At 39.9% G+C, this 144,179-nt stretch overlaps 1 protein-coding gene across 5 annotated transcripts; it reads left to right on the top strand.

Annotated features, from left to right (window-relative positions):
* The first annotated feature begins 54,403 nt into the window (after positions 1–54,403).
* On the top strand, positions 54,404–116,713 carry LOC134474930 (zinc finger protein 709-like). 5 transcript variants are annotated; one of them, XM_063244012.1, is made up of 5 exons: positions 54,404–54,541; positions 55,022–55,104; positions 66,085–66,211; positions 109,473–109,547; positions 114,083–116,713. In XM_063244012.1, exons 2-5 carry the CDS (start codon positions 55,060–55,062, stop codon positions 114,226–114,228), a joined length of 393 nt encoding a protein of 130 aa, XP_063100082.1. In that variant the 5' UTR covers positions 54,404–54,541; positions 55,022–55,059; the 3' UTR covers positions 114,229–116,713. The 5 variants fall into 5 exon arrangements, with proteins under 5 accessions (XP_063100082.1, XP_063100080.1, XP_063100079.1 ...); XM_063244010.1 differs by lacking the exons at positions 109,473–109,547; positions 114,083–116,713 and adding exons at positions 66,411–66,471; positions 68,161–84,564 and having other exon boundaries at positions 55,028–55,104; XM_063244009.1 differs by lacking the exons at positions 109,473–109,547; positions 114,083–116,713 and adding exons at positions 66,411–66,471; positions 68,161–84,564.
* Positions 116,714–144,179: the final 27,466 nt, after the last annotated feature.

Here is a 144,179-nt window from a genome sequence, read left to right as displayed (position 1 = left end):
TCAGTGGCTTAAGTGGCTGCCTGACACCCACACGGTTGTGAGTTCAATCCCATGTTCCAAACAACAAAAACAAGAAAGTTAAAGTGTTTAAAATGGCTGTCAAGGAATGTGGATTTAAAAGTACTTTTGTAATTGGCATTATTGATGGTATCCTTCATGATTGTGAAATGATCCTTTTGTAGTGGAAAGTCTCAGTGTACTATTATCACTCCAGTCCAACATCAGGTGTGGCTTAAAAATGTACTGGTGCCGAGGACATGCAAGACATAAATAATATTCATTGCTATATTCCTATAGGAGCTGCTGAATTATGAGGGGCAATAGATTTTTCAGATATTTTTCAAAGTGTTCATTGCCACCCTCAGGCTATTACCCTCAAATTGCTTTAAAAACTTGAAAAAGAATCCCTGAAGCAGTGGACACACAAGGTTTTTTAGTACTATTAAACAGGAGGATACTAAATCTTGCCTTGCTTTTACAGAAGATTAAATAAAGCTATTGAATGCCAGGTGGACAACAAGGCAGAAGCCTCTATCTTGTTAAAGCACTTAACATACAAAAATGTAAACCAAGGCTACAAAAATGCTTTAAAAGATGTTTCTATGATACTTGACACTAGCTTGGAATTCCCTGGTATGTTTTAGAAGGTTCCTACTACGTTTCATGATCTTTTACCTCCTGGGACAGTTGGCCAGTTCTTTCCTGTTAACCTGCATCAAAAAAGAAGCACTTTTGTTATCCTTGGCATCATTGATGTGGGTTATACGGGCATATTGTTGATTCAATTGTGATCTCTCTTAGCCATTCAACTAATTTTGTTTTAATCTCTAGCCCAACTAATTGTCTTGCCTTGTCTCCTCTAAAACTTGTGATGTTACTCATGGAAATCAAGCATTTGGCTCTACGGTGGTGGCTCCTGCTATTCCCCTGGGAGATGAATGCTGAAGCCTCTCTGTAACTATTGCCAACCTTTCCTTTTCAGGTTTGCTGCAAACTGGAGCTGATGGTTTTGTTTTACTTCACTCGCCTGGAAATACTTTATTTCCCATTGTCAATGCTATTCCCTCTCATCTCTTGAGGATGTACTGGAGCACCTATAGTCCTTGGAATTAACTTAATCAATACTATCTTAGCACTTACCAAGGATGACTTTTCCTTTTTGCTGTCCCCTGCTGTTCCCTCTGCAAGTCTCAGGTCTGGGAATTTAGCTCAGTGGTATGAGCGCCTGCCTTACAAGTGCACAGTTATGAGTTTGATCCCTAGGACCAAAAAAAAAAAAAAAAAAGTCAAGGCCTCTGCAAGTGGCTTTGGCTGTCTATGTTGGTTCCATTTCTTTTGATATGCTCCATTATCATTGTTTGTCTCTAATTACCCTACTTCCCTTTTCTCTTCAAACTTATTTGGTTAGTAGCTCTTTAAATAGTGCCCTCATTGTCTTCACTGATGGAACCCCCCTTCATGAAGCTGTAACATATGTTTTTATAATATTTGGAAACACCTGTATTCACCACCACAAACCTCTTGTCAATGCAGTGAGCTCTCTGTGTTATCCTTGCTTTGCAGTTTTTTCATCCCAAGTCCTTAACTTAGTTACTCCCTCTTTATCTGTACATAATGCTACCCCATACTTATCTTCTCTTGTTATCTTTCCTTGAGCAATAGGCTCACACTTAATGTCCTTTTTTTTTGCATCTGCAGGGTCCTCCTTGACCTCACCATGCCCCTCTTTTTCTTTTACATACAGGTAGTCATTAAGCCCTACCTGTTGTTTGATATGATAATTACTGATCAAGCACTAAATATTCTGTTCCCTCATTTTTTGGGCAGAGTCCTTTCAACACAGTGTTTCTGTATGCAGTTCAGGCTGCTCTTGAGATTAATTTGTAGTCTACCCTCATTTGATAGCACTAAAGGAAGCCCCACCTTTTTTCAACAATCAGCGTGTTCCTTGCACAAATTGTTTCACATTCCAACTTCTGCAGCTTGAGCTTTCACTTACACTGATTTCCATTGCACTGCCATGCCTCACCCTTTTCCCTGTGATGCTGTCAACTCTCATGGCCTCTGCTCCCATGAACCTTGGTAAACATGCCACACACTGTTCCTTGATTTTTTTTCATTTCTTCATGTTTCTGTTGATACATTTTCTAGTTTTATTTGTGCTTCACCACTGCATGCTGAATCTGCCCGACATGTAATTCAACATCTCTTGGCTGCATTTGCACTCATGGGTGTATCTTCCTTCCTTAAAACTCACAATGGTCCAGCCTATACCTCAAAGGCTTTTGCTTCCTTTTGTTCCACATGGAACATTTCTCATGTAACTGGTATCCCCTATAATGCCACTGGCCAAGCAATCATTGAACAAGCTCATTATACCCTCAAATCTCTTCTCTTGAAACATTTAAAGAAGAATAATGCACTTCCTGCTCAGGTTCTTACTATTCTGTTGATGGTGCTATTTACTTTAAGTCACTTCTCTTTCCCAACAAAGCGTTCATCTTCCCTAGTTCAAATATGTTTTTACCAGAATATACCTCTGACAAAGCCTTTTGTATTATACAGAACACCCCCAGACACTTGTGGGCAGAGGCTCTTGCCCCTGCTGATCTGGGGAAGAGGGGATGTTTCTGTGTTATTGCCAAGGTGTTGTGTGGATTTCTGCTTATTTTGTTTGCCCTGCATGAATGCATTGGCACCACATGCTCCACGTCATAATTCCACCATTTCAGCTCTCCCTGATTCAAGCCTCAATTCCATTTATACAGGATCTCAATTATTTAGACTATAAAAAATTCAACTGACTGGTCAAGAAATTGGTCATTAATACATCAGTCAGTTGAATTCAAGTTGTAGACTCTAACTTTGTAAGAAAGTATTGTAATTTGGCTTAAGGATATGCTCAAGTTCACTCTGATATTGTGTTTGTCAGTCTGTCCATATATCAGTTGTCTTTTTGTTCAGTCAGTTTGTAAGCAGTTTCTGGGAGTTGCTGAGCTAGTGATTGTTCAAACCTGTAAAGCAGAAATCAATTATGCCCATACAGGAGCGCTCAAGTGTCCCAGATCATCTGGGAGGACCCTGAGTGCTAGAGGTGTACAGGTTTTCCAGCACAGGGAGCATGGGGTGTAAGAGATGAGCTAGTTTAAGAAAGGGGTATGGTACAAGTACACAAATGGCCTCTGAGGAACTTAAAGGGTTCTCACGGACCCCCACAAGCACTGTGCTTATTTCTGTGTTTGTTTGAATCCGCACAGATTGTCTGTCTATGTCTAGCCACTTGTCCATTGTGTGAATAGTTGTTCCTTTCATTTTGAGCTCAGTAATCTTTCTCTTTTTCCATATCTGGATCACATAATCAAAGATTACTTTTGGCAGTGAATTTATAAAGTGTGCTTTTATCTTGGTTGCCAGGTGTTCTGAATGTCACAAAGACAGGGTGTATGAATGAAATGTGTTGTTATTCATCATTGGCTTGATAGTCTCATTATTTAGAAATGATGTTCTTAGGATGAATAAACAAAGTCCTTTAGGACTGAGATGGCTGGACAAGGCTCTGATTGATAAATTATAAACTAACTGCCGGGTAACATTTTTAACCAGTGATTGTTTATTGATCAAAGACCTCAATGATCTCCATAGTCTTATAGGAGACACCTTAACTAAAGTTATGAAATGTACTCCAAAATGTTCACATTGGTCACTATCAAAAGAATTAATACATTTTTTTGCATTGAAGATACTTGTGTAAAGGTTTCACATGGTTATGACAGTTTATTGTTGTCACATTGATGATGTATTTGATATATTCATATTTCTGGAGGCATAGGCCTCCAAGATTGTAAAATGGGGGTCGCTTATGGTAGCAGACTTTTTTCCATGTTCATACCTCTCCTAATACCAAAGACTTGTGAGATTCACATTCCACTAAAGGTCAATAAATTTGTCAATGATACATAAGAGACTTCTTGGGTATTTGATAAGGGTGCTTGACTAAAATGGATATTTTACATCAAATGAGAAATTCAGATTATTGCGAGGATGTCATAATACAATAATATGTACAGTTCTGATTTCTGATTTACTATGTAAAATATGTCACTGTTAACACTGTAGGTATTCAAATGTTAAAATATCCATGGATAGTAGAAAATACATTTCACTTAATGTTCTAAGGTGTTTCATGTTTAGATAAAATAGTAATGTTAAGCTTACTGCCTCTAATGTAATGTATTGTGATCAATCTTTTCTTCTGGATGTCCAACTGCTAAGGTTTAGGACCAAAAATGAGAGACACAGATGGGCTAAATGGATAGCCAATACTTTGTCCACAGCACTTCAAGCTTGGAGGAGACTCAGGATGTAAAAGAAATCCTGCTTTCATCATCAGAAGATAACCAGTCAGTACCTAGTATTCTGATCAGGAAGATGATGAGACCACAAAGGAAACTGACCTTTGATGCAAGGTATGCCTAAGGAGAGTCACGAGTCACCAGAAAAATCTCCTAAGCTTTCACAGAAATCAACATGGTCAAGCAACGGCCATGACTCTTCCAGGTGGCAGACACTGACAGAAGAGATATGAGGAGCTATGCATGGTTATAAGAACTGGCCTTGATAGGAAGTAATGAACCAATTGTCCTTAGTGTAATCCTTATGTTAGCTTGATATTGAACCTTCTGCAGAAAAGTCTGGACTCGGGAGGTACAGTGCAATTCTAAAATATTTTCTGTGGGTGAATCTCCTATCACCAACATCATCTGACAATTGCTATCTATGCTGGTAGCTGACTACCATTATGGATGGATGGACTGTGCAGTGGTGGGAGCTCTAACACACCTTCTACATCTTCAGCTGGTCACCCATGTGTGTATCAACCAAATAAAAAGGAGGAATATCTTGAAGTCATTGAAGCTGAATACCCATGCAGGGCTGTGATGTGGCACAGGCATGATTGAACTGAGAATCAAGAGATGCCTCAAGTGGCAATATAGGCCACAGCTGAGGGCACCTAGACACATTCTGTGGGATAGTTCTCTGCAGTTACCATTGTCTGTTGCTTGGAGTGGGTCTTGAACCTCTCCCAAGATCCTGTTCAGGTTTCCTCCTTGTCCACTCAACTCCTGCCAGCTTTCTAGCAGAGTGATGAGCTCTGCCAAGGATCTCTCTCCTCCTGCAGCCCTGAAGACCATGCTGTGTTTCTCATTTCTTAGAGCCTTTTTGGTACACCTATTTGGCATCTTGGTTTCTAGGAAAAGACCCAAACATGAAACATAAAATGTATCTGTTTTAAAGACTCAGCACTGAAATCTGGTATTGTTGGATGATGACAGGAACAAGTATCAAACCTGTTTAAGACAATTAACATATACAAAAGCTGTTAAATTCTACTGTATTTTTTGGTTCACCAATGCCAAATCCTCTTACATGACACAAATTTCCTCAAGACAATTATTTCCACTCCAATCAATGACCTACATATGAATTATTTTCTGTAGGACACACACAGAGATATGCAGGTTTTAGGATATGTCTCCACTAAGTAATCCTGAAGAAAAAATTAACAATCCAGAGCCATGCCAAGCCTGAGAGGAGAAATAGAAATATAATATGCCCTTGCTGTGAACTGGTGGATGTCATATGGGGAATGGTAGGGGAAACCAGCCAATGTGCCCATGTTGTGATTCTGTGGGAGCTATTCTGGTTCTCTGAAGAAAAACAAGAAAGTAACTTACACTTCCTGTGAGCTAGCCATTGCATTGGCTTTGAGATGAGCACCACAGTCACCTCCTCCAACCACCAACAGTCTGACTGGTTTAGAGCACATGCTGAGTTGATAGCAATGGAGGTATAAAAAAACTTAATCCTTGTATTACTTGATTGGCTTCGCAGCCTAAGGCTAGTATTCTTAAGCATGTATTTAAATTGGGAAATAATGGTAAAAGAAGTTTGCAAAAACTGCGTAACTATATGGAAATTAAATAACACTTTTCTAGTCAACCAATGGGTGACAGATTAAATAAAGGAAGAAACTTAAAAATACCTACAACCTAACAAGAACATAGATGCAAAATTCTATATCTTATGGGATTCAATGAAAGAAATCCAAACAGGGAAATTTATAGTAGTCAAATCTCACATCAGGGAATAGAAAGAACACAAACAAATAATGAAATGTTGCATCTCATTCTTCCAAAAGAAGAATGGCAAGACAAACACAAATCCCATACAAAGGAGGAAATTATAAGATCAGACAAGAAATTCATGCAATGCAGAACAAGAAAACAATACAAACAATTAATGAATCAAAGAGGTGGTTCACTGAAAGAATAAGCAAATTGATAAACCCTTGGACAACCATATCATAAAAGAAAAAAATAAAGACTGGAAACCATGCACTGAGGAATCAGAAGAATAAAACAATTACAGGTCCTGTGAAAATTCAGAAGATCATCAATATCTACTTGAAAAGCTTATACTTTCATAGGTTAGAAAATATAGAAACGCACTGATGCCTAGAAACATATGAAGTGCCAAATATGATCCAAGAAGATATAAAAATTCTAGAAAATACAGTATCAGTAAATGAGAATGAAGATCTAGTTAAAAATGTGTCAGCTGCTGGGCATGGTGGTGCATTCCTGTAACCCCAGAACTTGGGAGCTGAGGTACAAGGATTGTTGTGAGTTCCAGAATCACAACACTATAAAGTGAGCTAAAGGCCAACCTGAACTGAATAATGAGAGCCTAACTCATGAGCACATTAAAAAAAAGCAAAACAATGACAACAGAAAAGCAAATGACCAACATAAAAAATCTAGGTCCTGATGGATTTACTGCTGAATTCTACAATAAATGTAGAGAAAAATTTAAGGCCACTGCGGTTTAATGACATTGAAAGAGAAGCTGTTATCCCTAACTCATTCCTGGAGACAAGTATTACCCTGATATTAACACCAGAGAAAGACCCAACCAGAAAAAGTAAACTATAGGACAGTTTTCCTAATGAACAAGATACAAAAATCCTTAACAATATACTAGCAAAGTGAATGTAGCAAATCACCAAGAAGATTTTAAAACCTGATCAACTTTGATTCATCCTAGGAAGTCCGGGATGTTTCAGTACATGCAAATCAACAAATTTAAATGTCATATCAACACAGTCAAAAACAAAAGTCACATAGTAATCATCTCAATAAATGCACAATAATCTTTTTATAATCAAGCACTGGGTTGTGATAAAAACCCTACAGTAAATAATGACAGATGACCTTTACCTCAAGCTGATAAAATCAAACAATGACATGGCTGGGGATTTAGCTCAGTGGTATAAGCACCTGCCTTGCAATTGTGTGGTCATGAGTTCGATCACCAGTACTGATAAAAAAGAAAAAGTCAAAAAAATCAGACAATGACAAAGAAAATTCCAGCATCATACTAAATAGAGGATAACTGAAAACTTTCATTTTACAGTTATCAAGGACATGGATCACTATTATGACTACTCCCATTCAATATATCTCTGGAAACATTAGGCAGACCAATTAGAAAAAAGAGAAATAAGAATAAATATATAATAGAAAGTAATTAAACTATCATTATTCACAGATGATATGATATTCCAAATAGAAGATACCAAAGACTCCACCAAAACAGTCCTGGAATTAATAACCAAATTCAATAATGTAGCGGGAAACCTAGTTGACAATCGAAAATCAATAGCATTGCTGTACACAATCAACAAACTCACCAAGAAAGAAGTTACAGAAACCACAGCCTTTACAATAGCCTCCCAGAAAACAAAATACTTGGAAAGAACCTAATGAAGAAAGGAAAGGATTTGCATATTGAAAATTATAGTACTATGGAAAAGGATATTGAAGAGATTATCATAAATAGAAAGGTATTCCTTGCCCATTCTGGGCATTGTCTTTTCACTCTGTTAGTGATTTCTTTTGATGTAGAAATATTTGTTAATAAGATGGGGTCCCAGTGGTTGATTATGTAAAATTTGTATTTTGTTCATGAAGCCTCATTAGTGTTTCTGTTTTAATATTTAGATCTTTAATCTAGTTTGACTTTCATTTGTTTCATAGTGATAGACATATCTCCAGTTTACGTCTTCAGTATGAGAAAAGTCATTTTCTTCAGCACCATTTATTTAAGAGGCTATCTCTCTTCCAGTGAACATGTTTGTCTCCTTTGTCAAACACAAAGTAGCAGAGTGTATTTGTAGTTCTATTTGCATCTTCTAGTCTTTTTGGTTGATTCTCAGGTCTGTTTATCTGCCAGAACCATGCTGATTTTCTAATAGTAGCTTTCTAGTATAATAGCAAGTCAGGAATTGTGATCCTTCCTGACTTGCCTTTGTTGCCCAGTAATGTCATTGGTGATCTAGAGCATTTCTGTTTCCAGATGAATTTTAGAAATGTTTTCTCTACATTTGTGAGCTATCCTAGTGGTATTTTGGTGGGCAATGCGTTACATCTATATGACAGTTTGCAATAAGATTTTTTGTGTTTTCTCCATATCCTTGAAGGTAGTTTTACTGGTCTCTTATACTCACCAGATGAAACATAATAGGTATGAACTTAAGAGTTTCAAACTTTTGAGTTCTTCTTCCCAAGGATATCCACAATAATAGGATATTTTTTTTCTGTTTGTTTGAGACAGGATTCCCCATGCAATTCAGGCTGACGGTAGACTCACTTCCTAGTCTAGTCATTTCTCATTGATTATCCTACATCATCCTCCCAAGTTCTGGGATTACAGGTGTGCACATAAAACTTCCTGGTGTTATTTGAAACCTGAAGAAACAGTCATAAGATACACATGTATTCATTAACTGCCATTCCCTTAAAGGAAAATTGTTCAATATAACACATAACATCATTGGAGTGTAGGGAATCAGAAGATGTGTTTCTATCTCTTATAGCCTGGGATACCAGGATAGACTACTGCAGAAAAAAGGAGATGTCACAAGTAAGAATATGAATCAAATGTGAGTATTAGTATTAAGAATTCCGAGAGTATTGTATTTAAGGATGATGAGAAAAAGATCAGTGGAAAGCAATGAGAGTCCTGGTGAGCTTCACTTGTCCTGACTATAGATCACACTTTACTATAAGGATGAACATCATAAACAGTGAAATATTCAAACATTATGTGCTTTTGACCCTAGAAAATACTGAGGCTTGGCACTGTAGCTCAGCTGTATTGTAGCTTGACATAACAAATGCCATCTTGCACCCTGCATTTATCTAGTGCCCTGTATTTGATCCAGGAAAATGAAAAATCACTTAGGGTATAAGTTCCATGAGAAAAGCAAAAGGAGATGTACCCAAGTAAAAAAAGTAACCTGCTAAAAAAAAGAAGCAGGATACAGGTGTCAACCAAAAATTAATTTAAGATTCTAGCTAAATTGTTTCCAACGGGATGTCTTCTGTGATTCTCTCTTTCAAAAATGCCTAACTTTCCAGTTCAGAGCCAATTGTTTAGATTCTGAAATGGGGAAGGGGGTCTGTATAAAAGTGGTTTTGAGCTCAAATATTTAAATTCCAAATTTATCCTCTGGATGCTTGGATTCCAATACTGTTGTTCACAAACTCACCTCAAGAAGCAGAAAGATTACTGACAGAAGCAAACCTCTGGATTAAATGTCAGTGCCCCTGAAATGAAAGAATAATGCTGAAAAGGAGGGAAGAAAATGACCAACACCATGTGTTATGATGCCCACCTCTTTTCCACAGCATGAAAGAGGCTGAAACAAGAGGCCATGTATTTAAGGACAGCCTAACCTACGCAGTGACTGAAAGGCCAGCCAGAACTACAAATTGAGACTACATCTTTAAAAACAAAAAAATAAAAATGAAAAAAGTAAAAAACCAAGGGAGAGAAAGACTATTAAAGGAAAACAAAAATAACAGAGCTGAATGAAAGCTGACCTAAATTGGCAATAATGGAATGATGTTGCAGCGGACAGCTGGCCATGTATTGGCATCCTGCCAGCTGTGACAAATGCAGAGTTAGGAATGGTACCTATTCTTCTATAGCACAACAGTGACCTCCTTCCTCCAATAAATCTGCAATTTGCTACAATGAAGAGGTCCAAAAACTCATCAAAATCTTAAACTCAGAACAAGCATGTAGCTTCATGCAAAGGCTTTGAACATTGCTTTGACCACTAAACTCAAAACCCAGCCCAAGATCTTCAGAGTCTATATATGACTATTCCCAATGTTTAATTTGCCATTGACATATTTAATTAAAACTCTTGTTAATCTACATCTTCACAAATGAAGCTATTTTCTTTCATAGAAGTTTAAAACACTGTATTTTTTTAGGTACAGGGGATAAAACTCACAACTTAGCACTTCCCAGGCAGGTGCTTCTGCCTGCTGAGCTAAACCCCTGGCCTCAATTGAATAATATTTTATTAAATGTATAAGCATCACACTATCCAGTCAAATGGTATTGTGATTTTACTACAGAAGGTCAAAGTAGAGAACAATTGATATACAGTCAGACAGGAATTGGAACCTCAAAGGAGTCAACATATAAACCTAACACAACAATCCCTCTACAAGCCCAGCTTAAGAAAGCCAGACACAAAAGTGAAGATGCAGTGACCATGTCTACATGCCTCCTGAAGAGAAAAACAATATCTTGAAATGTACTACAGTTACCACTACTTCCCCCAGGAAGTCCAAATAGGCATCAATTACCATACTCAATGACCAAAACAACTGGACTGTTGTTCCCACAAAATGCCTTTGCTCTTTCAACATACTTTTTCTGGGTGACTTCTTCCCAGGTTAAATAATACTAGTTAAACCACTTACTACAAGCTTATAGGTTGATTGTAGTTTGGGACTCACACTGTAGCCACATTGTGACTTTGCTGCATAAATGACCCCTGACAATAGGTCTGTGACTTAAACACTGAAGAGCACTCCTGAAAATCCAGGGCTATTCTTCTCTCTTTTTTCCCAGAAAACTTCTTGAATTTCTTTTGGTTTGTGACTTCATTTCTTAATGTTGTGAGCCAACAAACTTGGTGCATTTGACATGAAACAGGGCAAGATTATATTTGTCCTATTTCCATTTGAATATCAGACATCTGCTAAATGTTCCAAAACTTTTGCATGAAGCTACTTGCTTGATCTGCATTTTTAAAGACATATTTTGTCTTGAGGCCTGGTCCATAACAAGAGGTATCTGTCTCCCCCATAGCTGCAAGGTGTCTGGGCTTCTGCACTGGCCACTTCTAGGACCCGATCCTGTCTCCATGGCTATATATTTCTAACTAACTTAGCTACCTGTAACAACAGTGCTGGGACCACAATGGAGCCAGAAAATAAGTTCAGATTGCTTGTAGCATTGGAAGAAACAATCACCTCCTGCTGTGGGCCAAATCTCAAAACAAAAGGCAAGGAAATACAACCAAGTGCTAAGAACCAACAGTCCAAATAGTTCTCTGATCACCCTGAGGAACTCAAGAGTCACCATCCCAACCCCCTACAGGAAGTGTCCCTGCTTTTAAACAGGCCCACTTAGTATGTGAATTGCTCTCCCATTTGCTCCCAATTTAATCAATTTTACCTGAGCAATTAACCTTATTGGTTGACCACAGTCTTATCCCGCCTTACGCTACTCTTGAAAATTCCTATTTTTCCCCTCCTGTGACCCATCTGACCTCATGGTTTAACTCTGTACAAGCTCCTCAAAAAGACTGAGTCTGTGACAACCCACTCAGGACCCCTTCTGTCTCTCAGAAGCTTTCCTTCTCCCAATAAATATGTTCCATTCTTAAACTCCATAATTCCTAAAATTCATTCTTTAAATTTAGAGAACACAAACTCATACCAGACATATAGTAGGCAAGGAGTTTCATTACCCTATACCATTAACATGAGCCAAATTAACATGACTATACTATATAAGGTCTGAAATTTGCTCCTTCTTCTGCAGTTTTAAGTGGTTAATGCAAATCACAGTGATTGTAGTCCTGGCAATATCTAAAATTGTATACGCCAGTCATTATGAATGTTAAATAATTGGTTTGAGTTTATTATTTAGCAAGAACTAGACATTGCCATTGCAGTAGGTTGTATCTTATTAAAGAGAAGATTCACCTATAATTGTTCAGAAAAGTTTCTACATTATTGGCTGCTTGAACAATTTTTCATTAGAAAAAACTGTGTATTTTTGTCAGTTTCTAGAAGGCTTCTATTATATTATTGAAAGCTGTCTGTAGGTCTCTAGGACCTTGGCTGTATTTTGATGCATATTTGTGTTTTGAAATTTATATGGAGATTTATTTTTATCTTAGGATTAAACTTACACTATTGACACTGATAGAGTGAAGCAACAGCCCACTACATTAATTTCCATTGGGTCCTCATGGCATTTAACATGAGAATTACTGAAAAGCTAAATTAGCTTCATACATACACAAGAATCAGTACTGTTACTGAAAGAGTTTTGGCTGAGACAGAACACTGTAGCCAGTGAGGCAGAACCAAGGAGCTCCTATCTCCCCCACCCCTAGGAATTTACCTGTGACTCCAACTACCCTGCGCCTAGGAATTTACCTATGGTGTCAGACAAAGACCAATGGACTACTTGTGCATCCCTAATGCCCCCTCAAGTTCCACCCCAAACCTAGGTTGCCTATATGCCCCCACACCCCGAGTCCATGAGAGAGAAAGCCAGACTCCAGTGGTCAGGGGGTTTTTGTTTTCTCTCTTCGCATTCTCAGAATAAAGGTCTCTTGTTTTATACTTCTCATCTTTTGGATGTACTATATAATCTTATCAGTTAGGATTTTGTGGCCCGATAGAGAAGCAGAATATAAGAAAAAGTAAAAGTGTCCTTTCTATTTAAAGAATGTGGAGAGGAGCCTACAGCCACCAAAGGTTTGCCTTTTTTTTCTGACTGATTATGGGATTATGGAGTATATGTGAAATTTTGCTCTATGTGGTGCCTAGCACTGACATTGATATCATGCAAGGAGCTGATAGGAATTTTCTTTGGGCCCCTGGGAAAGGAATGAGGAAGTTGCATTCAGGGAAAAAAAGAGGAAGTAGCCATATGGGTAAGCACGGCTGATTTGAACTTTAATCCTGATGAACTACCACCATGATATCCTGTAATTTATTCTAGGGCAAAATTCTTTCAAGTACATCCTGTATGTCAGACTGGAAAAACAAAGAGACAAGACGTTACAAGGAGACATGGCACTGTCATATTTAAGGATCCAGGTGAGGTAGAAGGAAAGGTGCCTTTGATTTAGATATATCATTCTATCAGGACCATGTTGAGGTAGAAACATTTCCATGGTGAGGCAGAATTCTGAAATTTAAATGTGGGTTTAGGAGGAGTGGAGTTATGAGAGGTGATTAATCCCCCATCTGAAAGCATAAAAGTTAAGAGGGTAGGTGTATAAAACTTGTCTCTGGTCCACGAGTTGAACTGGAAAGAATAGGGGGAGCAGGGAAGGTGGTGGCTGTACCCGTATAGGGAAGGTAAGGGCTTAGGCTTTCAGGGATGTCACCTTTAACCAGACAGCTGAGGGTAGGAAGAACTGCAACTGTTATCATATAGAACGTTATGAAGATTATCTTACGCATGATGTGGGAGTCTTTAGGAAAGACTGTCAAGAGTCCTGCTGTAAAAATGATCATTAATAGAATGTAAGAAATTAGGAACCAAAGTGGATAACAAAACAAGATTTAGCCTGTTAACTGTGGCTGCAAGGCCTTTGTGAGACGGAGACAGGTAGGCGACAGAAGATGAGATGACCACTCAGAATGATCAGATTTAGGGCTGGGAGGGCACCTCTTAGCCTGAGTGATGTGAAACCAGGATGGGAGTCCAGCAACTTTGACTGCTATAGGGGGAGCCAAGTAGACCAGATGGGGGCCACTCCACCTTGGTTGTAGTCCTGTGGATTTAGAACATTTGAGATAAATTAGATCTCCTGGGGATATGGGAGGATCTGGTTTGGCCTCTCCAGAGGGCTGTGTAAGGCAGAGATCAGCATGTTGTCGCAACAGGTGTCGGAGGAAGGAGAGAACTGGGACATAGTCAGCAAGGGGAGGGAGATTTTGGGGAGTAGGAAGATTGTGGTGTAAGAATGGCCTGCCATACATAAATTCAAAAGGACTTAAGAAGGTAGGAGCCCAGGGGAGTGCCCTGAGCTTGGCTAAGTCTAAGGGCAAAAGTTGAGGCCAAGGTTGGTGTAGTTCTAAAGTGAGTTTTGTAAGGTGTGTCTTTATGAGGCCATTTGCCTTTTCTACTTTTCCTGAGGATTGTGGATAGTATGGGATGTGTAGCTGCCAGGTGATGTGTAAGCTTGAGGATACCTGTTGAGTAATCTGAGAAATAAAGGCGGGATCATTATCTGACTGAATACTCTGAGGTAGACCAAACCTTGGAATGATTTCTTGTAATATGACTTTGGTAACTACATCAGCAGTTTCCCTGGTTGTGGGAAAGGCTACTATCCATCCTGAAAAAGTACAAACAAAAGTGAGAAGATATTTGAGAGTTTTGTGGTGGGGCATGTGTGTAAAATCTATCTGCCAGTCCTGACCAGGGGTGTGTCCTCGAAACTTATGGGGAGGAAAGGAAGGGGGTGCCATGTGTCCCTGAGGAGAGGTCCTGGCACAGAGATCACAGATGTGAGTAGTCTTAAGAATGATAGCTTTTAGAGAAGGGTGTGTGACTATTGGGGCTAAGAGTTTGTATAGGGCCTGTGATCCTATGTGAAAACAGTCGTGCAGGTCAGCAATGATGTCTAAGGCCTGTTGATGTGGGAGAACAAGTTTAGATCCCTGAAAAATCCATCCCTGAGTGTTTTGGGTGTAACCTGGTTTATGAAGTAGCTGTAACTGCTCTGGTGAGTAATTAGGCTGAGGTAGACTGTTTGGGACTAACGGGAGAAGATGAGAAGGGCAGGGCACTTGTGCAGCTAGCTTGGCTTGTGAATCTGCAAAGGCATTGCCTTGAGCAATAGGATCTGTAGAGTTTTGGTGTCCCCTACAATGAATAACTGCTGCCTGCTTTGGAAGTTGGGCTGCCTCTAGAAGTTTAAGGATAAGGGGAGCATTAATGGTGGGAGTTCCCTGAGTGGTAATAAAAATCCTGTTCTTGCCAGATAGAAGTGTGAGAGTGTAAAATGCTAAATGTATACTCTGAGTCAGTGTAAATATTTATAATCTTGCCTTTTGCTAGTGTAAGAGCCCTTGTAAGGGCAATAAGTTCTGCCCTCTGGGAAGAGGTCCCAGGTGGCAGTGCATTTGCCTCTATAACTTCTGACTGGTTAACTATCGCGTACCCTGCCTTTTTTTGGTTGTCTGTGTTTGTTGAACTGCCATCTATGAACCATGTGTCAAAGGCCAAGGAGAGAGGTGTGCTACTGATGTGAGGGTAAGGGGTGGGAGTCATCTGTAAAAACTCAATACAGTCATGGTGAGGATGGCCCTCTGAGGTGGGAAGTAAGGTGGCTATATTTAGGGGACCACTAGTTGCAATAGAGATGCAAGGGTCTTGAGAGAGAGCTAAGTGTACTTGTTGAAGGCGAGAAGGGGTCATTAGGGCAGGGAGCAACTTATGTGAGATAAGCTCACGTAGGTGATGAGGTGAGTATACTGTAATAGATTGCCCTAATGTAAACTTTTTAGCTTCCTGTGTCAAGAGGGCTGCAGCTGCAAGAGCTCAGAGACAAGGAGCCCATCCTTTTACTGTGTGATCTAGCTGTTTTGATAAGTAAGCTACTGCTTGGAAAGAAGGTCCTTTTTTGTGTCCTAGTACACCTATAGCATTGTGGCCCTGAAAGGTAGTGTATAGGATGAAAGGTTGAGTGGGATCAGGAAGGGTGAGAGCTGGAGCTTTTAGGAAAGCCTCTTTTAATTTATGAAAGGAGGCATGTATGGGCCTAGTAGGGTCCAGGGGTTCCAATAAGGGACCCTTAGTGGCCTTGTAGAGGGATTGAGCTAGGGCTGCAAAGTTAGGAATCCAGAGACAAAAGAAATTAGCTAAGCCTAGAAAAGATGTAACCTGCTGTTTAGTTGTGGGCACCTGGAGATAACAAAGGATTGCCTTACGATCTGAGGTAATGGAGCGAGTAGTGGGGGTGAGAGCAAGACCTAGGCATTTGACTTTTGGGGAGGCTATCTGAGCTTTAGCAGAAGAGACCCTGTATCCACGACTAGCAAGGAAATTAAGAAGACTAGCCGAGTGGTGCATGGCTAACACATGGGATGGAGAACATAATAGAAGGTCATCTATATATTGAAGGAGAACACTAGGTTTGAGATTAAGTTCTGTGAGGTCAGTATCGAGAGCCTGGCTAAAGAAGTGGGAACTATCCCTGAACCCCTGGGGGAGTACTGTCCAAGTAAGTTGTTGGGACCTGAAAGTGTCTGGGTCAGTCCATGTAAACGCAAAGAGGTTCTGGCAATCAGGGTGTAGGGGGATAGTGAAGAAGGCATCTTTAAGATCTATAACTGTAAAGTGAGTGGTGGAGGAAGGGATATGAGAGAGCATGGTATAAGGATTTGGCACCACTGGGTGAGTGGGGGTAACAGCACTGTTAATTACCCTAAGGTCCTGTAACAGGTGATAAGACCCATCAGGCTTGAGTACCGGGAGAATGGGAGTACTGTGGGGTGAATGGGTAGGTTTAAGAAAACCATTGTCTAAAAGCCGCTTAATTATGGGTTTAAGTCCCCTTAAATGTTGGGGGGCTATGGGGTACTGGGGAACACAGGGAAAAGTTGAGGAATCAAAACAGCATGGCATGTGTAGCCAGAGTGGGATTGGATGTATCCCAAACTATGGGGTCAACCAGAGAAGGAGGAAGGGGAGGGAATGGCTTTGCGACGCATTGTGAGGCTGTTTGGAGAATTAGGGCTGTGGGGAGAGAGAAAGTGAAGGAAAATTTGAGCTTTTGAAGAAGGTCTCTACCTAAAAGAGGTGTGGGACATGTTGGGATTATTAGGAAGCTATGGGTAAAAAAAAGAGTCTGGAATCTACACGGGATAGGCCCAGTCTGCAAAGGTTGATTTGGCTGGCCATCAATGCCCACAACAGAAATCAAGGATTTACTACAAGGTCCTGAGAATTCAGCAAGTACATTATAAGTCGCCCCCGTATCCACAAGTGGAGATATTATCTTACCTGAGACCTCCAGTGAGACTCGGGGCTCCGACAAGGTTACCGGAGTGGGGGCTGTGAGCCCCGAGCCCCATCAATCTTCTGCAGCAAGCCCAAGCAGGTCAGTCAGCAACGAGTCTGGCATTGATGGAATCTCCTGTGAGGGCGAGGGATTAGAGGATGGCTTACCAGCTCATTGGTGGCCAGGACAGTTGCTCTTCCAATGCCCTTTAAGTTTGCAGTATGGACATAGTCCTAGAGGAATGCCAGGGTTAGGGCAATCTTTTGCCCAGTGTCCTTGCTTGCTGCACTGGAAGCACGGTCTGGGTGGGACTCGGGCAGCCACACCTTGTTGCAGATATATTGTCTTGGGAGCTCTGAGTGCCACTGCTAAGAGGTCAGACTGATATTTAGCAAACTTTAACTTTTGAGCCTGTTTTTCCTCCTTTTGAACCTTATCTCTATTGTTGAAGACACAGAAGGCTAATTTAAATAGATCCCCTTGTGGAGTTTGAGGGCCATGTTCAACCTTTTGTAATTTTGCATGAATATCAAGAGCAGACTGTGAAATAAAAGAAGAATTAACAACAATCATCCCTTCTTGAGAGTCTGGGTTTACATTGGTATATTTAATTAAGGTTTCCCGAAGCCGATTTAGAAACACAGCCGGGTTTTCATTAGCCTCCTGGACCTGTTCTAAAAGCTCGTTATAATTAGTGTGTTTGTGAGTGATCTTATTAAGGCCCACAATCAGACACTCAATCATCTTATGTAATTTTGTTGAACCTTGACCATTTTGATAGTTCCAGTTAGGGTCTTGGTCTGGCACAGCTACAGGCCCAGGATCATTGTCAGTAGATTTGCTCTGTGCCTGCAATCAGCCTCTTCTCGAGCTGCCTGCCACAGCTGATTTCTCTCTTGTGAGCTAAGGGTAGTATTTAAAATCACATAAACATCCTTAAAATGTAAATCATAATAATTAGTAATAAATTCAAATTGCCTGATATAATTCTGTGGGTCAACAGAAAAGCTACCTAATTTATGGGCAATCTGGGATAGATCAGAAAGGGAAAAAGGCACATGGATGTTAACAAGCCCCTCGGGGACAGCTTGCTCCCAAAGCAGTAGCAGAGCCTGAGGAGATTCTGGAGCAGAGGGCCATTGAGCAGCCATCCTTCTGGTAGGCACATGTGAGCAATCATCTGTAGAGTGGCTACAGAGCTGCTGCTGGTCACCCTGGGAAACACAAGCAGATGGCGTCTCACTGTGTGCCTTGCAGCTAGAGGACTGCTGTCGGAAGCACAATGAAGCATCATGTGCACTGCAACAAGGTGGCTGTTGCAGTTCACAAGAGGAGCCACAAGGAGATGCCCATTGACAGTGAGGGTCCTGGAAACATGGCGGTGCCCTGTCACGTGACCCAAAACATGGCGGCACCCTGTCGCCTTGTGGCCCTCCTGAACATGGCGGCACCATGCCACGTGGCAGAGGGTTGCAACATGGCAACTGTTCCCTGCACAAGCTGGAACAATCACATGGCCTTCTGGAAGGACATAGCGACCGAGACCTAGTATGGTGAGCGGGCAGTGAGAATGCTGTAGGGGATACAGAATTCTCAGGAGAGGAAGTCAGAGACTGTGAGGAAGCGCTAACAGAGGGATTAAAGCTGCTGGGAGAGTTATGGGTCCCAGAAGGCAGAGAGGGAGACGATTGCACAGTGGGAGGTATCTGCGATGGAGAGGGATTAGAGCTGCTGGGAGAATCAGGCATAGGGGGAGTGGAGGTAACGGCAGGGAACGAGTTTGGTGGTAGGCAGGTGGGGGCCGGGAAAACACCAGAGGAACGTCCTCATTGAATCCTGAGGGCAGGATGGAAAAGTTTGCAGTGCGGTAGAGTTAGCTAAAAGTATCTCAGCAGGAGCACAAGACTTAATGAGAGACTGGCGTGTTCTCAGAACAAGAAAGCCTGGACATAAGGGAGTTCTAATAACTTGTTGCCAGCTTGACAAAAATCATACAAGTTCCTGAGAATGCAGGGGTCAAATGTTCCTTGTTGGGGCCAAGGCTTGCTGATAAGTGGGTAGGTGGGCCAGACCTCCTGGCAGTAAAAAGTTAGTTGTTTAGTTTTTATGGTACCTTTAATTTTTAGAGTACATAAATTGGAAATTAAGCATTGTAAAGGCATCTTTTGGGAGTTAGAAAATACGTTCCCTATGACTGATTCAGGCAAGAAAAAAAACCGGAGGTCCAGAACAAGTTGTCACTTATTTGTGGCACCATGCGGCGGCTATGGTTCCAAAAACTCGTAAATTGCAGTCGTCACTGAGAGATTCACGAGTGGAGCCTGCATGGGGTCAGTAATAGTTTTGCCCATGAAAGCGCAAGTCTTTAAGGGAAGTGAGGCGTTCTTTCAGTGTGGGCGGTCCCAAAGATCTCTGCTTTGGGCTATCCGAACCCAAAGAATGTGAGAGATTTTGTGGACACAGGTTTACCCAGAAAGAACCCTGCCCTGGGTGGTCCTAAGGACATGAAAATGCACAGACCCACGCAGATGGGGAGAACATTCCACTAGGGCTGCCCAGTGCCAAACGTTCCCCGGGGAGTGCTCACCTGAAATCAATCTGGCTGATGCAGAGTGAAGGCGGCTGGTGACAGGAACATCTTGGGAGAGGAAAAAGCTCAGGATTAATCCAGGATGTTATCTGGTTATCGGCTAGGGGACTCAACTGACTGTGTATCCCAGGAGTCAATCGCCTGCCCACTGAGTCACGGCACCAAATGCTAGGGTTATTTCCAAAAGATGAAAAATATTAACAAAAGATGAGAAATATAAAATAAAAAGCGGCCTATATTCTGAGAACACGGAGAGAGATGACCAGCACCCCCACCACTGGCGTCCAGCGATCTCTCCAGCAGACACATGGCGTGGGGGCCTGTAAATAGCCTCGGTTTGGGGTGGAACCTAAGGCGGGCATTAGGGATACACAGGTAGCCCATTGGTCCTAGGTTTGGCACCATATGTAAATTTCCAGAGGCAGGAAGATGGCATCACAGGTAACTTCCTAGGGGCAGGGGAGATGGGGCTTCCTGCTTCTGGTTGAGGTTTTCCTGGCTACAGTGTCCTATCTGAGCCAAAACCCTTTCAGTAAAAAATTCACAAGAAAAGTTTTTAGTCATTTGCTTAATGCATTGTACAAGTAAACACAACGACAGATCAGTTCACTTTCAGAAAACAGAAGCAGCACTTAAAGGCAAGGATAAAGCCCTTCAGTGCAAGTGTCCCTTAAGAGGTGAGATCAACATTTAAGAATACAATCACCTACTGATTTCGCTGACTTCTAGAAAAAAAAATTTATAGTGGTATTGCGATAGGGGAATGAAACTCCCGGTCTACTATGCTGATATGAATTTGTGTTCTCTGTAGTCAAAAAATGAATTTTTGGAGCAACAAAAGTCAAGATAATATACTTATTTAGAGAAAGACAGCTGTGGGAGAGAGCGAATTCATCCTGAGTGGGTTGGCAAAGACTGTCTTTTCCAAGGACATTTATAGAGTAAAATCATGTGGTGAGATGGGTTTAAGTTGGAGAAAACTGGGAACTCAAAATGCAGATGGGCATAAGATGGGACAAATCTATGCTTGTCAATAAGATAAATAGTCCAGGTAAAGTTAATTAAATTGGGAACAAATGGGGAAGGGAGTCACATAGAAAGCAGGCATTGTTAGGCAGCAGTGAATCTTCCCTTAGGAGGTTGGGAGGGTGACTCTTGATAGGAACTAATTATGATATCAGTCCTTAGGATATGGAGACATTTATTTGAATGGTGACTCCTGACTTCCTCAGGTGCTAGGGAACTATTTAGAATATCAGTCCTTAGCGTATGGATAAATTTGTTGATTTTTCTGTCTTGAGGCTTGGCCCATAGCAGGAGCTGTCCATGCTTGCAACCTAGTTCTAACCAATGGACCCCCTTTCTGTTCTGTATGCACCATTTCAATAGAGATTAAAATTCCATCTCCAGCAAAGACAAACTTTCAGCTCCTTGTAAATCCCCCCTCCCCTCCCTATTCTTTTTAGATTCAGTAAACTTGAAGTTTCAGTTTCTTGTAATCCCCCCAACCCCCTTCAGCCTACCTGCAATACAATGTGCTGTGTTTTAGAAAAGTTTAACTACAAGGAAGTTATCAAACTGGGTCAAAGTTTGCAACATTCCTGTGGTTTTTGGCTTTAAAACCCAACATTTTAGGTTGTAAGGTTGGCAGGCTCCAAATTGGCTCCTGGAGATTGCATTGCCAGGCCTGGCCTAAAATAAAGCCTTTGCTCCCCAAATTTTAATTTCTTGCTTCCTTGGGTTTTATTCCAGAGTCCAAACTATCACATCCATCTTATACATAGGTGCAAGGTATCTGGGTTTCTGCATGGGCTCCTTGGAGGAACTAGCCCTGTCTCACTGCCAATAGTATTTAACTAACTCAGCTTCCCATAACAGTATTTTTCTGAAAATTGAACACAGATGTCTTGTGCTCTGGGTGAATGATCTGGGGATGACAGTGTGCAACGTATATACCAGTGTTGCCCCCTAATTCACATGTTCTGAAATTTAGTTTTAGTTTATTTTTTCTTTTTATCCTTGAAATAAAATGGATTTGGAAGTGAAAAGCCTGAAGTAAAGCCCTTTGGTACACATATTCCTCTGTGTAGCTGAGATCAACATTGTAGAAGACAGCCAGCTCCAGAAGTCCCTGACCATAGTCTATCATTTGGGATCCTCTCTTGCAGGAAGGAGTTCCTTTCCCGGTTTATTTTTAACTTAGAAGAGGGCAGTAGAGAAGCAGTCAATCAGTGATGAAGAGGCAGGCTATATGAACTGTCCAATTAGGGGAGCCATGACAGGTGGTCTCTTGGGTCTCTTCCATTGTCTAGGCATTATTTACCTGTTTGGAGCACAAAACTGGGAGCAGAATACTTGCTGCATCTCATTTCCTCATTTCGAAGTCCTGTGGCCTGATTAGCAAAGAAGCTGGGAGACCCTCTAGCCACAGAATGGTGAGGCTTTGGATGGGAGGCCAGAAATAGGGTGGAATTGGGAGGAACAAGTTACAAGTGTTTAGAAGCAGTTCTGCTGTCTGTAGACACAGGTATTTAGATAGCTTCATCTCCTGATGTATTCTAGCATTGGCTTTGGGTCATCCACTGTCCCTTTTTACTCCTGCTGGGAGTAAGCATAATTTTGTGTCCCCAGAACCCTGACCTAACTATGATAGCAACAGACTGGAGTATCATCTTTGAAATTGTCTACTACCCTGGCACCTCCATTATAGGGGCAGAGGAAGGAGCTTGGGGAGACCCTGACTCTGATGCATTTTGTAGCTGGTGCAGCAGTACTGAGCTTGGTCTCTGTTCTCATTCCTTTTAGCAGCAATCTTTAGGTTCTAAAGTTTATAAATATCTGTAATGCAGGGCCTCATATCCACAATGGCTCTCCTTAAACTTGTGTTTTTTTGTATTTATAGGGATCAACTAAATCTATGGTATGTTCTCACATTTCCATCCTCATGACAGGTGTTGGAAAAAGTCCTAACAATTCAGAGGTGTGTAGTGATGTGCCTCAGTGAAGTAAGGCTTCCCAAACACCTGGTGAACTCCTGTGAATTACACAGAACAATGCAAAGAATTTCTAAACATACTTTTTGTTACCCACCTGCTCATAGACTATGTGTGTGAGAACAGCGATAGAAGTTTGACTTCTGACAAAAATGAAACCGATTTAAAAGTGTTATCAAGGGCAGAGTAAAGTGTGCTTCCTAAGGACAAATTCCAGAAAGGGCTGTCTGTTAGACCTCATTGAAAAATTCCTAAATTGAGTCATTTGCATGAACTTATACAGATGATATCATTCTGAATGGAAAGAATATGGGTGTCATCTCTGAATTAACAGCTGATTTAATAGCTTTGTTGATCACAGCCATTGTTTAAATACGGAAATGCTCTGCAATGGACTTTCCTAAGTGGTGTAAAGGAGATGCCCTAAATTGACATTGTGCAGGAATATCAATAGTTTAGGCATGAAGGGTTTTCTGCTTAGGGTGGATCAGAAGAGCATGGAAAAGATGTGGAAGTGACTGGCAGGAAACAATGTGCCAATAGCAGGACATACAACAGAGAGCTTCCTCACTAAAAGTCACGTATTCTTAGCGCAAGCATGAAGTTAAAGGTGGCTTATTGTTTCTTCCTTGAGGTGAATAACACCAGCTCTGGTAACAATCATTATTACACATCTCTGTAAACCCATGAATTCTGTGTTGTTCACTTGAGATCCAATTTTGATTATCTCTAATTATGACCCATTGTCACGAAAGTGAAAGTTGAATTTTTTTTGTCCAAAGGATTGAACTCATGATCTCAAGCTTGCCAGTTAGGTTTTCATGCTGCTGAGCTAAATACCCAGCTCTGAAAGTGTTTTCTCTATAATATGAATGATATCAAAATTGTTCCTCACAAAATGTTGAATATTGTGGAATTTTTCTATATTTCATGGCTATAATTTTTTAAAGCAAACCAAACGTGTCTTATGCAGTCACTTTTCAAGTTACACATTGTCTGCGAGGTGTCTCAGTCAGGGTTTCTTTTTTTGAGACAGCTCTGTAACGTAGGGTAGCCCCAAACTCAAGGAAGTTATCCTGCTTCAGCCTCCCAAGATATATTTATTATATCTGAATGTAAAGTGATCACTTGGTGACACTGAGGTATAATTTGAAGCTTGTACCTGATTTCATTGTCTATACATTTTTTACATATAGCAGTTTTCCATGAACATTTGAGTTATTATTTATGTATCATATTTGAGGTTATTTATGTTTTGTTCTATGAAACCAAATTCAAATATCAAAATGCTGCCTAAGTATATTAATAACAAAGGACTCAGTGGCCTAAATGAGATTTGAAGATATAACATTGGTAGTACATCAAAGTGATTGATGAGATATTTGTCTGTCTCTGTGCTTTATGGATGTTGATCCTGCAGGTTCCCACTATAAGCTCTGCTTTAGAGACAGTAAATAGGGACTCTTGCACTGACTCAGCACAAGAATCAGTGCTCCTATTTGGCTGTAGCATTAGCAGTGAGTTCCAATCTAGTATTAAATTTGCTGTCTCAAAAAATGTGTATATACAAAAAATTAATGCCTGAGACATGGAATTAAGATTTGAAGGGATCAGTCTCCATTCAGCTGTTTTGTTTGGATTTACTTGTTTAGTTTAGTTTTGTTTTATTGAGACAAGTTTTCTGTATGTATATCAGCTAGATTTAAACCCCTAACAGAGCTCAGAATTGCCCTAACCTCAAAGCAGCACTCCTGTTTCAGCCTCTTAAGTGTGGGGATTATAGATATGTTATTTTTACCCCAGAAAATATTGAGGCTTGTAATTTAGCCGTGTTGTAGCTTGGCATAATGGATGCCATTTTGAGCTTTGCATTTAAATAGTGCCCTGTATTTCACCCAGCAAAATGGAAAATCACTCAGGGTAGAAGTCCCAGGAGAAAAGCAAAATGAGCTGTACCCAATGAAAAAAATTAACCTGCTCAACAAAAGAAGCAGAATACAGTTGTCATCCAAAAATTATTATAATATTCTAGATAAATGATTTCCAACAGGATATTTTGTGATTCTATCTTTTAAAACATCTGTAACTTTCCAGTTCAGAGCCTCTTGTTTAGATCCAGAAATGAGGGTGGGAGTTCTGTATACAAGAGATCCTGAGACCAGCTAATGAAATTCCACATTTCTCAGTTGGGTTGCTTGGCTTCCTATAACTCAACTCAAGCTGCAGAAACCTTTACTGACACAAGCAAACACCATAATTAAAAGGCAGTGCCACTGAAATGAAAGAATAATAGTGAAAAGGAGAGGAGAAAAAAGACAAATGCCATGTGTTATAATGCCCACCTCTTTTCCACAGCAATGAAGAGGCTGAAACAAGACAATGGCCATATACTCAAGGACAGCCTTGAAGAGTTAAAACATTCAGGAAACCCCTCTTGCCTTGTCACTAGATCAGAACAACCAGATGTTCTGACTTGATAGGGAAGTTGTGATCCGACGTCCCCAAAAATAAGAGCACTGTGAACTATCGACCTTGCAGACAGGATATGAGTTTTCAAAAACATCAAACCACCTGCAGCACATAGCTCACCCACCAGTAAACAAACGACACGACCCCCATTAACCAATGCCATCTGCTTCTGTAACTTGCTTTCCGGGCTTTGGCTTTATATCCTTTGCACTCCCCTATTCAGGGCTCTCTCTCTCCCGCCCCCCTCTCCCACTGGAGTGTGGTTAGAGGGTCCCTTGCATGTGCAGACAATAAAAACCCCCTGATTTTTCATGAGAGCTGGATCCTTGGGGCCTTCTTTGCGACTGAGATCTTACAGCCTAACCTACAAGTGAGTGCAAGGCTGGCCAGAACTCCAAAGTGAGACGATGTCTTTAAATCAAAAAACTAAAATGAAAAAAATAAACAACCAAGGAGAGAGAAAGACTATCCAAAAACAACCAAACAAACAAACAAACAAAAATTAACAATAATAGAGCTGTGTGAAAGTTGACTTCTCTAAAATGGAAATTATTGAATGATGCTGCCGAGGAAAGAAATCCATGTAGTGCCATCCAGGAGGCTGTGACCAACACAGACTTAGGAATTGCACCTATTGTGCTACAGTACAACAGTGATTCCTTCCTGCAATACACCTGCAATTCACTAGACTGAGGACTTCTAAAAGCACATGGAAACATTAAACCAATGGAAAACAAGCAGTTTGAAATCCAGGCTTTGGAACATGGCCTTTAGCAGACATTTCATATTCAAATTGAAATAAGAGAAATCAGGGCTGGGGATTTAGCTCAGCGGCATAAGCACCTGCCTTGCAAGCAGGCAGTCGTGAGTTTGATCCCTGGTACTGATGAAAAAGACAAAAAAAAAAAAAATAAGAAAGAAGAGAAATATAATCCTGCCCTGTTTGATGTCAAATGCACCAAGTTTTACGGCTCACAACATTGATAAAGGAAGTCACAAAATTTCTAAAAGAAAGTTTCTAAAAGAAGTTCACAAATTTTCTAAAAAAAGAGAGAGAGAAGTATAGCCCTGAATTTTCAGGAGTGGTCTTCAGCATTTGGCCACAGACCTATTGTCAGGAATCATTTATACAGGAAAGTCTCAATGTGGGTACAGTGTGTGTCTGAAACTACAATCAAAATATAACTTTAAAGCTGCTTAACTAATATTATTCAGCAGGGGAACAATTCAGCCAGAAAATGTATGTGGAAAGAGCCAAGGCATTTTGTGGGAACAATAGTCCAGTTGTTCTGGTCATTGAGTATGGTAATTGAGGCCTATCTGAACTTCCTGGAGGAGGTGGTGGTAACTGTAGTGCATTTCAAGCTATTGTTTTTTTCTCTTCAGGAGCATGTAGACATGGTCACTGCATCTTCTCCTTCATGCCTGGCTTTCTTCAGCTGTGCCTGTAGCAGTGATTGTTGTATTTAATTTTTTGCACTGACTCTTTGAGGGTCCAGTTCCTCTCTGATTGTATATCAATTTCTGTCTACATTGACATCCTTTGCTAAAATCACAATACTATTTGAATGAATAAAGTGATGTTTACACATTTAAAAATATTCATTAATATAGGCCAGGGATTTAGCTCAGCAGGCAGAAACACCTGTCTGGAAAGTGCTAGGTGGTTACTTTGATCCCCAGTACCTAAAAAAAAAGTAATTTAAATTCCAAGGAAAGAAAATAATTTCATTTATGAAAATGTAGGTTTAAAAAATTTATAACTAAATATGTAAATGGCAAATTAAACATTGTTAATAGTCATATTTAGTATCTAAAGTAGTTTGGGGTGGGGATTGAGCTCAGTGATACAGTGAGCTGCCTGGAGAGCACAAGGTCATGAGTTCAATCCCTCATAGAAAAAAATAATTCACAGTTGTCAATGATGAAGTGCTATGAGCAGATTTATTGAGACTGATACTTGTTAAATATAGGCTCAATGTTTCTTTTGTGGTCTATCTAATACCTGCAGATTACATGGCAATTACTGTGAATGATATACTGTCCCCTATAGGATTGCTATTTTCTGAGTTGTTTTTATTTTTTTATTTTCCCACATACTTTAAAGTTGAAAATGTTGGCTGGTGCTAGGTAGAAAAACTGTGATAATCATTTTTTCAATTTAATGATATATTTCCCTATATTCATTAAGAACATTTTATTTGCTACAATTATTCCAAGTGAAATTGATAAACAATTCTTAATGTTACAGGCAGCTGAGTTAGTTAGATATACAGGCAGCCATACCGTGATAAAGTGGAATGAAATTACTGACCTTCTATGTCTGGTATGAGTTTGTGTTCTCTAAAATGGAAGAATGAATTTTAGGAACAACAGAGGTGAAAAGCAGAATATATATATTGAGAGAAAGAAGGTGAAAGTATGTTGCCCTAAATAGGATATTTTGGTAGTGGACTGAGGAACCAGGAAACCTTTATCTTGCGATCACTTTCCCCTCCCCTATGCAACTTACCTGTGTCCAGAAAAGAGTCTCAATCAGGCACCTGCATACAGCAATGCCACCTTTAAGCACCACCCAAATCAAAAACTATATGTGTGCCCACACATTTCCAGAAGAAAAAGCCAGAACCCCAGTGGTCATGGGGTTCTCTCCCTGATTTTAGAATAAAGGCCTTTTTGACTTTATATTCGCTTCTTTACTACACCAAAAATCCTATAGGAAAGCTTCTGTCTGAGAGAAAGAGGAAAGGTTCTGAGCAGGTAGCAAAGGGCTCTGTCTTTTCTAGGGACTTTATAGAATAAAATCATGGGGTGAGATAGGTATAAAGTGGGTTAGATTACTGAGGTTAGTGAGGAGGTAAATTAGCACATTAGAGAAGCAGAATATAAGAAATGGAAAAGTGACCTTTTATTTAAAGAATGTGGGGAGATTCCCACAGCCACCAAGGATTTGGCTTCTTTTTTTTCTGACTGACTATGGTGTTATGGAGTATATGTGACTTTTGACTGGATGTGGTGCTTGGAGGGGACATTGATGTCATGCAAGGAGCTGATGGAAATTTTCTTTATGCCCCTGGGAAATAAAGAGGAAGTTGTAATCAAGGAGAAAAGAGGAAGTGGCCATATGAGTAAGCATCCCTGATTTCACCTTCTTCCACCTTGGACTACAACCATGAGGTCCTATAATTGTGTCTAGGGCAAAATTCTTTCAAGTACATACTTTGGTTTGAATGAAGAAATCAAAGAAAGAATTTTTGCTATCTGTCTTCCTCCATGGCTGGTGGTAAACCATTCATAAGAAATATTTTGAGTCATTTCCCTAATGCACTGTTGATACCATAAAAAAATTACAGAACAGTTCACTTTCAGAAAACAGAACCACCACTTGAGGCCGGGATAAAACCCTTCAATGCAAGTATCACTGGAATGGTGACACCAACATTGTAGAATACAAACTACTGCTGATTTCTCTGACTTCAAGAAAGAGAAAAATTTACACTGATATTGCTATAGGGGAATGAATCTCCCGGTCTACTATGTCTGATATGGGTTTGTGTTCTCCAAGGTCAAAGAATGAATTTTAGGAACAAAAGAGATTAAGGGTAACTTATTGAGAGAAATAAAGCTGCATGAGAGAGAGAAGGGTTTCTGAGCAGGTTGCCAAACTCTGATCTTTCTATGGATTTTATAGAGACCTAGTCACATTATATCATAAATCTAAAAAAACCAATTAATTTGTATTTATTACTCTAATGAATCCTGGTATTTCTATGTCTACAATTCAGGAGGACTTGGGGATATCCAGGAAGCTGAAAAAGAATGCAAAATTTACTGGAGATACTTAAGATAATTCGCACTCACGAGGGGAAGGAATGTTCCTGAGTGATTAGTTTGTGAGCAGAAAAATGACAGCCAAAGAAATGAGGCACCATTCAATTTAATGTCAGTAATATTCTCCCAAGATGTATAAGTCAGGGTATGTATAATGAGGGAATTATATCATAAAAATGTATGACATTACCTATAGATGTGTATAAAAGGCATACACTTTGAGTTATGACATTCTGCCTCCAGTTTTTCTATTCATGTATACTTGCAAATACAACATTATTTAACAATTGCTAAGATTGCAATAGAATTTGAAATAAAACTGAGTGCTCATGTTTCCAAGCCATGCTATAGAGAATCAGCCATTCTGATTAAAATTCCAAGTAGGCTGGTGGAATGTTAAGTGCATTCATAGTGAATATCAGTATGCAGTTATCTCTAAAAGTTGATCCCCTCATACTTGTCCTGGATATATTTTTAAAAACTCAAAATCCACATAAAATACAGATACATGCTTACTCATATACAAAGCAGATCAAATTATAAGAGACCAGGCCTTGAAGCAGCTTAGCAATCTATAACTGGATTTGTGGAGAAGGAAAATGTTAATAGACTGTCTGTGATTGTGCATTCTTGTAAACCGAGCACCGTATGAATCAGATTTTGCAGAATGGCAAATTCAAGTTCAAACTTCACAGGTTAATAATCAGTGAAAATCTCTTAAAATACATATAAAAGCTAGAGATTTTATGCTAATAGCTGTTGTTCATTCCCAGCATGGAAAATAAAAACGTGTTATATATTGTCAAAAAATAAATAATATAATGTCATTTACGATAAGAAATACGTGAGTCTTTCTCCCTTCAATTCAGTGAAATAGCTCAGATATGAAGCCTAAAAGGTCACAGGGTTTCTTTTAGATGAGAAACCAAAATATTAATTGTGGAATGCAATGAAAGTGGGTTGATAGAGAAAGGTAACACTGACTGTTTGGAAATGGGAATTACAGGTTAAGGACAGAAGGGAAACTATGATTGAGAAATGTATCAGAATGATTTGTCTGTGATACACACATACACCCATGCCCAAAGTGAAGCTAAATATTCTGCATTTCAAAAGGTACCAACTTTTAAGATTTCCAAATGTGCACTAGTGTTTTGGGAATAGTTGTTTTCAACATATCTTACAAGGCCATTCTGTTGCTTCCTTGTCAGAATTTCTTAGCAAGCATTAAAAGCAGAACTTGACGTTAATGGAGTCATTAACACAGAGACCCATTTCACTGTGATTTTTTTAAAATTTTATATAAGGAAAGACTAAACAAAACAAAATAAGTAGAAATAATGCTACTTTCAAAGTGAAAATAAATGGTAAGATATAACTAGTTGACGATATTATATATGCTCATAGAAATAGTTAATCAAGATACAAAAGTGAAACACATGAAGTGGGGATTCAAACAGTGAGATTGCAAACAGTTTTGTTCAAGTCCCCAACAAGAACTTAGTAATATGGTTATCGATCCTATAGGTGATTTTTTTCTTTACAGAAATGACAAGCTAGGGAAATCCTATGGACACACACCTTGGAATCAGTGTAAAGAAGTATTCCTTTGTACTGCAGAAGGTAATGTGAATGGGAAAGAAACAGAAACACACCACAATGTTCAGATCCATAAAAAATATTGCAGTGGAGGGAAACCCTATGTATGCAAGCAATGCGGGAAATGTTTTACCACACAAGGAATTTGTAAGAAACACAAAAGAATTCACAGAGGAGAGAGACCCTACATATGTAAGGAGTGTGGGAAAGATTTTAAAACATGTACATATTGTTAAGCACATGAAAGGCTTCACTCTGGAAACACAGGTTATAAATGCAACTACTGTGAGAAAGCTTTCAGCACATGTACTTATTGTGTAATCCACGAAAAACCACATTAGGCAGAAATCGTATATATGTAAAAATGTGGGAAAGCTTTTAGCAGTAACATTCATTGTCAAATACATGAAAGAATTCACACTGGAGAGAAACCCTATGTATGTAAGCAATGTGGAAAAGGTTTCACCCAACCTGGAAATTGTAAGCAACATGATAGAATTCACATTGCAGAGAAACCCTATGTATGTAAAGACTGTGGGAAACCTTTTACCACACGTGGAGGGTAAAAACAACATGAAAGAACTCACACTGGAGAGAAACCTTATGTATGTAAGCAATGTGGGAAAGCTTTTACCAAACACGGACGTTGTAAGGAACATGAAAGAATTCACACTGGAGAGAAACCCTACATGTGTAAGCAATGTGGGAATGTTTTTACCCAACATAGACATTGTAAGTAACATGAAAGTTCACACTCAAGATAAATCCAGTGTATATAATCATTGTGAGAATGGTTTGAGCACATGTACATATTGCATAATGCATGAAATCTTCACACTGGGCAGAAAAGTTTTATATGTAAGGAATGTGGGAAAGGTTCAGCAGAAACACTCATTGTGCAATATATGAAAAAAATTTACACTGTTGAGAAACCCTATGTATGTGAAGAACATGAGAAAGCTTTCACCACACGTGGATATTTTAAAAGACATCCATGACTTCACACTGGTGAGAAATCCTATGTATATAACAATGTGGCAAGCTTTTAATGCTTACAGTCATTGCAAAACATGTGAAAGAATTCACACTGGGAAGAACCACTGGCTATGTAAGCAAGTGGAGACACTTTCAGCAGCCAGAGCCATGTATTTCACTTACACAAAGAAACTCACACAAGAGATAAAATCCTATGTGTTATGGGAATCCTCAGCATACATGATCATTGTAACATATCTGAAAGAGCTCACTGGGCTGAGATCCTATGTGGATTAGCAATGTGTGATATATTAGCAATCCATATTTGTTGTTAAATACCTATTAAAAGCGTCACTGGTCAGACAGTTCAGATCTAAGTTTACTTTAAAAATCCCTAGGAGACCTGAAGAAATTATCACAAGTTTTCCAGAAAGGACAAATCTGAGGTGGAGCTCTCCTCAAGTGCACATGTTGTATGGTTTTCAGTTAATCACTTGTACCTCTCTAGATTTTTTAAAGTGTCTTTGTGCTTCAACATGGCATCTTGTAATTAAACATGTTAAACTGAAATGTGCTTTTCACTTTCAAGTATGGATAGTGACTGTTGTAGTCAGGGGTGTGCACAGAGAACAATTGGATCAAGACAAATGTTTATAATATTATTTTTATAATAGTCACCAGGAGTTAACACAGGAAACTGCAGGAAGTCTATCCGCAACACCAAAGACATAGATTATTTAGTCAAGGGCCTAAATGCCATAGCAATGTCCTACATGAGTCCAGATAAAAATCCAGAGCTCAGGACAATGCCTACTATTAGTCCAAATGGAGGTCCAGAGCACACAAGAAGGACTCATGGAGTCTCTTTTACGGATCCATGCTGGAAAGACTCAAGGGTCAGCGGCGGAAGATAGAAAGTCTATGCCAGCTGGATGATGGAGCTGTGCTAGTGGGATGAGTGTTCTACGCTAGATTTGAGAAGTCACACTCACAACAATGAACAGGTCTATCCTGAAAGGCACCCCAGCAGTCCTCAGTGACACAGAGGCCTGGAGCTCCTCCGATGAGAAGCACAGTCGAGTACATGCCCGGAAGCAGTGTGATGAGCTCATTATGGAGACCAAGCAGCACATGTCTTCCCATCCAAGCCCTTCCTAGTGAAAAAGCAATGCTCAATGTGAGAACCAAGGCTTCCTCAGGAGAACCAACAGCTCAGACAGCAACTCGTAGGACAACCCACAATGCTTCCTTAATGCCTCAACCCTGATCACCTCCCTTCTTCTCCACGTATTTATCCTGGCAACTTACCTCAGGTGGAACATCTTTGCTCAATGCCATGCTGATGTAATCCAGCTGACATTAAGTTGACCACCAGTTCTTAATGTAAAACAGTATCTATGTACTTAATGTTTTGTCTTTAAAACTCAATTTTCATATTTTTTGGTGAATTATAATGTTTTTTATTTAAAGAGAAAAAACAGAAAAAAGGTAGAAATAACACAGAATTTAAAAAAATAAACAATAAGAAATCACTGGTTGATAAGTTACATATTGTCATCTTAGAAATAGTTGTTCAAGTTAAAAAATTAGAGCGTACAAAGTGGCATTCAAATAATGACACTGTGAACAGTTCTGCTCAATGATCCAATGAAAACTTAGTAATATACTTATCTGTCCTACATACTTATTTTTTAATCTTAAACAGGGTAAGATTAAACATGACAAAACAGTACCGAACAGTTCATAAGAAAACAACTTAAAGAAACACAGATTTCAAAGCAAGTCCACTGGAGATGTTCACTGTTTATCTTACTGTCTCTAGTTTTCTTTTAAATAGTTGTTCCCATCTTCACACACATTGAATATATACTGAACATTATAGAACTAATCAAATAATTACAGGATGATGCTGGCTTTTTCGGTCTTCAAGACTGATTTTGGGGAAGCTGATAATAATTACAGTAAGGTCTTTCACTCTCTTCGTAGTAGCTGTCTTTATCTTTATGTATGCTGAAATTCAACATATGAGACTAGACTACTGTCTTAGTTACCTTTTACTCGTTGCTGAGACAAAATATCTGAAGCCCAAAGTTGGGAAAGGAAAGGTTTATTTCATACAGTTCTTCGATGTTTCAGCCCACCCTTAGTTGGCTCCAAGACAGGCGGGCATGACTGGACCGCAGTTGATGGCAGCTGCCAACAGCAAGGTCAAACCAGAAAAGAGAAAGAGATACCTTCCTGCCATTACATCACATCCTGGATCCACTCCTTTGTGGGTGGAGCACTGACAGCATCAAGCCAAGCACTAGACACTGAACGAATAACAAATGCACAATTCAAATTTGTGAGGCCTGGGGGACACAGACATAAACCATGACAACTATTATCACTTTGAACAGTGAAATATAGTATCCTGAGAAGGAGAAAGGTGAGGAATTGCCTAAAAAAAGAAGGCAGAGGACATTGTTAAAAGTGTATCAGGATTTAAAAGCTACAGTAGTCTTATTGGTATGTTTAATGTGATTATATTTTGTTCTGGTCTGTCTACTCATATTAGATTTGAGGGCACAGATATATATCCCAATAATAACAGGTTATACCATGGTAACTATCCTTAATTTCCTATTAACTTAAACTGAAACCCTATATTACTTACATTGTCTTACTATGACTGATCTTATTTGAAGCTGGTTTGTCTGAATGCTATTTGGCCTTGACTGATTTTATTCACATTTGGTATGCTTGCTGGTATCAAGTGTAAGAATAGAGGCAACTACTCTGAAGATGACAAGATGTAAAAGATATGCATTGGTGGGCCAGGGATTTAGATCAGTGGCTTAAGCACCTGCCTGGCAAGTGTGAGATCATGAGTTTGATCCCCAGTACCAAAAAAATAAATAAATAAAAGATACCCATTCCATGTTTGACTATTAACTGCTTTCACATCCTACAATGTCTTCAAAGTGGTTTTCATAAAAATAGCTATGCAATGTTATGCTTAACTATATAATGCTTGATAGTGTGGACAATTCTATTGATAATAACAAAAGAAAGCATAGTAAATACTGTACATCACCTAATATTGTGGTCTTATATGTCTTTTTCATATCATGATTTTATACGAATTTGTTTTGTTGTCTTGTTTTGATCTGTTTTTCTGGATAATACAGAAAGGATTGATATACACATAGAGATTTATACCTGGGAAGAATTTCGAACCTATTTATGGGAACAAATTATATAATACACGATGTAATGAGTAGATACTCTGAAGAAGAGACACTAAGAAACCCAATGCAAATTCTGTAGCACTGTGATATAAAATTGAGCAATACTATTAATTAGTCTAGTCACTTATTTTTTGGTGAATTGTAATTTTAACACTGCATTTGCTTTAATCTTTTGATGCACATGATTCATTTTCTCTTTCATAAATGATGTTTCTGAAGTGGATGCAATATTTGGCCTTAAGATATACATTTATAAGGCTCGGAGCATGTGGTTTTGACAAAGTTGTGTTCTTTTCCCATAACTTGCACGTTAATGAATGTTACTTTTTCCATGTTGTGACGAGACAAGATATCTGCTGATTCCCTACATCACTGGACATCATACTATGTACATTATGTTGCCTGATTTTCTTTCTCGGTGGTGCCAATATTTGTCATTTAACTAAACTGTTGTTTTTCTCACCATCAGAATTTTACCTGTTATGTTTATATTGCATTTTTACTTTGCTAGTAATGTTTCCCCACGTGTACCAAAGTAAACCATACTACTGTGAATTTCTGATTTCCCCTTACTGACAGAATCATAACTTGTCTCCAATGGCATGTCACAAAATATATTAATATCTCCAGAAATTATAAAATTTGGCATGATTTATGAGTAACCATACTTTGAAATCAATTTTTCTTAAATATGGAGTTGTTTTGGGGGAAAGCGTTGCTATTGCATGTATCATGCAAATGCCTTTATTGTATTCCTTGATGCTGTTAATGTATTATATATTTTGTAATTATTACAGCTTTTTCCTAAAACACTGAAGCAATGGCACGAAGGAAAACCTAAATTTTGAGCTGTCAACACAACACAGTAAAAAGTACATTTGCTAAATTAAGATTCAGAATGTGTTCTGTTTTACTGAATTATGAATTTATACAATGACATATCTCTTTATTTATAATGACCAGTGCCTGATGTTTGTGGTGTGTGCCAATTATCTTTAAACACATACACTGGGCCATGAGTCCCAGTTGGTTTCCTTTGGCCTATGGTTTACACTTCCATTTTAACATTCATGTAATGTGTAAAGTGTTTAATGCAGTGTTGTTGAATTCAAAATCTGCCTAGGTTCCAATGGAATTATGTTTTTAAAAAATTGTGGTGTCATGAAAACACGAGTGAGCATTTCATTATATACCCCTTATCCAGTGAAGATAGCTTGCCCAAGTCTCAATTATCCTTTGAAGAATACATTACTCACCTGTTGTGTAATCACCACTAAAACTATATCTATTTTGTACCTGAGGAACCTTATATACTTCACAAAGTAAAAGATACTGTGAAGTATATTGTCAGCCTGTATGTACTTCAGCATGTGGCCAGATTCCCTGAAGCACATTTCTGCTTACCATCAATGGGAAAATTTGGAGTTTGTATTGCAGCTAATAGTAGAAGACTGAATCTATAATACATATATCCTGAGTACATGCACTTTCTCATTTTACCATGGAAGTAAATCTTGCTGGTCCTGTTTATGCATGCTTGTAATCCTAGTACCTAACGGAGCTTAAATTAGTGGAAGAGGAATTTGAGTCTAACCTACACAATTAGTGTGACCCTGTCTCAAAATATATCTTCAAGTTCTGCAGATGTAGCTTAATGCTTTACATCTCTTCCCTTTCCTCCCCAGTGTCAACATTTTTAATACTCACAATTACACATCAATAGTTGTCCTTTTATCACTTGGCCACCTAGCAATTATCCCCCAAAATCACTTGGGAAGCCCACTTGTTTATGGAGTGACCATCCTGAGCATCATTGGGGCAGTTGTCATTATAACACATTCATTCTTGTAATGAGTATAGTAGAAATGTCACTTTTATATTACTTGTTACTTTATAAAAACTAAGAAAAAGTATGCAATTTTTGATTATTTTGTATTTAAATAATTGCATTTGTAAAGAGTTACCTATAGAGATTGGCTAATGGTGATTTCTTTAGTCCCAGCATCAGGAGAGAATGAGACGGGATGATCATGGCTTTGAAGCTGACTTTGGGTGGCCACTGCTAGATGATTTAGCAGAGTGTGAAGCAGTTCTTTTTATCCAGGCATTTGAAGTTTAAGGAAACAAGTAAGTTGAGGTCTAGAATAAAAATGTATGATAGAACAAAAGAATCACTACTGCAAATTGTGATTTTTCTTTCACTCAGGAAATGTACTTTTTATCGTAATTTGTGCACCACTTTCAAATATGCCTCTATTAGAGTAAAACATAGTGAAACATGAAAGAGCCAGGCATTCCATGTTCTGAATGTAGAGGTATTAAAAACACTTTTTCTTAAGGCTATTTCTGCTGTTTTGTGTAGAAAATAAGATAGGGTTACAAAACAAGCAAAAAGGACTTTGTAAGATTTTAATCGTCCTGCATAAACATAGAAGCCACGAAAAAGTCAAACAAGATGATGAAATAAACTACAGAATGAGAGAAATTGTACCTGTTCCTCTCTGATAGCTAACATGTAAAACCCATAGGAACGTGAAAGGAATGCACATTTTTCAGCATATGTACAACTTGCCAAGAAATACCTGAAGAACTTTTGAGCATTTTTGCACAATAGAGAAATTCAAATAGGGACATCATCTCATTGCAGAGAAAACAAATCACCACAAGATCTAAGGAACGTACATGAGACTGCAGGAGTAAAGAAACTATTTAACTTGTTGGTGGAAATGTAGGTAAGTAGTTCAACTACAACCAAAATCAGTTTTTAAAGTATTCAAAAGACTAAAATTACTAATTCTCATTAGTGCAGAGCTTCCTTTAGTGGGTCTCTTCCTCAAAGAGTTAAGGACATATTGCAGTGATGCATGCAGATTCCTGTTACTGCAGCAATAGTCATTTTTCTGTTGAGAGCAGCAGCACACACTGCTCCATCACCACCAAATATCAATGATGAACAACAAATACTCACTAGTGTACTCCATTTGGTAAATGGTGTGATATTTTATTGTGAAATGGGCTGCAAGTTAGGTTTTCCAATGTACTGTAGGTCAGTACAAACATGATAGTCATGCTAATGTCTCAAGGCAATCACTAGTACACTATTATGTTCATTAGATGTTGCTATGAAGTCCAGCCTGGCTTTGAGATCACTTTATAAACCAGAGTGGTCTCAACAAGTCTCCTTCCTCAGTATCTCAAGTAATGGGCTCCATGCATGAGCCACCAGGCCTAGTTTAGATTTGGTATATTCAGTGTATTCGGTATATTTTACTTCAACTGTTTTTGTTGTTAAAGTATTTCCACTTTTTTACCTCCAGCATCTGGAGAAACCTCGGCCTTTTTGAGGTGGTGATGTGCATACAACCAGCCTCATGACTTTCTCTCCTGGGTTCAGTGCTGTCAGGGTACTGCAGTGAAACATAAGTGTACATAACTGTTTCTTTTTATCCTTTCCTTAGAAAAGATTTTTAAAATTTCCATGGATAATCAGAGGGTCAATAGCCCTGACTATAGTTTCATTCAAATGCCCATAGTTATGTAGTTTGTAGGACACACAGATAGAAACATATCACATAGTTCCACTGAGAGGTTTGTCAAAGCAGATGTGAAGACTAGGTGAAGGTTTGTGTTCCAGAATATTTCATTAGAATGAACCTCAGGTTTTCTCACTGTTGTTTATGTGAAGCAGACCAGATGGCCACTTTAATATATGAGGTGATATAAAACCTGTTTGGATTTTAAGTATCTAAAGAACTGCTCTGGTGCTGTGGCCTGCTTAGTAATGGTCAACTTGGATTACCCAGTGAATGAAGTCATCATGGTTTTGGGACAGAATATCCATTGATGGATTGTTTAAAATAGCATTAAAGGAGAACTAGAGGGAAAGGAGCTGGGATGTTGATTCACATGGAGAAGCTGGTAGCACTGGTTTTCCAGATATGATCTCAGCCATCATCATCATCATCAAAGAAGCTCAGGTCCTCATTATGGCTGTGCATGGCTACTGTTCTCTTTTGCAGATCTCTGGCTCTTATCTTGAGCTTCATGCCTTGGTTCCAGTAATGATCACTCAACTTTGTGGCATAGATTCTGTGACCAAAGGAACAGAGTTTCTAGCTTCCAGCACTGAACTTTGAGCCTTCCAAGTGTACAACCTTAACAGAGACTTTCATGATGCATTGTAAGTGCCTCTAAGTCTCGAGATAAACTTTTGATTGTCCTTGCGATGGGCTCAAATTCTTCAGCTGTACTTGTGATGGATATTGTCATAGCATTCAAGTGCTCAGTTGGATTTATTGGTCTCTAGTATCTGTAAGGCTCTACATCTCTCTAAATCTGACATTCTGGGATAAATATGTTTAAATTATCTTATCAATTATAAGTTCCATGTTAAGTCTCTTTACTCACAAACCCTGACTATAACAGATGGGAAAGGATAAGATGTGACTTTTTGAGACAAGAGAAATTTTCTTAGTTACCTAATGTTACATGTCATTTTTCTCTTGGAGAGAAACCCAGCTATATCAATAGCTTGATTTTCAGGACTGTTGATAGCTTCTCCAAAACTATCAAGCCATTACATTGTGTGTTGCATGGGCAAGAAGTAGGTGTGTTAGGAACCTGCATGGTGCTGCCAGTCACCTTAACATGAGCCTTTGCAGCCTATGCTGTCTGGCCTCTGTGTACCTAACTTGTCACTAAAGGATGCACTCACAGAGGCAGTTATTTTTCATTGGAAAATAATTTGAAAGTCTCTCAAGTCTTTTACTGATGTTCTAATGTGAAGAAAAATGTAGGATGCACAACCTGAGTTCCCAAATATAGTTATGATAGCAGTATATACCTATCTGAACTCAATTAACATACAAAAATGCAAACCCAGACTGCAAAAGTGCTTTGAAAGATGTTTCTATGAAACGTGACACTTCTTTGGAAATCCCTGGTAAGTATTATAAGGTCCCTACTACTTTTCATGATCCCCTACCTTCTGGGACAGCTGGTCTGGTTGTTTCCTGTTCACATGCATCAAAAATAGCCACTTTTGTGATTCCTGATGTCATTGATGCTGCTTATACAATCATATTGTTGATTCAATTGTGATCTCTCTTACCCATCAACTAAATGTTTCTGAATCTGTAGCTCAACTAACTGTCTTGTCTTATGTCTCCTCTAAAGGTTGTCATATTATTTATGGAAATCAAGGATATGACTGCAATTTGGTGTCTGCTGCTATTCCCATAGGAGATGCATGCCGAAGCCTCTCTTTAACTATTGACAACCTTTCCTTTTCATGTTTGCTCCTGGAGCTGATGTTACTCTTTTACTTCACTAACTTGGTGATATTTTATTTCCATGGTCAATGCTATTCCCTCTCGTCTCTTGAGATGTACTGGAACACCTATAGTCCTTAGAATTGATTTAATCACTACTATCTTGCCACTTACCAAGGCTTACTTTTCTTTTTGCTATCCTCTGCTGTTCCCTCTGCAAACACAGGGCTGTAGAATTAGCTCAGTGACATGAATGCCTGCCTTGCAAGTGCACAATCATGATTTTAATCCATTGCTCTTTGAATCCACACTTTTTAAAAAAATTATTTAAAAGGAAAAAGAGAAAAAACAAAACCAAGTGGTGTAAGGGTACAAGTAATACAGACTACAAAAAAAGGAAGTAATCACCAGTTAATAGATTACACATTATCATGTTAGAGATAGTTGCTCAAGTCACAGTATCAAAGCATACAAAATAGACATTCAAACAGTGAGACTGTAAACAGTTGTCTTCAATGATCCAACCAAAAACATTAATATGGTCATCTATTTAACACCCCTAAACACACTTGCAGTTGTATCCTTTAGAGGACTTTTTCCCTCTCTTTTTTACAACACAATTTACAGATTTGGGGTTTTATTACTGCTTAGTTCTTATTACTTTTTTTTGGAAGAGAATAAAGTCAAATATGGCAAAACAAAGCTGTCAGTCAAAACCAAGGATAGACATAGCCCATGATGTAAAACCAAAGTGTAAGGTTATTGACAATTGTTACCATAATGCCTCTTGTTTCCTTAAAAAGAATTGTCTATCTCATTAGGTATTATAAAGTTGAACTAAACATTAGAGAATAAGACCAATAAAACCTAAATATTATAAACATTACAGGACTTCCAAAGGAGATAATTGTCAAATCAGAATGGGCATCTTAGTGAATCTTATTGCCTTCTAAGTAGTTGCCTGTACCCTTAAACTTGATACTATCATACAGAATGGAACAGAGTCTAATCATTCAAAACAACATAGTGTGAGTATTACAGGAATTCAAATCAAGTTAATAGGAAATCAAAAATGTACTATAATATATCCTGCTAATTTCTTTTAATTTTTCCCCTTAATTAAAAAATCATAAAAATAACTAAATGATTTTTTAATGAATAAGGGAGAGATTGAGATAAAAGAGGACATAACAACATACAGGTCAAAGCATGACAGTTTCAGCAACCTAGTGCTTCAGCACAAATAATCCAACTTAATAGTAGTTACCATAGTGTCTGTCTTTTTCTTTGAAATATTTGAATATAATTTCATATACTATACCTTCAAATATTTCCATATCAAGCATCCCAGAATAAAGCCATTCCAATTAATAAGTGAAAACTTTGTGAGGCTTCAAGGCCACATAATGGGGAATCATGTGAATCCCCACTTTGTATAATCCACTCTTGTATTTGAACATTTATTTGCAAGAGGACAATATGTAAACAACCAGTGGCTTCTTATAGATTAGTTTGTCTTTGAAAGCATATATCTTTTCCACCTGTTTTCTCTTTTTTTTAGCCTATTTTAAATAAAAAATAAGAAAAGAATATCTCTTCTCTTTAAACAATTAAAAAAGAAAAATGCACTTCCTACACAGGTTTTACTATTCTCTTCATGGTGCTATTTACTTTAGGTCAGCAGTCTGTCACAATGAGGCTGTTTTCTTCCCTGATTCAAATACATTCTTGCCAGTATATACCTCTGACAAACCCTTTTGTATGATACAAAACTCCCCAAGACCCATGTGGGCTAAGGCTGATGCCTCTGTTGATCTGGGGAAGGGGCATCCTGTGTGTTTTTGCTAAGGTCTTGTGTGGATTTCTGCTAATTGTGTTTGCCCTGTATGGAATGAGTTGGCATCACAGGCTACAAAATGCAATTCCACCATTTCAACTCTCCCTGAATCAGGCCTTTGATCCTTTTTATAAGATCTCTGCTAGTTGGTCTAAAGCAAATCCAACTGGTTGATTCATAGTTGTAGATTTGAAATTTGTAAGAAGGTATTGTAATTTGGCTTGATTAAGGATATGCTTGAGTGAACTCCGATTTTGAAAGATGTTTATCAATCTGTCCATATATCAGTTGCCTGTTTGTCCAGTCCATTTTTAAGCAGTTGCTGGGAGTTGCTGAGTTAGTGATTGTTCATACCTGTAAAGAAGAAAGCAAAAATACACATACAGGCGTGCTCAAGTGGCACAGAACATCTGGGAAACACACTGAGGGCATAGAATGCTTGAGGTGAACAGGTGTTCCAGCACTGGGAGCATGTGGTTTAAGAGGCAGCTAGTTTAACAAAGAGGCATGGTACAAGTACATAAATGGCCTTTGGGGAACTTAAATATTCTCACAGACCCCGACAAGTTGTGTGCTGATTTCTGTGTTTATTTGAATCCACACTGATCATCTGTTTGTTTGTCCATTTGTCCACTCTGTGAACAGCCGTTCCTTTCATTTTAAGCACAGTAACATTTCTCTTTTTCCAAGTTTGCATTGTTTGATCAAAGATATATTTGTGTTGCAAATTCATGAAGCATGATTTCACATTGGTTGGCAGCTGCTCGAAATGTCACAAAGCCTGGGTATATGAATGCAATATGTTGTTATTCATCACTGATTTATAGTCTCATTATTTAGAAATCATATTATTAGGATGAATAAACAAAGTCCTGGAGGAGAAAAGATGGTGGATAGGTAACAGCAGGCTACAGAGACTCTCTGAGATGTCAACTTAGATTCCAAAAATAATACAGCATAGTGAGACCCAGGCAGAGGGAGAAAGACCCTCCCAAGCCTGGAACAAATTAAGCTGAGAGAAACCATTTAAAAATACAGTCACAGTGCTTCTACTGAAACAGCTACAGTCTTGGTGCTGCCACTTGAACTTGCTGCCACTCCTACACTTGATCTCATGCAGCCAAGATTTATGGAAGTACACTCATAAGTTTCATCTCACTGGAGATGCATTTGCACTGAGGATGGGAGTCGGTGATCTTAACTGACAAGCTGAGCTGGCAGGGAAACCTGCATTGACCTGTGGTGAGTGACAGGAATTAACCCCTTCCATAGAGCTCCAAGAGATGACATTCTGGGACGGGGCAAATTGGCCAGAACAAGGGGCTGAAGTGACTTCAGTCAGCTTCTCCCTTCTCAAGTGGGATTGATGGGGAGCACCTGACCTGTGTCATGCCTCAGGCTGAGACCAATAGGCTAGCCCATACCAGTTCTGATGCCTGTCAGTTCACCCTAATACAGTGAAGCCTTCAGTAGGCTGATTAATTCAGAGGGTTGGGCCCAGCATAGGCTTCCCTGGTCTGTATCTACATAGTAGACTACACTGGGTGGGAACATACAACCAGCACTTCAGACAAACTGTAACCAACAAAGAAAGAACCTGGACCTCCCATATACACCTGTATGGAAGGAACAAAAAATAATAAGAGGAAGAAACAAGAAAGGGTTCCCATTCCCCAATCATGAGAACATGGATCCAGGAAAGGTAAATGCAGAGGAGAATGAGGACAGCAAAACATGCAACATCAGACATGGCTCCAGTAGACATAAAGCAATATCTTCAGGAATGCATAGATAATTTGAAAGGTGAAGTATTTAACCAAATAAAGCAAGATATAAATAGAATAATTTAAGAAATGCTAAGCACCTTTCAAGAAAAAACATGGAAAAAGGGAAGAAAACAAAAAAAGGGGAGAATTATTTCATGAAGAAAATAGAGAAAAGATAGCAGAAAGAAAGTTGATTCAAAGAGACAACCATGAATTTAAAAAGTCCTTTGAAAGCTGGCAAAATTGATTGCAAGAAACTACGGTAGATTATCCAAACTAGAGGACAGGTTTGCACAGTGGGATTATGAAAGGAAAAATTTCTTAAAAATAATAAGGAAACAAGTATTAACAAGACAAAGACTAGACGATGACAAAAGGATGTATAACTTAAGAATAACGAATGTGAATGAATAAGCAGGAGTACAAACAAAGGAACTACAAAGGCTATTCACAAAAATAAGGAAAACATCCCAAGCATAGGAAAAGGAAAAGATACTCAGGTGTATGAGGCATACAGAACTCCAGCTACCTAAACCAAAACATAACTACACATAGGCATATAATAATCAAGATCCCAGAAATCCAATATAAGAACACAATATTAAAAGCTGTCAGAGACAAGAAACAGATCATTTATAAAGGAAAGTCAATCAGAATTACATCAGACTTCTTGGCATAAACCATCAAATCAAGAAGAAAATGGAGTGAATCATTCCAAGTCCTGAAAGAAAATAACCTACAGCCCAGATTGATGTATCCTGAAAAGTTTTCCTAGAAATTAATGGAGAAACAATATGCTTCCAAGATAAAGAGGAACTGGGAGAATTCACAACTACCAATCCAACCCTACAGAGAATACTATAGGACATTCTAAAGAGAGAGAAAATCACCAGGATTTCAGGAACAGTGGTAGAGAGGCCACAATAAATGGAGCAAAAAGCAAAGTGAAGAAGACAAATAGACAACTGATGACAGAAAAATAGAACAACAGAAATGAGACAGAGAAGGTTGTATATAATTTTTAATGCAGATGTCCTATATACACTAAATTAAGGAAAAAAGAGAGAATCACAGGCAGAATGGATCAAGAAATAGGGCCAATTAGATGCTATTTATAGGAAGTATAATTGACCTGAAGAAGTGTATTTGGACCAAAATTGAATATGAGAAAATAGAACTCGGGGGCTGGGGATTTAGCTCAGCGGCATAAGTGCCTGCCTTGCAAGCAGGCAGTCGTGAGTTCGATCCCTGGTACCGGTAAAAAAAAAAAAAAAAGAAAATAGAACTCGATATGATAGGGAATGAGAGAGTAATAGGGGTAACTGGACAAGTATTTATGGGTAGGTTGGGAAAACAGGCTGTAATAGGTAAAGAAATACAACTAGAGATCAAGTCCAGGAGTGAGAAAGTTCTGAAACACTTAGATAAATAGCATGTTGCCCCCACAATATAAAACCAAGGGTTTTGGGGAGACCCAAAAATACACAGTACACCGTGGGGGAGTGAAAGGGGAAGAATAGTCTTTAAAAAGACAGAAGAAGATATTGCTATAAGTGTATCAGGAATTAAAATCCATATTACTTGTACCACTCTGTTTAGAGAGAACTTATTCCATTCCAGTTTTTATATGAGCACTAGATCTGAGGGCACAGAGTGCTATCCTAAAAATATCAGGATATAGCACAGTAATCATCTTTAATTACCTGTTAACTTAAACCAGATCCCTCTATAACTTATACTGTTATATGTTTACTGATTTTAGTTAAATCTGATTTGTTTGATTGCTTCTTGTTATTGACTATTTTATTCAAAACCGTTAGGTTGATAGTATCATCAGAGTGTAGACAACTATACTGAAAATAGCAATTATTCACTATAATCCCCATTCTGATTTAATTAATATCTGTTTTTGTAGCTCTACTCTATCTACAAAGTTGTATTTCTGTTAATACTGTTATGCACTGATATATTACTTTATCTGATGTTATAGCCATTTTTATTGATGATAACAAGAGACAATACAGTAACCATGGTAGAACTCCTTGTACAGCAGTTTTAGATGTCTTTTTAGTTTTATGTATCTCTAGGATTATGTTTTGCTCTGTCCTGCTTTGTTCTCTTTCTCCCTCTAATATAGAAAGGATAGTAACACATGTTAAGATGCATGCTTCCATAAAACCTATCAACAATTTACAAGAACTTGTTTTATGACACATGATGAAATGAACAAATACTTTGAAGGAGAAAAAAAGGGAATACAATACACAGTGCTGATTCCATAGTGTCATGATGTGAAATCAAGCAATACTATTAATCTTCAATTAGAGTGATTTTAATCTGCTTTGGTTTGTTTAAACTCAACATAAATGAAGATATGGATAAATACATACATGTTTAAGTGTATAGGATTGATTGCCATATTACTTAGTTTTTATTAGATAGTTGAACACAACTATTTGCAGTCTCCCTGGTTGAATTCCCATTTATATGTTCCACTTTTGTATCTTGAACAATTATTTGTAAGAGGACAATATGAAACCCAAACTAGTGATTTATTACTGTTTATTCTTTTCTTTGAATGTATGTACTGTTTATGCCTGCTTTCTGTTTTGTTTTGTCTTTCTTTAAATAAAAATAAATTTTAAAAGATAAATAAATAAACAAAGTCCCTTAGCTGTGAGATTGGTGGACCAAGCTCTGATTGATAAATAAGAAAGCAGCTGTCTGGTAACATTTTTAACCAGTTTTTGTCCATTGATTAGAGACTTCAATGATCACCAGAGCATTATAGGAGACACCTCAAATAAATTTATGAAATGTATTCCTAAATGTTCACATTGGTCATTATCAAATGAAGTAATATATATTTTTAGTTTAATGATGCCTGTATAAAGGTTTCACATGGTTATGACTGTTGACTGTAATCGACTATATGATATATTGCATATATTCATAATTCTGGATGCATAAGACTCCATGATTGTAAAATGGGGATTACTTATGGTAACAGATGTTTGGCTGATGTGCACACCTTTGCTGATAACAAAGACTTGTGGGATTCACATTCAACTAAAGATCAATAAGTTGTTCAATAATACACAAAAAACTTCTTGACTATTAGATAAGGGTGATTGACTAAAAGGGATATTTTATGTCAAAACAAGAATTTAGATTATTACAAGAATCTCATGATTGTCATGATGCAATACTATGTATGGTTCTTATTCCTGATATGTTATGTAAAATATGCAACTATTAATACTATAGGTATTCAAATGCTAAAATGTCCATGGATAAAAGAATAGGATTCATTTAATGTTCTAAGTTGTTTCATGTTTAGATAAAATAGTAATGTTACACTTACTGCCTCTAATATACTCTATTGTTACCAAAAACAACTTTTGGATGTTTGACAGCTAAGGTTTGGAAGCCAAAACTTAGAGAAACAGATGGAATAAATGGATAGCGAATATTTTGGCCCCAGCCCTTCAAGGGTGGTGGAGACCCAGGGTATAAAATAACTTCTGATTGCATCATCCTAAGATACTCAGTGAGTCCCTGGTTGTCTCATTAAGAAGATGATGAGACCACAGAGCAAAGTCACCTTCAATGCAAGGTGTGCCTAAGAAGAGTCACCAGGAGAAAAGTCTACCAATCTTTCACAGAGAGCAATGTGGTCAAGAAATGATTGTGACTCTTCTAAGTGGCTGACACTGACAGAAAAGCCGTGACGTGTTATGCATGGTTCTAAGATAACTCCTGAGAAGACCTAAGTGACCTTGATAGGAAGTAAGTAACTCAATGTAGTTGTCATGGTTTATACATGTGTCTTGCAGGCCTCATGCATTTGCATTGTGCATTTGTGATGGTTCATTGTCTAGTGCTTGGATTGATGGTGTCAGTGAGAAACTCACATTGGGGTGGAGCCAGGATGTAATTCAATGGCAGGAAGAATGGGTGGCTTGCTGTTTGCTGGTTCCTGCTTGCTCTTTGCAGCCTCTGTGAACTGTGGCCCAGGCATACCTGCCTGTCTAGGAGCCAACTGAGTGTGAACTGAAACCTGCAAAAACTGTAAGAAATAAACCTTTCCTTTCTCAAATTGGGCTTCAGGTATTTTGTCTCAGCAACAAGTAAAAAGTAATTAAGACAGAATTTGGTACCTGGGAGTGGGGTCATTTTCTGTGACTATACTTGACCATGTTTTTCGAGAGGGTTTGGAAATGGCTTGTAGGCAGAGTTTGGAAAGGTTTGGACATGTCACCTGGGTGCGTAGAGCTGGAGCAGCTTAGGCTGTACTGTAGAGGGGATTCTGGTCCAAGCTTAGGAGACCAGAAGTCTGATAGAGGGCCTGATGGTAAAGACCAGGCTTGGGAGGTTTCTGGTGGGAAGAAGGACTGCACTGATTGTTGGACTCCACAATGTGTGTGTTATGGCTTGGCAGAAGGTTTGTCTACATTGTGCTCCTGCCCAGAGACTTTGCTGAGACTGAGACAAAGGGCAATGAACTGATTAATCTTGAAAAAAAATTAAAAAGCAATAAAACCTTGAGGCTGTGGCATGGCTATTGTTGGGGACTTTTAGCCAGATTTATGTTGCATATCAAAAGCAAAGAGATCAGCATGATTGTGTACAATGCTCTGAGTTTGGCCAGAAGGAAAATTCCAGGAAAACTGTGGACTGCAAAGACAGAGTTGAGATTTTGATTCTTGAGGAGAAACAGAGAGATAAGAAAGATGGCCCCGGGGCATCATAGGAAGGGGTCCCCACCCTGTGCAGCTTCACTGCAAAAGTGAAAGAATTTGCTCAGAGGGAAAATCTGCAGAGTGCCATGTTCCAGAATGGTGACAGAGGCCACTTGAGGTTCTAGAATGGTGGCAACTTGGAGAAGCTTTTCCTCACAATCAGGCAAACAGAGCCCTGCAATCCAGGCAACTGACCCCTATAGCCAAAAGACAGAAAAGCCTATGTACTGCTCCAGTCAGCAGCAAACCTTGGTGGCATCCACAAGGTGCTGATTTTAGGTGCAAGGAAAATGCACAAATTCTGAGGCAAGATAGCATCCACCTCAATTACAAAGTGCCTTGGAGGCCAAAAAGTGTGCCCCTGAGAGGGCAATTTGTGAAGACATAAGGGTGAAGCCAAAGGTGCAGTGGAGACCGCAGAAGTTTGCAAAAGGCAGGAATGTGGATAATTCAAGAGAAACTGCAAAAAGAGAGCAGAGAAGATTTAAGAGAAAAGCTGTGGGAGTTAAAATCACTGAAAGTGCCATGAGGGTCGAATTACCCAAGCCTTTTGGAGTTTGCAACCAGATTGCTTCTGATGCTGAACATGGAATTCTAGGACTTAATGTTTACCCTGCTGGACTTCTTTTGTTTCCAATGCTTTATATTCCCCTTCTTGTTACTTTTGGAATGATAATGTTTACCTTGTGCCTTTGCACTTGAGAAATGTTTAACCTTGTTTTATTTGTACAGGGGTTACAGTTAAGAGTTTGCCTTAGATCTTGGAGGAGACTTGGGAATTGGACTGTTCAGCAATGCTGAAACATAGGACACTGGCAACTCTTGGAAGTGGACTAAATGTCTTTTGTATAGTGGCTGTACATGAGTCCTGGGGCCCAGGGGCGGAATGTCATGGTTTATGCCTGTGTCCCCCAGGCTTCATGAGTTTGCATTGTGCATTTGTAATGGTTCATTGTGTAGTACATGGATTGATGGTGTTAGTGCTACACCCACATAGGCGTGGAGCCAGGATGTAATATAATGGCAGGAAGAAAGTGTGTCTTCCTTTTTGCTGGTTCCTGCTTGCTGTTTGCAGCTGCCATGAACTGCGGCCCAGCCATGCCCACCTGCCTTGGAGCCAACTGAGTGTGGACTGAAACCTCCAAAACCGAAGAAATAAACCTTTCACTTCTCAACTTGGGCTTCAGGTATTTTGTCTCAGAAACAAGTAAAAAATAACTAAGACAGTAGTTAATGCAGGTCTCATGTTAGTTTGGCCTTGGATGTCCTTCAGAAAAGCCTGGCCTCTGAAGATGTAAAAGCTTGGCTGTGGGGGAAGCTAGGATCACTAACATCCTCTGACAATTGCTGGCTATACAGGTAAATGACTACTGTTATGAACTGATGGACTATGATGAGTTTAAATTGGAGTTTTCCTCAATGCTTCCCCACCTTAAGCTGGCTACCCATCCTGGGAGTCAACAAGACAAAAAAAGAGACAGATGTTGGAAAGGGTTGAAGATGAATACATGTGCAGGGCTGTAGTGTGGCCCAGGCATGATTGAATTGAGAATGAGGAGACACCATAAGAAACAAGATAGACCACAGCTGAGGCCACCTGGAGACTTCCTGGATAGTTTTTCTTAATTAGAATCATCTGTTGCTCTGTGGGCTCCTTGAACCTCTCCCAGGGGCCTGCTCAGGTTTTTCCATTGTGCACTGACTTCCTTCCTTGTTCTGATTAAATATGGGCTGCCTAGTGACAGGTGACTGGCTGGTTAGCAGAGTTATGAGTTCTAAAGAAGATTTCACTCTTCCTGTTGCCCTCAAGACAATTCCACTTTTCTGATTCTTTTGGTCCTTTGCTGTGCACTTTTTTGGGGGCTAGATATTTAGGCATAGGCCCCAACAGAAAATTAACTTCCAGATAGGATAACTGTAAGTTTCCTGAAAATTTTGTTGCATGTAAATTTTATTTACCTGTAGATGGAAGTGTTATTATCAACAAATATATTGCTAACTTATCAACATATGCTACCTTATTAACATATTGAGGGGTATTATAGTGATTTCTCAGAAGGCATGATTATACACCTCTTTAGATCATTGTGAGTATTCTGCATAACTTTTCTAAGTCAGTACTTATAAGTGAAATTGGTAGATAATAAAGGAGGCCTCCATCAACTTGCTAAGTACTATGTAACATGAGTCTCGGTGTTTCTAGCAGTTCATTTGTTTTAACCATGAATTTCTCACCAGATGCCAGTTATGCCTGCTTGGCAGACAATGGATTGTACAGGAAATTACGTGGTTTTGATCTCCAAAGAATTGCTGGAGTCAAAGTGAAACAGGTAAAAGCTAAAAAACTGTTAGGGTATTCATAGATTAAAATCTCATTTACATAATTAGTTGAAGAATGAGTTGATGCACTGGAAGTTTATTCAGAACATACAGCTAGGTGAATTATATTAGATATTTATTTCTTTACTTTTTTACAGGTACAAAATACCTGACTTACAGAATTTAATATAAATATATTTTTTATCTCATTGTTTCCATGAGGGAAGTTTGGTTTTGACTGTTTCCAAGCATAAATATCTTGGAAAAAAGTGAAAAGGAAAAGGCAACTTTTTTATGAGGTCAGGGTGCCAGAGAACAGTTTCAGAATCTGAGAGGAAGGATCCAGGGACCAGATTTGGTTCATGGGTTCCAACACACATGGCTGCAGTGTATACATATAGAAGTGATCATAGTAATATCCTACACATTTCTGAAGCCAAAAAGGTGTTAAAAATGGATCACCAGGCTTTAGGAAATATATGACTTCTGGGAATGTTAAAATCCTGAAGAGCTGAGTGCCAATTAGTGACAAGGGAACTATACAGCAAGGGGAACTTAGAGTGTGAAGTCCTTGGGTATCCCTGCCTCCTCAGAAGGAAATGTTTAATTGGATTACGAATTTGGTTCCATTTCAGAAATAATTGTCACCTCCATGCTTGGCAATATGATCACTTTCAGAATTCAGCTTTTTTATGAGTCTGAATGAGTAGCAAGCTTGTCTTGGAGAATTGATGCTTGCTTTTATTTCATCTTTACTCTGTTGCAGACCATCACTATCATTTAAATGTAATGTCTTCACTTTACACAGTAACTGTGTTCCTTTTGTGTTCACATACTGGGTTTCTAGGTGGAAAATTAATAGAAATGTGTGAAAACCATGAAAATGAAGTCTGCTACCTCTAACACAGTCTTCTGACTCTCTGTTCTGTTGTGTTCCGCACTGGCCTGGTCTCAGAATATTTTCTGACATCAGTGGATTTTTTATTCCTGGAGGATTGAACTTGAATCCTGAAAACATTTGCAGCCCATTATGGAAAGAGTCCACTGATCCTTGAAAGAAAGCAGGGGTAGCCATAAAATCGCAGGGATAAATAAGAAATTTAGAGAAGACCTAACACCACCACTTCTTAAAATTTAATGAAATCAAATGGGAAATGGTACTTCTCAATTCATTCCTGCAAGCAAGCATTACCGTGATACCAAAACCAGAGAACAATCCAAATAAGAAAGAGAATTACAGACCATTCTGCCTAGTGAACATTGAAGCAAAAATCCTCAATAAGATACTGGCAAACAGACTGCAGAATATCATCAAGAAGATTTTACACCATGATGAAGTGGAATTATTCCCTGGGACACAGGGGTGGTTCAACATACATAAATCCATACATATAATACACCGTTTTGACAAACCCAAAAGCAAAAATCATTTGATCATTTCAATAGATGCAGAAAAAGATTTTGACAAAGTCCATCGCCTATTCATAATAAAAAACCTACAAAAGTTGGGAGAGATGATCTTTATCTCAATCTGATAAAAGCCTTTTACTACAAACCAACAGTGAACCTCATACTAAGTAGACAAAAACTGAAAGCTTTCACTCTAAAATCAGGAATAAAACAAGGATGTCTACTGTCTCCACTCTTATTCAATAAAGTCCTGGAAACTATCTGGGGCAATTAGACGAGAGAAACAAATAAAAGGAATAAAGATAGGAAAGGAAAATCTTAAACTATCATTATTTGCAGAAGACATGATACTCTACTTAGAAGACCCTAAAAATTCCACCAAAAGACTTCTAGTTTAAGAAGCAAATTCAGTAATATAGCTGGTTACAAAGGCAACACTCAACAATCAATAGACTTCATAAACAAGAATAAAAAACTCATGGAAAGAGAAATCAAGAAAACAATAACTTTTACAATAGCATCCAACAAAATGAAATACTTAGGAATCAATCTAACAAAGGATGTAAATGACCTATACACTGTAAACTACAGTACTCTCAACAAGGAGATTGAAGAAGATATTCTAAAATGAAGAGCTATCCCATAGTCTTGGGTAGGGAAATTCAATATAGTGAAAATGACCATCTTCCAAAGCTATTGTACAGATTCAGTGCAATCCCAATCAAAACCCCGTAGCATATCTCAAAGAATTACATAAAATAAATCCAAAAATTCATCTGGAACCAGAAGAGACCTAGAGTAGCAAAGGTGATCCTGGGCAACAAAGGCAAGATAGGGTTCACCAAATCCCTGACTTGAAATTATACTATAAAGGTATTGTGATTGAAAAAAAAAGATGTGGTACTGACAAAAAACAAAACAAACAAAACCAGACCCAAAGATCAAATGAACAAATTAGAAGATGGAGAAACAACCCCAGACCACTAAACCATCTTATCTTTGACAAAGGTGCCAAACAGAGTCATTGGAAGAAAAGCAGCCTCTTTACTAAATGGTGCTGGAAATCCTGGCTCTATACGTTCTGAATATTATCTTTCAACGTGTATTAAGCTAAGATCAGAATAGATCAAAGATCTTATATTAAAACAGAAACATTAAATCTGCTGCAAGATAGAGTAGGTAAAACTCTTAAAGACATTGATGTAAGCAAAGAATTTATGAAGAAAACTTGGATTGAACAGCAAAAATCAAAGAGAATTAAGAGAGAATCTCACCCTACTGAAAAACTTTTTAATAGCAAGAGAAATCACTAACAGAGTGAAAAGACAACGCACAACGTGGGAGAAAATGTTTGCCAACTGTTCCTCAGACACAGTATTACTATTGAGAGCACGGAAAACTAAAAAATTTTAGTCTTCCCAGATTTAAAGACCCAATCCAAAAATGTGCATCTGAGGTGAAATACACAGTTCTCAGATGAAGAAATAAAAACAGCAAATAAATATGTGATAAAATGTTCTGCATCACTCGTCATTTAACAATTGCAAATTAAATAACACTGATATGTCACCTTACCCCAGAAAAAATGCCTACTGTCAAGAAATCAAGCAATAACGAATGCTGGAGGGGTTGTGGGGGAAAAAGGAACCCTTCTCCTTTGTTGGTGGTAAAGCAAACACTATGGAAATCAGTGTGGAGATTCCACACAAACTAGGTCTACAGGTCCCACTCAACTCAGCTATTCTCCATCTGGGTATCTACCCAAAAGAATAAAAATCATCATACCACAGTGATATATGTGCACCCACGTCTATAGCAGCACAGTTTGTGTTAGCCAGATCTGGGATGGAATGCATAACCTTTAGCTTGCCAGGTGGGCGCTTAACCTAAATACCTAGACCACTTTTTTTTTCCTTTTAACTTTCAAATAAAATGGGTTTGGGAGGAAAAAACAAGGACTGAGGTAAAGACTTTCAGTGCAAATACCCATCAGATGAGCTGAGATCAACATTCCAGAAGACAGCCAGCTCCAGAAGCCTCCACCATCTTTCATTGGGGATCCACAGTTACAGGGTGGGTTTTTTTTCTGTAATTATTCTTGGTGGGGAAGGCAGGCAGGAGAGCAGGAGCCAATCAGTGATGAAGAGGCTGGCTGAAGAACTGTCCAATCAGGCGGGCCAAGGTAGGCGGTCTCTTCCGGTGTCATGGCGTCAATTGCAAGGACAGGGTAAAATGGGAGCACTAGATGTTTGCTAGACCACTATTTTTTGCTTCTATTCGCTGTGGACTGCTTAGAAAGAACCTGGGAGACCTCCAAACTACGCAATGGTGATGTTATGGGATGGGAGCAGTGAAATGGGGTGGAATTTGGTTGAGACCAGTGAGAAGGGCCTGGGGGTTTAGCTCAGTGGCATAAGCGCCTGTCTTGAAAGCAGGCAGTCATGAATTCGATCCGCGGTACCGATAAAAAGGAAAAAGACCAAAAAAAAAAAAAATCAAGTGGTGAGAAGCAGCTGTGCTGCCTAGAGCCTGTGTTCTTAGCCTCAGACCCTGAGGTCCTCTAGTGCTAGCAGTGAGTCATCCTCTGTCACTTTTACCTCTCGCTGGGGCCAGGACTGTTCTGGGTCCCTAGAATGCTGTTCCTACTGTGATACCACCAGGCCACAATGCCATTTTTAAAATTGCCTGGTGCCCTTGCTCCTTCAACAGTCAGCGCCCAGGAAGGGGCATGAGGAGAGCCTGATTCCGATGTGGTTTCAAGCTGGGTGCAGCTGTAATAACCTAGGTCTCTGCTCTTATTCCTGTCAGCAACAGATCTGAAAGCCAGAAGTTTATAAGTGTCTGTGATGCAGGACCTCATAGCCACAACTGCTCTCCTTAAACTTATGCATGTATGTATTTTGTGATCACCTAAATTTATACTATGTTCTCATATTTTCATGCTCATTAAAGGTGGAGGCAAAGGTTCTGAGAATTCAAAGGTGTGTAGTGATGTGCCTCAGTGGAGGAAGGCTTCCCAAACACAGGATGAACTGCTGTGTATTATAAAGAACAATGCAAAGAATTTCTGAACATAATTTATGTGACACATGTGCTCATAGACGATGTTTGGGAGGACAGCCATAGAGGTTTAAATTTTGAGAAAAATGAAGCAGATATAAATGTGTCATCAAGGGCAGGGAAAAGTGTGTTTGCTAAGGACAAATTCCAGAAAGGGCAGCCTGTTAAATTCTCATTGAAAAATGCTGAAATGTAGTCATTTGCATGAACATATAAATACATGATATCCTTCTGAATGGAAAGGAATATGGGTGTTATCTCTGAATTAAGAGCTAATTTAATAGCTTGGTTGATCATATACCAAAATGGAAAAGCTCTGCAATGGACTTTACTAAGTGGTTAAAGTAGATGCCATAAATTAAAATTGTGCAGGGATATCAGTAGTTTAGTCATGAAGGGTTTTCTGCTTAGGGTGGATCAGACGAGCATGGAAAGGATGTGGAAGTGTCTGGCAGGACTCAGTGTGCCAATAGCAGGATATACAACAGAGAGGGTCTTCCCTGAAAGTCAGGTAGTTCTTAGGGTAAGCATGAAGATAAAGTTGGCTTATGATTTCTTCCTTGAGGTGAAAAACACCAGCTGTTGTAAGAATCAGTATTCCACATCCTTGTCAACCCATGAATTCTGTGATCTTCACTTGAGATCTAATTTTGATTATCTCTAATTATGACCCAGTGTCATGAAGGTGAAATTTGAATTTTTTTTTGTAACAGGGATCGAACTCATGATCTCAAGCTTGCTAGGTAGGTGTTCATGCTGCTGAGCTAAATACCCAGCTTTGAAATTGTATACTGTTTACTATATATGATATCAACATTGTTCCTCAGAAAATGTTGAATATTGTGGAATTTTTCTATATTGTATGGATATAATTTTTAAATCAAACCAAAGGTGTCATATGCAGTCATTTTTCAAGTTTCACATTGTCTGTGGGGTGTCTCAGTCAGGGTTTCTATATTTGAGACAGCTCTGTAAATTAGGCTAGCCCCAAACTCAAGGAAGTTATCCTGCATCAGCCTCCCAAGAAATATTTCTTATATCTGAATGGAGAGTGATCACTTGGTGACACTGAGCAATAATTTGAAGCTTATACCTGGTTTCATTTTTTGTATATTTTTTACATATAGCAGTTTTCCATGAACATTTGAGTTATTATTTATGTATCATATTTGATGTTATTTATGTTTTGTTCTATGAAACCAAATTTAAATATCAAAATGCTTCTTAAGTATATTAAGAACAAAGAACTCAGTGGCCTAAATGAGATTTGAAGAGATATCATTGTTAGTACATCAAAGTGATTCATGAGATATTTGTCCACCTCTGTGCTTTATGGATGCTGGTCCTGCAGGCTTTCAGTATGAGCTCTGCTTTAGAGACAGTGCACAGGGACTCTTGCAGTGACTCAGCATAAGAATCAGTGCTCCTATTTGGCTGTTACATTAGCTGTGAGTTGCAATAGAGCATTAAATTTGCTGTCTCAAAAAATGTGTATATACCAAAAATTAATCCCCAAGATGTGGAATTAAGGTTTGAAGAAATCAGTCTCCATTCAGCTGTTTTGTTTGCTTTTATTTTTTAGTTTAGTTTTGTTTTATTGAGACAAGTTTTCTCTATGTATATCAGCTAGTTTTGAACCCTTTGTGGAGTGCAGAATTGCCCTAACCGCAAAGCAACACTCCTATCTCAGCGTCTTAAGTGTGGGATTATAGATATGTGTGTTTTTACCCCAGAAAATATTGAGGCTTGTAAGTTAGCTGTGTTGTAGCTTGGCATAATAGATGCCATCTTGAGCTTTGCATTTAACTAGTGCCCTGTATTTCACTCAGAAAAATGGAAAATCACACAGGGTATAAGTCCCAGGAGAAAAGCAAAATGAGCTGTACCCAAAGAAAAAAATTAACCTGCTCAACAAAAGAGCAGAATATAGTTGTCATCAAAAATTATTATAAGATTCTAGGTAAATGATTTCCAACAGGATATTTTTGTGATTTTATCTTTTAAAACATCTGTAACTTTCTAGTTCAGAGCATCTTCTTTAGATACTGAAATGGGGGTAGGCGTTCTGTATACAAGTGTTCCTGAGACCTGCTAATGAAATTCCACATTTCTCAATTGGGTTGCTTGGTTTCCTATATTATTGTTCGGAAACTCACCTCAAGCTGCAGAAACCTTACTGATACAAGCAAACCTCAGGATTAAATGACAGTGCCCCTGAAATGAAAGAATAGTTGTGAAAAGGAGAGGAGAAAAAAGACAAATGCCATGTGTTACAATGCCCAGCTCTTTTCCCCAGCAATGAAGAGGCTGAAACAGGAGAATTGCCATGTATTCAAAGACAGCCTAACCTACATAGTGAGTGCAAGGCTGGCCAGAACTCCTAAGTGAGACTATGTCTTTAAATCAAAAAACTAAAATGAAAAAAATAAACAACCAAGGAGACAGAAAGACTATTTAAAAAAATAATAGAGCTGAGTGAAAGTAGAATTATGCAAAATAGGAATTATTGCATGATGCTGCAGTGGAAGGAAGGCTATGTAGTGGCATCCAGGAGGCAGTGACAAACACAGACTTAGGAATGGCACCTATTGTGCTACAGGACAACAGTGACCTCCTTCCTCCAATACATTTGCAGTTCACTAGACTGAGGACTTCTAAAAGCTCATGGAAATGTGAAACTCATGGCAAACAAGCAGCTTGAAATTCAGGCTTTGGAACATGACCTGTAGCAGACATTTCATATTTAAATTGAAATAAGAGAAATATAATGCTTCCCTGTTTGCTGTCAACTGCACAACATTGAGAAATGAAGTCAAAAAATGAAGTTCAAAAATTTTCTTAGAAAAAAAGAGACAAGAATAGCCCTGAATTTTCAGGAGTGGTCTTCGGTGTTTTGGCCACAGACCTATTGTCTGGGGTCATTTATACAGGAAAGTCACAATTTGGGTTCAGTGTGGGTCTCAGACTACAATCAACCTATAAGCTTATAGCTGCTTAAAAATATTATTCATCAGGGGAACAAATCAGCCAGAAAAGGTATGTGGAAAGAGCCAAGGCATTTTGTGGGAACAATAGTCCAGTTGATCTGGTCATTGAGTATGGTAATTAATGCCCATCTAAACTTCCTGGAGGAGGTGATGGTAACTTTAGTACATTTCAAGCTGTTGTTTTTCTCTTCAGGAGCATGTAGACATGGTCACTGCATCTTCACCTTCAGGTCTGGGTTTTTTCAGCTTTTCCTGTAGCAGTGATTGTTGTATAATTTTTTGCATTGACTATTTGTGGTTCCAGTTCCTCTCTGATTGTATAACAATTTCTGTCTACATTGACATCCTTTGCTAAAAATCACAGTACTATTTGAATGAATAAAGTGAAATATTCATTAATACTGGCCAGGGATTTAGCTCAGGAGGCAGAAACACGTGCCTGGAAAGTGCTAGGTTGTAACATTGATTCCTGATACCTAAAAAAATAAGTAATTTAAACCACAAGGAAAGAAAATAATTTCATTTGTGAAAATGTAGGTTTACAACATTTATAACTAAATATGTCAATGGCAAATTAAACACTGTTAATAGTCATATTTAGTATCTAAAATTGTTGGGGCTAGGGAATGAGCTCAGTGATACAAGGAGCTGCCTGGAGAGCACAAGGTCATGAGTTGAATCCCTCATACGGAAAAAAAAATCACAGTTGTTAACGATGCAGTCCTATGAGTACATTTATTGAAACTGATACTTGGTATTTAATAGCTCAATGTTTCTTTTGTGGTCTATGAAATACCTGCAGATAGCATGGCAATTACAGTGAATGATATACTGTCCCCTGTGGGATTTCTATTTTCTGAGTTGTTTTCATTTTTGTTTTCCCACATACTTGAAAGTTGAAAATGTTGGCTGGTGCTAGGTAGAAAAACTGTGATAATCATTTTTTCAATTTAATGATATATTTCCCTATATTCATTAAGAACATTTTATTTCCTACAGTTACTCAAAGTCAAATTGATAAACAATTCTTAAATTTACAGGCAGCTGAGTTAGTTAGAAATAGAGGCAACCATACCATGATATAGTGGAATGAAATTCCTGACCTTCTATATCTGGTATGAGTTTGCAAGAATGAATTTTAGGAACAACAGTTGAAGAGCAGAATATATTTATTGAGAGAAAGAAAGTGAAAGTATTTTGCTCTAAATAGGATATTTTGGAAGTGGAGGTGGGACCAGGGGACTTTTACCTTGAAGTCATTTTCCTCTCCCCTATTCAACCTACCTGTGGCCAGAAAAGTATCTCAATCAACTTGTTGCATATCAGCAATGCCACCTTTAAGCCCCACCCAAGTAAAAAAATCTATATGTGTGCTGCCCACACATTTCCAGAAAAAAAAGCCAGAACCCCAGTGGTCACGGGGTTGTCTCCATGGTCTTAGAATAAAGGCCATTTTGACTTTATATTCTCTTCTTTACTACACCAAAAATCCTATCAGAAAGCTTTTGTCTGAGAGAAACAGGAGGGATTCAGAGCCAGTAGCAAAGGACTCTGATTTATAGAATAAAATCATGTGGTGTGTGTGATAGCTTGGACCCCAGCATAAAACCCAATGAAGCAAGAAATTAAAATTTCGGGAGCAAAGGCTTTATATTAGGCCAGGCCAGGTGATGCCGTCTCAGGGAGCCAATTTGGAGACTGTGTGCCTTACAGCTAAAAAGGTTGGGTTATAAAGCTGAAAACCACAGGAATGTTGTGAACTTTGACCCAGTTTGATAACTTTCTTGTAGTTAAACATTTCTTAGGGACAGTACATTGTACTGCAGATAGGCTGAAGGGGGGGAATAACAAGAAACTGAAACTTAAAGATTTTTTGTAAAATGGAGACTTAACCTAAGAATGGGGAGGGGAGGGGAATTTACAGGAGGCTGAAACTTACTGGAGATGGAATTTTATTCTCTATTTAAATGGCACATATAGAACAGGAAGGGGCACATTGGGTAGAACTAGGTTACAACAGTGAGAAAGGTTTAAAGTGAGTTAGATTACTGAGGTTACTGAGGAGGTAAATTAGCACAATAGAGATGCTAAATACAAGAAATGTAAAAGTGGCCTTTTATTTAAAGAATGTGGAGAGGAGACCACAGCCACCAAGGTTTTGGCTCCCCTTCCACAGGACTAGCTATGGGGTTATGTGATTGTGATAATTCAGACGCTGGAATAAAATCCAAGGAAGCAAGAAATTAAAATTTAGGGAGCTAAGGTATTATTTTAGGCCAGGCCTGGCAAGGAGTCTCCAGGAGCCAATTTGGAGACTGGGCATCTGACAGCTAAAACTCAGGGCATTTATCTTGTAAATCCACAAACAGCTGCTGGTCACACAATGCAAGGAGGGGGGTGGGGTGTGGTGCACTACAAAACAGAAACATGGTGCATTACATTTAATGGGAAGAGCAAGATTCAGGTAACAAGCAAGTTTTCCTGTAAACAAGCAAGTTTATATAAGAAGAATCCTGTTTTCCTCAGCAGAGACTAGAAGTCTAGCAGTGATTAACAACTTCTGTTATCTTATCTTAGCGGCACATCTGTTATTTTTAGGGGGCAACAAAGGTTAACATATCAATTAGGTAAGAGTTAACAATTCTTTACAGAGGAGAGCATTGATTGACATACTAATTAGGTCATCCAGAGGGGGAAGGGAAAAACACATATACAGTAAGGCCAAGTTACAGGTATTGCTCCGATACAAAAATAACGAAGCTATTTTTCTAGACTACAACAGAGGTATATGTGACTTTTGAGTGGATCTGATGCTTGGAGGGGACATTGATGTCATGCAAGGAGCTGATGGGAATTTTCTTTAGGTCCATGGGAGAGAAAGAGGAAGTTGTAATCAAGGAAAAAAGAGGAAGTGGCCATATGAGTAAGCATCCCTGATTTGCCTTCTTCCACCTTCAACTACCACCATGAGGTTCTGTGATTGTTTCTAGGGCAAAACTCTTTCAAGTACATTCTTCAGTTTCAAGGAAGAAATCAAAACAAAGAATTTTTGCCACCTGTGTTCCTCTATGGCTGGTAGTAAACCCTTCATAAGAAATATTGTTAGTCATTTCCTTAATGCATTGTAGATACCGTAACCAAAATTTCAGATCATTTCACTTTCAGAAAACAAAAGTAGCACTTAAAGTCAGGGATAAAGCCCTTCAGTGCAAGCATCCCTGGAAAGGTGAGATCAACATTGTAGAATACAAACTACTACTGATTTATCTGACTTCAGGAAAGAGAAAAATGTATAATGATATTGCTATAGAGTAATGAATCTCCTGGTCTGTGAATTTGTGTTCTCTAAAGTCAAAGAATGAATTTTAGGAACAACAAAAATTAAGAGCAAAATATACTTATTTAGAGAAAGAATGCTACCTGAGAGAGATAAGGAGTCCTGAGCGGGATGTCAAACACTGTCCTTCTGGGGACCTTTATAGAGTAAAATCATGTGGTGAGATGAGTTTAAGGTGGAGAAAAATTGGAACTCACAATGCAGATGGGCATAAGACGGGACAGAGCTATGGTAGCCAATAAGATTATAAGTTCATGTAAAGTTGATTAAATTGGGAACAAAGTGGGAAGGGAGTGTCATAGAAAGCAGGAATTCTTAGGCAGCAGTGACTTTTCCCTTAGGGTTTTGGGAGGGTGACTCATGAGTTCATCAGGATGATAGGAAATATTTAAAATGTCCGTCTTTAGGATAAGGATCCTTTTTTTTGAATGGTGACTCCTAACCTCCTCAGAGTGCTATGGAACTATTTAGAATATCAGTCTTTAGGATATGGATGAATTTGCTGATCATTTGTCTTGAGACTTGGCCCATAGCATGAGGTGTCATAGTAGATACCATAACCAAAACCAAAATTACAAAACCAAAACCATAACCAAAATTACAGATAGTTGCCCATAGTTGCACAGTATCTGGTCTCCTGCAAAGACTCCTTGGAGGACCTAGCCCTGCCTCATGCCAATACTATTTAAATAACTCAGGCACCTGTAACAGTACTGCTTGGAAAATTGATTACAGATGTCTTGTGCTTAGGGTGAATGATCTGGGGATGACAGTGTGCAATGTATATACCAGTGTTGCCCCCTGGTTGACATGTTTTGAAATTTAATTTTAGTTGATGTGTTCTTTTTTCACTGAAATAAAATGGATTTGAAAATTAAAAGCCTGAAGTAAAGCTCTTCAGTACAAACACTCCTTTGGTCGAGCTGAGTTCAGCACTGGAGAGGAATGGCAGCTCCAGAAGTCTCTGCACTACAGTCTATCATTTGGGATCCTCTCCTGCAGGGAGGGGTTTCTTTCCCTGTTGATTCTTGACTCAGAAGGTAGGCAGTAGAGCAGGAGTCAATCAGTGATGAAGGGGCAGACTATATGAACTGTCCAATCAGGTGTTCCATTGCTGTCTGTGACTTCTGTCTTTTCTGGTATCTCAGCATGATTTATCTGTTCTGCATACAACAGTGGCAGCAAAATGCTTGCTCGATCTCACTTAGTACTTTTGATGTCCTGTGGCCTGATGAGCAAAGTATCTGAGAGATCCTGGAGCCATGGAATGGTGAAGTTGTGGATGAGAGTCCAGAAATAATGTAGATTGGGTGAAACCAATTACAAGTATTTAGGAGTAGTTCCGGTGTCTGGAGCCCCAGGTATTTAGTTAGCTTCAGCTCCTGATGTCCTCCAGCATTGGCTATGGTTCATTCACTGTCCCTTTTGCCTCTTGCTGTTGGCAAGGGTGATTTGGGGTTCCCAGAACCCTGGCTTCACTATGACAGTAGAAAACTCAAGTATCATCTTTGAAATACACTTCTGGCCTGGTACCTCCACCATCTTAGACATTGGAAGGAGCTTGGGAAGACACTGGCTATGATGCTTTTTGTAGTTTGTAGAGCAGGAATGAGCTAGATCTATGCTCTCTTTCCTCAGAGTAGCAGATCTGGAATGTCTGAGGTTTATTAATGTCTGTAATGCAGGGCCTCATAGCCACAATGGCTCAACTTAAACTTGGGCTTTTTTGTATATATATAATGATCTCCTAAATTTATGTTCTCTTATTTCCATCCTCAGGATAGGTAGTGACAAAGTTCCTGAGAATTCAGAGATTTGTAGTAGTTTGCATCATTGGAGAAAGGCTTCCCAAACACCTGGTGAACTCCTGTGTATTATACAGATCAGTGCAAATTATTTCTGAACATACTTAATTATTTAGGTGGCACCACTGCTCACAGACTAGGTTTGTGGGAACAGCCATAGAGTTTTGAAGTCTGAGAAAAATGAAGCAAATATGAAGTTTTATCAAGGCCAGGGTAAAAGTTTGTGAAGGACAAATTCCAGAAAGTGCTACCTGTTAAATTCTCGTCGAAAAATGCTGAAATTTAGGCATTTGCATGGACATATACTTGTGATATCCTTCTGAATGGACAAGAATACAGGTGTCATATCTGAATTAAGAGCTGATTTAGTAGCTTGGTTGTTCATAGACAGTTTAAATATGGAAATGCTCTGCAATGGACTTGTCTAAGTGGTATAAAGGAGGAGCCATAAATAGAAATTTTTCAGTGATATCAAAAGTTAGGCATGAAGGGTTTTCTGCTTAGGATGGAACAGAGGAGTGTGGAAAGGATGTGGAAGTGACTGACAGGATTTAGGAAGCAAATAGCAGGACATACAACAGAGAAGGTCTTTACTGAAAGTCAGGTAGTTCTTGGAGTAAGTATGAAGTTAAAGTTGGGTTCTGATTGCTTCATTGAGGTGATCAACACCAGCTCTGACAACAATCAGTATTCCACATCCCTGTCAACCTATGAATTTTGTGTTTCATACTTGAGATCTAATTTTGATTATCTCTACTTATGCCCCAGTGTCATGAAGTTGAAATTTGAGTATTTTTGTACAAGGATCGTACTCATGATCTATGCTTTCCAGGCAGGTGGTCATGTCAGTAAGCTAAATACACAACTATGAACATGTTTTCTGTGTAGTATGGAAGATATCCACATTGTTTCTCAGAAAGTGTTGAGTATTGTTGGAGTTTTTCTGTATTGTATGGCTATAATTTTTTAAAACAAACCAAAGCTGTTTTATGCAGTGACTTTTTAGATTTCACATTGTTTTTGGGGTGTCTCAGTCAGGGTTTGAATATTTTAGACAGCTCTGTAACTTTAGGATAGCCCCAAGTTCAAGAAAGAACTCCGTCACCAGCCTCCCAAGATATATTTCTTATATCTGAATTGAAAGTGATCACTTGGTGACAGTGAGGTATAATTTACAGCTTGGGCCTGGTTTCATTTTATATACATATTTTTAAAATATAGCTGTTTTCCACTAACATTTAAGTTATTATTTATGTACCATATTTGATGTTATTTATGTTTTGTTCTATGAAACCAAATTCATATTTCAAAATGCTGCTTAACTATATTAAGAACAAAGTACTCACTGTTCTAAATGAGATTTGAAGATATGTCTTCCATAGTCTATCAAAGTGATTGATGAGACTTTTTTCTTTTTTTTAAATTTTGAAATAGATAAAATATAACAGAACAAGGCAGAATAAGCCCAACTAAGATCATACAGTGAAATTGGTACACAACTTCACAACAGGTTACTGGGATAACAGTAGTAGGTATCACAGTATATTTCATTATCTTTATAATAGTTTTTCTTTCAAACATGTATATCAAAATGAGATGAAATACAGAACATTATAGAACTCATCAAAACAGAATATTGAATAGAGCAGTACCATTAATTAGAATAGAGCCAAACAGTAATAAAAATATTTGCCTTCAAAGATATAGTGGAAGAAAGTCCCCCTTATTTGCTATGGACAACTTCCCAGGAGACGCTCAGATTCCTGGTTCATTTGCTAATGGGGTTGGGTGGGGGGGGTAGGGGAGTGATAGGAGTAGAGGGGTAGGGGAAATGGGATATTTGACTCTAGGTGGTGCATCAGTAGGTTCACTATTGCTTAGTAGGGAGACAGGATGGTGTTTGGTTTCACAGAATCCTAAGTTCCAATGTTGCATGTATCTCAGGAGCTGCTGCTGGTTCTCCCCCTGGAAGGACTGCAGTTTGGAGACTGCCACTGCTCACCAGGGAGGGCAGGTGCTTGCCTGGCTTCCCAGTGTCCTAAGTTCCAATATTGCATGGATCTCAGGAGCTGCTGCTGGTTTTCCCCCTGGAAGGGCTGCAGTCTGCCAAACCACCACCACTGACCAGGGAGAGGAATTGCTTGCTTGGCTTCCCAGTCGATTGATGAGATATTTATTTCCCTCTGTGCTTTGTGGTTGCTGGTCCTGCAGGCTTCTCACTGTGAGCTCTGCTTATCAGACAGTGCACAGGGAATCTTGCTGTGACTCAGCACAAGAATCAGTGTTCCTATTTGCCTGTTACATTAGCAGTGAGTTAAAATCTAGCATCAAATTTGCTGTCTTCAAAACTGTGTATATACACAAAATGAATGACAAAGACATGGATTTAATTTGAAGAAATCAGTCTTCATTCAGCTGTTTATTTGGTTTTATTAGTTTAGTTTAGTTTTGTTTTATTGAGAGAAGCTTTCTGTATGTATATCAGCTGGATTTGAACACCCTATGGAGCCTAGAATTGCCCTGACCTCACCGAAACTGTCCTGGCTCAGTCTTTTTAGTGCTGGGATTATAGTTATGCACCACCACACTTTCCTTTTGATTCAGATTTGTAGGAGAGAGTTTAAGATATCCCAAACCTGGGGTCTCAATCTTCCTTTGAGAAATATATGTATGATCCTTTAGGAGGTGGTGATCTTTGAGGATGTGGTCGTGAACTTCAGCAATGAAGAGTGGAGTTTGCTGAGTCCATCCCAAAAGAACCTCTACAGAGATGTGATGGGTGAAACTTTTAGCAACATGATTGCGATAGGTAAGGATGAAATCTTTTTGTCACTCATGCTGTCAGAATATTGTTTGTTGCTCATCAGTGCTGTTTCATTAAAAAGAACATGAAAATAATTTTAAAACTACCTCAGATCTGGACATGTTATATCATATATCTAAACAAAACCTATTAATTTGTATATATTTCTCTAATGAGTCCTGGTATTTCTATGTCTACAATTCAGGAGGACTTGGGGATATCCAGGAAGCTGAAAAAGAATGCAAAATTTACTGGAGATACTTAAGGTAATACACACTCACAAGGAGAAGGAATGTTCCTGAGTAATTAGTGAGTCAGCAGAAAAATGACCACCATTCAATTTAATGTCAATAATATTCTCTGAAGATATATAAGCTAGGGTATGTATAATGAGTGAATTAAATCATGGAAATGTATGACATTGCATATAGATGTATACAAAAGGCATACACTTTGAGTTATGACATTCAGTTTCTGTACCGATATATACATGTTAATGCAACACATTATCTAACAATTTTTTGTAGCAATATATACAAGAGAATGCAACACATTCATTATCTATAAATTGCTAAGATTGCAATAGAATTTGAAATAAAACTGAGTGCTCATGTTTCCAAGCCATGTTCTAGAGAATCAGCCATTCTAATTAAAATTCTTAGTAGGCTGGTGGAATGTTAGTGCACTCATTTTGCATATCAGTATGCAGTTGTCTCTGGAAAATGATCCTCTCATACTTGTCTTGGTTATATTTTTAAAATCTCAAAATACACTTAAATACTGATACATGCTTACTCATTTACAAAGCAGATAAAGTTATAATAGATCAGGCCTTGAAGAAGCTTAGTTATCTATCACTGGATTTGTGAAGAAGGAACATGTTAATAGACTCTCTGTGATTGTGCATTCTTGTAAACCCAGCATACTATGAATCAGATTTTGCAGAATGGCAAATTCAAGTTTAAACTTCAAAGGTTAATGATCAGTGAAAATCTCTTAAAACAGATTTTAAAAAGCTATAGATTTGGGGCTGGGGATTTAGCTCAGCGGCATAAGCGCCTGCCTTGCAAGCAGGCAGTCGTGAGTTCGATCCCTGGTACCGATAAAAACGAAAAAGACAAAAAAAAAAAAAAAAAAAAAGCTATAGATTTTATGCTAATACCTGTTGTTCATTTCCAGCCTGGAAAAGAAAAAAAAATGTGTTATATAATGCCAATAAATAATATAGTGTCATTTGCCATAAGAAACAGATGGGCCTTTCACCCATCTGTTGATGAATGAAATAGCTCAGCTATAAAACCTAAATGGTCACAGGGTTTCTTTTAGATAAGAAACCAAAATAAAAATTGCAGAATGAAGTGAAAGAGAATTAATAGAGAAAAGTAAGACTGACCATATGAAAAAGGGAACTACAGGTTAAGGACAGAAATGAGATTGTGATGGGGAAACGTATCAGAATGATCTGTCTGTGATACACATAAGTGCCCATGCCCAAAGTGAAGCTAAAGATTCTGCATTTCATAAGGTACCACCTTTTAAGATTTCCAAATGTGTACCAGTCTTTTGGGAATGACTGTTTTCAACATATCTTACAAGGCCATTCTGTTGCTTCAGGGTCAGAACTTCTTAGGCATTAAAAACAGAACTTGACATTAATGCAGTCATTAAACTGAGACCCATTTCACTGTGAATTTTTCTTTTTTTTTTAAATTTAATGTAAGGAAAAATTAAACAAAACAAAATAAGTAGAAATTATACTACTTTCAAAGTGAAAATGAACAGTAAGAAATCACAAGACGATTACATATGCTGCTCATAGAAATAGTTAATCAAATACAAAAGTGAAACATGAAATAGGGATTCGAAAAGCAAGACTGCAAACAGTTTTGTTCAACTCTCCAACAAAAGCTTAGTAATATGGTTATCAATCCGATATATGATTTTTTTCCTTACAGCAATGACAAGCTAGGGAAATCCTATGGACATACATCTTGGAATCTGTGTAAAGAAGTATTCCTTTGTACTGCAGGAGGTAATGTGAATGTGAAAGAAACAGAAACACACCACAATGTTCAGATCCATGAAAAATATTGCAGTGGAGGGAAACCCTATGTATGCAAGCAATGCGGGAAAGGTTTTACTACACATGGAATTTATAAGAAACATGAAAGAATTCACAGAGGAGAGAGACCCTACATATGTAAGGAATGTGGGAAAGCTTTTACAACACATACATATTGTCAAGTACATAAAAGTCTTCACTCCGGAGAAAAACGTTATAAATGTAGGCACTGTGAGAAAGCTTTCGGCACACGTACTTATTGTGTAATCCATGAAAAATTTCACACTGAGCAGAAATTGCATATATGTAAGAAATGTGGGAAAGCTTTTAGAAGCAACATTCATTGTCAAATACATGGAAATCTTCACACTGGAGAGAAACCATATGTATGTAAGCAATGTGGGAAAGGTTTTAACACACAGGGAAATTGTAAGAAGCATGAAAGAATTCACACTGGAGAGAAACCATATGTATGTAAGCAATGTGGGAAAGCTTTTACCCAACATGGACATTGTAAGCAACATGAAAGAATTCACACTGGAGAGAAACCATATGTGTGTGAGCAATGTGGGAAAGCTTTTAACACACGTGCATATTGTAAGTTTCATGAAAGAATTCACACTGGAGAGAAACCTTATGTATGTAAGCAATGTGGGAAAGCTTTTATGACACTAGGACATTGTAAGGAACATGAGAGAATTCACACGGGTGAGAAACCCTATGTATGTAAGCAATGTGGGAAAGCTTTTACCAAACATGGACATTGTAAGGAACATGAAAGAATTCACACTGGAGAGAAACACTATGTATGTCAGCAATGTGGGAAAGCTTTCAACACAAGGGGTGGTTGTAAGAAACATGAAAGAATTCACACTGGAGAGAAACCTTATGTATGTAAGCAATGTGGGAAAGCTTTTAACACACATAGATATTGTAAAGAACATGAAAGAATTCACACTGGAGAGAGACCATATGTATGTAAGCAATGTGGGAAAGCTTTTAACACACGGACAGATTGCAAGAAACATGAAAGAATTCACACTGGAGAGAAACCTTATGTATGTAAGCAATGTGGGAAAGCTTTTAACACAAGGGGAGGTTGTAAGAAACATGAAAGAATTCACACTGGAGAGAAACCATATGTATGTAAGAAATGTGGGAAAGCTTTTAACACACGTACACATTGTAGGATTCATGAAAGAATTCACACTGGAGAGAAACCCTTTGTATGTAAGCAGTGTGGAAAAGGTTTTACCAATTCTGGAAATTGTAAGAAACATGAAAGAATTCACACTGGAGAGAAAACATATGTATAAGCAATGTGGGAAAGTTTTTACCCTACATGGACATTGTAAGCAACATGAAAGTTCACATTCAAGATAAAATCAGTGTATATAAGCATCATGAGAATGATTTGAGCACACATACATATTGCATAATGCATGAAAATCTTCACGCTTGGCAGAAAAATTATATATGTAAGTAATGTGGGAAACGTTTCAGCAGAAATGCTCATTGTCCAATACATGAAAAAATTACACTGTTGAGAAAGCCTGTGTATGTGAAGAATGTGGGAAAGCTTTCACCACACATGGATACTGTAAAATACATCAATGACTTCACACTGGTGAGAAACCCAATGTATATAACAATGTGGTAAAGCTTTTACTGCATACAGTCATTGCAAAACACATGAAAGAATTCAGACTGGGAAGAACCACCAGCTGTGTAAGCAAATGGAGACACTCTCAGCAGCCAGACTGTAAGTGAAATACATGAAAAAACTCACACTAGAGATAAATCTTATGTATTATGGGAATACTCTCAGCACACATGATCATTGTTACATATCTGAAAAAACTCACTGGGTAGAGATCCTATGTGGATTCACAATGTGAGAAATATGGCAATCCATGTGTGTTGTTAAATACATAGAAAAAAGTATCGCTCCTCAGACAGTTTAGATCTAAGTTTACTTTTAAAATCCCAAGGAGACCTGAAGAAATAACCAATACAGAAGTTTGATGTGAATATATATTCATAAATTTTCCAGAAACGACAAATCTGTGGTGGAGCTCTACTAGAGTGCACATGTTGTATGGTTTTCAGTTAACCACTTGTACCTATTTAGATTTTTTAAAATGTCTTGGTGCTTCAACACGACATCTTGTAATTAAACATGGTAAACTGAAATGGGCTTTTAACTTTCAAGTATGGATAGTTTCTATGTACTTAATATCTTGTCTTTAAAATTGAATTTTTATGTTTTTTGGTAAATTGCAATGTTTATTTAAAGAGATAAAACAGAAAAAAGTGTAGAAATAATACAGAATTTCAGAAAATTAAACAATAAGAAATCACTAGTTGATTAGTTACATATTTTCATCTTAGGAGTAGTTGTTCAAGTTACAAAATAAAGCGTACAAAGTGATATTCAAATAATGACACTGCGAAAAGTTCACCTCAATGATCCAACAAAAACTTATTAAAATGCTTATCTGTCCTTCACACTTGTTTTATTTCTTAAAGAGGGTAAGATTAAACATGACAAAACAGAACAGAACAGTTCATAAGAAAACAAGTTAAGGAAACACAGATTTCAAAGCACGTCCACTGGAGATTCACTGTCTATTTTACTGTCTCTAGTTTTCTTCCAAATAGTTGTCCCCATCTAGAATGCATTGCATATATACTGAAGGTCATAGAACTAATCAAATAATTACAGGATGATGTAGGCTTTTTCAGTCTTCAAACTGATTTTGGGGAAGTCGATAATGACTACCACAATGTCTCTCATTCTCTTCAGAGTAGCTGTCTTTATATTTGTGTATGCTGAAATTGAACATCAGAGAATAGACTAATATCACTCTCAACAGTGAATAATAGCATCCTGAGAAGGAGAAAGGTGAGGAATTGCCTAAAAAAAGAAGGCAGAGGGCATTGTTAAAAGTGTATCAGGATTTAAATGTTACCATAGACTTATTGCTCTGATTAGTTTGATTATATTTTGTTCCAGCCTGTCTACTCATATTACATTTGAGGGCACAGAGAGATAACACAAAAAATAGCAGGTTATGCCATGGTAACTATCCTTAATTACCTATTAACTTAAACTGAAACCCTGTATTACTTGCATTGTCTTCTATGACTGATCTTCTTTGAAGCTGATTTGTTTGAATGCTATTTGGCCTTGACTGATTTTATTCACATTTGGTATGCTTGCTTGTACCAAGTCCAAGATTAGAGGCAACTACTGTGAAGGTGACAAGATGTAAAATATGTACTTTGGGGAGCAGGGGATTTAGCTCAGTGGCATAAGAACCTGCCTGGCAAATGTGAGGTCGTGAGTTTGATCTCCAGTACCAAAAATAATTTAATAAAAGATATCCATTCCAGGTTTGATTATTTTTTTATTTAAAGAGAAAAAAGAAAGGAAATAAAAAAAACAACGCATTAAAAGTGTATAAATAATACAGAATTTCAAGAAAAGTAATACAGTAAGAAATCACTTGTTAATAGGTTACATATTTTCATCTTAGAAACAGTTGTCCAAATTATAGAATTAAAGCATATAAAGTGGACATTCATACAGTGAGATTGCAGACAGTTCCATTCAATGATCCAACAAAAGCTCAGTAATATCGCTTTCCATCCTACACACTCAAACATGCAGTTATATCCCTTAGACCACCTTCATTTCCTCTCTTTTTTACAATAACAATTACAGTTTTTGTGTTTTTTTACTGCCACAGTTCTAATTACTTTTTTTTAAGAGAATAAAACCTAACATGACTGAAAAAAAAAAGATTCAGTTAGAACAGAAGGATGGGCATAGTACATGATGCAAAAATAGAATATCAGGTGATCAAAAATGGTTATGAGTGTGCCTCTTGCTATTTTTAAAAAGAGTTGCCCATCTCATCAGGTATAATAGAATTGATCAAAACAGTACAGAATAAGACCAATAAAACCTACACTGGAGACCTTACAGTATTTCAAAACAAGATAATAGTCAAACCATAATGGGCATGATAGTAAATCTTATTGCCTTCATAGTGGCTGCCTATACCCTCAAATTTGATGCTATCAAACAATACAGAATTCAGTAAAATCAGACAGAAAAAGATGGGGAGAGCTATAGTGGGGTTCAAATCAGGTTAATAAGAAAACAAAAATGTTACTATAATATATCCTGCTATTTTTTAATTTAGTTTTCCCTTAATTGAAAAAAATTAAGAAAACATAGATTAATTTTTGAAAAAGAGTGGAGATTGAGATAAAAGAGGACATTGTAATAGAACAACACAGGTCAGAACCGAACTATTTAAGCATCATTGTGTTTCACCCCCAAATAATCTAACATGATATTAGTCACCATAGTGCCTCTTTCCTAGAATTATTTGAGTATAACTTCATGTACTGTAGCATCAAGCATCAAGACAGTGTGAAGGCATTCAAGAGAATGAAAGAATTACAGTGTACTTAGAACCAGTTAACAGAAAATGAAAAATGATTTCTATATTATCTCTTTGCCTGTAAAAGTTTTGTTTATACTATCGCATATAGTAAAATATAGAAAGATACAACATGTTAAAACCAGTGGAAACAGATGTACAACAGCTTGATGGGACTTTGAAACAATATGCTATTAAATCAGCAGTAGCTTTTTGATGTGTTGTTTTCTTCAGAATAGCTATTTGTACTATCACTGATACTAAAATCGAGCAACCCAGGTTAAAACCATTGCACTTAATGAGTGAAAACATATGGATTCAAACCAATATGATTGGGAATCATAGTTACCACATACTTCTATGTATTCTTATCACTTTTTACACTAGGGAAAATATTCGGTATTTATACATCTGACTTTGATTTATTTCACTTATGAGTATGGTCTCAAGCTGCATCCATTTACTTACATCTCAATGTGATCATTCTTTATAGCTGAGTAGTACTCCATTGTATAAAAATACCACAACTTTTTATCCATTCCTCAGTTGATGGGCACTTAGGTTGTTTCCAAGATCTGGCTATTACAAATTGTGTGGTTATAAACATGGGTGCACATATATCTCTGTGGTATGATTATTTCAGTTCTTCTGGGAATATGCCTAGAAATGGAATAGGTGGGTCAAAAGGTGCTTCCAGTCCCAGCTTTCTGAATAATCTCCAGACTGACCTTGTCAATGGTTTCACTAGTCTACACTCCCACCAACAGTGCAGGAGAGATCCTTTTACCCCACAGCCTCTCCAGCATTTGTTGTTGGTTTTAATGATCTCAGCCATTCTTTCAGGAATGAGATGAAATCACACGGTGGTTTTAATTTGCATTTCTCTAATGACTATTGATGGTGAACATTTTTTCATGTATTTATTTGCCATTTGTATTTCTTCATCTGAAAATTGTTTATTCATCTCAGATGGCCATTTTTGGATTGGGTCTTTGAATTTTGGGGGTCAGATTTTCTTTTAATTCTTTATATGTTTTAGACAGAAGTCCTTTGTCTGAAGGGCAGTTCACTAAAATGTTTTTCCCAGTTTTGGGTTTTTTTTTTTTTTTTCACTATGCTGGAGATTTCTTTTGACGTGCAGAAATTTTTTAATGAGGCCATCCCAATTATTGACGCTGGGAAGTATTTCCCATGTGGTTTGAGTTCTGTTCATGAATTCTCTACCTCCTCTTATGCCTTCAAGGTTTTTACCCAATTTGTCTTCCAATAGATTTAGTGTTTCTGTTTTAATATTTAGATCTTTGATCCATTTAGATTTTATTTTAGTACATGGTAATAGGCATGGGTCTTACTTTTAGTTTTGGGTGTAGGGAGGGCCAGTTTTTCACCACTATTTATTACAGAGACTGTCTTCCAGTGAACATGTTTGGCCTCTTTATCAAAGATAAGGTGGTTGTGTATGTTTGTAGTTTTGTTGTATCTTCTAATCCATTCCACTGATCTTTGGCTCAGTTTTGGTTCCAGTACCATGTTGATTTTACTACAGTTGCTTTGTAGTATAACTTCAAGTCAGGGATTGTGATAACTCCTGGCTTGCCTTTGCTACTTTTAACTGTCCTTGCTGTTCTAGGTTTCTTCTCACTCCAGATGAATTTTAGGGGTGATTTCTCAATTTCTATGAGGTATGTTGATGTTTTTTAATCGAGATTGCATTGAATCTGTATAAATTTTTTGTGAAAATGGCCATTTTCACAATATTTATTCTTCCTATCCATGAGCAAAGGATGTCTTTCCATTTTCTGAGATCATCTTCAGTTTCATCTTTCAGGGTGTTATAATTTTCCCTGTATAGGTCTTTTACTTCTTTCATGAGAGTAATTCCTAAATATTTCATTTTTTTGGTTGCTAGTGTTAAGGGTGTGGTCTCTTATTTGTCTCTCTGTAGCTTTGCTGTTAGTGTATAGGAATGTTATTGATTTTTGAGCATTGATTCTGTATCCAGCTACATTACTGAATTTATTATATCTAGGAGTCTTTCAATGGAGCTTCGGGGATCTTCTATATAAAGTGTCATGTCATCTGCAAATACTTATAATTTAACTTCTTCTTTTCCTATCTTTAAGCCTTTTATTTCTCTCTCTTGTCTAATTGCTCTGCCCAGTATTTCCAGTACTATATTAAATTGGAGTGGTGATAAGGGACATCCTTGTATTGTCCCTGATTTTAAAGTAAATATCTTCAATTTTTGTCCATTTAGTATGATACTGACTGTTGATTTGTCATAGGCAGCCTTAATTATATTGAGGTAAAGACCATCTATTCCAATTTTCTGTAAGGTTCTTATCATAAATGAATGTTTGACCTTATCAAAAGCTTTTTCTGCATCTATAGATATGATCATGTGATTCTTACTTTTGGCTCTATTGATATAGTGTATTACATTTATTGATTTACATATATTAAACCATCCCTGCCTGCCTGGGATGATTCCCACTTGGTCGTGGTGTATGATCTTGATGATTTGCTGCATCCTGTTTGCCAATATTTTATTGAAGATTTTTGCATCTGTGTTCATTAGGGAGATTGGTCTGTAGTTCTCTTTTTCAGTTGGGTCCTTCTCTGGTTTTGGTACTAGAGTAATATTTGCTTCTAGGAACAATTTAGGAAGGATTGCTTTCCTTTCAATATCATTGCAGATTTTGAGGATTGTTGGCATTAGGTCTTTTTTTTTTTTTATTTCTTGTAGAATTCTGCAGTGAATCCATCTGGGCCGGGGCTCTTCTTTGTAGGTAAATATTTAATTTCATCTTTAATTTCATTAATAGAAATTGGGTTATTCAGTAGTTTTACATCTTCATTACCTAGCTTTGGTACTTCGTATGCTTCCAGGAATCTGTCTATTTCCTCTGTGTTATCAAACCTTTGAGAGTAGAGGTTTTCGAAATAGGTGTTGATGAACTTCTGTATTTCAATAGGGTCTGCAGTAATTTCACCTCTTTCATTCTTTATTGCATGAATTTGAACTTTTTGTTCCCTTTTTAAAATAAGGTTGTTTAGGGGCTTATCAATTTTATTTATTCTTTCAAAGAACCAGCTCTTTGATTCGTTGATTTTTTTGGATTGTTTTTTTAGTTTCTATTGCATTGATTTATTTTCTGATTTTTATAATTTCTTCTCTTCTTTTGGTTTTGTGCTTGACTTGCTCTTCTTTTTCTAGATGTTTGAGGTGTAACATCAGGTTATTTATTTGTATTCATTCTGTTTTCCTAATGTGGGAACTCAGTGCAATAAATTTTCCTCTGAGAACAGCTTTCATTGCATCCCTCAGATTTCAGTAAGTTGCCTTTGTGTTTCCATTTGTTTGTAGGTATTGTTTAATTTCTTCTTTAATTTCCCCTGTGACACACTGATTATGCAAGAGTGTGTTATTCAGGTTCCATGTGTTTGTGGGATTTTTGCAGTATCTTTTATCATTAATTTCTATAGCATGCAAGGGATAATTTTGACACTTTTGCATTTTAAATACATTCTATGAATTAATATATGGTCTATTTTAAAGAATGATCCATGTACTGCTGAGAAGAATGTGTATTCTGTTGTGGTTGGGTGGAATACTCAGTATATGTCTATTAAGTCCATTTGTTCAAAGGTGCGATTCAGTTCTTTTATTTCTTTGTTGATTTTCTGTCTGGTTGATCTGTCCATTGGTATCAATGGTGTGTTAAGGTCTCCTGTTACAATTGTGTTACTGCTAATTTGGTTTTTCATTTCTGTTAGTACTTATTTTATATAACTGGGTGCTCTGGAGTTTGGTGCATATATATTTAAGATAACAATCTGTTCCTCTTGGAGTTTTCCCCTAACCAGTGTGTAGTGACCTTCTATATCCCTTCTGATCATTACTGGCTTTAAGTTTATATTGTCGGCAAATGGAATAGCTACCCCTGCTTTTTTGGGGGTTCCTGTTGCATGAAGTATTGTTTTCTATCCTTTGACTTTTAGTCTGTGAATATCCTTTTGCATTAGATGGTGTTCTTGGAAACAGCATATCATTGGATTTTGTTTCTTGATTTACTCTGTCAGTCTGTTTCTTTTAATTGGTGCATTGAAACCATTTACATTAATGGTTAGAACTGTTGTATATTGGTTTATTGTTGACATGTTATTTTTCTGCTGTTGCAACTTTATCTTTCTGCTCTGTTTAATTGTCTGCTTTGTTAATGGCTTTTTCGTAAATGTATCTAGGCTCTCTCAGTATTCTCTGCAGGGTTGGATTGGTGATCATGAAGTTTTTCAGCTGTTCTTTGTAATGGAAGTATCTTATTTCTCCATCAATTTTGAAGGACAGTTCTGCAGGGTACATCAGGCTAGGTTGGAAATAATTTTCCTTTACAATCTGAAATACTTCACTACATGTTCTTCTTGACTTTATTGTTTGTGCTGAGAAGTCTACTGTGATTCTGATAGGTTTTCCATTATAGGTGATCTGTCTCTTCTCTCTGACAGCTTTTAATATTCTATTCTTTTGTTCAATTTCTGTGATGGTCACTGTTATATGGGTGTAAATTTATTTTGGTTATGGCTATTTGGAGTTCTATATGCTTCATTGACTTTGATATCAGTTTCCAATCTCATGTTTGGGAATTTTTCAGCTATTACTTCTCTAAATATCCTCTTGACATCCTTTATGTTGTCCTTCTTTTTCATTTATCCCTATCAACCTTATGTTGTTCTGTTTTGCATCACCTTGCAGGGGTTGAATAGTTATTTCCTGATTTCTTGTGTTATTTTTAAAAGATCTTTCCTTTCCTGTTCACTGGCTGCAATTTTGTCTTTGAGGTCTGAGATTCTATCTTCACATTCATTGAGGCAGTTTTTACAACTATCAATGGAGTTTTTGATTTCCTGTATATCACTTTGCATCTGCTTTATGCATTCCATTTGTTTCTTATAGAGTTCATCCAGGGATTCTGTCTTTTGTTTAGTTCCTCCAATTTTTTAACTGTGTCTTCTTAGATATGTTCAGAATCTCCTTCATTTCTTTTAATATTTCTTCTTTTACCTACGAGATTATTTCTAGTTTGAATTTCTTTAATGCTTCCCAAAGTTGCTTCTTTATTTCAGTTACTATTATTTCAGGTATTTCAGTTATGTGGAATGTGTTTTCTTCTATGCACATGGCTCCTAGGCTTTTTTGGGATGGGATGGATGTTTGAGATTGCATTTTGGACTTTCGTTCTGTCATTTTGCTGTATTTTCAAGCTTCAAGTGTCATTCCAAGTGAGTGAGCGAGTTCACCCAGACTGGCCCGGGATTCCATGCCTCGGTTGAACTTGCTGTCAAGGTAGGGAGTTACCCCAGACTGGAATTGGAATCTGTACCTCGGCCCCACTCGCTAGTCTGGGCAGGAATCCGCGGGCTGGTCCCCAGGTGAGGAAGTGTTACCCCAGACTGGGAAAGGATTCTGTGCCTTGGCCCAACTCCCTGGTTCTAATTTGCTTGTCCCAAATCACTGGGCCTAGTGGGCAACTATGGGCTGGTCCCCAGGTGAGGAAGGGAGTTCCCCCAGACTGGGATGAGATTCTGTGCCTCAGCCCGACTTGCTGGTCTTGGCAGGAAATCATGGGCTCTACATCAGGTTGGATTATTGACTGCTTTAACATCCTACAATGTCTTCAAAGTTGTGTTTTTATAAAAAATACCTATATAATGTTATGCTTAATTATATAGTTCCTGATGATGTGGACAATTCTACTGAAAATTATAAGAGAAAGCATAGTAAGTACTGTATATCACCTAATATTGTGGTCTTATATGTCTCTTTCATATCTTGATTTTCTAGGAAATTGTTTTGTTGTCTTATTTTGAGCTGTTTTACCCCATAACACAGAAAGGATAGATATACACATAGAGATTCACACATGGGAAGAATTTCTAACCTATTTATTGGAACAAATAACATAATGCATAATGTAATGAACAGATACTCTGAAGAAGAAGTGACACTAAGAAACCCAATGCTAATTCTGTAGCATTATGATATAAAATTGAGCAATACTATTATTCACTGTTCAGAGTGATATTAGTCTAGTCTCTTATTTTTTGGGGGAATTGTAATTTTAACACGGCATTGCTTTAATCTTTTGATGCACATGCTTTATTTTCTCTTTCATAAATGATGATTTTGAAGTTGATGCAATATTTGGCCTTAAGATATACATTTGTAGAGGCTTGGAATATGTGTTTTTGACAAAGTTGTGTTCTTTTCACATAACTTGTACATTAATGAATGTTATGTATTACATATTGTGACGAGATCAGATACCTGCTGATTTCCTAACATCACTGGGTATCATACCACGTACATTATGTTGCCTGATTTTCTTTTTCAGTGGAGCCAAAATTTGTCATTTACGTAAACCTTTGTTTTTCTAACAATCAGAATTTTACTTGTTATGTTTACATTACATCTTTTTTGGATAGCAAGGTTTCCCCACTCGTACCAAATGTAAACCATACTACTGTGAATTTCTGATTGTGCCATACTGACAGAATCATAACTTGTCTCCAATAGCACAACACAATATATATATCAATATCTCCAGAAATTATAAAACTTGGCATAATTTATGAGTAACCATACTTGGAAATCAATTTTTCTTAATTGTTGAGTTGTTTTGGTTTAAAAGGTTGTTATTGGATGTATCATGCAAAAGCCTTTATTTTATTCCTTGATGCTGTGAAAGCATTATATATTTTGTAATTATTACTGTTTTTTCCTAAAATACTGAAGTAATGGCGTAAAGAGAAACCTAAATTTTGAGCTGTCAACACAGTAAAAAGTAAATTTGCTAAATTAAGATTCAGATTGTGTCCTGTTTTACTGAATTGTGCATTTATACAATGGCATATCACTTTATTTATAAAGACCAGTGCATGATGTTTGTGGTGTGTACTGATTATCTTTAAACACATACACTGTGCCATGAGTCCCAGTTGGTTTCCTGTGGCCTGTGGTTTTCACTTCCATTTTAACATTCATGTAAGGTGTAACGTGTTTAATGCAGTGTTGTTGAATAAAAAATCTGCTTAGGAATTATGTTGTTAAAAACTGTGGTGTCATGAAAACACAAGTGAACATTGCAGTAAATACCCCTAATCCAGTGAAGACACCTTGCCCAAGTCTCAATTATCCTGGGGAAAATAAATTACTCACATCTTATGTAATCACCACTAAAACTATATCTATTTTGTACCTGAAGAACCTGATATACTTCACAAAGTAAAAGACACTGTGAAGTACATTGTCAGCCTCTATGCACTACAGCATGTGGCCAGATCCCCTGCAGCATATTTCTGCTTACCATCAATGGGAATATTTGGAATTTGTATTACAGCTAATAATAGAATACTGAATCTGTAAGACATATATCCTGACTACATGCACTTTCTCATTTTACCATGAAAGTAAATCTTGCTGGTCCTTTTGATGCATGCTTGTAATCCTAACACCTCAGGGGGCTCAAATTTGTGGAAGAGGAAGTTGAGTCTAACCTACACAATTAGAGTGACCTTGTCTCAAAATATATCTTCAAGTTCTGCAGATGTAGCTTAATGCTTGAGATCTCCTACCTTTCTTGCCCAGTACCAACATTTTTTAATACTCACAATTGCACATCAGTAGTTGTCCTTTTATTGGTTGGCCACCTAGCAGTTATCCCAGAGAATCACTTGGGAAACACATTTGTTTATGCAGTGACCATCCTGAGCATCATTTGGGCAGTTGTCAATTTAACCCATTCATTCTTGTATTGAATACAGTAGAATTGTCACTTTCATATTCCTTGTTATTTTACAAAAACTAACAATAAGTATGCAATTTTTGATCATTTTGTATTTAAATAATTGCATTGGTAATTGTTACCTATAAAGATTAGGCTAAAGATGATTTCTTTAGTCCCAGCATCAGGAGAGAATGAGATGGGATGATAAGGGCTTTGAAGCTGACTTTGGGAGGCAACTGCTAGATGATTTAGCAGAGTGTGAAGCAGTTTTTTTTTTTATGCCTACATTTGAAGTTTAAGGAAACAAGTAAGTTGAGGTCAAGAATTAAAATGTATGATGGGACAAAAGAATCACTACTGCAAATTGTGATTTTTCTTTTACTCAGGAAGTGTGCTATTTTTGGTAATTTGTGCAGCAGTCTCAAATATGCCTCTATTGGAGTAAAACATAGTGAAACATGAAAGAGCCAGACATTTCATGTTCTGAATGTAGAGGTAGTAAAAAACATTTTTTAATACTATTGCTGCTGTTTTGTGTAGAAAATAAGATAGGGTGACAAAACAAGGAAAAAGGACTTTGTAAGATTTTTGTCCTCCTGCATAAACATAGATGCCACAAAAAAGTCAAACCAAAAGGATGAAGAAATAAAGGATTAAAGAAGAAATAAAGAATGAAATAAAGGATGAAGAATGAGAGAAATTTTGCCTATTACTCCCTGACAGCTAACATGTAAAACCAATAGGAACGTGAAAGGAACACACACTTTTTTACAATATGTACAAATTGTCAAGAAATAGTTGAAGAAATATTGAGCATTTTTGCACATGTTACTCTGCTGGACTCCGTGACTCTGAGTGGCTTGTGGCCGAGTATAGTGACACCTGTCCTGGGCTTCCTCCTGCCTCTGTGTGCCAGAAAGCTGGGGACAGTGAGCCCTATCCTTTAATGCCCTTGTCATTTGGAATTTGCCAGCAATCATCCTAAAGGCTCTGGGATGAGTGAACCATTTTTTCAGCCATTCCCACATGGACTACTTATGCGGGATCCTGAGGCTGTGGTCCCGTGTCCTGGGAAAGCTGCCTAACCTGCTCCCTGCTCACTGTCTTGAGCCAACTGTCTGTGAAGACCAACTGTCACCAGACCAAGGTGCCTGGTGACCTGAGCCTTCAGAGTTCTGTTTGGACCTATCACCAAGGAAGTGAGGTCATGCACTGGGGTTCACAGTTTGGCCTTCCTCTGTGATATTACCGTTCTTTTTGTTGTAAAACAAATTTATGTCCTCCTTAGAAACAACAAGTTAAAATGCTAGAGTACTGTGTATACTTTTAGACTTTGCTGCACTTTGAAGATTTTAATGCAGCAAACATGTAGATGCTTCACATGTGTCAGGCTGGGTGCCAAACACAAAGGTCCATCCAAAGAGTCCATTGTATCGGAGGATGAAACACACATTGTCTTCTGTTAAAGATTTGTCAAATGTTAGGATGACTTCCTTTCCTGGGCTCATGTTAGTTTCATTTCAATTCCATTAGGAAGCAGACTAGCCATAAAAATTTTACCAAACAATGTGAAGGTCTCATGTTATAAACCCCATATATCCAGGGGAGGAGGATTCATAGCCAGTTTTACTCTCGCGTGCTTAGGAATGATTATTTATTCATCCTTAGACATTCAACTCAGCTATACACTGTAGTGCTCCAAACTCTGACCTCCAGGGAGGGGGGACAGCAGGTGGTGAGTACAAGGGAGGTGACATCATCACCACACTGATGAAGGATATATGTACATCACTCCTGGGGAACTTGTCTCCTAGCTGCTACTGTCACTTCATTTACTCCCCTCCCAATCAGACCATGGGCTTTGGGCCCCTGATGGGTAGTTTCCTAGAGGTGATGGTGCTGAACCTTTTCAGTTGCAATACTCTTTGGTTGGTCTTCTTGAAGCAGTGTTTCCATGCTGGGCTCTCTCTGTGTTGCCAACACCCACTATTATGTGGCTGAACCAAGCACATGAACCTGTCACCCATCTTGTGATTGCCGCTTTTTATGTTTTTGGGTTGGACTTCAAAAGGGAGCTGCCACATCCATTGTTACACAAGCGTTTGAGTGGATACTGACATTTATTTCAAAGAAAATGTATTGTATTGCTGGTGTATGGATAACTTAGAAATTCTTACTGTATCTTTGGAAGCAGATGTTTAAAGCAGAGTTATGTGGTTCTTTTTTTATTTTGTTTTGTGATATTATGCTATACTATATTATGCTCTGTTATGTTATATTATGTTATATGTTGGTGTGGATTTTGAAAGTCCTTCAGAGTGTTTTCAGTACTTTCTGATTTGGTTTTGTATAACCAACCTGATGAACTTTTAGAGTATCAAAAACTTTGAGGAGTTTTGTTTTGGAGAAAATTTAAAGAGGAAAACACAATCAGAGATGTTGGTGCACACCTGTCATTCCTGGATTCGGAAGGCTGAGGCAGAAATTTTGTGGTGAGTTTTAGGTCATCCTGGGCTACAAGGGAAGATCAAGGCCAGACTGAACTGCATAGCAAAACCCTGTCTGAAGAAAAAAGGAAAGAAGAAAGAGAGCAAAAAAATGATAAAAATGAAAAGTCAAAAATCAACTTTCTAGTGAGAAATCTTTGTGAGGTTTTCTTGCATGTGTACTTTAGTCAGCACACCTAGCATAAGGTTTACCATCATGGAGACATTGATGTGCTTCCTGGTGTTTGTACTCTTTCAATTTTTAAATACTTTTTACTTAGATGACTGCAGATATGCAGCTAAATATATCCTTTTAGGATTTGGGTAGTTCAGTATGAAGAGATTTTGATCATTCAGCTTTTTTTTCTGTCCTAAATTTATATTTAGTACCAGAATTTGAGCAAAGGATTACTATTTTAATTTGAAATAGTAATAAGAATCACATAAAAACACACTTTTTAAGTCTATAAAGAGATAAAATAAGTATAGATTAATAGTGATTAATGTACCTTGTTTAGTGACTTCTGAGATTTCTTAAAGATCAATATTTTCATACATTTGTAAAAGCTTTGGTTTGGTACAAATTTTAAGACATGGTCTCACTAATTTTCTAAATGTCCCAGGCTAGGCTTAAACCTTTCCTCATCATTCCTCCCTCTCCCAGAGTGCTGGGATTACAGGTGTATATTATCCTGAGTTGGCAATTGGTAGCAATGTTGTGTATTCATGCAATAAAATGTTTGGCTTTGGTCTTCAGACACTTTGTAGAAGGAGTCACTCTAGTTAAGCTGTCTGACACCTTCCTAGCCTGCAGCTTCTTTCACAGTGAGCAGGACTTAAAATCACATTAACACTGTTAGTAGATTCTCTGCTTTTCTAGCTGTATTCAGCAGGCACTTCAGAAGATCACTCCAAATGCCTTCTGCACTAGGATTGAGGCTTGGTGTCTTTGAAGCACATTCTCTTTTTCTTTGCTCCCTCATGGAATTTGATGATTTTTTGAAGTCAAATCGCAAGAAAGGTGGGAAGGTTAAAGCTACTTGGGGCACACTCCCCTCCAGAAGGCCATGCCAGTGTAAAAATTTATTTAACCTCCTGGTGTCAGTTGCAAGGATTTTGTTGTTGTTGTTGTTGATGTTGTTGTTGTTGTTGTTCAATTTCTAGGATTTGAATACAGAGCTTTGCATTGGCTTCTTTGTCTTCACCTTTTAACACTTTTCTTGTTTTAATCCAGGTCCTTAATAAATGGCTAAATTGCTGAGGCTCCCTTTAATTTGTGATGCTCCTGACTCAGCCTTCTAGACTGCTAGGATTACAAGCCACACCACCAGACCCGGTCTCATCATAGTGTTGTTAAAAACTTATTGGCTGAGCAAGGAATGGTGAAAATGCCTGTAATGCCTGTACTCAAGTGGCTGAGGCAGCAGGGTTCCTAGGAATTCCATACAAGCCTGCAACATATTCTGAGTTCAGCTCAGGCTAAAATGACACAGGGAGACCCTGACTATAAAATGAAAATGACAAAATAGGAAAAAAAAGGAAAGGAAAGGAAAGGAAAGGAAAGGAAAGGAAAGGAGAAACAAAATGAAATTCCTAGCGATTTTGTCACTTGGTGTGCATCTGGGCAAGCTGTTTTAGTCTGTGGTCCTTTTCTTCCAGTGTAAAACCCTTTTGACTACTGTTACTTTAAAGTTCCTGGAAACTAGTATTTTGATGCCTCTACTTTTAATGTTCTTTCTATGGCTATAGGATGACTCTTTGTACTTCCTTGTGAATTTTCATATATTTTTTATGTTTCTAGGAAAATGGCACTGATATTTTGACAGGAATGGCACTGAAACCCCTGGTTGCTCTGTGTAGCATTTACATTATAACATGAATTCTTCCCATCCCTCATCATAGTATAGCTTTTCTTCTGTTAGTGCTCTTCTACTTATTGCATTCCCAGAAGATGTGACTTTGCTTCCATCTCACCTAATCATTAGTTATTTTTGATTATTTGTGAAATGAATTGTGTTCTTTGTATTTGACGCTACAATTTGTTTGTAGTATGTAGTAATGAATTGATTAGGGCATGTTGCTCATGTATCCTGCAATTTAAGTGATTGTGAATTTGTTCTATAAGGTTGTGAATGGAGTTTAAATTTCTTATACAAAATGCTGCACCCCCAGGAGAACTGTAACAACAATTAATTCTTCCCTTGTGATTTGGAAGGCTTTGCTTTCTCTTTCTGGATTAAATTCTATGGCCAGGACTTCGAGTACTGTATTTTGAAAAGAGTTGCAAGCCTTGTCTCCTTCATGACCTTAGAAGCTAAGCTTGCAGCTTGTCAGCCTCTGAGCACCATGTCAAGGATGGAGCTTGCCATGCTGTGCTGAGGCCCATTCCTCCTACTTATAGTCTATGAATGATTTTTATCCTGAAAAAATGGTGAACTTTTGAGGTTCTCAAAGCTGTTTTTCCAAATCTCTTCAGGGGTTAGCTGTGCTTTATGCTGTGAATGTGGTAAGCGACACTTAATAGTTTGTGTGAGAGGGAACATTCTTTCACCAGTGAGATTGAGCCCAGTGTTGATCGTGTTGGTTAATTTTGAACATGCTGGTGAGTTAATGTGGCAAACATTTAGCTGAATACTTTTGTGTATGTTTGTTAGGAATATTAGCCAACAGAGTGTTTTCATTTATTTTATTTTTAACACATTGTGGTCTGGCTCCATTCTCAGGATGACTTGTCACTTAAAAGAAGTTGGTGGTGGTTTTTTCTCCAACTTGATGGAAGAATTGAAAAACAATCAGTATTCATTCTTTATCACATACTGGATAAAATTCACCAGTGCACTTATTGTGTCCCAGCTTTGTTGTTGTTATTAAGCAGCTGTGATGTTTATCCATTGCCTGTGATCCTTATTGCTCTGTTCATCAGACTGTTTCCTTCTGATGCGTGTGGTTCGGTGACATCAATAGACACCACATATCCTTTGAGGGTCACGTCTCATTTTATTTACGGATGCTACCATTTACATTTGTATCTTCAAACTATCTCCATAATATATAATTTTGTGAGTAACTGCTTTCAGTTACTCAGTTTTAAGCACACTCTTGCAGGGTTTGGTTACTGCTGGAGGAAACTGGGGCTGGTGAGGACCTGGTCTCTTATGTAAGGCTTTGTACCTTGACCTGCCTGCAGTGCCTCCATATCCTGGCCTGCACCCTGTAAACACCTGTCCTGCTCCATAGCTACGGTGATTCCACATGTGACAGTTCAGATCTGCACCTGGGTGGAAAACATTCATTCAATTTGAGTTCTGTAACAGACTGACTTTCTCATACAGAGCTCCCCTGAGTGAGACAGGGGGCCTCAGGCATGTAGGGAGGAGCTCTGGAACCATTCCACCTCTCTCCTGTCCAGTGTGCAGTGTGTGATGCTTTCCTTAGAACTCACTGATGGATGAGGCAGCCTAGACTGGGCCTTTTTTAGGCATGATTCGTGCTAGGTGCCATATTGTTCTGCACCTCTGCTTGGACCATCTCTCTGACTACAGATCTCCACAGATATCTGAGCAGAATCAGTCTTCCTCTACCAGGCTCTAACTCTATGCTGAGGCTTCAGGTGAAATATCTGTGACCCTCCAATTCATCTTATATACATTTAACCTGGAAATTCCACTTCTAAGGGTCATTATAAAAAATGAGATTGATAGACACCATATTCTCTTCTTAATCAGTTAAGGTGTGGACAGTTAGAAACCATGAATGTTCCACAGCACATCTGCTGAGTTAATTATAAATGACAGCCACTGAAAATTCTGAAAGAAGGCCATGACCCTGATCTTTCCTGAGATGGAAAAGAGCTTTTGTCCTGGCCTCTCTCCACCCAGCAGTGAAGAGACACATGCCTGCACAGCAGGTGAGGACAGGAGAGAGGAGCTGGTCAATGGCAGACCTCTCATCCTGGGAGGGATGCCTTTGGGGTTTTTCCATTGCATTATTTATAGTGCTGCACTCAATATTACTGCTTTCCTGTTCAATTCACTTAAGAATAAATAATTGGTATTTTCTTGAATATGTGAGTGGAAATGGATGACTTAATTTTCTTTTATCTGTAATGTAGGATAAGCATATAGAAGAATATTCAAGCATCACTTTATAGATATATAACATAAGGATTCTTTTTTTATTCAGAAAGGCAACACATCATTCATGACTAACTTTTAAACCTCCAACATATAAAGCCATGTGAATCCCGTTGTGGTGGGTGTCCTGCCCTCCCTACCTGAGAAGTCACTGTGTTCATCTGTTTCTGGTCTGTTCTTCAGAGTCTTTTTTTCCAGCAAGGAGGACTTGAATCTTCCTGTGCTCAGGCCACGCAGGGAGTGTGCAGCATGCAGAGGAGCCAGCACCTCCTGCCTTACACCCTTTTCCACTACTGCATCCATGTTGCAGCCCTGCAGGCCCAATAAGGCAGAGCCATGAGGGTACAGCAAAAATTCTGCCACCTCAGCCCAAGGGGCCTCAATTCCTGGGTCCTGGCCTCAGCCTCCACCAGGCTCCAGTCTCTGCCCTTACATAATGGTTGGACTTACATAGTGGGCCAGACACACCATCAGCGTCTTGGGGCTAAGTCGATTTTACACAGTGACCCTTCCATTCCACAAATTTTGATCCTTTCCTTTTTAAATGAGGCTGAGGCATTGGAGACAAAATCCCACACATTAACATTACTTTTTGTTTTTCTTTCTTTTCCCTGCTTTTCCTCTTCTTCTTCTTCTTTTTCTTCTTCTTCTTCTTCTTCTTCTTCTTCTTCTTCTTCTTCTTCTTCTTCTTCTTCTTCTTCACCTCGTCATCTTTGTCTTTGTCCTTGTCTTGGACTTCTTAGTCTTCTTCTTGGTTTCTTTGTTGCTTTAAGCATATATTTAGAGGTGCATTTTGCCAAAAACCTTTCTTTGTCTTTTCACTTTCCATTTAACTGAAGTTTTTATAGATCTCTGCTGCAGTTCTAATTGTATGTGTTTGAATGCTCAGAATCCATTCTGTGGCTTGGTAGAATGAGGGAAGTAAAGCAGAAGCTGAACTTGGGGAAGTTTCTGTGCATTTTAGCATATCGTAGAACAACCCCTGACTCATGGCTTTTTACCTCGAAAATATGGACTTCAGTAGCAAGTGAGTCTGCCACAGACAAAATGAGTTTTCTGTATGTATTTCAAACAATCTCATTTCCCCTCAACTTGTGAAGCACATGGTATAGGTTTCTTATGGCCAATCTGAAAAATTATTTCCAGTACATGAAAGGCTGCCACTAGTCCTGAAATCATGACAGAACTTTCTTGTAAACATATAGTCTGATCCATACCCTGGTGGACAGAAGCTAAGAGAGTCAGAGATGGCTGGCACAAATAGAAACACCTCAAAATTGTCAACTACCAGTCACAACAAGCAGGAACCACGTTGCTGAGCTTTCACTGTTGGGTGATGGAATTGTGTGGTGGGTTTTGCACTAGGTTTTCTGAGGCAGCTCAGTGAATATAGGTTGCTGCCTGGATCCCCCTTCCTGCAGTGCAATACAAACAGAAAGTCATGAACATGCATCATTTATTTGAAAATTTCTATTGCTGTTATGAAACCTGTATTCATGAGAGTCCACATCTCTGCCATAGCAGACCCACCCATGTGCATTACCACCATAACTTATAAAGGTTTAGTTTATTTATACAAAATGCAGAGTGATGTTCTCAGCCTTTATTTTCCATACTGGTGCATTTCTTGAAGGGAATTTCTTGAAGTGAAGTCATCAGTCATTCTTAAAGGTAAGCTAAATCATTTAGTTTGAGTAAACTTCAAGTATGTTGCTGTGCTTCTGTGTGATGTCCTTGCTGCCAGACATGAGGAAGGCAATGAGTGGTATCTGCTGCAGGTTTAGCTCCAGAGGGACACACTTTGCACAGCTGTGTCAGGCAGGGCTCTCCATCAACTGAGTGGCCACCCTGGTATCCAAATACCCTTGCCCGGTGCTGTCCCTGGCTTTGGGAGGTGCTGGATTGCAGTGGAGATGCCCAGTGTACTGGCTGGCCCTGGGGAAACCTTGTCATGCCATGAGTTTGTCATCCTTATCCCTGCACCTCTGTGGCCCTGGGCCCAGGGCAAGGTTCCCCCCAGCTGCAGTGAACAGCATCGTCCAGACAGCTCTCCTGTGTGTATTCTATGTGGAGGCTAGCAAGGGTCCGAGTTCATTCCCGCTTTAAAAAGTACTGTGAATCAAACTCTTGAAAATTTGTGCAGCATTCTGTGTGGGAGAAAACTCTATTCTTAGTCCTAGGAGTTCTGGGGAAGGCTGTTTAGAGCTCTGATGGGAGCTGCAAGATAGGGCTGTGCTCAGCCCCCCATGTCCTTCCCATTGTTGTTCAGCACCTGCCTTAAAGTGTGTCAGTGGATGGGGAAACAGCACATTTCAGGGATGTGTGCCTCCATGTATCAGGTTTAGGAGGCTCAATGTTTTGTGTGCTTGTTGGCCATGTCTGGTGATTCCCTTTGAGTTAGAAGAATTTGCCATTTCCCTCACAAAATGGACTCTTGAAACCTCTTTCACACTTGTAATAAAAACCATCTATCTGACTATTGGTTGTAAAGAAAGGTTTCCTGTTGTGGTTTTTGCATTATTGTTGTTTTTCAAATGCTATGAATCAGCCCTTTGTAGCTCCCTTTGTATCACTGAAATCCCGGAAAACATTTTCAGAAATGAAAAGATCAGTACATAAACAATGGTCTCTACATTTTCCCTATAGCCTTTTTTTCTCTAGTATTTTCTCTTCTCTCAAAGAGCAGTAGCAGCCAGTCTCCTCCAGGAATATTTGGCCAAACAGAATCTGATGGACTGATATGAAAGACCCAGGATAGTAAATCACAGTGAGAGAAAGGTCAGCACTGGGTGGTGACTACAAGCAGAGAACAGGGGTATGGATGGGTCCAACACTCAGCAGAAAGCTGGAACTCAACAGATGTGAAGATTGTACCAATTGACGATGTGCTTACGTGTGACTCAACTGAACATGTGGAAACTAATGAAATCTTAACTTAAAATTATCTTAGAATTTAGTGTTTCAAAGAAATATAGATTTAAGAGTAGAAATGAAAACTGAGAGAAATAAAAGAGGTAAACAGAAGGGGAAGCAAAGGGCAGGTGCTTTTCAGGACTTGAGCCCTAAGTGGAGCTCAGGACACCTGCCATGGAGCCAGCGACAGACTTGCCTTGGAATTCTAGCAGACCGGGTATCTGCCGTTTATTTTCAGGTTGATCCCAGAGCTGGTGAGGTCATTGGAGGTGGAGCTGGCACAAGATCTGTAAGTAGACCTTGAGCTCAGTCCAGTACCAGCCCTGCTTTAGAAAAATCCCCAACTGTTCTTGCTCCTTGCAAGGCCCAAAGCCTCCCAGGGCCTGTCAGGGACAACTCTGTGCACAAATGCACCCCAGGAAAACTTCCCATTCTCCCTCACCCCACTCTTGCATGCCTCTGTGTTGCAGAAGGCCCCAAGTCTGAGAGTCTTTCTCCCTCTAAAGTTCCCCGTGTCCTCCTCAGAAAGCAACAGACCCAGGCCAATTCCTTCTCACTGTAGTTCTCATTTTCAGTGAGCTATGCTTGGCCCAACTCAATCAGATTAGGTTGGGCTGGTTGTCCCACCTTGCTCAGCAGCACCTGCCAGGAGCCAAGAAGAGAAACTCTGATCCTGAGGAGGACAGGTGTAAGCAGCACTACAGGTCTGGCCTCCCTCCGAAACAGCCCTCCAAGGGTATCCTGTGTGATAACCATAATCAGCCCTCACTTGCTGTCAGAGGTCCCTGGACAGTGCTGTTACAATCTGTCCTTCACTCTGCAGGAAGCCTGAAATGCATCTCCCTTTTCCACCCTTGTGGCCTGTTGCCTCTGTGAGAAATCGAGTGGAGTCTGCAGTGTTACTCTAATCATGGGTGCTCCACAGGGTGCTGCTGTGTAACTATCTGAGAAGTGAGTGGACAGTGGGAGTGCATCCTGTCTGCTTTTCCTCCACCTTCAGATCATATACTCATGCATCACCCCATTCTGTGTGCCTTTGTGAGTCTCCCTTTCCCCTATTTTATGTCCATATGAACAGAGGCGAAGAAGTTAGGCACATTCACCGTAATGTGAGTCATACATGGTTTACTCTCCATGGTGACTGTGTGGCCTTCATAACAGGGAAGCACAAAGACCAGTGTTTGTATCTGCTCTGGTCATTGCATCATGGTCAATGCCTGGTACACTGATGATTTAAGGCACCCACCAGCTCCCTCCATGATGTCTGTGTGGAACTGGGTCATCTGGCATGCCCCAGAGATTCTTGCTCTAGATACCGTGGAAGCACATGGAATGACTGCCCAGTGTCCTTCAGAGTGAAGACAACTGCTCCACCCAAGTGATGGATCCTTGGCAGGAGGCAAAGCTTCCACACAGGAAATGAAAAACTGCAATGAAGCCAGGGTCCCCGGTAGGAGAAGACCTAGTTTTAGACCCAACTCCTCCTTCCTACTTCCCTTGTCAGCTTAGAAAAGACACCATGCCTCTCAGGTCCTTTCCAGTGTGTCTCCCTGAGCTATGGAGTTCATATTGGCATCTGCTTCCTAGGGACATCATCAGAGGTGAGAGATGACAGTTTTAAATTTGTGGGCTGGTGTCATGTGTACACAGTGTACAGAATTAGAGGTGAAATCCATGAAAGGTTGGGAGGGAGGTGAACACATTGCACACAGGCCTAGATCCTTCTGTATGGTGGTGTAAATGACATTCACCTCCTGGACATGTTTCTGGTGTCATCATGAGGGGAGATCAGCCATCATTTTGTTCCCTAAGCATCTCAATTTCTTTTATGTATTGGTTCTGTGGCCTCAAATCAGGACCTCACACAGGCTAAGCAACCAGTACACCCCCAAATCTACCAGCACTGTGCCTACATTCACACCTGTGTGAGTCAGTACACCCGTGGCCAGGATGCTCAACTGCTGACAGCTCAATTTCTGATGGCCACATCCTGGTTAGCCCATTCCTTGACCATAGGTCACAGGTAGTGAATTTTGTTCTGGTTTCTATTAGCCAGGGTGAAATTTAGCCCAGGTCCTCATGCATGGTAGGCAAGTACTCTATCCTGAGCTCTCTCCCCAATTCCTTGCTTGTTCTTAATAACATAACATGGCAGATGTGATGGGATGTGACTATCTAGGTTCACACATAAAATGCCTGTGACCAACCTCCTGATCTCTCCCTCCTCTGTTCTTCCTTACTTTCTTTCTGTTTTTTTTTTCTTCCTCTCTATATCTCTATCTCTGCATCTTCCCTGAGGAGAGGCTGACTCTTTGCAGAGAAAAAGAGTAAGAGACAGAGCAGACATCAGACCTCCATCCTAAACTTGTTCCTGCCTATTAGCAAGAGAGAGAGTCTGAGAACAGATTCTGCCATAGATGTGCTTCCACTGATCCTGCAGCCTGATCAGGAGAAACTGTGGTGGATCCCCCAGCATAACCTGAATTCCTAACCCATAGAACCTGAGAGAACTGAAGTTTACCTGTTGTACCTAAGTTTGCAGTCATGCATTCATCAGTGGTCACTGATGCGCTATAGCAGATGTGAGGTTCTGTCCCCACCCCTGACCCTTGCCCACTCCTCCCCTCCCTTATTCTCACCAGGCCCTCTGTTCTCTCTTCTCATCTCTTTCTTGACTAAAAAATTTTGACTTTGAATCTCTAAATGGTTGGTCCTCTGTCTTCTGCCACACAGACTCAGCTCTGTACAACTTTAGGACCTGCATGTCTCAGGATCAGGCATCAGTTCCATCTCAGTGAGGCTGTTCAGATGCCCCCATGTAGTGACCTTGGCCTCTGTGTGCCCTTGCTTTATTGGGATATAGTGCTGGGTCTTCTCTTCCACTACATTCTGCAGTGGTTTGTCCCTCTCCTCCAGCCTTCCACCTTCTGGGTGGCCAATGACATATTGTCCTTTTCTGTGTTGGTGCCAGCCTCGTTCAGCCCAGGAATAAGGTGATAATTTGAGGCACATAGATTGAATGAATCAAATCACTTTTCCTGTGAGCAACCCTGTGGGTGTCCATGGAATCACTGTGTGTTTGTGTGTGTGTGTGCGCGCGCGCTTGCGCGCGTGTGCACATATGTTTGTATCCCTTGGGATGCTGCTTGAAATCAGTCCCACATGTTTAGGCTCAGGTCCCAGGAGCTTGGGGGCAGCTTTTCTAATGCCTTTGGGAGTGGGCTGGTTCCTGTGCTAGGAGGTTTTTTTCCGTTGGACTTCTCCCCTATCCTCTTCACTCTGCCCATGTCCTGTGCCTTGGGCCTGGCATTGTCCCTCTCTGGGCACTGGTTCTGAAATGTCCATCAGGAGTGCAATAACACACATAGTCCTTTACTGTGGAGATTCTAGCATGCTTGGGGGTGAGGGTCACATGAGGCTCTCTTCACTTGAGCATTGCCCCCATCCACATCTGCCTGTAATTTGATACCATCCCTACTGAGGCCATCATCTTCAGGTTACCTCACATTGCCATTGTCACATGCAGTCCATTGGGCAGGGCAAGGCGTGGACTTAGAACTCACCACTCAATGTCACTGATCCTTGCCCCAAGCCTGTGACACTTTATATGCCCACTTGGTTCAAAGACCATGGGAAAACTTTCTATCATCCATCAAATTCAGGAGCTATACCTTAGCTCACACTGGGGCATCCATGTGCTCAGCTTTTTCTTTGTGGGAAACCCAGTGGCTGCTGAATCAGGGACCTAACCTCTCTTGCTGTGCAGGCCCCAGTGGCAGCCAGGACTTGGGGGAATAACTTCAGCCTGGAGCATTCATAGCGTGGAGCAATCAATCAGCTGGCCTCTGCAAAGGCTACAGGGCTTTATACCATGACACAGCAGATCTCTGATTGAAGACCACACCCCAGCCCCTGAGGAGTCCTGCAGAACTCTTGGCTCCCCACCATCTACCACAGCCTGGCCAGGAGCCTGGTGGATTCGAGTTCTGGCTGGTTTTTACTACCTGGGATCTGATGCTAGTGCTGTTTCCCAGTGCTCATTTCTCCCACTTGTTTGCCTCCTTGACCATTTTAATACTTTTCTTATGTACACAAGGCCTCTTTATACTTAATTGGGCTGTGTTCATGTGTCTTGCTCTTTGACTGAACTACTGGGTAAGAACTGAAACTTATAGGTGGTGACATGCTGAGCCAGACTTTATGCAAATTTACTCTGTCCAGAGAAGAGGACAAAGGCAACCATATTCATGACATTGCATGGAAATAAACCACAGAGGAATTCAATGGACATGCTGCCTGCAACACTGCACTTTCTATACTGGGTTATAGACTTTCCTTGGAACCACACACTACCTCAAATTTTAATGGTTGTATTACAATTACGATACTTTACTTTCGTGATTTTTTTTCCTGTTAAGCACTCATAAATTAAAATTAATAATTTATCATTGAAAATATCTAAAATATAAACATGAGTGTGACACTCCCATGGTGCTGCTCTGTAACAAAAGAAAGTGTGTTAATCTCCTTCATATGAAATAGACATGAAATGACCTACATGTAATTAAACGTGGAGCAGTTTTGATGTGTATACGTCTATAAAGCCAGGAACATAATTAAGAAAACAAAGAATCCTAAGAATTACAAAATTTCCTGAATTCTTTTTCTATGCCCTGCCAAGAGTCCATGAATACGTGAATGAGAAATCGATACAATCTGTCTGGATTTTCCCTTCTCAGACAAGGCGAGATTAAACAGTTACTTACAGCAGGGTAAGGCAGAGAGAAACATAACTGCAGTGATGTGGAAAAGGTAGGACAGGTAAATTTCAAGGACATAGAATGAGTGGTGGCCAGGATCTAGTAGGAAGGAAAATAAAAGAAAATATATTTGGGTAGTGAGTTGATGAAAATGTTCTGGAAGAGGACACTGGTGAAGGTTTCACAATATGGAGAAGGCACTAAATTGTACCAAACTCATCAACTGAAGCAAGAATAAACCCTTAAATTTCATTTACAATGATCCTATCACTGGCAGCCCAGAATAGAATAATAATAAATAGAATAATAAGTAAATCTGGAAGAGAGGGGAATGGCAGGTGTGGGTCAAGAGCTGACTGCAGGTAAAGGTCGAGAGATGACTCCTGCTGGAGAGCCACCAGGAGATCCAGTTCTGCAGCTGTGGAGAAAGGAAAATATGTGCCTGTTCTTGCTGTGGGGCCAGAGCTGGTGAGGGAGCTGTAGGGGGAGCTGGCATGAGCTCTGCGTGTGCAAATCCAGCATGCACTGGAATTGCCTCTGCAGTTGCAGAAGAAGAAAACATCACTGACTTTCCAGCGACTTCTCAGGGCCAAACCTTCCCACTGCCTGTCAGAGGCAACTGTGTGCATGAACACAGCCCCAGTAAAGCCTCCCAGACTGCATCTCCACACTGACTGCTGAGGGGCTCAGGTTCCTGTGTCTCCCATCCTCTGGGCACATTGCTGAGTTCCCTAGCAAATTCCTCCTCTCAAGGCCACAACCCACACCCAGGGCTCCTTACCCTGTGACTTAGGTGCCAGGGTCTTAGGAGGCTCCAGCTGGTCCATGAGAAGCTTGGCCTGGGGATCCACCTTGGAGTTCATTTCCAGTGAGGAGTCAAGGACAGGAGATGCAGACTTGGAGCAAACAGGGCAATAGCAAAGCGAGAGGTCTGGCCTTTCTTCTAACACTACCTACACAGGTTACCTTAGGGAGAGGCACATGGGTCTCTAGCCCAGCAAGTTCAGTGTCCACTCTCACCTCCCAATTACAGTGTGGGCCTTGGGATCCCTGAGAGGCTGACAGAATGCTCCATGGGAAACAGCCCTTGCTTAGTGGTATGACACCACTCCCTTCTTTAGGGAAACATGACACAGTTTCTCCCTGCCCTTCACCCCTGCAAGTCAGCTCAACAAAGGCAAAGACTGATATCTGCCATGTCTTTGCACTCAAGGGCTCAGGGCTGGTGCTGCATGAATATCTGTGAAGTGAGGATTCATCGATGTCTATCCCAACTTTCTGCATTGTCTAGGTCAGGCAAAGATCTGCTGCCCATTTCTCTTGGTCTCTGTAGAATTCCTCCTACGTGGTCTGTAACCTCTTCTAAGGGAGGCCTTGGACACAGAAAGACTTCCTTGAGGTAAACCATATCTGTTCTGCTGCCAATGCTGACTCTGTGGCCTCCAAAGAACATCAAAACTCAAAAGGGCAGTGGTTGCACCTGTTCTGCTTACAAGATCAAAGATAATACTCAGAAAAGTGTCTTCACACAGGGTGTATTCATGTGTATTTTGGCTTGATGACACGCATCCACTTTGCAATGATACCTGTCGGCATGGACAGTTTGCCATCCCTAAGAATTCCTGCCCTGAGCATCCCTGAAAACCCTAGAGTGACTCTCCAATCTCCTTTCCAAAGAACAGAACAGTTTTCACCATGTGTGTGTCAGTGAGGGGGGTGGAAGGTCATCCGTGGGAATCAGGACAGCCTCTGTAGCAGGTCTTCATGGGGCCAAGGCCACAGCTAATCTCTTGCCATGGAGCCCCCATTTCATCCGCAGTGACCCTGCACTCTGGATCCACTCAGCACCCCAGAGTTCCGTGTTGTAAACCAAGTCTGAGGTGCTTGCACATGGCCAGGACTTGAATACACACGTGGCCAAGTAACACTGGCTGCTCAGGTGAGAACTTACCTTCCCTGTATCTGAGCTAGTCCTGGACTCAGTGTCTCTGAGTGGCTGATAGTTGAGCCTAGGGATGTGTGTCCTGGGCTTCCTCTTATCTCTGGGTGCCTCTGGGTGCCTCTGTGTGCCAATGAGTCCTGGCCTGAGCTGCTGACAGCTGGGTGTTTCCAGTTGAGCTTCCTGAAGTATCTGGACCAAGTGAACCATCCTCTCCATATGTTCCCATGTGGTTCCCTGACACAGGGTCCTGATGTGGGTCACTAGCCCTGGGAAAGCAGTGTAGCATGTTCCTTGTTCACTCTCTCAAGTCAGCCATCTATGAAGACCAACTATCACCAGACCACAGTGCCTGGTGACCAGAGCCTTCAGAGTTCTGTTTGGACTTGTCACCAAGGAAGTGAGGTCATATGCTGGGGTCAACAGTTGAGGCTCCCCCTCTGATGCCTCCTTTGTTTTTATTGTGAGCTAATCTGTGTCTTCATTAGAAATAGCAAGTTAGCAAACTAGCAAAATGTGTGTGTTTTTAGACTTTCCCATCCAAAAGATCCTTTCCCTTGAGGATGAGGTGCAGTTTCTTCATTTAGAAATTCCTCAAATTTTATTTTGACTGTCTTTTCTGGACTTATGTTAGTTTCATTTCATTATCACTAAGGAGCATGGAGATGTTCCCAGAATGCCCATAATAATTTTATTTGAAGGATATGAAATGTTTCATATGAAGGATATGAAATGTTTATAACACCCATGTGTCCAGGAAAGGAGGATTCATAGCACGTTTTACTCTCACATGCCTATGAATTATCATTTCATCCTTAGATGTTTACCTCAGCCACACACTGTAGTGCTCCATACTCTGACCTCCTTTGAGGAGGGACAGCAGGTGATGAGGGCAAGTGGAGGCTTTGCAAGACCGTGGACATCATCACACCATGCTGATGAAGGACACATGGGCATCCCTCCTGGGGAATTTGTCTCCTAGTCACTGTTTTCACTTCCTGTTCTCCCATCCCAAACAGACTATGGACTTTGTCTCCCTGCTGGGTAGTTTGCCTTTCTTAGAGGTGATGGCGCTGAGCCTGTTCAGTCTTGATGCTCTTGGTTGGTCTCCTTCAAGCAGTGTCTCTGTGCTGGGCCCTCCATGTACTGCTGCTTATTGGTGTTGGAGCCACCACATACTCTCATGGGGCTGAACCTGCCAACTGCAACTTGTTCATGCATCTGTCACCCATCTACTGATCCCATTTGTTCTGTTTCTGGGTTGGAAAAGCCAGCTGCAACAGCCATTCTTATACACGGTCTTGAGCGGACATAGACTTTTAATTCAAAGAAAAAGTACTTAGATGTGAAATTGCCAGATTATATGCCTTGTGTATGATTAGCTTACAAACTGTTAAGGTACACTTGAAAGCATTTTTTAAAATTAGATTTAGATGGTTGTTTTCTTTTTGGTACTGAAGATTGAACTTATGACCTCAGGTTTGCCAAGTGGGCGCTTATACTACTGAACTAAACCTCCAAACCTGTTTTTTTTAAATTTTGTTTTGCTTTGTTTTGTTGTGTCTTTTAGGCTATAATATGTTATGTTATGTTATGTTATGTTACACTATGTTTAGTGTTGGTGAGGATTTTGAGTCTCCTTCAGTGCATTTTCAGTGCTTTCTGATTTCATTTTGTATAACTCACTTGATAAACTATGACATATCACATAATCAAGGGTAATTTAACTTTGGAAAAAATTTAAAAATAAGTGAGAGCCAGGTTTGGTAGTAAACATCTCTAAGGCCAGAAGTTACAAGTCTGAGGCAGCAAGATTGCTGTGAGTTGAGGTCAGCCTGGGCTACAATGTGAGTTCAATGAAAGCCTAAACTTCATAGCAAAATCCTGTCTCAAAAATAAGTAAATAAATCAAAATAAAAGATACATTACAAAGCTTTAAAAAGATACAAAAGTCATCTATAAATCAACAAATCAAATCTTGATGAATTTTTCTTACATATGTACTTTAGTCAGCACACTGAGCATTATGTTTACCATGAGGTAGACATTGATCTACTGCCAAGAATTTGAACTGTTTCAATTTTTTTGACCTTATAACTGAGATGAATGTAGATATGCTACTGAATGTACACTCAGGATTTGGAGAGCATAATATAAAGAGAACTTAATGGTGCTTTTTATTTTTGTACTAATTTTATATATGGAAGTAGGATTTTTGCAAAGGATTACTGTTTTTGGAAAGACTTTCTTGTCTTATTTTAATGTAACTCAAGTACATATTAATAAGGTTCACATAAAAGATGCTATTGTTAAATCTGTAGAAGGATAAAATACAGAAAAATAATGAGAGATTAACATTGGCTACTGTATTGTGCACAATGATTTCTTGGATTTCTTAATGATCTATATTTTCATACGTTTTTAAAATTGTTAATGTTTTTACAAATTTTAAAGCATGATCTCACTAAGATTGTGAGTTTCCCAGGCCAGGCTTAAATCTTTCCTTATTCAATCTCCTTCCCACTCCCAGAGTGCTAGTATTGCAGGTGTACATTATCTTGAGTTGGCAATCAGCAATAATTTTGTGCATTCATAGAATGAAATAATTTGCTTTGATCTTTAGACACTTTGTAGAAAGAGTGGATCTAGGTAAGCTATCTACCACCTTCCTCACTGGCAGTTTCTCTCACAGTGAGTAGGACTGAAAATCCCATTAACACTGTTGGTAGATTCTCTGCTTTGTAACTGTGGTCATCATGCACTTCAGAATATTACTGCAAATGCCTTCTGCACTGGGACTGAGGCTTGGTGTCCTTGAAGCACATTCAGTATTTTTTTATCCTTCATGGATTTGATGATTGTTTGAAGTCAAACCCCAAGAAAGGTGTGAAAGTTAAAGCTACTTGGGTAACACTGCCTTCCAGAAGGCCAGGAGAGTGTAAAATATTATTTTCTCTACCATCGGGCTTTCCAAGTTTTTTGTTTTGCATTCAATTTCTACAGATTGAATACTGAAGTTTGCACTTAGCTCCATGACCTTTCACATTTAAAATTCTTTTTATTTTCATCCAGGTTCTTGATGAGTGGCGATATTGCTGAGGCTGTCTTTAAATTTGTGGTGTTGCTGCCTCAGCCTTCCAGATTGCTGGCATTACAAGCACACCACCAGACCTCGTTTCATCATCGTGTTGTTAAAAACTTATTGGGTGAGCAAAGAATGGTGAAAATGCCTGCAATGCCTGCACTCAGGAGGCTGAGGCAGCAGGATTCCTGGAAGTTCCAGACAAGCCTGCAAAGCACTCTGAGTTCAGCTTGGGCCAGAGCTACACAGGAAGACCTTGACCAAAAAAGAAAAAGAAAAAGAAAAAGAAAAAGAAAAAGAAAAAGAAAAAGAAAAAGAAATAAAACTAAAGAAAAATGGAAGCAAATTAAAGCAGAGGGAAGGGAGGAAGGGAAGGGAGGATAGGAGAGGAGAGGAGAGGAGAAGAGCAGAGAGAAGAGAAGAGGAGCGGAGAGGAGAGGAGAGGAGAGGAGAGGAGAGGAGAGGAGAGGAGAGGAGAGGACCCAAGAAGCAAAGCTTGCAGCTTGTCAGCCTCTGAGCAGGATGTCAGTGATGGGCTTGTCATTTGTGTTCTTTGCTGTGCTGAGATTCATTCCTCCTACACATGGTGTATGAATGGTTCCTATCAAGAAAGGATGGTGACCTTTTTAATTTCTCAAAGTGATTTTTCCAAATCTCTTGAGGGGTCCATTGTGCCTCATGCTGTGAATGTGGCAAGTGATACTGAATGATTTGTGCAAGTGGAACCATTCTAGCACCACTGAGGGTGAACCCAGGGTTTATTGTGGTGTTTGACTTTTGCATGTGCTGGTGAATTTAGTTGATGAGCATTTAGTTGAATATTTTTGTGTATGTTAAGAATATTGGCCATTAGAGTATTACCATTTTTTAATGCATTATGGTCTGGCTTTGTTATCAGGTGACTTCATCATCTACAAGGAGTTGGGGGTGGTTCCCTTCCCTTGAAAAACCTGAAAAATGATTAGTATTTCTTCTTTTTCAAAATTTTATTTTGATGGTAGTAAAATACAGCAGAGCAAGACAGAACAAACAAGTGGAAACAATGCAATAAAATTGGTACAGAACTTCACAACAGGGTACCATAAGAAGTAAGAGGTACCATAGTACATCTCGTTATCTTCACAATAATTTTCCACTCAATAAGTTATAGCATAATCAAACCAAAAAAACATTTAAAAACAAGTCAGAAGAGAATATTGAACAGAGCAAAACAATCATAACAAAGCAAAAGATTACAAACAACATTTGTATTCAAACAGAAGATAAAAGGATATACCCCATATTTTCTATATTGCAAACAGTCATATTTCCAAGACATGCTCAGAACTCCGCTTCCTGTTGCTAACCAGGGGCTGAGCAACTGGGATGTATGTTTCTCAATCCATGCACCAGTAGGCTCACTGGAAATGGTGGCTGGTTCTCCTCCTGGATCCCACCAGGGGTGCTTTCCAGGAAAGCCTGAGAATTTTTTTATTGTTCAGCTGCCTAAGTCCCAATATACCTAGATTCATTACTTATTCTTTATTATACACTTGATAGAACTCAGCTGGGCTTTTATCGTATGCTGGCATTTGTTATTGTTATTAAGCAGTTATGATTGTTGACCCATTGCCTGTGTTTGTTATAGCTCTGTGAAAGGTGTGTTTTCTCCTGAGGGTGTGGGTCAGGGACACCAAAGTAGATCATGTACCCATTAAGGGTCAAGTCTCATTTTACTTAAGGATAAAACCATTTACTTTTGTATCTTCAAACTTCCCCTACAATATATATTTTTGTGAGTAATCTGTTAAGTTATTTAGTCTTTTAATGCTCATTGTTGCAGGGTGTAGTTACTCCTGGAGGAGACTGGGGCAGGCTAGGGTCAGGTCTCTTATTTCAGGCTTTTTGTCCTTAACTGCCTGAGAAGTGTCCCCACCTCCTCACTTGCTCCCTGTAAACACCTGTCCCGCTCCACAGTTGTGGTGATCCACATGCTGCAGTTGAGATCTCAACTGGGTGAAAGACATTCAGTCAAGGTGGGCTCTGTAACAGGCTGAACTCATACAGAGCTCCCCTCAGTGAGACAGGGGGTCTCAGGCCTGCAGGGAGGAGCTCTGGCAGCACGGCCACTCCCAGTCCTCTCTTATCCAGCAAGCAGTGTGTGCTGCTTTGCTGAGAAGCTGACTGATGGATCAGAAGGCCTGGACCTGGGAATTTCTTGCCCATGATTCTCTACTAGGTACGCTGGAGTCCTCCAACTCTGCCTGGTCCATCTTCCCCTGACATCAGATCTCCACAGAGACCTGAGCATCCCTGGGCTTCCCCTTCTAGGCTCCAACGCTGTGCTTAGGTCTAGTGTGAATTCTAAGACCATAAAATTGAATTTGCATATGTTTAACCTGGAAATTCCACTTCTAATGCCTCATTATAATAAAATGAGATTGACAGACACCTGTAATCTCTTCTTCCTCAATTATGAGTGTGGATAATTAGAAGCCATGAATGTGTCAGAGCAGAGCTGCTGAGTCAATTATAAAATTACCATCACAGAGAATGCTGAAAGAACTTCTTGTCCTAGGCCACTGAAAATGTGGAAAGAAGGCCTATTCCTGGGCCATGTCTCCATTCCTACCTAAAATGATAGAAGAGCTCATGGCCTGGCCTCTCTCCACCCAGCAGTGAAGAGATACAAACCAAAATCACAGATGAGAACAAGAAAGAGGACCTCCTGGAGGGCAGCCCGCTGATCCTGGGAGGGATGCCTTTGTGGAGTTTTTTCCATTTTCCATTCCATTGCATTATTTATAGTATTCTATTCAATATTACTTTTGTTCAATTCAGTTAGTATTTAATAGTGGCTAATTTGTTGAATAGGTTTGTGAAAATGGATGATTTAATTTCATTATATATAATGAAAGTTATGCACAATACAGACACTTCGAATACAACTGTATATATAAAATAATGAGGCTTGATATTTAGCAAGCCAACACATCTGTCATGACTAACTTTTAAAAACTCCAACACATAAATCCATGAGCATTCCTCTGTGGTGTGTGTTGCTGCCCTCCCTACCTTAGAAGCCATCTTGCTCACCTGTGCTTGCTACTGCAAGGGACAGAAAGAGTTTTTCTTCAGAGTGTATTTTTCCAGCAAGGAATTCCTGAACCTTCCTGCCTTCAGGCAGAGCAGGGAGTGTGCAGCATGCAAAGGAGCCCAGCACTCTTCACTGCCTTACACCCCTTAACCCTACCACATCCATGCTGCATCCCTGCAGGCACGGGAAGGCAGAGCAGCCAGAATGCATCAAAGACTCTGCCACCTCAGGCCCAGGGGCCTCAGTTATGGGGTCCTGGTCTCAGGCTCCACCAGGATTTAGGTGCTACCCTGCATTCATCTTGCTTAGTGGGCTGGGCACACACTCTGCCCCTTAGGGAAGGAAGACCACTCACACAGTGACCCTTCCAGCCTTCAAATTTTGCTTCTCTTCTTTCTGACTGAGGCTGTGGCATTTTAGCAAAACATAGCATTGCCATTACATTTCTTTTTCTTCTCCTTTTTTTCCTGGTTTCTCTGTTTATTTAAGCATATGTTTAGAACTGCATTTTGCAAAAGAAAAACATTTCCTTGTCTTTTCGCTCCTCACTTAACAGAAAATTTTAGAGATTTCTAATGTAGTTCAAACTCTATGTGCTTGAATGCTGAGAATCCACTCTTCAGCTTGATAGAATGAGGGAAGCAAAGCAGAAACTGAACTTGGGGACATTTCTGTGCCTTCCAGCATTTTGTACAGCAAACCTTGACTCATGCCTGTTTACCTACAAAATATGGGCTTCCGTACTAACTGAATCTGTCAATGACAAATGAGTTTCCTGCATTTACTTCAAACAATCTCATTTGCCCTCAGCTGGCTAAGCACATTGTGTAAGGTTTATGATGCCTAAACTTGAAAAATAATTTCCAGTAAACCAAAGGCTGCCACCCATCCTGAAATCATGATGGGATTTTATGTAAATACAGTCTGATCCACATCCTGGCAGCCATGAGCTGAGAGAAGTGGAGATGGCTTATGCAGGTAGAAACACCTCAAAACTTTCAACCAGCAGCAGCATCAAGCAGGGAGCAGAGCTGCTGAGTCTTCACAGTTGCATGATGGAATCATCCGGTGGGTTTTGCGCTGGGTTTACTGAGGTGGTAGATCTAGGTTGCTGCTGGGATTTTCCTTCCTATAGTGCAATGCCAAAAGTAAGTCATGTACATGCAGCATTTATTTGGAGTTTTTCTTTTGCAGTTGTGAAACAGGCATGCATGGGATTTCACACCTCTGCCATAGCAGACCCACAAATGAGCATTATTTTTAGGACTTGTAAAGGGTCAGTTTATTTACACACAATGCAGAATGCTGTTCTCAGCCTTGTTTTACTCAGACTTGTGCATTTTCAATCATTTCTTCAAAAGAAGCTCAGCAATTTAATCTGAGCAAACTTCAGTTTTGTTGCTTTGATTCTGTGTGAAGTCCTTGCTGACAGACCTGAAACAGGAAGTGAGGTGGACCTGCTGGAGGTTCAGCTCCAGAATAATACTCTTGGCTCAGCTGTGTCAGGCAGGGCTGACCCTCACCTGACTGGCCACTCTGGCATCCAAATGCCCTTGCCCAGTGTTGGCCCTGGTTTTGGGAAGCACTTGTTTGCAGTATAAACTCCCAGGGCACTGGCTGAACTTTGGAAAACCTTACTGTGCCATGAGCTTTTCACACCTAGACCTGCACAACTATGACCTAGGGGCACAGCTCTCTCCAACAGCCATGCACAGCATCCTCCAAACAGCTCTTAGGTGCATGCTGTACGTGGAGGATAGGGAGGGTCCCAGTTCCTTCCTGCTTCAAACAGTACTGTGAATCAAACACTTGAAAATAAATCTTGAAAATTTTTGCAGCATTCTATGTTGGAGAAATCTCTCTTCTTACTCCTATGAGGTCTAGGGATGGCTCTATATAGCTGTGATGGTGATGTGGGACAGGATTCTGCTCTGTCCCGCATTTTCTTTCCAGTGCTGTTCAGCTCCTGCCTTAAAATGTGCCATTGGATGGGGACACAGCACATCTCAGTGAGTTATGCCTGTGTAAATCAACTTTGGGAGGCTGAGTGTTTTCTGCCCCTGTTGGCTACAGGTAGTGATTTCCTTTCGAATTACAAGACTTTCTCACTTCTCTTACAAAATGGACTAGTGAGACCTCTTTTACTTGGGCAATTCAAACCCCGGGAAGGTGAAGTACTTTCATCACCAATCACAGCACTAAACGATGAACCAATCACAGTTGCTAGGTTTAGCTACCTCTGTGACTTCATGAGGCTTTGGAGGGACACCCAGATACAAACCATTACACCTTCTAAAGTAAATCCTCTGAAGATGCCTGTGCTCTGGACTAGCAGATAATAACTTGCCTTATTCCAGGTATTTATCTTATTTATTTTATTTTATTAATTTATTTTTTGAAACTCTCACTGTGTAGTTCAGACTGGCCTTCAATTCACTGTGTAAACTTGGTGTAAAACTTGGTGTAAACCAATTCACTATGTAAACCTAGAACTTGAGATGATCCTTCTGTCTCCCCCCTAACTGCTGGGATTAAAGGCATGTACCATCACATCCAGCTATTGTTTGTTAAGTTGTATTTATTGGTTTACTTGAGACTACTCAATTTATTTATCCTTGTTATTCTTCATTTTACAATAATCCTAATAAATGTGATGAAATTCAAGACAAACCTAAACAACTTAGCAACTTAGCAAGGCCCTGTCTGGAAATAAATTATGATAAAACTACCAAGGCACTGCATTTAATCCCTAGCACTGCCAAAAATAAATAAATCTATAAATAAATAAAACTTCTTATAAATAAATCTATAAATAAACAAAACTGCTTAGAAAGAAATTATAAATAAATAAAATTGCTTCTAAGTAAATCTATCAGTAAACAAAATCTATGATGGGTAGCTCAGATGAAAAGTGTTTTAGAAGCAATTTTATTTCATTATAATTGACATACAATGAACTTTAAGGTTTAAAGTACAAAATTAGATGGATCTTGACATGTGCCAGGGATATAGCTCAGTGGCAAAGTAATCCCTTGCAAGCACACGTTCCTGAATTTGGTTCCTAAATACTAAAAACAAAACAAAACTAAAATTGAAAAACAAACAAAGATCCCCTAGGAATCTTGACATACAAGAGCCCCTTGAAAACCATCACCCAATGGTGATGTGTATGTCATGTTCAAATTTTCCTTATGGATTCTTTTCAAATGCTTCTTTCTATCCTAAGCAATGCATCTGCTTTTTGTCTCTGGGAATCACTTTGTATTTTCTAGAGGTGACAGGTCTGTAACCACCCAGTATACATAGTGCTTTTGTATATGTTTTGGGGGGGAGCTGGTAGAATTTTTTCAATCCTCATAACCATGTGAGGTTTCCCGTGTGCTGCTCCTTGTCAGTGGCTGAGCCATCACATCCCACTGTATGGATGAACCACAGATCCTCATGTGTTCATCAGCTGAGGCCCTGTGTATTGTTTCCAGTTTTGATCTTAAAAATAAAGTTGCTGCAGTCATTCTTGTGTTTGTATAGCTGTAGCATTCATTTTCCCCGGGGAAGGCACTTAGTGTGAAGTGAATATTTTGTGCCTTGAATGTTAACTGTCTTTCAGAGTAGTTGTTCAAAATTAAGATTTCTGGCTCTTCCTGTGAGTATTTTTAAGCCCTGTTCTTATGTTTTTCACTCTTTTTGAGGTGATTTCATAAAATTTACCTAAGGAAAGGTTATTTCTATTACATAAAATTCAGCATTTTTGACTTTGGGTAGAATTTTAAAGGTGTAAAAAACCCCAAAATACTGTATATATGCATATATGTAAATCACCTATAATTTTAACATCACAAAACTTCTGCCATGTGATGATTAATCTTCATTGTCAACTTGATGGGCTTGAGAGCTGTCCAGAGATTAGTAAAGTGTACTTCTGGGCTCCTCTGTATGAGTCATGGAGGAGTGACCCTAGGTACTCCATCTGGTCTCTGGCCCCTTCCACCCTGGCACTGTCCTGCCACTCTGCTTCCTGGCCATCATGGACTGAGCAGCATTGCTCCATCACACCCTCCTGTTGTGGTGTCCCTGCATTGGAACCAGGCAGGAATGAATCCCGTGAAAACATAAGGCTTCTCCTCTTCCCAGTTGTGGGTCTTGGATTCTGTGTCCTACTAATGTGAAAACTTGACCAGGACAATTGTTTTTATATTTACATATGTGCTTCAACCTACACAGCTTTTATAGAATTTACCAAATTTTACCATTCCTTTCAGGTCAGATGTGGGAATTGTTTTCAATTTTTTTTTACCCATTTAAATGAACTGTGTACAAATGTACTGTTAAATGTATTCATGATTTAGAACTTTTGTGACTAATAAATGATTGTCAAAAGTAAATATTTACTTATTTTTATGCTTCCATTTGTATAAATATCCAGAACAGGCAAATCCTTAGAAAGCACAATAGTGGTCCATGGCTGAGCGTGGGGAATGGAGAATGACAGTTTAATGAACCTAGGTTATCACTGGGGATGGTGAAGGTGTTCTTTACCAGGCATAGTGAGGGTCTCACAGCCCTTAATGCATGAAATGCCACTGGTCTGTGTGTTCCAGGGTAGATGCTGAATTTTAGATTGAATTTTGCCTTTATAAAGAAAAAGAGCAGATGAGGAGTCTCTTTACCCCCACCACAGATGTGTACAGTGGGAGCCTACTGAGGACAGCACTGGCCATGGAGACCTTTCCCAAATGCTTCTTCTACTTCCTCTGCTTGGAATGAAGCACTCAGAGACATGTTACTGAGTGTAGGTGAAAAATCAGATGTACATGATCAGGAGACAAGAAATTTTAACTGTAGGTTCTGTCCTTTGTGTGATATATGGGATGTGTGTTATGATCAGGACCCAGGAGTTATTACTCCTCAAAAAGTGAACAAGGTGTCACAAAATTGTCTCTGAATCCCCTCATCTCTTCTGTCCAATTTACCAACTCCTATCTACTGTCTAAAATATGTTAAAATATGCACAACACAAAATCCACTAATTTTGTCAGTGACCAGTTCAGTGAGTTAAGAACATTTACCTTGTGAAATTATAAGAACCATCCTGCTCCAAAACTCTATTTCCAAACTGAAACTGTGAGCCCTCCTAACAATAGCATCTTTTCCCTTCCTTGAACTCCTGGTAACACCATTCTACTGTCTGTCTCCAAGAATTGGACTCTTCTGGGCCATCACATATTTGGAATCACATAACATTTTCCTTTTCTCTCCATTTTATTTCACTTAACATAATATTGCAGGATGTATATATACCACCTTTTGTTCATCCACCCTTTGGGGGGTGTTTCCATGTTTTGGCTCTTAGAAATAATGGGAATGCAAGTATCTGCTTGAGCTCCTGATTTATGTTAAGCTGTATATGTATATTTAGAATTGTTGAATCATAGGATAATTCTATAGAATTTGGAGAGGACAGCTATGTTGTTCCCTACAGCAGCCAGTCCATTTTACAACCACACCAACAGCACACGAAGTTTGGGTTTCTCGCTGAGATCCTCTGGACCAGGGAGCAGTTACAGAATCTAACCAAGCTGCTGGCACTTATCCTTGGTCTGGGGAGCCTCAGATTACACTCCACCTGACTGATTTGTGCGGCACATGGGGCAGTAGGAACAAAGAGGGGCTGGACCCACACCCAAGTTAGGGTCAGTTCTGCAGTGATGTGAACTCTTTAAGGACTGTCCCCTTCTGAACCATGGAAACCAGTAGCCTGGTGATGCACACCTTGCAGCTCCCCACTCCTCAGTGAAGCCCAGATGCCCAAAAAGCTATCTTTTGCAGTGTGAGTGTGGATGCTCCACTTTCTGATTTTTAGCGGAAAGAGCTAGATGAATCAGCTGTTGCCTCTACAAGGGCAGCAGAGCTCTGATTGGCTGTGTTCCAAAATAAGTTGCTGACTCTCACATTTCCCAGGGAACTGATGTTCAGGCTGGGGTCTGCCTTGGGTGAGCTGAGGAACCAGACCCTGTTTGAATGCCCTGTCCATGCCTGGGACCCCAGTGAGTGGCAGAGGCCAGACAGGAGACCTGTGCATGGAATCCTCACCCTTCAGGCCTCCTGGATCAGTTAGGGGAAACAATTTAGAGAACAAGGGCCCATACTGCAAGCCAAAACCCACTTATTTATTGCACTGCCTACACTGCAACTAGATCTGAATACTGAATTGAAGTTTTAGTTTAGAAAAAACTGCTCATCCATTGACATATTTTGCTTGAGAGAAAAACACAATCACAAAGCTTTCAATGATACAACCTTTTAGAAAAGTGAAGGTTTGCATTTGGTATGCTTTCACACAATTAATGTTTTCTTGCTGTTGCATGCACACTGATAGTTTGTCAAAGGCTGGCTCATACTGCATTCATTTCAGAGCAACACATGCAATACTCAAGTCATCTTTTGGTCTGTTTCATGTATCAAATTTAATATAATTCAAAACTGAAAACAGTGGCCCAAAAGCATAAGATAATCCACAGTAACAAATGCAATCCCCAGTGTTTTCATTGACTTAATAGTTTTTTGTCTTTTTGAGACAGAGTATCACTGTACAGTTCAAGATGGCAATCAACCTGTGAGTAGAAGAGACCAGCCAGGAGAATGGACAAATGAAGGTGAGAAACACAGAGCCATGAGAAAAAAGACATCTACAACTACACGAAGCAGGTCATAATGTAATGGCTTTGTGAATGAGTCAGTGTGTAAATCTCACAAACATAAAGATAAATGAAAAAGTCAGACCCTCAAAAAACACAAACTGTAAGAGTACATGTATGGATATAAATGAACATGCATATGTATAACTGATAAAAACAGGACAAACTAATCTCTGGATAGGATTTATCTTGGGAGAGGAGAAGCAGCCAGAAAAGAGCATGAAAGGTGAATGTTCATTTCATTTATGAAAACTCATTGAATTCAACATTTTCCTTTATTATTCCTTGTTACCAAAGCTGCACTTTCCTTGCTGCCTTCCTACAAAACTTGTTAAAGTTGACTCGCTACTCCGCCACCACCTCCTAGCCATTCTGTGAACTACAGTGCTGGACTAGAGAGGGCTCTTGGTGCAGTTGGGCTGAGTGACAGGGATGCTGGTTAAAACTTTTTGCAGAAGACAAAGCCAGCCAACCAACCAAGCCTGGTCACTGTGCAAATATCACTTTAGGGACCTTGTGCAAACAGCATCTCTCTGAGCCAAACCCGCATGTGCAGACAAATGGAATGGGACAAAGTCATCAACCTAATCACCTTCCTCTGGTCGCCATCTCTCCTGTGTACCCCAGATCTCACCTATGACTGTAGTTTAGAGTCATCAATACGATAAGATGTCTTTCTCACATGCTATATCATATAAAACCCTACATCCTTGATAAAAGAAATGTATTTGATATACCGTGTGGTTAGCAATAATTAATTTCAATGCCATATAAAAACTTTGTGTACATTTACTTAGATTTTACACTTTAGGCAAAATTTAGATTTTTTTAACAGACATCTGTAGAAATCTAATAAATTTAGGATAGAGCATTAATGAAAAAAAATATATATATATAGTTATTAACCAATACAATTATATATTATTTATGCAATAACAAAATGCTTATTTAATAAATTCCTGTAGATGTAGATCAAACTTTAAGTATCATGACCAACTTTAAAGAGATGTTGAAATATTTTACTGTTGTTTAACCTTTAGATGTACACTGTGTGACAGAGAGCACTTGTTATTTTTGCATGTTCCAAACAGATGCAGTCTTAACTCTGTACCTGCAATTCTCCTGATCTCAACAAAAATTGTCCTGGGATGGGGACAGAACAACCAACCATGGAAGCAGTAGGCAGCTACATCCAGGGCTTTTCTTGACTTAGTTCATTCAGGAAGTTGACACAGTCTTCTGTGCCACCACTTTGGGCCCTGTTTGTGTTGTCAAGAAGTTTCTCATAATATAGGAACCTTCCTGAAAGAGGCAGGTGCCACTGTGAGGGGTTCAGCACTGGAGAACAGAGAACTCCACATGCACCTAGGAAAATTAGGGATGTACAGCTGCAGGCCAGGGTCAGGTCAGGGAGCTGACAACACTAAGAGTGAGCAGGAGATGGAAGGGAGCTGTTTCCTGACAGCCTAATGGAATGCTTGCAGAGGGCAAGCCAGGCTGAACAGGCATGAACTGCGTGATGGTGGAGGATGAGGAGCCAATCAGATGTTAAGGGTGATCAGACATCAGGGATGGAGGCTTGTGGCCAACTGCCTTAGCAGAACACTTGCTAAAACTGGATAATGCAGATATGAACACAGAAGCCAAAAATGAACTCCGAGTGAGGAAGATGAAATAAATATAGGTGAAAAATTAAAACAACACTGAGATTCCACCTCACCCTGAAAAGAATGTTTATGTCAAGAAATCAACCAATAAGAAATGCTAGAGGTGTTGTGGGCAAAAAGGAAGCTTCTCCACTGCTGGTGGGGGCCTAGACTGGTGCATCCACTGTGGAAATCTGTGTGGAGATTCCTCAAAAAACTAGGATTGCTGGTCCCATTTGACCCAGATATGGATAACAGATTAACTTAAATTAGATTAAATTTTGGTCACCCCAGGGACTTTGTGCTATACTAGGCCATATGAATGTTTGTTCTGGAGGAAGTTTTACAAATGCATTGTGTTTAAGGTAAAGAATGCAGAACCTGGAGTCTCAATGGGTTGCTGCTGAGACAGCAAAATTTGGTTTGCAAAGATGTGTCCAGAGGACTGGTAAATGTGAAGGCCAGGCATAGCCAGAGATGGTTCCTGGGAAATCCCAGCTTCAGGATACAAACGTATCCAAAGTTACAATGTCTTTTTTTCCTTCGAAGAAACTCACTGAAAAAAAATCCACTGTCTTCAAGATAAAATAAGGCCTTACACTGGGCCTTCTTTTGCCTTTTACCTAGAAAATGGGCCATTTCCCTTTGCCTGTAACTTGAGCCCCTGCCTTCTATAGATTCACAAATTCCACAGATTTCCATACCCCATAACACAGAAGCTGCCCAGCCCTAGACCATAATGGGCCTCATTCTCTGAGCACCTGCACTCCTCTGACTGCCTGCATCTGTGAATCTGCTTACTAAATTTATCTGAGGCTCTCATAGGGATACATAGCAATTCTCCTCCATGACAAGACTGGAACATCTGCACCAGGCCCAGGATGAGTGGAGGTCCCCATCTCCTCTTTGTGGAGACTTCTCAGACACTGTCAGGTGACCAGAGGATCCTGACTAGGGTTTGAGCAAGGAGAGAATAGTTGTGAGATACGAATGGAAGTGACACATGTCACTACCCATTAGAAGCCTTAAGAGTCAGGGCTGTGAAAGACAATAAAACAAAGTCAGGAAAGCTAAGACTTTCTGAGGTAAGTCAGGAAATGGCTACAGGACAGTATGCAAACCCGCTGAAGGTGAAACTGAAAGATGTTCCCTAGACTTAGAGAACAAATGAACATGATCACCTCTTCCTGCAACACCTCTCACCCAGGAACATCCTTGTTAACTAACAGTCAGATGCACATGTGACTCTGGAGTCTGTGTAATCATGGAGATGTCTCTGAAAATAACTATGGGAATCCTCTACAACAAACTTCACTGCATTTGTTTTATGGGGCTTCCTTGAGGGGGTGCACCTGAATTGCAACACGGTTTCCCATCTAACCATTTCTTTAGACATCTATTTTTTGTACTTGACATTGAATAATTAGTAAAAATTATTTTTGCTCTGCTGTAAGAAGTGCAGTGTCCCACTGAGGGGAAGGAAGTGCAGGCGACGTGAGTTGGACACCAGTGTTGGCCCCTGAGTGATGCACACATGAGAAATGCTTCTTGTTTGTGTGTGTGAGGATTTGGATTGTAATTGTCCCTCAGCGATCCTTGTGGTAGAGGCTTGGTCATCAGCCTGTGGCCTCACTGGGAGGCCAACATGCAAGAATGTAAACATAACAACATATACAGAGGCTGGAGGATAAAGACACAACTCTCCCTGCCTGCTGCCTGCTGCTGCTGATGTGCTGAGGTCTGCCTCCCTGCTGCCTTTCCGGACTTCACAAGCAATTTACCCCTTATCCTCCTCCTCTCTGATAGATGTAAAGGCAAGGGAGTAAAGTTCACACCAGCAAGGAGGGGGTTCTGAGTAGGATGCCTATGAGGGAGGCTTTATCTAAAGTTTTTAATGGGTTTAGAAAAGAGCTACCCTGTGGAAGACTACCTACTTTTCAGGGTTCAATCTATGTATTGTTGTGGGGAACCACTCAGACTGCTTCACAGTTCAGGGACATCTAAAGACAACTGAGGACATGACCCTGCTTGTCTGTACAGGCACACAGTGGTGTACAGTTATGTAACCATGACTTAGCACAGGTGAACTCATATGAACAGATTATAATACTACACAAGAATGTAAACATGAGATAACAACCTGTGTAAAAATTATACATCAAGAACAGTGGTTTTCTGCTCTGTTCCACTCTGCCTACCACTGTTGCTGATGTCTTCAACATGTACATTCTCTAATTTTGTTACCTCACGCAACAAAATCTTTGTTGAGTCCACAAAACAGGCCAAAAAGTGTTCACACAGTGCCCATGCACAGCCCATGTACCCTTCAGCCAATGTCATGCATGATCATGCTCTTGACAGGTCCCAAAAAACTGCAGGACAGTCAGCAGATGTTTTTGTAAGGTCCCTGGAAGGTCACAACTCAGCAGACTCCATTTTGGATTTTCTGACTCCATTTTGAGGCTGCTGTCCTTAATGCCTGGTAGAATTCTAATTCCTATTTCAATGATTCCTGTTACAGTGATGTAAACCTAAATTAATCACCCTGGAACCACATCTACAATAAATCATTAACAGGAAAACGGAGGCTAAAAAATGTACCAAAGATACATTACCTCTCTACATAGAAAAAGAGCAAATATTTCTAATTTTCCTCCTTGTTTGTTGTACTTTTTGAAATATGTAAATATTACCATAATTACCAAAACAATGATTGAGACACAAACAGAACAAGAAAAATTAGAGGATTCAGTGATGAAACTTCAAAGCTCCCCAGCATGGTGACCTGATTTGGGCTTCTGCTGACTCCTACTGCAGGACCACCCATTGTGCTCTTGTTTTCCTTAGGGAAACAAGAGCCTTGTTCTTCATCTTTGATGGCCAAAGATTCAAGGCTGAAGAAGATGCTGCAAAACAGTTTCCCCTGGCCACCTCTAACTCATGAACACCATGGAAATTCTGTTTCTCTCCTCCATTCTCTATACTGCTGCTAACATAAGTGATCATTTGTAAGTGAGAAAACTAAGTGTGAAACAGTGACCAGATCTGTTAAAGTTCATTTCTACAATAAGAGAGTCAGCATGCAGACCCTGTTCCTGGTGTCTGGCAGCTACCTCCCCACCATATGAAGGCAGGGTATCTTTTTGCTATAGTACATGGCTTGGGGCAAGGGGACCTTCTATCATTTAGATTCTTAGCCTTGGGTCTCTTGATTCATGTTCCACATGCAAGTGTCTGAGCCTTGAATATGGCCAATGATGTTTTCCCAGCAATCACTGCACTCCTATTACCTGCAACCCCCCTCCCCCAGGTGCATGGGATTAGCAAGGGATTAAGCAACATATGCAATAGCATGTAAATGTCCACATGCTTTAAAATTTGTTCAATCCCTTTTCCTTTTTACACATGATAATTATTGATGCATACTAGTTGTATAGAGTAAGGGGATTCATTATGATATTTTCATATATACATATACTGTGTATTGGTCTTTTGTCAACCCCTCTCCTATCTTCTTGCTCTCTTCTAACTCTCCTCCCAGGCCTCTATAGCCCCTCTTCTACTTTATTTTTTAGTTTTCACATATGAGAAAAAACATGCAATATTTGTCTGTCTGAATTATTTTGTTTAACATGATATCCTCCACTTCCCTGAATTTTTTAGCATATGACTTGATTTCATTCTTTTTTATGGTTCAATAGGGTGTGTGTGTTTGTGTGTGTGTGTGTGTGTGTGTGTGTGTGTCTGTGCCTGCATGTGTGCACAAGTGCATGCCACTTTTGCTTCACACATTCTCTTGCTGACACATACCTAGACTGATTGCTTGCCTTGGTTATTGTGAATAGTGCCTCTCTTGCTCTTATCTTGCTCATTAGCCATTGTTGTACAACAAAACATTCCCAAACTCAGTGCCTTATTGCAAAATTTTATAACTGGCACCCAATTTTTTGGTTTTACTGGGCTTAGTTGGGTAGTTACAGTGTCCTGTCAAATAACTTTAGACAGCTTGGGGCTAAAACTGCAGTACATTCCCATGGCCTAAAGTCCAGCAATAAGAAAGGGAGGACTGGAACATATCTTGAGAGTAGAGCACTTGTCTAGCATGCAGGAGGTCCTAACTTCCATGCCCAGCGTGAGATTGTATAACAGCTTACAACTGATTGTTAAGACCATAGGGAGAATGGAACATGGATAGAGGAGCATTATTTGCTATCATAAAGCAAAAGAAATGACAAGCTTAGTGCCTACAGAGAGGAAAACTGATGAGACCTCATTTCACTGCAGAGCCTTGGAAGCAGTGAAATTCTATTTGATACAAATCTATAATTGTGTGCGACTGCTGGTTTTCTTTCTGTCAACAAGAGCGCACCATTCTTGTGTCAGGCATTGATTGGGTATTGAGAAACACTGATTATAAGTTGTGTGAGTTACTTTTCATTGGTTGTTGAGACAAAATACCTGACAACCAACATGCAAGAAGGAAAGGTTTATTTCTTACAGGACAGAGGTTTCAGTCCATACTCAGTTGGCTCCAAGGCAAAGTGACATGGTTGAGGGGAAGCAGTTAATTGTGGCTGCAAACAGCAAGCATGAACAGCAAAAGAGAGAGACACACCTTCTTCCCTCTGGTGCACTGTATGCTGGCTCCACTCCTGGGCAGGTGTAGCACTCATACCACCAATCTGAGTGCTAGACAATGAACCAATCAGAAATACTGGATTTGGCCACATTCATTATTGCATGATGCTTGGGAGGGGCACTGACATAAACTATGACACCAGTAGAGGCAAAAAGACTGCTCTCATACTCTCAGCATGAAGCTTATGGTCTACTGAGGTAGGGGGATATTTATCAAATCACTATCCAAGTATAGGCTGAAAATTCCTAATCTGAAATCTGAAGTATGAAATGCTTCAAAATCCAAAACTTTTGAGTACTGATGTAGTGCCAAATTGAGAAATTCCACAAAATGAAATTTTATTTCAAACAGAATATTATTTAATTAAGATTATTGGTACATTTTAGATATAAATAATGATCATGTTGATCGTGGGAAATTTGTACCATACGTGATATGAATCCTTTTTTTCTCCATTCCCCTACCTTTCCTTCAACTCCCTTCCCCTCCTTATTTATGGAAGGTTGGTTTCCTTCTTTTCTCATCACTTTTTACATTTCCCTTCTTCCTTTCTCCCTCCTCCATCCATAATTCCCCATCTCATTAAAAATGTTCAAATATCTATTTTATTTTAGTCCTTATCTACATTTTCAGTTTCCCACTCCAGAGAAACAACACAATACACATGTTAACCACAGAATTAATACAAATATTGTATAAAATTATCTTCAGGCTCGGAGTATGAAGTATATATGAACTATAAATAAATTTCATGTTTAGACTTGGGTCACATCGTAAAGACAACTTATGATGTCTATGCCAGTTCTCCAATAAATAAAAAAAATCAGAAATTCAAAACACTTCTTGTCCCAATCATTTTGTATAAATGACACTGAATATACAGATGTTTAATTAATAACCTCAAGGAAGAAGTACAAGGGCTGATCAAAATATACAGTTAGATTCAAATTCTTTAAATTTATTACCATAAGAGATACATACTCATTAATCCTCCTTAAAAACACATTCTGAAAATAAATTAAATAAAATACACCTCCTTGCTTCAAACACACTTCTCCATTTGTTATTGCAATTTTTGGAGCTGTTTGGAAAAGCTCTTTTGTGAGTATCTTTACAAATTGAGATAAAAATATAGTGAGTGCTGCTGCTGAGTGCCATCCAATGGAAAGAATGGCTCACATATACACTATGGTGTGTCCTTATTCACCTATTCACCAGATCAGAACCCTGTGACTTCTGACTCTTCTCCAAAATCAAAATGATCATGAAAGGTAAACAGTTTGAACTGCTTCAAACATTGAGGCAGCCACAACAGCAAAACTAAAGATCCTTATAAGAGGACTTCCAGAACTGATTCAGAAAAAAATGCCAAGAATGATGGAATAAGTGCATTCAAATGAAGGGAGAACTGGGTGTGGTGGTGCACACCTGTAAACTCAGCACTTGGGAGGCTGAGGCAGCAAAATCTGAGTTTGAGACTAGCTTGGGCAACACAGTGAGTTCAAGGCCAGCCTGAACTCCAAAGAAAATCCTGTCTCAAAAACTAACAGCCAACAAGCAAAGAACACCTAGGGGATTGTTTTATCACAGTTTTTGTTTGTGTGTAGATTACTAACTCATTGAAGATGGAAGACCTTCTCTGTGTGTGGTGGGCAACCAATAGTGCTGCATCCTGGAGGCAGTAAAAAGGGAAAGGAGAAAGTCTGGCTTCTGCCTCTTCAGAAGACTTTGAGTCCTTGCCATCACCTTAGGTGTCATTTCTGGGCTCCTAGCACAGATTCTTCTACTTTCTGCTACAGACTCTCTCAGGACTCTGCTGTTAGCTCCAGGTCTTAGACTTATGTATTGATCTTTTGCATCTCCAATGAGCACCTGGCCCTTTTGCTCTTCTTCACCACCTGACTCTGCTGATGGCCTTCCTAAGCCTCCTTTGTAAATCCCTATCTGTCACACACACACACAAATTAAATCTGATCCTCTAGTGCACCCTGACACAAACTGCCTCTAGCTACCTGTGCAACCTCCCCTGAAAAATTTCATGCTTCACTCATGTGAAAAATCCAAAGCAGAACTGCAGCAGTGCTGTGCTAATTATGGGTTAGTTAACAGAGATGCTGGTGTTGGGCCCATTGGGTTAAAATTCTGTCCACTGGTTTGTTATTGGAAAGGGTATTTAATGTTGGTGTTTAGGCTCACACAGCTATGAAAATGAAGATAATTCCTAACTCACACTCTTGTAAGAATTAACATATGTAAAGCGTTTCAAAGGGGCCCTGGCCTGACACCTATAAGTGCTACATATGCTTATTAATATGTTATATTAACATGTAAAGGTACTTTTTTTTAATCGGTACCGGGATGGAACTCACTACCGCCTACTTGCAAGGCAGGTGCTTATGCTGCTGAGCTAAATCCCCAGCCCCCATCTAAAGATACTTTTAAGATATAAAGAAATCAGGCGATAGATACCGAAAGCACTCATTTCTCTGTAATAAAAGGACAACAACACAAATAACAATTGTATCTGAGCACTTGCTATATGCTAGGAACCATGGGAAGATCTCTTCTTTGGATCTTCACAGTAGTGCCAAGAGATGAGTATTGCCTTTCATAACGCTTTGTTTTTTTAATGGAAAAATCCCCACAATATTTCAAAGCGAAATAATAGGAGAATAACAATAGTGGAAACTGAGGCTCCCAGAAGAGAAGCAGTGTGCCTAAGGTGTCAGGCCTGGGAAGATTTGAGTCCAGACATCCATAAATTCCAAGCCTCAGACTCAGTCCACTCTCTGCTTCCTGTCATAGCAGGCCTGGGGCTCAGAGTTCCCACAAGCCTCATCAGAGCCCTGCAGCCACACCTTCCTTCAGCCTGACCCAACACCCACATCCCCTTCCTCACCGCCCCCACAGGAGGACTACATACCTATTGGGTCCCAACTTTCTGGCCACGCCCCTTGCCCCGCCTCCCAAGAGGCTGACTCCCACCACTGGCCTCAAGCGAAGATTACACTCCACCTGGCCCAAACTGCGCGGGCCGCGCCCACGGACTGTCCTACCTTGTGCCTGCACATCCCACTCAGTCCCGCGCTGGCCCTGGCCTCGCCCTCACAGTGGATGCTTGTCTTGTGCACGGAGTCGCCATTTTGCCGTTAGAGAAGCCCTCTGGAGACCTGAACGCTCTTTCTTCAGCAGCCTAGCCTGCGGTGGGGCAGGGTATGGGGTCTGGGGTCTGGGCCAGGCAGGCGGGTGGGAGCTGTCTGTGAGCGGCGGCGCGGCCCGGTGGCCCCGAGGTTAGTGGGCGCATTTTCCTCGGCGGGGAGTCCTGCCGGCGGGGTCGCGGGCCCAGGGCGGCGGGCACGGCTCTGGGGGCGACCCGGCCTCAGCCCACAAGGCCCCTCTCTCCCTTCCTCCCTCCTCTCCTTCAGGGGTTGGCACAGCCAGGCCTGGCGCACAGCCCGGAGTCCCTGGCCCCCGCCAGGCGCTGCTGGGAGCCCAACCCTGGTGTGGTACCTGCGGGAGGCGGCTCTGTTCTCACATGACCTCTGCTGTCACTGAGCCTGGCTGTGCTGAGCTTGGGACATTTACCCCCAAAACGACGATTTCATTTCACTCCGAGCTCCTCCCTGCAGAGACTGAGAGAAGCCCAAGATATTACAGTAAGATAGCAGTTATTATTCTACCTGCACATGGTTTTAGCTCACGTCCCTTCCATTGATAAGGGGTTTCTGCTTCTTTTAATATTGGTGCCACTTGGGTGTTTAGCTTTTGTGAGCAGACTGAATGCAGCATGGGGCTTTGACAACAAGGCAAAGTGTGATAAGTAGGGTTTAAAAATTTAAATCCACAAATAAAAGTAATTCACACACATTGTTGAACCCTGCTACAGAATATCCATCTTGCCCATATTTGGCTGTCTCTAACCACTACCACCCAGTTCTGCTCATATAATTTATATATTTGCATAGTGTTGAATATTTATATTATACGCATAGGTAGAGGTTTATTTAGTTATCCTGTTACTGACCATGTACAAAAGTCTAGTTCCTCTAAGAAAAATTGCATTGAGAATATATCATCTTTTGGGCGGATAAATTCCAGAATTTGAAAATACTAATTCAGAGTTCTCTGTTCTTTCCCTGATACTTGACACGAACTGGTGCCTAAACAACCCATGTTAACATCTTTCACAGTCTAGGTATTTGTCCAATTATCTTGGAAAATTTGGAGTTCAGCGGGATGTTGAGTCATTTTCTATGCAGGCTGAGAGGCAGGCCACACAATCTACTGTAGGATTTTGTTTTTAAGTCATGTAACATGTTCATGTTTTTGTTTTAATTGACTATTCTGTTTTGTTTCATTTGGTTTTATTCTCTTTAAAATAAAAAAAAATTTCTTGCAGGGCATGGTGGTTCATGCCTGTAATTGTAGCACTCTGGAGAGTTAGACAGGGGCATCACAGGGAATGCCAGGCTAGCCTGAAATACTTGATGAGTTCAAGGTCAAGCTGCAGTACATAGAAGGATCTTGTCTCAGAACAAAACAACCCCTTTTTCGTCTTTTCTTATTTTAATATAGCATAAGTAGATACTAATAAGTTTTGAGACAGGGTCTAAATAATTCACTCAATTCCCCTGGTTGGATTTAAATTTGTGGTCTTCCTTCCTTAACCTCCCAGTTTGCTGGGAATCTACCAGCTATCATTACTTAGAAATTAACAATCATTATATATGTTTATGGGATAAAATGTGCCTTTGATCTGTGGCTCCTTTGTAGTAAGAATCAATCTAGTTAATGTGTCTACCACCTTCCCAACCTACAAATTCTTTCACAGTCACTGCAAATCTCACTGTTTAGCAGTTTTTAAAGTTATCCTTCTTATTAACTGTGGTCACCATGCGGTTTAGTAGAGAGTTGAAAATTTGTTCTCCACCGTGCCCTAGATTTTGTATTCTTAGGTGAACATCTTCCTTTCCCCATCCCTTATGGAATTGATCATATTAAAAATCAGAGTGCCCAAGAAAAGGTGTGAAGGTACTTGGGGCACATTGCTCTTCAGAACGACCATGCAGTGGTACTCTGTAGCCCCTCACCTTGCTCCCAGTTTTTATTTATTTATTTATTTTTTTATTCTTTAACTCAGTTCTGGGAATTGAATGCAGGGCTGGCTTAGTTACTTATTCCTGGTTGCAGAGACAACATATCTGATGCCAAATGTTGGCAAATGAAAGGATTATTTCTTACAGTTTTTGGAGGTATCAGTCCATACTCAGTTGGCTCCAAGGCAGGCTGGCATGGTGGGGCCACAGTTTATGGCTGCTGCAAACAGCAAGGCAAAAGAGCAAGACAGGCCTTCTTTCTGCCATTACATCACATCCTGGCTCCACCCCTAGGTCTGTATAGCACTCAAACCCCCAGTCCAAGGGATAAACAATGAACCAGTCACAAATGCATAATATAAACGCATGAGGCCTGGGGCCACAGACATAAATTGTGATAAGGGCCTTGCACTGAACTAGACTAACTTCTGTTTTTAAAATTCTTTTTTATTTTGAGCCAGGGTCACCATAAGGAACTACAGTACTGAGACACCATTCTTGGACATAGATTCTTACATGTCTATGTGTGGATGCACCTTGATTTCATATTGGAAACTACTAGGAGGTGAAGCGGCTCTGAGCAGGATTTAAATTTTACTAATTGGCTTTCTATGTTTAGCTGTGAATCTGTCCTAGGCCCAGATCCCTTGCCTGGAGACGGGAGCTGATTCATAGTAAGTGAACCTCTATGAATCACAGGTCCTGACTGAGGCTTGTAGTGGCTTGTGAGGCCAGAGATACCTCAAAAGGTAAGATAAGGCCACAGCCGTGGACAGTCTGGCTCCAACCCCAATTAAGTAGGTAGAGACTGCAGCTGCAAAGATTACTCCAACAGTCTCACTTCCACCATGTCTTCATGATAAGACAGTGCTACTGAATTGACTTGATTCATTACTTGGAGACATCCTTGAAGTGACTCCCAAGGTCCTGCTCATTGCTTGTACTTTCCTCAGTTTCTCTGCCCTTTGTCCTTGGTCCTAATATAAGTGGACTGACACAGAGAATCCTTTGTCTTTAACCTCACATTGGAGCCCTACAAATCATATAATTTCTCACTTTTTATTTAACCTCCACCATAAACTAGTTTGGGAGATCCAAGATTTAGGACAGTACCCCATAACATCAGAGACATTTCACTTTGAAAACTGAGATCCTTGTTCTCGCATTCATGTATTATTTCATGATCAGATTCCATGGCTTCTTTTCCTGTCGACCCAGAGGGAACAACCTCAGCATCCCCCCAGCTTTCCCTGCTTCCTGTGGCCCACACTGATGCCCCACACCCTTTATGTGGAAGATAGGGGTGGTCCAATTTCCTTCCTGCTTCAAACAGCTGTGAATCAAACTCCTGAAAAGAAATCTCGCAAAGTTGTGCAGCTCTCTGTAAGTCATAAACCTCTATTTTAACCCTCCCAGGTCCAGGGACACTTGTGTAGTGCTCTGATGGGAGCTGTGAGAAGGGGCTCTGCTCTGCCCCCCTTGTTCTCCCCAGTGTTGTTCAGCACCTGCCTTTAAACCTGCCATCAGATGGAGACATAGCATCTATCAGGGATGTGTCCCTGCATGAATCAGCTTTGGAGGCTCAGTGTTTTCTGCCCTTGTTGGCCACCTGTGGTGATTCTCTTTTGATTTATAAGAATTTTTCATCTCTTACAGAATGGATTCATGACACCTCTTTTACACCTGTATCACAAACCATCTGTCTGACTATGGCTTGTAAGGAAAGGTTTCTTGTTATAGTTTCTACATTATTCTTTTTTCTGTTTTTCAAATGCAATGAATCAGACCTCTCTAGCTCCCTTCTATCATTGAAGTCATGGGAACACTTTTCCAACATGAAAAGATGAGTAGATACAAAATGCTCTCTACACTTTCCTGACAGAATTGTCTACCTGGGGTTTTATCTTCTATCAAAGAGCAACATCAGCCACTGTCTTTCAGTAAAATTAGACTGAACATCACCTGATAAATGATTATTAAAAACCCAGAGTACTAAATCACAGTGAGAAAAAGGTCAGAGGTGGGTGGGGTATAACAGGAGAGGACAGGGGTATGGGTAATTCCAGTACTGAGCAGAGAGCTGGAAATCAACAGATGTGGAAATTGTACGAATAGATGTTGTACTTATATGCTACTGAATTGAACATAGTGAAACTAATGGTATCTTAACTTTTAAGGTAAATTGTACTAGAAGTTAATGTCTAGAAGAATTAGAGACTTAGGAGTCGAAATGTAAACTGAAAATAATACAAGGTGTACAAGGAGAGGGGTAAGGAAAGGCAGGTGCTTTGCAGGAGTGGCCCTAAGTGGAGCTCAGGATGCTTGTTGTGGAGCCAATAAAACCCTCAGCTATAGAATTCCTCAAGACAGGCTGCCTGGCCTTAGTTTTCACTTTTATCCCAAAGCTGGTGAGGTCACTGGAGATGGATCTAGCATAAACTCTGCATGTGGGACTTGAGCTCACTTAGCTACTACCCTGTGACAGCAGAAGGAGAAAAATCACCAACTATCCTTGTTCCTTGCAGGCCCTAGAACTTCCCAGTGCCTGTCACAGACAGTTCTGTGCACAAATCAACCCCAGAAAAGCTTCCCATTCTTCTTTGACCCACTCACCTCTGCATGTCTCAGTGTTGCAGGAGGCCCCAAATCTTGGAGTCTTTGTCTGTGTAAAGTGTCCCATGCACTCCCCAGAGGCCCACAGACCCAGGCCAAACCCTTCTGACTTCAGTTCTCATTTTCAGTGAGCTCAGGTTGGTCCAACTCAACTGGGCATCTTATAGATTTGGACAAAAACCTACTGCTGCAGTTGCAGAGCCCTGCCCCAGCTTTTTCTTTGCCATGAATGGGGTAGTGCTGGCCCACGTGGTCCTCACATGCTGACAGAAGTCCCTAATACTGCTGTGACCACCTGTCCTCCCTTCTTCAGGTAAGCCTAACATAAACCTCCCTTTCCAACCCTTGTGGCCTGTTGTCTCTGAGCAAGAGTTGTGTCTGCAGTGTTACTCTATGCATGGTCACTCTACAGGGGTGCTGTACTATACATACGTGCAAAGTGAGTGGACAGAGAGTGTGGGTTCTGTCTTCCTTTCCTCCATCTTCAGTTTATATAATGATGCATCACCACATTCTGTGTGCCTTAGAGAAAATCCCCTTACCCTATTATGTGTTCACATGTACAGAGGCCAGGAAGTTAGGCACATTCACAGTAATGTGGGTATTACATGGTGTTCTCTCCAAGGTGACTGTGTGGCCTGCACAACATTAAAGCACAAGACAACAGTGTTTATGTTTAATCTGGTCATTACATCTGTCAGAGCCTGGTAAATTGATAATTAAATGCACCCACCAGCTTCCCGCATGATTTCTGTGTGGACCATGATATCTCACAGAAATTCCTACTCTAGATAATAGGGAATCCCATGGAATGACTCTCTATTGTCCTTCACAATAAACAACAGCTTTTTCACTCAAGTGATGGATCCTTGGGCGGAGGCAAGCTTTCCCAAGGCTAAGAAAAAACAGCAGTGCAGGAAGTGTCTCACCTCTGAGGCAAAAGTCAGGGATTTGGGATAGAACTTGTTTTTCTGGTTTCCTATGTCAACCTAGACAAGACACAATATCTCTCAGGACCTTCCCAATGTGTTAGTGTACTCAGTGGAGCTCATCCTGACATCTGCCACCTGGGAACATTATCAGTGGTGTGAGATGACATTTGTAAGATCTGTGGGCTGGTGTCACATACACCTAGAGCAGAGAATTAGAAGTGAAATCCAGGAAAGGGTTGGGTGGAGGTGGAACACAGTGCACACAATGCTGCCTCCTGCTGTGTGGTGGTAGAAATGAGACTCACCTCCTGGACATGTTTCCCTGGTGGCTTCATGAGGGTGTGGAAATGCATTGATTCAGCCATCCTTATTTTCCCTAAGCATCTCAATTTCTTCTATGTATTGGTGCTGTGGCCTCTAATCAGGACCTCACACAGGCTGAGCAAGCACTGTGGATGGAGCTACATCGCCATATCTAAGTCCATAGCTCCAATATTCATATCTGTGTGAGCCACCAGGCCTATGGCCTGTGCTCCTACTCAGTAGCTGAAAGTTCATCTTGTGATGGCCATATCCTGTGTAGCCTGTTCCCTATATTATGGTTGTAACTTTGTGGCTTATTATTAATATTATTATTTTAATTTTGCATTAGCAGTGCTGAAATTGAGCCCAGGGCTTCATGCATGGTAAGCAAGTATTGTATCATGAGCTCTCTCCCCATTTCCTGACTCACTTTTAAATAACTGAATATGGCAGAGGTTATTTGATGGTACTACTAAGGTTCACACAAAATAACTTGTGACCAATCTCCTGATATTTTCCTTTGTTCTCCCCAGTATTTTTTTTTTTTTTGGTCCCTCTCCGGATCTCTGCCTTCAAAGAAGTCACTGCTATCTCTGTTGCTTCCCTGAGGAGAAGCTGATGGACCCTGAGTGAGAAAAGGGAAAACAGACAGAGGAGACATTAGGCTTTTGTCCTGAGTCCTTCCTGTTGACAAAGGACAAAGCCTGAGAGCCCTAGTGGCATGTTCACTGAGTACGTAGCTTTGTGCACCAAGCTACTATGGTAACAGCCACAGAAAAGCCTCCTGGATTCCTGATCCACAGCAACTCTTGATAGAACAGAGTATTATCTCATGTATCAGATAGGCACAGACTGACCTGCCTTGTATCTTTTAATGTTTTGCAAATATGTGTAATGACTGGACAAAATTTGTCTTCTCTGCCTTCTTTCACCAATCAATCATTGTGAGCTTCTTGTACAATGTTTTTATATTTTTTTTTAGAAATTCAATTCATGGCTTGCTCTGGTTTCTTTATTCATTTAGATGTTATTGGATATTCACATTGTAGTTTTCAGTTATTGAAAACAAACCTGATGTGAATATCTTGTGAAATTCTCTTCATGACAGAGAGGATGCACAGAATATTAAGGTAGTCATATGTGTTACTCTTAAATTAACAACCAAAATGATTTCTAAAATAAATATACCACTAGCAATGCAAAAGGAGTCTCCTTGCTCACCAATACCAGTATACTTTGACCTAAAAAACAAAGTCAGCTCTTAGTGCTCTTCAATACATGAGCAGGGTTTTTCCTTGTGAGATGATTATTCACTTATCTGATTACTGATAATGTTAAGAGACATGTACAGACTGGGAAGGTTCCATATGACTCCCAAAGGCATATTGAAGGCCTTCAGAAGTGATAGACATGTGGATCCCACAGAGGCCTGCGAATCACTGCAGGCTCCTGCTGAAGTCACACTGCATGACCCAGGGAGCTCTGCCTACTTCTGAGGTTAAGGCCCCATGACCAGGAAAATCTCTGTGAGTTCCCTCAGACCTGCTACTTGACAGAAGGTGGATGTGGAGGAGCCCCTAGCCCAAGGAGGGGGACTTGAGGGACTGCTCCTCTCTACCCATGATATACATATACAATTTGTATAGCCCTGGCATATGGGAGCTGGCAAGACAATTGAGTTAAAATGTGAGTGAAACTGTCCCAACATGGGTGTTATAGCTATGGGAAAATGGGGCTGATAACACAAAGATGAGCCCACAGAAGATGTGCCAAATTTATTCCAGCCAGCACTGCCTCTATGTGACAAGTTCTACAGGATGTGAAAAGGACAACCTGTAAGCAGATAAGCATACTTTAATTACTTGTTGAAAGCAGCAGCTGGGATCAGAGATGCCATACCAGCAAGTGCTGATATGGAGAGCATGACCGCACCACAGGGACTGGGGCCTGTTATCTATAATGTCTGGGGTTGGATAACAGGGAACTAAGGAGCATAACTGGATGCAGCCCCACTTTTATTCAACAGGGAAATGCAGCATTGGAGCACCCCATTGTGGGGTGGATATGACTTCACCTGTGTAACTGTGTATCACTGAAAAATGATGCAGACATTTGGGTTGGTAACAAGCTCACTAGGGTGGTGCCCACTCATTGGCTTACTGTGGAAGCCTCTTAAGTCTGTGTCACCTAGGGCTGACTGTAACTATCCAACACTGACCAGGACACCACCTGGGTATTCCCATGTATCCAGGACACCATCAAACCCATTATTATGGACACACTGCAATATTGTGAATCTGTTCTATATGTGCCAACATATTTTACAGATGGCCTAGTGGTTTGCTCTAGTGGCTGTGTTGCTACCAAGGACAAAAGTCATGGACATAAATCCTTGTTAATGCAGGGCCCACACCGTTAACTTTACTTGCTGGGCTTGGTGTTGCTCATGGATGAAACTTCTCAAATGTGAAAGGTGGTTTTGCAAAACCACATGAGCCTTGATTTGGGAGCCAAGCCCAAAGAGGTACTTGTGCCATCTTTCATTAGAATATGACATTTATATCTCTGATCAATAAAGATAGGAACAAGAGGCCTTAAAATAAATGGATGTTCACCTGAGACTCCCGGACTGCCACCACGGGTCTGCCCCACAACCCAGCAACCAAGGACATGCTGGACTGCCACTCAGGCCAACAAAGTCAGAAACTCCCCCACCTCCTGGGCCTAGTATTACAGTTGACTTTTGGCTCTGACCCTTTCTCCTAAAAACATGGACTATAGTGGATTACCATGCTGGCTTGATGAGAGACTCAGGAACCCCTCACACAAACAGAAGCTGTGAGTAGGCTCCAGTCAGTGTGGTGACTGTACCCCTAAAATAAAGGTCTGCAGTGGGTAAATAGGAGCAGAAACAAAGCTCCCTCCAACTACAAGCCATTGGCACACCTGGCAAGACAGTGAGTAACACTCCACACAGAGAACATCAGACAAGTTGAGGAGTGCACCAAAAAGGCCTCCCCTAGCATGGAGAAAATTAAAAGGGCTTATAAAACACCCAGTGACACAATAGGACCTCAGCTGACACAAACACTATAGACAGGGAGATCTGGTGACCTGCAACAACCTGAAGACATACAAATAGCAGGAACTAAGAGTTTTCCTAGATCTATTCTTTTAGGCTAGTTAGTCCAGGAAGAATGTAGGACTCACAAAACAGGCCCTGCGTGAGGAATTTGGGTGACTGGCTCTCTTCTTCATTTTGTTACCCAGCAATTGCACAACAATCAACCACACAGTAGGGCCCTAAAATTCACACTGTGTTGGGATTGGAAGACCAAATATGTACCCAAAGGATGAAAATGACAAGGTCAATTGGAAAAATGCAATCTCAAACATCTAGCCAATCAGGAACAAGTACAGGTAACATTGAAATAGAGCATCTTAAAGTCATATACCAGAAATCTTTGGAAAGATAGCAACTGAAGTAAAGAGAGAAATCCATGAGGCTATAGCAGAAATCAAATGAGAAAGATTGTCCCATGTAAAGACAGAAATCCTAACCTTATTAAACTAGTTGCACAACATAGCTAGAGAAGAAATAGATTTAAAAAAACAGAAGAGCATGGGAAATTGAAACTTTGAATGAAAAGTGTAGAAAATAAGAAGAATCCATGAAACAAGTGCAAGGAGATATCCTAGATGAAAAACTATTGAAAGCTGGTAAAGCTATTTTAAAAAGCTGAGGATAGCTTGAGGACAGTGTCATACATAGTGTCATGATAGGGTAGAACTTCTAAAAACAGAGCAACATGAAATAACAGTTCAGTAGCTTCAAGATGATGTGAAGAGAAACATAACAATAACAGACATCAGTGAAGGCACACGACTTGATGCTGACATAACTAAACTATTCAGAGAAGTAATAGTAGTAAATTTCCCAAAGGCGGTAAAAGTCTGATATACAAGAATGTGATGCATACAGACTGTCAAACAGTCACAACCAACATAAATCTACACCCAGATATATAATAATTAAGATCTGAGACATAGAGCATAGAAACAGAATACTGAAAGCTGTTGGGGAAAAAGACACAACTCACCTATCAAGGAAAGCCTAAGAATTGCAGCAGAATATTCAGCACAAATCTTCAGGTTAAGGATCAGCTTGGTGTGAAGTATTTCATGCCCTACAAGAAAACAACTTTTGCCCAGACTGACGTATCCAGCAAAACTTTTATTTAAATTTAATGGAGAAACAAGATAGTTCCATGATAAAGAACAACTGAAGAAATTCATGTCCACCAAACCAATCCTAGAAAGAATACTGAAAGACATGCTAGATAAAGATAAAAATGACCCCAGTCTCCAGAACAACAGAAAGAAACTACCAGGCTGGACAGAAAACTAAACAATGTAGGAAAGCAGGAAGCCAAAAACAGGAACACAATATCGCAAAGTCAAGTCAGTACATCTCAGTGATATCCATAAATGTAAATGGGCTGTACTCAACTATCAAAAGAAACAGATTGAAAGAATGGATCAAGAAATAGAATCTTTTATGCTGCATAAAAGAAACACATCTGACTCAAAAAAGAAACTCAGATTAAAAATCGAAGCATGGAAAATAGTTTCCATGCAACAGGAAACCAGAAAAGAGCAGGGGTAGCTATTATGTTTACAGACAAAGTAAAGTTCATACCTAAAATGATTAAAAGAGTTAATGAAAGCCATTGCAAACTTGTATATGGAAAAATACAGCAGGAAGAACTAACAATTATAAGTATAAATGCACCAAATAGAGGAGCACCCAACTATGTAAGACAAATCCTAATGGACAAGAAAAACTAAACAAACAAGAACACAATTGCAATAGGAGACCTTAACACCCCACTGTCACAAAGAGATAGATCAACTAGACAAAAAGTCAGCAAAGAAATAACAGAACTGAATCATACCTGTGAGTGAATGGACTTAGTGGATTTTAACATAGTATTGCAGTCAACCACATCAAAACATACATTCTTCTCAGCTCTACATGGGATATTCTCCAAAACAGACCATATATTATCCTATAAAATACTTTTAAGTAAATGCAAATGGAGAGAAATTATCCCATGCGTATTATGGGACCATAGTGCACTAAAATTGGAAATCAGTGGCAAAAAGTCTGCAAAACCTGGATAAATACATGGAAAGTAAATAACAACATTCTCAACAACCAGTATGTTACAGATGAAATAAAAGAAGAAATAAAACAATACTTATAATACAATAAAAATGCACAATAACATACCACAACCTATGGGACACAAAGCAATCCTAAGTGGGAAATATATAGTAATCAGTAGTCACATCAAGAAAATGGAATGAACACAAATAAATAACCTAATGCTACATCTCAAGCTTCCAGAAAAGGAAGAGAAAATCAAAGCCAGCTTTCATAGAAGAGTGGAATTTCTAAAGATTAGGGAAGAAATTAATGAAATTGAAACCAAAAGAACAGTATAAAGAATAAATGAATCAATGAACAGGTTTTTTGAGAGAATAAATTTGATAAAAGTCTAGGCAAGCTTATCAAGAAAAAACACACACAATAAGGACTAAAAAGAGAAATTACTATACATTCCATGGAAATTTAAAACATCATGAACACCTACTTTGACCATCTCTACTCACATAGGGAGGAAAACTGAAGAAATAGATTTCTAGAAACATGTTACCTATCAATGCTCAATCAAGAATATATACCAATTTTGAATAACCCAATATCAGCTAGTTTAATCAAAAACATGATTAAAAACTTACCAACAATGCAAAGCCCAGATCCTGCTGGATTCAGGGATGAATTCCATAAGAAATTGAGAGAATATCTGACTCCAATACTCCTTAAACTCTTCAATGAAATTGAAAAAGAATCAGTCCTCCCTAACTCATTGTTAGAAGCAAGTGTCACTCTGACATCAAAACCAGAGCGTGATTCAACTCAGTAGCAGAATTGTAGACTAATCTATAGAAGGAGGAGGGAGGGATGCCTGAGGAATGAGGGAATGGAAGAAGGAAGATTAGAAAAAGGCCCCAAATTACTCAGTGATGGACACCACTCAGTGATTTTGTTACCCACCATAACTTTTGGGTGATAGCAGACACCAGTGACACTGGATTTTGGGCAGCTACAAGTGGATTGCCTCCTCCTGTGACTGCATTCAAAGGTGCAGTGAAGATTGGAGTGGAAAAGGGGGGCCCTGGATATACAAAGTCTTGTAGGAGAATGACAAAAGAATGACCTTGTGGGAGGATGTCATAGGCATGGGGCAGTGGTACACACTCTGTTTGCCCAACGTGGCTGCCAGACATAGCCAGTGTCCACTGCCACCCTGAACCAACACCCCCATGCAGGGATATCCCTAGCTATATCCTGACAGACACTGGGGTCCACACATATCTGAGAAGGGCTGCCCAACTCTATGGGTTCCATAGCACCCGATCCTGCCCTTGCTTTTTTGATCTCCCTCATAGCACTCAGGTACAATGTGGTGCCACATACTAAGAACAGATGGCCTGCAGTGTACATGGGGAGCTGCCTTCAGGAGGGTTTGTGCTGGACATGGGTTCTCCCTACCATGCGTTAATGCTGTGCCTGGTTTTAACACACTATGATACACAGGAAAAATGAGTCTCCATGTGTTCAGGGATCAAGGGAGGCTAAGATATGCTGGCAAGTAGCTCCACCCGTGTGAGAGAGGGGCCAATGGACCCTATTGTCCTGGCCTACAGCCTGGGACTGACTCACCTCAGATCGTGTTCCGACCAAGCTGCTCAAGAACTGCACATCTGCTGCTAGGGGAGCTGTGTTCCACTTCCAGGTCAGAACATTTGGGAATATTAATGTCCTGTGGGCTACAGAGGAGGGATGGAAGTGGGGCAAATGTCCATCACAGGGCTTAGGAAGTGATCACCAAGACACAGGCATAAAACTCATCTACATTGTTAAGCTGTATACCAACAGAGAATTGGACTTTAGGATGTGATGCATGGCTTGGAACAGGGCACAGGGAGTTTAGTTTTGTGGGGTATTAAAGCACCCTGTGTCTGTGGTATGATATTTTCTCAGAGTTAGGGAGGTGAGTGGGTATTTTAGTGGGTAACATCCCCAGGGAGAAGAAACCACACAGAGCCAACATTAGCAATGGTAGTAAGCAAGCATCTTTATTACCCAGCCTGTATGTATCAGCCATCCTCAGGCATTATTTCTTGCATTCTGTCATAAACCCAAGCACTCATGCTTTTATAACTATGTTAACTCATGCTTATATAACTATGTCCATGGTGTGCACATGCCAATTGGTTGGGTGAGGTCAATACAGGTCCTCATATCCTTTGATATTGAAACAATATGCAGTGGTTTTTCTCATTCCACCAACTCAAAAATCAGGGAAAATGTGCTTATTATAAATGACTCATAGGGTGGACTCACATATGCAAAGAATATGACAACAGTAAATGTACTGCACAGTACCACTAATCCCATCGCAGTGCCGGTTATGGCCATGTACAGCTAGATGGATTCCAAGGATTCCTACCACTGCATGAGCAGGTCCTGCTTCAAGGAATCAAAGGCACAAAACTCCAGGTCCATTACTTTTTTTTTCATTTTTAATTTTTTTTATTTTAAGAAAGAAAACAAAATTAAAAAAAACAAAATACAAAAAAGCAAAAAGGTATAGAATATAGAATTCAAAAAAATTAACATCATAAAATCACTAGTTGATACATTACTGATAGTTGTCTTAAAAATAGTTGTTAAAGTTACAAAAACAAAGCATAAAAAGTCACTGAACACTGAAACATTGACAGTGCAAACCCTCATGTCCAGTGATCTAACAGAAATTTAGTAATATGGTCATCTATCTTACATATTATACATACGATTATATCCTTTAGAGGACTTTTCTACCCTTTCTTTTTTATAATATGTATTATACTTTTTTGGGTCCCATTACTTTGTCAGTTTTTATTATTTTTTACACTAGAGAGACAATGTGACATTTTCTAATGTGAGTCTTATTTATTTTACTAATGAGGATATTCTTGTTACCTTCATTTACATATAAAGGCCTCAAGATCATCCTTTTGTATAGCTGAGTAGTATTCCATTGTGTAAAAATACAATTTTTTCATCCACTTGTGGTTGATGGGCAGTTTGGTTGTTTCCAAGATTTAGCTATCACAACTGTGCTCCACATATGGGTGCACTTATATCACTGTGACATGATATTTTCAATTTTTCTGGGAAAATACCCAGGAGTGGAACAGCTGGTTTAAATAAAACTTCCATCCCAGGTTTTGAGGAATTTCCACACTGATTTTGATAGTGCTTTCACCAGTCTGCATTCCCACCAACAGTGGAGAAGTTCCTTTTTCCCTTCATGCTCGCCAACATTTCTTTCAGTTTATTTTTGATGGCAGCCATTCTACCCAGAGTAAGATGAAGCCTCAGTGCTGTCTTAATTTGCATTTATCAAATGACCAGTTATCGTGAACATTTCTTCATGTATTTATTTGCCATTTGTATATCTTCATCTTAGAACTGTGTGCTCATCTCTGATTTTCATTTTTGGAAAGGGTCTTTGATGTTTCTCAATTCTTTATATGTTCTGCATTTAAGTCCTGTGTCTTATATCCAGATGCTTTCTCAATCTCTTAGGTTTTTTTTTTCCTCACTTGTCTGATTTCTTTTGAAGTATAAAAACTTTTAGTAATATGACATCCCAGTTGTTGATTCTTTGAAATATTGAAAATATCATGTTACAGTGATATATGTGCACCCATATGTGGAGCAAAGTTGTGATAGCTAAATCTTGGAAACAGCCAAACTGCCCATCAACTGCAAGTGGATGAAAAAATTGTATTTTTACACAATGGAATGCTACTCAGCTATAGAAAAGAATGATCTTGAGGCCTTTATAGGTAAACGAAGGTAACTTGAGAATATCCTCATTAGTCAAATAAGTAAGACTCACATTAGGGGGCATGGGATTTAGCTCAGCAGCATAGGTACCTGCCTTGCAAGCAGGCAATCGTGAGTTTGATCCCTGGTACTGGAAAAAAAAAGACTCACATTAGAAAATGTCACATTGTCTCTCTAGTGTAAAAAATAATAAAAACTGACAAAGTAATGGGACCCAAGAAAGTTTAATAGATATTATAAAAAAGAAAGTAAGAAAAATACTCTAAAGGATATAACGGTATGTATAGTATGTAAGATAGATGACCATATTACTAAATTTCTGTTAGATCATTGAACAGGAAGGTTTGCACTGTCAATGTTTCAGTGTTCAGCGACTTTTTATGCTTTGTTTTTGTAACTTTAACAACTATTTTTAAGACAACATTATGTAATGTATCAACTAGTGATTTTATGATGTTATTTTTTTGAATTCTATATTCTATACCTTTTTGCTCTTTGTATTTTGTTTCTTTTAATTTTGTTTTCTTTCTTTAAATAAAAAAATTTAAAAAATGAAATAAAGGAAATGGACCTGGAGTTTTGTGCCTTTGATTCCTTGAAGCAGGACCTGCTCATTTAGTGGTGGGAATCCTTGGGATCCACCTAGCTTTGCATGGCCATAGGCTGCACTGTGGTGGGATTAGTGGTATTATGCTGTACATTTACTCTTGATGTGTTCATTGTGTGCATGAGTCCACCCTATGGGTCACTTACAATAAGCACATTTTCCCTGACTTTTTAGTTGGTGGAATGAGAAAAACCACCGCACATTGTTTCAATACCAAAGGTATGAGGACCTGTATGGACCTCACTCAACCGACTGGCATGTGCACACCATGGACAGAGTTATATAAGCATGAGGTAACATAGACAGCCATGAATGTGCTCAGGTTTATGACAGTACGCAAGCAATAATGCCTGAGGATGGCTGATACATACAGGCTGGATAACAAAGATGCTTGCTTACTACCGTTGTTAATGTTGGCTCTGTGTGGTTTCTTCTCCCTGGGGATTTTACCCACTAAAATACCCACTCATCTCCTTAACTCTGAGAAAATAACATACCACAGACTCAGGGCACTTTACTACCCCACAAAACTAAACTCCCTGTGCCCTTTTCCAAGCCATGCATCACATCCTAAAGCCCAATTCTCTGTTGGGATACAGCTTAAGAATGTAGACTGAATTTTATGCCTGTGTCTTGGTGATCACTTCCTAAGCCCTGTGATTGACATTTGTTCCACTTCTATACCTCCTCTGTACCCAACAGGGCATTAATGTTACCAAATGTTCTGACCTGGAAGTGGAACGCGGCTACCCTAGAAGCAGACGTGCAGTTCTCCAGTGACTTGGTTGGACCATGGTCTGAGATGAGTCAGTCCCAGGCTGGAGGCCAGGACAATAGTGTCTGTTGGCCCCACTCTCATGCAGGTGGAGCTACTTGCCAGCATATCTTAGCCTCCCTTGATCCTTGAACACATGGGGACTCATTTTTCCTCTGTGTCATAGTGTGTTAAAACCAGGCACAGCATTAATGCATGGTAGGGGTAACGCATGTCCAGCACAAACCCTCCTGAAGGCAGCTCCCCATGTACACTGCAGGCCATCTGTTCTTAGTATGTGGCACCACATTGTAGCTGAGTGCTATGAGGGAGATCAAAAAAGCAAGGGCAGGATCGGGTGCTATGGAACTCATAGAGTTGGGCAGCCCTTCTCAGATATGTGTGGACCCCAGTGTCTGTCAGGATATAGGGATGGCCCTCTTGAATAGCTAGGGATATCCCTGTGTGGGGGTGTTGGGTCAGGGTGGCAGTGGACACTGGCTATGTCTGGCAGCCACATTGGGCAAACAAGAGTGTGTACCACTGCCACATGCCCAGGACATCCTCCCACGAGGTCATTCTTTTGTCATTCCCCTATGAGACTGTATGCCCAGGGCCCTCCTTGTCCACTCCAATCCTCACTGGATGTTTGAATGGAGTCACAGGAGGAGGCAATGCATGTGTAGTTGCCAAAAATCCAGTGTCAGTGATGTCTGCTGTCACCCAAAAATTATGGTGGGTAACAAAGTCAGGTGTCCATCATTGAGTAATTTGGGGCCTTTTTCTAATGTTCTTCCTTCTTCCATTCCCTCATTTCTCACTAACAAAGTCAGGTGTCCATCATTGAGTAATTCGGGGCCTTTTGCTAATCTTCCTTCTTCCATTCCCTCATTTCTCATGCATCCCTCCCTCCTCCTCCTATACTCTGTTCTCCTCTTAAGAGGACACAGCTGGGCTTGTGCTAGCCCTGGCTGGCCTAGAGCTGCTCTATGCTCCTCCCATCCTTTTTTGTCCGAAAGAGAATCCTGTTCCCACAGGCACTGGTTATCACCTAGAACAAGTTTAATCCAACCTGTGTTGCACTTGGCCCAAGGCCTAGGATTGAGGTTACTAGGAGCCCTTAATGTTGGCTCCCAGCTCTAGAAGTTCTCAGGACATGATACTTAAAATAGAGGTCTCAAAATCAGTCTGGAAACTCTAATCAGTGGAGCATCTAAGGAGCGGGTCTAAACTGTGATTTGCCATGTGATGCATGTGTATCTGGATATGTGGGGAGACAAATGCAGATGGTCCTGTCTGGAACAATCCAAGTAGAAACAGTAACTTTGAAATAGCTCCTATAGAATGAGCAGAATTGGATCTGGCCAGGGAACAAAAGCTGTGTGCACCAGACCTTGAAGCAGGACCCTGAGATCTGGACCACACATTGGAAGGAAGGGAAATAAGAGTGCCCAAGCCCAACTGTGTCTGGGGACAAATTCTTCCCAACTGTTACAGTACATCTCTGTTCTGTCCCAAGACCAAATGACCATGTTATAAGGCCTGGAATTGTCATCACTCTGTTATTGGTATATCTCTGGGCCCCTCAGGAGTGGACAGCACCTGGAAAGGAGATGGCCCAAGGCTCACCTGTGCATAATGTACCTCTCAGTGACCAACCTTCAGGTAAGGTGGTCATGGCCATTGTCATCTCTTTTTCTGTCTGGCCAGCTAGTTGCCAGGCACTGCTGCATTCTCACTTTCCTGCTCATTGGATCATGAGGGAAATACCTAGTGTTTGAGTTCTGGTGTCCATGAGAATTTAGTCAAGTGTGGTGGGGTGTGATCAGCAATGGGGCAGCTGAGTTTTGAGTGGCCACGGAGTGGGGCAAGAATCCCATACATTTCCTTCCCCACCACATTGATGTGGGTATCTTGGTGTATAAAGCAGGGTTCCTTCCAACTAACTGTCACTTTTTACTACATCTTTCCATCTCATGATAATTTACTGGAAAACTGTATGTGACACAGTATGTCACATATAAAAGTATGTTGATAAAAGTGTATTGAAGGCCCTGTTGAGCATCTCTTCCCAGGCTGCTTGGCAGCAGGTCAGCCTTCAAAACTTAGTGGGAGAGACAGGGGAGGAAGGAGGAAGAAGACAAGGGACTTTCTCCTCGAAGACAGCAGTTACCGGAGTGGCAAGGGTCACCTCCAGCTGTCACTGTTAGACCCACTTTTGAGCCTGTATCCTGAGGTTAGAAAGGAGACAGCAGTTTTGACCACTTTGCTAGAAATCAGGGATCTGAACAGAGTAACAAATGCAGGACTTGGGAGCCAGACTGAGGGCTCCTCCAGAAGACTCCTGTGTTTGCTTTTCACTTTCTGTTCCATGACTCAGTCAACACCAGCTGTTGGCTGTGTGGGTTCACTTGTCTTCCCAAGATTGAGCTGCTTCTGTAGATCTCTGGTACTCAGTGCAGTTAGTCCTCTATGTGTCTCTGATAGGTAGTGCATAGACAAAAGTATAAAAGTGCATATTCCTATGATAGGAAGGTTAGCCCCAGAAATTCCATTAGCGAGGATGTAGATTGAGGACAGCTGATGCTTTGCTCTACAGGTTTGCATCCGCATGAAAGACCCACTGCTGGCCAGTTAGAGCGTGTCCTCCCTGTGTGAGGTTTTTCATCAGTTGCTCTTTTTTTTCCCACATGTCTGAATAGATTGCTTTCTGTTTTGCTTACAGATTATTGTATATTTTTATTAGTACCTATATACCGTGTATGCTGATTACATTGGTGATAGGTCCATTGCAAATGTGATGCATAGAATGGAAATTAGGCCCCATCTTGTGCACAGTGGTACAATCCAACAACCAGTGTCTGTTCTCAAAGTTTTGTGCATTGAGCACACATCTCAGGACTAAGACATTGGCAACACAAGGTGCTGCTTTGTCTTGATTGTCCTTTCTTTATGGCCAATACAGTGGGTAATGATACAATATTTAGGAGCTTAGCCCAATCCTAAACTTAAAAGTCTAGCCAAACCCTTAACCTAAGTCTAACCCTAGAAAGTCATTACCAGCATTCTCTGGCCAAATTGAACTTTATGGCACTGATGTGGGAAATGTAATATAGGTTAATTATGAGAATATACAATCTATGGTGGCTGGGATGGTGCAAGAGGGGAAAGAAAAGAAACCACCATTGTGTAAACATTTGAAGAATATATTCTGGAAGTGGACCTTGGGGAAATTAGCTTCAAATTGAGAATGCACTGAATGCCAGCAAGCTGATTATTTTAAACAACATTAAAATCTTAAATTTTATCTATGTTTGTTCTATCACTAACATATCTCTGGTAAATAAGTGTAGCAGTGAATACGGTAATAAGTAAATCTGGAAAAGAGGGGAATGGAAGGTGTGGTTCAAGAGCTGCCTGCAGGTAGACCTCAAGAGATGACTCCTGAGTGGAGGCACCAGGAGGCTTAGATCTGCAGCTGCTGGACTAAGGAATCTAGGTACTGGCTCTTGCTCTGGGGTCACAGCTGGTGAGGGAGTTGCAGGTGAAGCTGGCACAAGGTCTGCAGGTGCAACTTCTGCTTGGGCTGAACCTGGCCCTGTAGTTGCAGGAAGTGAAAAGATCGCCAACTGTCCATGGGCTTCCCGAGCAAAACCTTCCCACTGCCTGTCCAGGCAGCTATGTGCACCAATACAGCCCCAGCAAAGCCTCCCTGACTGTATTCACACACTGACTGCTGAGTGTGTCATGCTCCTGGGTCACTAAGCATATGGGCACTTTGTTGAGTTCCAAGGCCATCACCTCCCAAAAGCCCACATCCCACACTCCAGGGCTACTTATTTTAGGGCTCAGTCCCTGGTGATTCAGGAGGCTCCAGCTGTTCCAGGAGAAGCTCAGCCTGGGGATCCACATGGGCATAGATTTCCAATGGGGCATCAAGCACAGAAGACCTGGGGAGACAGGGAGATAGCAGAGTGAGAGGCCTGGCCTCTCCTGCCACAATGTCTGCACAGCTCACTTGTAGAGAGGGGTGTATGGGCCTCCTGTCCAGTCTGTACAGCATCCATCCCCATCCTCACCCACCCATAATTGGGCAGTTACAGCCCAAGGAGCTCTTAGAGGCTGACAGAAGTCTCAGTGGGTGGGAGTTCTTGCTCAATTGAATCATAACTCTGCTTTGTACAGGGAATCCCAACACAGTTTCTCCCTGCCCATCCCCAGTTCAATTTATTGTGGTGAACACAAAGAGTGGAATCTTCCCTGTCTTTGCACTCATGGGCTCAGGGCTGCCTCTCCATAAATATCTGAGAAGTGAAGGATCAATCTGTGTCTGTCCTGTGTCGCTGCAGTCTCTAGCTCAGGCAGTGATGCATTGCCCAGTTCTCTTAGCCTCTGTATAACTCCTTGTTTATGGTCTGTCCCCACATGTAGGGAGGCCTGGGGAACAGAACAATGGCCTTGAGGTGAGCAATATCTGTTCTGCTGCCAAGGGTGACTCTGTGGCCTCCAAAGAACATCAAAACTCAAAAGGGCAGTGGTTGCACTGGCTCTGCTTATAGGATCATGGTCAATGCCCAGAAAAGTGTCCACACACAGTGTGTCTTCATGTACATTTGTTGGTTGATGACATCTATCTGCTCTTCCATGACATCTGACAGCCATGGAAAATTTGCTGTTCTTAAGATTTTCTGTGTTGAACAAATCCTGAAGTCCACAAAGTGACTGTCCAATCTCCTTTGCAATGAACAGAACTGCAACCACCAAGTATTGGTCAGTGAATGAGATGGAAGATCATCCATCAGAATCATCACAGCCTCCACAGTAGGTCTTCATGTGGCCAAGGTCACACTTGGCATGGAGCCCCCATTTCATCCTTAGTGACCCTAAGGTCGGAATCCACTCAAAACACACCCATTCAGCATTCTAAACTAGGGTTGATTGAGGCTCTTGCATATGGCCAGGACCTGAATCCAAAGGTGGCCAAGTCCCACTTGGCTGCTAAAGTGAGAACTCCCCTTCTCAGCCTTGGTGCTTGTGGGGTAGAGATGTGATCCTTGGAGGAATCCAGGGATCTGGATAGATCTGGAGGATCTATCCAGAAGGCCAGCTCCATAGGCTCCTTCAGGCTGTGAGGCCCATCTGCGTGCACCGTGCTTCCTGTACAGACTTCTGCCAGGCTCTCTGCTGCCTGAATTCTGAGAATGTGGTGAGACTGTGGGTGGATATGGAATTGGTGTCCTGCATGTGGCTTCTCAGGAGGGTATGGGGATGAAGCAAATCCCACACTCCAATTGGTCCACAGAGGCTAGTGGTAATGGGCTCACAGGATGGTCCTTGCAGAAAAGGAAATCTCATATTAAAAGTTACATTTCACAAGGGACACTTAGGAATACTAGTATGATCAGATCACCTCGATAGAGAGGTTGAAAAGAAGTCTATGCATGAACAAAATCTATGAGTCCTAAGACGGCCCCCAATTTTAGAGATGAGAAAAGGAGACTCATTCTGGATGTCCAGGTCCATTAATGAGACACCACAGAATATTTTCAGTTTTCTGATGAAAAGTTCCCAGGAAGGAATTAAGTTCCTCTTCCATTGCCATGGGAGGCTGAGCAGCTGTGTTCACTGATCCCTTCTTGTGCTCATTTTGCCCAGAGGATCCTGCAATAGTAATTGCAGAGCCTGAAAACTCCTATGAGACAAGTGCCAGAGAAATGGACAGAGTGGATGACATTTGAGGTGAGCACATCTCTAGCAAGGTGATGCTGTGTAAGAGCTAGAGACAGCGGGGGAAAGACAGCTCACTAATTGTCCTTTGGACCCCAGGCCCAGGACTGACAATAAGGTGCAATGGCAGAATTCAGTCATGACAAGAAACGAAATGACTTTTCTCTGTCCCCTTTCTCCTGCTCCCACTGATATGTGTACAGTGACCTTGCCTTTGACAAGGTAGAGACAGAGTTGAGCACTTGGTAGTTGAGCACTTGGAGTCAAGATTCCTTTGGAGCAGGACCATGGGCCCAGTGTTTGAAAAGCCCTGGAGGGAGGTGCTGGAAGGATTGATCTGACACAAAGTTCCTCTCAGTCATCTGTGGGCCTCCATACAGTCCCTTCTGCTCACACACCCTGCACCGGAGCCGATATATGTTGTTACTGTGGGTACCATGTCTGGATCAGGGATGTGGCACACAGGTTCCAGGGTCCATCTCCATGCTGATGTCCTGTATGCAGCTCGGATGGGGCAGTGCCCAGCCACCAACAGGAAGCCTGAGACTCAGACACCACAGGTGAACCCAGATAACCTATGTTCATTAAAGACAGAAAGATCTGTATCAGACATCTACGCAGGAGGACAAGAGATGACTCTGGACGCTGTGGATAAACATGAGCTCTGCCCTTCTCCTTGAGGCTGCCCTGTCCTGGGTGGGAACTTGACAGGAGCACAGGCTCTTGCATCCCAGCACCTGCCCTTTCTGCAGAGCATCTGCCCTTGGTGTCTGTCCTCAGAGCCCTTTCACTGATGATTTAAAATGGGAAGTGTTTAGGAGAACTCACAGAGGTGGCCAGACCTTAATGTGCCTTTCCTGTACTTGGTGTCTCTGAGTGGCAAGTGGCCAAGCCTAGAGACACCTGTCCTGGGCTCCCTCTTGTCTCTGGTCTCTTGGGAAGCCTATGCTGCCCTTGACATTTGAGCAGTTCCTGGTAAGCATCCTATAGCATCTTGGCCCAGTGAACCATCCTTTCCTTCATTCACATGTGGTTTTCCCATGTGGGATCTTGAGGCTGGGGCTTCAAGGCCTTGAAAAGCAGTACAGTACATTCACTGGTCACTCTCTTGAACCAAGTGCCTGTGAAGGTCAAATGTTGACAGAACAAGGTATCTGGTGACCAGAGCCTTCAGAGTTCTTTTAGACCAGTTGCCAAGGAAGTTGTGTCATGTGCTGGGGTCCATAGCTGCCCTGCCCCCTCTGATGCCCCCTTTCTTTTTATTGTGTTCCTTAGAAACAGCAAGTGAAAAACTAGAAAATTGAGTGTGGTTTTACACTTTTCTTCACTTTGAAGTTTTTAATACAACAAACATGTTGATGCCTCAGATGTGGCAGGTTGGGTGCCAAGTGCACATTTCCATCTAAAAGTTCTTTTCATTGAGAATTAGGTTTCACTTAGAGATCTGTCAAATTTTAGGATGAGATTCTTTCCTGGCTTCATGTTAGTTTCACTTCAATTCCATTAGACAGTATGGAGAAGTTCCCAGAATACCCATAATAATTTTCCCAAAGGATGTGAACGTTTCATGTTATAACCCCCATATGTCCAGGGTAGTATTCCTAGCAAGTTTTACTCTCACATGCATATGAATGATTACTTATCCTTAGATGTTTAACTCGGCCACACACTGTAGTGCTCCGCACTCTGACATCCTGTGGAGGGGTCAGCAGGTGGTGATTGCAAAGGGTGGGTTTCCAAGGCCATGGACAAAATCACCCCATGCTGAGGAAAGACAGATGCACATGCCTCCTGGGGAACTTGTCTCATAGCAACTGGTATGACTTCCTGTCCTCCCATTACAAATAAACAATGGGCTTTGTGTAGTTTACCTTTCCCAGAGGTGAGGGCCCTCAGGCTGATCAGGCACAATGCTCTTTGGTTGGTCTCCTTCAAGCAGTGTCTCCATGCTGGCCTCCAGGTGTGCTGCCACCACATGCCATTGGGGGGCTGAACGAAACCAGCTGTCATTTGTTCATGCACCCCTCACCCATCTGCTGATGGCCATTTCTTCTGTTTCTGGGTCAGCCCGTGAAAACGAGCTATCATAGCCATTCTTATACATGGGCTTGCGTCAATGCAGACTTTTAAAGAAAAAACTTCTTAAATGTGAAATTACTGGATCATATTGCTGGTTTATGGCTAACTTTGAAATTCTGAAACTATCATTGGAAGCAGTTGTTTAGCAGAGTTAGGTGGTTGCTTTTCATTTTATTTTGATTTGTTTTATGGTATACTGATGGTATACTGTGCTATGCTATGTTATGTGACATTATGTTATATGTTGGTGAGGATTTTGAAACTGTATTTTCTGTGGTTTCTGATTTGATTTTGTATAATCAACCCGAGAAAAATATAAGAATATCACATAACTCTGAGTAAGTATTTTTTGGAGAAAATTTAAAAAGGAAAACACTGTCAGCAATGTTGGTACACACCTGTCATTCGAGTACTCAGAGGTTGACACAGAGGGATTGTTGTAAGTTTGAGGTCATCCTGGGCTACAAGGGAAGATCAAGTCCAGCCTCAACTGCATAGCAGAACCCTGTCTCAAACAAAGAATGAAAGAAATAAAGAAGAAGAAAAAAAAACAAAACAAAAATATAAAGCCAATATTGCCTGTGAATTCAGAATAAAAACATATGTGAGTTTTTTCTAGCAAGTGTACTGTAGTTAGCACACCTAGCATAAGGTTTACCATCATGTAGACATTGATGTGTTACCAGGTCTTCATTGTTTCAATTTTTTTGAATGTTTTACTGAGATGACTCTAGATATGCTACTGAATATACCTTCTTACAATTTGCGTAGCTCAGTATGAAGGGAATATGATCATTGCTTTTTATCATCTCCTAAATTTATATTTAGAATCAGAAGTTGTTCAAGCGATTGCTACTTTTTAAAATAAAAATAAGGACCATGTAAAAGATACTCTTTTTGTGTCTATGGAAAGATAAAAATAATTGTAGAATAACAGTGGTTAAGGCACCTTGCACAGTGATTTCCAGGATTTCTTAATGATCAATAATTTCATACATTTGTAAATTTTTAAAAAGATTTTAAGACATGGTCTCACCAGTTCGCTGAGTTTCCCAGGCTAGAGGTAAACCCTTCCTCATCTTTCCTCTCACTCCCAGAGGGCTGGAATTACAGGTGTGCATTATCCTGAGTTGACAATTGGTGGTAATTTTGTGTATTCATGGAATAAAATACTTGGCTTTGATCTTTAGACTCTTTGTAGAAATAATTCATCTAGTTAAGCTATC

This window comes from Cavia porcellus, unplaced genomic scaffold (genome assembly GCF_034190915.1).
Source record: "Cavia porcellus strain 051 isolate PalLab524CR breed Dunkin Hartley unplaced genomic scaffold, mCavPor4.1 scaffold_43, whole genome shotgun sequence".
In the NCBI taxonomy this organism is placed as follows: domain Eukaryota; kingdom Metazoa; phylum Chordata; class Mammalia; order Rodentia; family Caviidae; genus Cavia; species Cavia porcellus.
Note: the sequence above shows the minus strand (reverse complement) of the source record. Positions and strands in the feature narration are given on the sequence as shown.

What these genes read in the sequence shown, in the direction of transcription:
- LOC134474930 (XM_063244010.1), top strand. Translation starts at nt 55,060, where the DNA reads ATGCAGGACCTCATAGCCACAACTGCTCTCCTTAAACTTATGCAT. An exon ending in CTCTCCTTAAACTTATGCAT is followed by an intron (nt 55,105 to 66,084) that starts GTATGTATTTTG and finishes ATGATCCTTTAG; the next exon opens with GAGGTGGTGATCTTTGAGGA. An exon ending in TAGCAACATGATTGCGATAG is followed by an intron (nt 66,212 to 66,410) that starts GTAAGGATGAAA and finishes TCTACAATTCAG; the next exon opens with GAGGACTTGGGGATATCCAG.